At 35.8% G+C, this 144,179-nt stretch overlaps 10 protein-coding genes, 1 long non-coding RNA gene and 2 other non-coding genes across 20 annotated transcripts; 10 read left to right on the top strand and 3 right to left on the bottom strand.

The window, feature by feature from the left end:
- Window positions 1–3,680: 3,680 nt before the first annotated feature.
- LOC111893115 (glutathione S-transferase L3) lies at window positions 3,681–5,714 on the top strand. Of its 2 annotated transcripts, XM_023889191.3 has the most exons (10): window positions 3,682–3,826; window positions 3,922–3,993; window positions 4,084–4,144; window positions 4,436–4,522; window positions 4,597–4,695; window positions 4,781–4,883; window positions 4,958–5,031; window positions 5,134–5,241; window positions 5,337–5,417; window positions 5,509–5,714. In XM_023889191.3, the coding sequence occupies exons 1-10, from the start codon at window positions 3,816–3,818 to the stop codon at window positions 5,512–5,514; spliced, it is 702 nt and encodes a 233-aa protein (XP_023744959.1). In that variant the 5' UTR covers window positions 3,682–3,815; the 3' UTR covers window positions 5,515–5,714. The 2 variants fall into 2 exon arrangements, with proteins under 2 accessions (XP_023744958.1, XP_023744959.1); XM_023889190.3 differs by lacking the exon at window positions 5,509–5,714 and having other exon boundaries at window positions 3,681–3,826; window positions 5,337–5,429.
- A 223-nt stretch (window positions 5,715–5,937) lies between these two features.
- TRNAK-UUU (transfer RNA lysine (anticodon UUU)) lies at window positions 5,938–6,010 on the top strand. The gene has a single exon. It is a non-coding gene; the product is annotated as a tRNA-Lys (tRNA).
- A 3,063-nt stretch (window positions 6,011–9,073) lies between these two features.
- Window positions 9,074–10,778, bottom strand: LOC111893088 (adenylate kinase). Its single transcript, XM_023889166.2, has 4 exons — window positions 10,344–10,778; window positions 9,951–10,091; window positions 9,597–9,869; window positions 9,074–9,480 (listed from the first exon to the last, which is right to left on the bottom strand). Exons 1-4 carry the CDS (start codon window positions 10,644–10,646, stop codon window positions 9,337–9,339), a joined length of 861 nt encoding a protein of 286 aa, XP_023744934.1. The 5' UTR covers window positions 10,647–10,778; the 3' UTR covers window positions 9,074–9,336.
- A 2,030-nt stretch (window positions 10,779–12,808) lies between these two features.
- On the top strand, window positions 12,809–14,371 carry LOC111893087 (DNA topoisomerase 6 subunit A). Its single transcript, XM_023889165.3, has one exon. The coding sequence runs from the start codon at window positions 12,882–12,884 to the stop codon at window positions 14,145–14,147; it is 1,266 nt and encodes a 421-aa protein (XP_023744933.1). The 5' UTR covers window positions 12,809–12,881; the 3' UTR covers window positions 14,148–14,371.
- Window positions 14,372–65,793: 51,422 nt separating this feature from the next.
- Window positions 65,794–68,226, top strand: LOC111893119 (APETALA2-like protein 3). 4 transcript variants are annotated; one of them, XM_023889194.3, is made up of 9 exons: window positions 65,794–66,084; window positions 66,199–66,755; window positions 66,895–66,920; window positions 67,054–67,084; window positions 67,167–67,254; window positions 67,347–67,492; window positions 67,559–67,603; window positions 67,675–67,772; window positions 67,852–68,226. In XM_023889194.3, the coding sequence occupies exons 2-9, from the start codon at window positions 66,256–66,258 to the stop codon at window positions 67,986–67,988; spliced, it is 1,071 nt and encodes a 356-aa protein (XP_023744962.1). In that variant the 5' UTR covers window positions 65,794–66,084; window positions 66,199–66,255; the 3' UTR covers window positions 67,989–68,226. The 4 variants fall into 4 exon arrangements, with proteins under 4 accessions (XP_023744962.1, XP_023744961.1, XP_023744963.1 ...); XM_023889193.3 differs by having other exon boundaries at window positions 66,174–66,755; XM_023889195.3 differs by having other exon boundaries at window positions 65,794–66,089.
- Window positions 68,227–73,682: 5,456 nt separating this feature from the next.
- Window positions 73,683–75,357, top strand: LOC111893070 (nuclear transcription factor Y subunit B-1). Its single transcript, XM_052764892.1, has 6 exons — window positions 73,683–73,823; window positions 73,968–74,188; window positions 74,298–74,460; window positions 74,504–74,542; window positions 74,646–74,744; window positions 75,095–75,357. Exons 2-6 carry the CDS (start codon window positions 73,983–73,985, stop codon window positions 75,137–75,139), a joined length of 552 nt encoding a protein of 183 aa, XP_052620852.1. The 5' UTR covers window positions 73,683–73,823; window positions 73,968–73,982; the 3' UTR covers window positions 75,140–75,357.
- A 2,780-nt stretch (window positions 75,358–78,137) lies between these two features.
- LOC111893107 (uncharacterized) lies at window positions 78,138–78,810 on the top strand. Of its 2 annotated transcripts, XR_008224735.1 has the most exons (3): window positions 78,138–78,263; window positions 78,356–78,484; window positions 78,595–78,810. It is a non-coding gene; the product is annotated as an uncharacterized LOC111893107 (transcript). The 2 variants fall into 2 exon arrangements; XR_008224734.1 differs by lacking the exon at window positions 78,138–78,263 and having other exon boundaries at window positions 78,270–78,484.
- A 2,140-nt stretch (window positions 78,811–80,950) lies between these two features.
- Window positions 80,951–82,386, top strand: LOC111893106 (nuclear transcription factor Y subunit B). 2 transcript variants are annotated; one of them, XM_023889180.3, is made up of 6 exons: window positions 80,951–81,079; window positions 81,176–81,453; window positions 81,554–81,692; window positions 81,798–81,803; window positions 81,898–81,991; window positions 82,178–82,386. In XM_023889180.3, the coding sequence occupies exons 2-5, from the start codon at window positions 81,191–81,193 to the stop codon at window positions 81,961–81,963; spliced, it is 474 nt and encodes a 157-aa protein (XP_023744948.1). In that variant the 5' UTR covers window positions 80,951–81,079; window positions 81,176–81,190; the 3' UTR covers window positions 81,964–81,991; window positions 82,178–82,386. The 2 variants fall into 2 exon arrangements, 1 of the variants encoding a protein (XP_023744948.1); XR_008224733.1 differs by having other exon boundaries at window positions 81,798–81,991.
- Window positions 82,387–82,975: 589 nt separating this feature from the next.
- Window positions 82,976–88,990, bottom strand: LOC111893105 (probable DNA helicase MCM8). Its single transcript, XM_023889179.3, has 17 exons — window positions 87,911–88,990; window positions 87,171–87,454; window positions 86,552–86,692; window positions 86,348–86,465; window positions 86,036–86,258; window positions 85,810–85,973; window positions 85,473–85,721; window positions 85,298–85,393; window positions 85,079–85,231; window positions 84,727–84,797; window positions 84,505–84,623; window positions 84,303–84,432; window positions 84,011–84,210; window positions 83,732–83,906; window positions 83,485–83,655; window positions 83,289–83,402; window positions 82,976–83,184 (listed from the first exon to the last, which is right to left on the bottom strand). Exons 2-17 carry the CDS (start codon window positions 87,351–87,353, stop codon window positions 83,143–83,145), a joined length of 2,349 nt encoding a protein of 782 aa, XP_023744947.1. The 5' UTR covers window positions 87,354–87,454; window positions 87,911–88,990; the 3' UTR covers window positions 82,976–83,142.
- Window positions 88,991–100,312: 11,322 nt separating this feature from the next.
- LOC111893057 (PWWP domain-containing protein 5) lies at window positions 100,313–103,377 on the top strand. Of its 2 annotated transcripts, none has more exons than XM_023889128.3 (2): window positions 100,313–100,441; window positions 100,558–103,377. In XM_023889128.3, exons 1-2 carry the CDS (start codon window positions 100,339–100,341, stop codon window positions 102,492–102,494), a joined length of 2,040 nt encoding a protein of 679 aa, XP_023744896.1. In that variant the 5' UTR covers window positions 100,313–100,338; the 3' UTR covers window positions 102,495–103,377. The 2 variants fall into 2 exon arrangements, with proteins under 2 accessions (XP_023744896.1, XP_023744897.1); XM_023889129.3 differs by having other exon boundaries at window positions 100,324–100,441; window positions 100,624–103,377.
- On the bottom strand, window positions 103,082–104,431 carry LOC111893079 (40S ribosomal protein S23). The gene is made up of 4 exons (XM_023889155.2): window positions 104,293–104,431; window positions 103,683–103,838; window positions 103,484–103,610; window positions 103,082–103,398 (listed from the first exon to the last, which is right to left on the bottom strand). Exons 1-4 carry the CDS (start codon window positions 104,295–104,297, stop codon window positions 103,258–103,260), a joined length of 429 nt encoding a protein of 142 aa, XP_023744923.1. The 5' UTR covers window positions 104,298–104,431; the 3' UTR covers window positions 103,082–103,257.
- A 12,638-nt stretch (window positions 104,432–117,069) lies between these two features.
- On the top strand, window positions 117,070–118,919 carry LOC111893103 (zinc finger BED domain-containing protein RICESLEEPER 2-like). Its single transcript, XM_052764891.1, has 6 exons — window positions 117,070–117,107; window positions 117,195–117,665; window positions 117,739–117,805; window positions 117,908–118,678; window positions 118,765–118,811; window positions 118,898–118,919. Exons 1-6 carry the CDS (start codon window positions 117,070–117,072, stop codon window positions 118,917–118,919), a joined length of 1,416 nt encoding a protein of 471 aa, XP_052620851.1.
- A 9,720-nt stretch (window positions 118,920–128,639) lies between these two features.
- LOC111893117 (uncharacterized) lies at window positions 128,640–130,667 on the top strand. The gene is made up of 3 exons (XR_002850789.3): window positions 128,640–129,951; window positions 130,023–130,160; window positions 130,383–130,667. It is a non-coding gene; the product is annotated as an uncharacterized LOC111893117 (long non-coding RNA).
- The last annotated feature ends 13,512 nt before the right edge of the window (window positions 130,668–144,179 follow it).

Below are 144,179 nucleotides of genomic sequence, written 5' to 3'. Positions count from 1 at the left end.
TTGCCTTTGATTCTCTTCTAAATTGTTTCTTAGGTTGCAATCTCGAAAATAGCAGCTCCAAGAACCCTTCTGGTCTTCAAAAGTCGCAGCTAGCCTCCAGCAAAAGTTAGGGTTCAAATGAGAAGAGTTTCTATATATAAATTCTGAAAACAGCGTCAACTCGACGAGTTTTTACCAAAAACTCGTCAAGTTTTTTCGATAATCCGCATATACATCGTGTACGGCAAGGCATCTTCGAATCTGGAACATTCTAACCAACTCGTCGAGTTTGTGCTAAAAACTCGTCGAGTTTCTTTTGGAATCAACATTTTCTCAAAACACGAAAGTCGTCCGAAATTGTGTCTAGTTTTCATAACATTTTGAATCTCGTCAATCGGAGTTACGGTTCATGAGATATGGCCAAAACACTGATGATGGGTCAAACTGTCCAGCAACATCCTTCTTTCTTCAGTCTTCAATCTCCAAGCTTCCAATCACTCAAATCCTCTTCCTTTTTCACCCGAGCATGTCTTTTATTGATGAAATTGAAATATTAAGCTAATTAAGTACCTTTTGTCCATTAAATGATATAAAATCAACAATAATTAATAAGATAATGAATGATTTCTATGACTAAATAAGCCCATATCATTCAACTTGTTGACCATGACTTGGAGTTTAAGCACTTTCTACATAATTGATTTGTCATCAGCCATTTGAAACTCAAGGTACTTAGACACAAGGTACTTGTTAGTACCTTCCTCATGTGCCTTGTACTTAAGTTCTAACGCACTCCATAGATCTCTTGGATCTTTGACCGGCGCGTGAAGATCATAGAGCCGATCAGACAGGGAATTCTTGATGTGACCCACACACAGTTCCTCAGACTCTCTACGCAGAGTCCTTTTCTTTTCCAGTTCTGCGATGACCGCTGGGTCCACAGTTTCCCCTTCCTTGGGAATTGGATTAGCAGGAATTGGTGCCAGTTTTGGGTCCAACACAAAGGAGAGCTTCAAGACATGAAGCATGAACTTGACCTTTTCGGCCCAACGGGTGTAGTTCTGACCATCAAATTGGTCAAGTTTGGCAAATTCTTGGTTCATGAAGTGGAGGCTGGCAGTAGAGTCCATTAGTCTGTTAATTTATCACAAAAATAAAAACCTTTAAGATTGTTGTAAATAAAACTAACAGATTCGCAAGGAAACCAAAAAATAATATTGAGAACTATATGTCGATTAGTTGCGAATAATAGATCCAATTATTATTGTTATATTTACCGAGTTTCGTCCAGAAACCAGATCTATCCTTCTCGACTAGATCTGGTTATAAGAAAGGTAGAAGAAGATTGTCCTGTTGTTGGATGAATTAAACACAAGACAAAAAAGTAAAACCGACCTGTCGATTGCTGATCTTGAACTTGAAACAACTGCACAGGTCATACTCCTATCCTTAAAGGTTTTTACTTCGCTTCTACAGGCTGTAAGCAACATAGTAAAACCCTAGGATTTAATGCAGCTCTATCGATCTTCCAACAGCACTGAAAATCAACAAACACAAAGCGAATACTAGGGAACCAGGAAAAAACGCAGAGTGGGAGAGAGGCTTTTAATTTTCGTGAGAGGCTAATATGGCTCCTAGGGAGCTGTATTTATAGGTATCGAAACCCTAGAAGGCATGAAACGGGCCCCCATAGGCCGGCCCCAGAAACCCTAGGGCGACGACTTGCTTTCCAAGCAAGTCGTTTCCTGATCCTTCCAAAAGGTCCCGACTTGTCCTCCACGAAGTCAACGGTCAACCGTTTGACCGGATCAGTCAAATCGGCTTGACGTGACCCGAACTCGTCAAAAATAAAAGCGCTTCAGCTCCTAGTGACCGATGCAAAGTGCGCCTAAATCGCGCCATTTCGCGCACTCGCGACGTCGGCTAGTGTTAGGCTAGGCGTGCGTGTGGGCTTGGCCCATTCCTTTGATCCACTAAAGCCTTTGAAGGCCTATCAAGGGAATAAACTTATAAACCCACAAAAGTTTCTTCCTCCCACCAATGTGAGATACAAAGGAAATTGTCAACTTGCTATTCCTTTATATATATATATATATATATATATATATATATATATATATATATATATATATATATATATATATATATATATATATATATATATATATAAGTTTAGGTTTTATGGAAAACAAAAAAACCCTAAAAATCATAAAAATGCATAAAAAAATACTTAGAGATCATAAATTTTTTTTAATAAAAAATCTCAGGTTTTTGTTAAAATTCGCTGGAAAAAAAATAAAAAATCAATTTATTTATTTATTTTTTTTGTAAAAAAAAAAATTTCAAAATTTTTTTCAACGATTTTGTATAAAAGGCTGCGATTTTTTCAAAAAAAAGTTTTATGATCTCTAAGTATTTTTTTATGCATTTTTATGATTTTTAGGGTTTGTTTTAAAGTTTTTTTTTGTTTTCCAAATAACCCTTTATATATATATATATATATATATATATATATATATATATATATATATATATATATATATATATATATATATATATACATAAAGTTCCAACTAGAACTATTATGGTCCCATTTTCTTACATTATATTACATTAGAAAATATTGGATTTTCTGGAGGAACATTCTAAGGTTTTCAAAGAACAAAGAACATATCTTCTAAAACAAACTGCTTATAAACTCGCCAACTTAAATGTTGATACACTTTCAAAATCACTTGTATTCTCAAGAAACTAATAGACAGGTGCACGCTCAGGGATTCAGAAGATGGAGCATAGTAACTTCATGACTTTATTTTGCTATCTATTTTTACGGTCAATCATATGTGATTAAAATACAATGTAAACATTATAATATTAATGCAATGAATGTTGTTGCTTGTTTTACTATTCTACAATTGTTGTGGTAGTATACATGACGTCCTCCGTCTCCTAATGTTTCCGTCATCTCGATTTGAGGGTGTGACAGTTTTTTTCTTAATTTATTTTAAAATATTATATGTTGACACCTTGATATTTGTTTTTGTAATCAACATACGTATATAGTATCTCACACCTTATATTATACTCCGTATATTATAAGATAAAATTTTGCTCTATCCTTATTTTTTATTTTTTAGATCCGCTAGGCCTGTTATTATAACCAAACGGGACTATTTCTAATTTTCTATTGTTTACCTTAAGCTATCCGGTATCCTTACAACATATATACGCGTGAAAACAATTTCATAACTCTTTCACACCCAACCCACTATATTTTGGGATGATGTTCACTAGTGAAGAACTAGTGAACAACCAATAAAGAAGAGAGATAAGGAGAGAAAAGGAAGAGAGAGATAAACACAATGCTTTGGTGATCTTCGGTGATAGTCACCACTCCACAAGACACCCATTATATATTGGGGTGGTGTTCATTAGTGGAAACCCTTCCACATAGGATCCCTACGCATGAAATTGTCTCCATACCGTTTGGCCTTATCTATAATGATTTTTGTGGAGTCCGTTTTTTAACTCTTGTATTTATTTTTCAATATTACCATCAAATGTATCAGGACGAAATAGCTGTGAAGAAACATTGTGTTGTGAATTGTGATACTGAATATCTAATATCAATGAAGCGTCAGTGGTGACGCAAGCATCAATGCAATAAATATTTACACCTAATGACACTCTAATCCCTTAAATAGTAAAAACCAACAGAAAGCTCCCTCTATAAATACATTCCTTACTCCTTCCCCCCTCAAAACTCAAAACCCCTTGCACTTGTCCTACTCAAAACCCACCATCTTCACCTTCATTTCTCAAACCATCATCGCATAATGGCAGCTACGTAAGAACAATCTTTCTTTCTCGCTATCAAACTCTTTCTGTTTATGAATTTTGGATTTCGATTTCGATTTTGATTTTGATTATGGTTTACTGAAGCGTGAAAGAGGTTCTTCCACCAATTTTGGATTCTACTTCTCAACCACCTCCCCTCTTTGATGGAACAACAAGGTATATGTATACTATATGATCAATTATGCATAATTGAGCTTGATTTCACTATCGGATGATTGAAAACTAATTTGATCTTGATTATTGAAGGTTATACACGAATTTACAGTGCCCCTTTGCACAGCGTGTTTGGATTACCAGGAATTATAAGGTAACTGGTTAATCTATGTCCGTGCTTTATGATTACGTGCCTCTTGTTGAAGTAACTTTGATTTAATTTCATTCTGATAACAAAATTGAGGTGAAAATCAACAAGGGGAAGTTTTTTAGACTTTAGCTGAATTGATAGCAAGTATTGTAGTGTTTGTTTACATCAAACTGCTGAATTTAGCTCGATTGATTATTAATTTGCTATATTTTCTTTTGAGTCGATATTGATTATTAATTTAGTACAATTGAGTTTTAGATTTGCGTTCTTGAGTTTCTTGATCTTAATCTGTAGGGATTACAAGACAAGATTAAACTTGTTCCTATAGATCTTGCTAATAGACCCACATGGTATAAGGAAAAGGTTTACCCTGAAAATAAGGTAATTTTTTTATATATTTGTTACAAATTATATTTTCTTGAGCATTTAAATATATATTATAATACTTTTTTAAGGTTCCATCCCTTGAACATGACAACAAAATCATCGGAGAGAGCTTAGATTTGGTGAAATACTTAGATACACATTTTGAAGGGCCCACATTACTACCACATGTAAGATTTGAAATCTATTAATAAAACATCAAGTTCTTTTTATCTAAAAAATGTAAGAAATGTTTTAATAAAAATTTATATGTAGGAGACTGCTAAAAGAGAGTTTGCTGAAGAGCTATTTAATTACACTGACACCTTCAACAAAACAGTGTTTTCTTCTTTTAAAGGAGATACAGCAAAAGAAGTTGGTATGTCTCTGTATATGTTGGAGTCTGATAATATCTGACAGATGTGATATCTGACATATCTGTGTATCTGTCAGGTGTTGCTTTTGATTACTTGGAATCGGCTCTCGAGAAATTCGAAGGTCCGTTTTTGCTCGGAGAAATCAGTTTGGTGAGTGTTTACGCGACTTATTATTTATTTATTTAATTATTTAACATGAAGTAGTTGCAAATTATTTATTATTAATAAAAATAAAAAATTATTGAATTTTAGGTGGACTTTGCTTATATTCCTTTCGTAGAAAGGTTTCAATTATTCTTGCAAGAAGTATACAAGTATGATGTTACTACAGGCAGGCCAAAATTAGCAACATGGATAGCGGTAATTAATATAAAAAAATATAAATATCATTTTTTTTTTGCTTTTTTTTTAATGTAATGTAAATATGTAACACTATTTTTTTAAATGTTATACAGGAACTGAACAAGATCGATGCCTATACAGAGACAAAACCAGATCCTGAATATGTTGTTAACTTTTATAAAAAACGATTTCTGGTAATTAATTAATTAATTTATTTATATATATAAAACTGGGAAAAGTAAAATATCATTTGCTCATTTTTTTTTTACTGTATTATTGTTGCAGGGTTAGTGAAGTTGATGATTTCCTTGTATCCAAGAAAATGGTGTTTGATGTTAGATTATATAAATTAGGGTGAATAAAATCTGTTTGTTATCTATAATTGCACAATAGAGTGTGGAATAATGGAAGGTTATTTATTGTCTTCGTTGGTTGAATATTAATTTTATTTTACAAGTATTTCTGTTTGAATAAAAGTTATTATGATGATACGTACATATTATATAGGATTTTTTTGGGTTCGTTACTAATTATATTATTCGTTTATAAAATAAATATAAATATGCATATATATTATTTGTGTGTGATATGTTGTACATATGTTTGTTATAATGTGTGTGTTGTATATGTATTACACGTGTATGTTTAAATGCATTACATGTGTTTTGTAAATTTTATATTATATGTAAATTTATGACAGCTAGAAAGCAAAAAGCCGTTCTAGCTCAGTTGGTAGAGCGCGTGGCTTTTAACCACGTGGTCGTGGGTTCGAGTCCCACGGATGGCGTCGTATTTTTTAAATTGTTTTTGTTTTATTTTGTTTTGGGTTTAATCTACCTTTTATGTATACGATAATCTTTTCAAGTCTAACTCGATTCAAGTGTAAGAGTGAAATTCAAAATTATAATAACTTGATTCAGTTTATAAAATAGGGTTTAGGTTATTTTTGGTCACTTAACTTTTAGTTTTTTTCTTATTTGGTCACTTAACTATTTTTACGTTTTAAAAGGTCATCAAACTTTTGTTTTTGTACTCATTTAGTCACTTAACTTCTGATTTGGTCACATTTAGTCACCAAACTTTTAGATTTTATCTCATTTAGTCACCTAACTTTTAAAATAATGCTTATTTAGTCATTAAACTTTTAAAAAAATTTAAAAGTTTAGTGACTAAATGAACACAATTTTAAAAGTTTGGTGACCAAATGTGACCAAAACAAAAGTTAAGTGACTAAATGAGCACAAAGCCAAAAGTTTGATGACCTTTTAAAACTTAAAAAGAGTTAAGTGTCCAAATAACACAAAACCAAAAGTTAAGTGACCAAAAATGATCTAAACCCTATAAAATATTTTCTAATAAAGTTTTTTAGACTGTTAGCTTTTATCAAAAAAAAATTTATAATACTGAGCCAATCGAAACTTTATAATTTGCTCAACCCAATTTTGCAGTGTTTGAAGGAACCTAAAGGAAGTGGATAACAAAATTATATCAATGGCACATTTGGTTGACAAAATAACGGAATTGATTTCCACACAAATTCCATAATTAATGTATTTTTATCATTCATTGATCTAGAACACAAATAATTTAAATTTCGTTCTTTATCTTCTGTGAAAAATACCACATTAACCTTGAAAAATGAAAACTTTGTCTATAACTTTTAGTTTAATTCAATCTAGATGTAAGTTGTCCAGAAAATTGATGTATTTGTTGCCTCTTGATTCTTGAAAGTAGATTTTACGTGTGAATTTAGCCAACCAAAAGTTCCATGTGGGGTAGAAAGACCAAGTGGTTGGATATGAACTCTTCAATCATCTTAAACTAAAGCAAAGGAAATCTAGTTATCGGTTTGCTTTTAGTTCCGGAGTTTTCAACTATTGGATTTGGGTGGCTATGAAAATTTTCAATCAACGAATCTTCTTGATCAAAGTGTTTGGGTATTGAAAATTTTTAATCAACGAACTTAGAGTATAAAAATATTGATTTTGTTTTTATTTTGCAAACCTATCTCCATCCACTTTATTTTGTGAACATATTGTCATCCATTTGAACAACCCAGGGTTGTAACATCCTATAAGAGTGATGTAAATCATGTTGTTTTGTTGGTATTGTAAGATGTAAATAAATCTTTTTGGTGTATATTAATTCAGTTATTTTTATAAAACAAGACAGAAACTTTTTAAAAAATCATACAAAGGTAACTTTGTAGCTTCACATATTTTACTTCCATTTTTTTGATAATTTTACAAACAAAAAAAAAATAAAAAAATAAAAAAATCATTGCATTGCATGTCAACCAAATATGTAACAAATTTAAATTCCTTCAAATTCTCACTCTAAAGGATTAAAAAAATTCAATTTTTTCACATGATAGCATGGTACTTTGAGATATCTACTCTATTAACAATGTCCTAGCGGAAAAAAAAAGTGAAAGTTCAATGTTTTAGGCGTCATTTGATAGACATATTTCTAGGTCCAAACAAATTTTTCTGGTTGAATGGGTTGGAATGACAGTTTGATTTGCACAAAAAATGGGTTTTTTCCAGTAGAATATGCCTTTCCCACGAAAACCTAAAAGCATATCTTTCTGGCTGAATGAATCGGAAAAACAATTGTAACACAAACCTTGTATATTTCTTTCTTCTCTGCGGCACTCTTCATCAGACATCATCACGTCCTCATCAAGCTCCCTACTTCGTCGCCGGCCATCCTCCCCCAGCCAGAGCGCCGCTGTAGCCACCAGCTCCGCCCCACATGTAACCATCTCATCTTTTATTATTATTATTATTTTCTTATTTGTTTCTTTTGATTGGAGAGTACCGGACGTGAACCTTCATTTGTTTCATCTTATTTTCTTTCTTCTGATTTTCGAGCATAGGATTTAGAAGGATCATTTCATATATGAAGTTTCAATCAGAAATTCTGATTTTAACATGTATTTTGTGTAATTTTGATTTTGTGTGAGAATTTGTATTTGAATTTTTAAATGATTATTGTGTAATTTTGATTTTATATGACAATTTGTATGTTTTTTTATAATTATTCAACAATTTCATCCATCACAGTATAAAACAACAGTATAATAAGGTCATTTTTCATCATTCATCATAGTCAGACGTACAATCAAACAACATAGTTTTCTTTCCCAGTCAGTAAACTTTCCCAGACAATACTTTTCCAGACAGCATTTTCCTAGACATCAACTATCAAATAGATCCTTAGCATTTTCCTAGACATCAACTATCAAACGGACCCTTAGTTGAATAGAATTTTCAAAGTACATGTCCTAAAATGAAGCAGAGTTTACTTTATCTTACTTATTGTTTGACCTTCAAGGTCAAAGGAAAATTAGTTTACTTTATATTCACTGTTGTGAGCTTCCTTTAACTATTGCCACCAATATAAACTTTTTTCTCCATTCTTCCCATGCTGTTAGTTCTCTTATTTTTTATTGTAATTCTAGTTATTTGAAAAACCAATTTAAACATTCCTGATAGTTTGTTTAGGTGAAAGGATAAAATAATAAATTTGAACCTCAATGATAATTTTTTTTATTTGAAGTACTAATATGCAAACGATGGAATTTATTTTACTAATGTGGAAATACTAATATAGTAATATGATAATACCTCTTGCCTATAATGGTAACATACTTAGATTGTCTTACCAATAATAGCAATTTATTTTACTTTTTTACCTATAATATAAATGAACAATTCCTTGATAAGAATAAAATCTGAAAGTATATTGTTGTAATAAAACATACAGCAATTAGATGTAAAGAAATGTAAGTATGGAATGTTCATGAAAGTAATAGCATCACAAGAAATCCAAAATCTTGTAACACAAATTATAAAAACTTTCTTTATTCAGAAAGTGTCTCTCTTCATAATAACGTTATAAATTACAAAAAATATTCGAAGGCAGCAGCCATCATTATAACTTGACAGCTTACAACACTTCCTCATGTTTTGGTTATTTAACAAGAAAACCAAAATAATCAACAACTGTATTTTTCTTTCTTTATTCTTTCTTCCAAAATTTGCTCCACATGCAAAAATTACGCATGCAAATAATCATATCGATTATAAAAGACCAAAAAGCCCCTACTAATTAAGCCACAGCCGACCTTTTAACCTCATAGTCTTCAAGGTTCAGAGCTTCAAGCAACTTTGGCCATGATTCTGGAATCCCTCCAGGCAGATCAAACTCCATTATCTTCCCTTGTTCCCTGTAGAAATCCTCAACAGGTTGACTCTGCACAACATTACAAAATCATCATCATCATGGTTTCATAATTGTTCAAGATCCTAAAAGGGTATTTTAGACATTTGTCAAACAATCATTCATTCCACCTAAAAATGTTGCAATACCTTTTCCTGATAGACACGAAGTCGCTCTTTCACAACTTCTTCAGTGTCATCAGCACGAGTGATGAGCTTGGTGGAACAGTGTGAAGGTGGAAGAAGTGGGGCCATGCTCATTGCAGGTCTTCCATTTTCTTCCTTTGCGTTAATGGAAGCCACATTGAAACCTTTTCCACATTGGCTGCATATCCTTCTTCCAAGACATTTCTCAACCAACACATCTTCCCTCAGTTTCAGATTCACCACCAAATCAATTTCTGTCACCTCGTCTAAAATTTCCTGAAAAAGCAATGATTCATTAGGGAACTATTGCAAAAACATTCAATGGTTTAATGAATCTGATTATTACAAGATACTTACAGCTTGTCTTATAGTTCGGGGAAAACCATCAAGAATGAATCCTGATTCGCCTTTTGATTCTCCAGCTTCTAGTCTTTTTGATAACAAGTTGAAGATAATTTCATCAGAAACTAACTTCCCTTGGTTCACTATCTCAGCAAGCTGAAAAGCATACGAAGAAGAATGTAAAGTTTACAGATCCCGCTTCTGCATGTGGCTATATATTATAGAACAAACACGCCATGGAATAACGACCAAATCGAAAGACATTGACAGGTTAATTTGGGAAAAAGGTTTGGGAGTAAGCGTCAGGATCTTGTTAATCACAATTGGGTGTACAATTGTGCATAACATAAGCTCGATTAATAATCATGTTAAATTTAAGGAAAGCACATATAACAGAGTGATATATACCTGTCGAGAGAGAGGGCCAGAAGAAGATAACTCTTCACGAACGAGATCTCCGGTGGCGATGTGAGGGACACCGAGAAGTGTCGAGAGGCGACTAGCATAAGTTCCTTTTCCGACACCGGGACAGCCGAGAAACACCCATTGGAAGTTTCTAGAACCCTTGGGATCGGAGAAATTAGGGCGCTGGTTGTGTTGAGATTCAATATCGGAAACCACGGCAGTGGTGGTGGAGGAAAGTGATCTCCTGAATAGAAAAGTGATTGAGGAAGATGATGATGGTTTCAGGAGGCGGGTGAGGGCCGCCATGGGTGGATTTGACGGCTGAATTACAGAGCGAGAAGGGAAGCGGAAGAAGAAGAAAAGAGCAAGCGACGACCTATTTGGCGTTGAAGGAGAATGGGGATCCCCAATTCAGAGGTATTTTGGGTTATTGCATCGCATATTCCTAGGTTTATAATAATAAAAATAAAAATAAAAAATGTAATTAAATTACATGTTTAGTCGTCTAACTTTGGTGAATACAACACATTTGGTACAAAGCTGGGAGATTGTTGCAGTAACGGTCCTTATTTTTAAACGACGTCAATGTAAAATTAATAGGTTTGGTCCCCCCTCTTTCACTCCGTTAACATCTACCGTTAAGATCTCTTCATGTGCAAGTCACATGGGGGTATTTACATCATTTAGTCTCTTGGTCTTCGAGTCTCGTAGTTTAAGGAGAATAAGAAGTGGGTTTAGCCTTATTTTTCAAACTTGATCGAATGTAACTTTCTCTCGTTTGAAAGAGATGTTTTGTGCATATAGAAGATCAGTTGCGATATGAACATCGTAGTCATCCAACAACCATGGACAGATTTTCTACTCATACCCCAATGCGTTAATGCTTACAGTTTGTTTGTTGGGTTAGTTGATAACTTTAAAATGATTGTTGGCTTAAATGTATAGTGGTGAATGTGGATTGATGACATATGTGTTTAATGGAAATGGATGTCATCCCAAGGTTGTTGTGGTTCATGAAAGCCCTATAAGCTAACAAGTTTCTTGTTGTACAAAATCAAGCGATAGGTGTTTTATATAGACTATTAAGGTGGATGTTATTATCTTCGTGATGTCGACAAAGATGTAATATTATGTCATGTTAATGGTTTTTGGCATAGTAGAGGATGAAAAAGTGTGGTTAGTTCATGTTTATTTTGAAAATTTGAATCGAAGCTTACAACCATTGATCGGTGTAAAAATAAATTTAAGACACAGGTCATTCCGTCTAGATTTTAGCAGTTAAGAATGTATGATCTTCATGTTATTTTTATTATTCATATATTGTCTTTTAATTTGTCTAACAACGAGATAGTCTATTTATACCTTTTTTTTATAGTTGTATATAATCGTGAATGAATTTTATACAAAATTTGATAATCTAATGATAATATAATTTATTATTTGTTTCAACATATATTATTCTTAATATTATTTATCAAATTGTTTGTTTGTCAATTCCGAAAATACAACATTTGGCCATAAATAGAGTTGATGCATTTTCCTTTATAGTTAGGTGACCCACATGGTGGGCTTTTTTTTCTTCAATATTGGTATTTCCAAAAAACTATTTTGCATAAGGATATGCTAACCCGTACATACATGAGTTTTTTTTGTCGACTCGAGTACATGTTGGTTTATGGAGATCCTTTATTTGGAGATATCTAGTAGATTGTTTACCAATCTGGTTTGGTTGTATGAGCCTCTCTACTCAGCACTAGAGGCTATCTCTTATAATTCTTTTGGCCTCTAGGCTCCAATATAAGGTGTTATGAGACCACAACTTTAAGACAAAGATATATGCTCTATGTATTTTGAATATGTTGGTGCTTTGTCGCTTGTTTTCATTATATGATATTGAGTTCTAAATATGATAGTTTTGCTAACAGTTACATTGTACCAATGACCTATATACATCGACAAATATCATATTAAGTAAAATTATCCATGACACAGGTAAACTTCAAATTGATTTTTAGACAAAACATAGCTTTTGAATGTCTATAAACACAACATGTTTAGGATTTTCGTATGTCTATCCCTATAGATGTTTTAGACCAATATATGTCACAACCGGAATATAATTTTATCCTTAGATATAGTCTAAAGATTCCATTATTTTCATTTGATGAAATATGAACAAAAACATAATTAGGCTCCTTTGAGATCATGTAATACATTGTATAAAGCATATAGGGTTCAAGCACCATCATATTATGGTTAACTCATTTTTACCAACAAATAAACTAAGAAACATTTTTGTCAAAAAAAAAAAATTATTTAATTAAATAATCAATGATCAAAAAGTTAACAACTTTCTCTAAAACAAAAACCAGCCCAACTCTGCGTATTTGGGCCTCCCATCTTGTTTCAGCCCATCTTCTCGGTCCAGCCGTGCTTTCGTCTTTGTCGAAGCGTCCGGAAGACACGAAAACACCAACACACACCGTCACCAACATCATTTCCATCTTCATTTTCCCGCCTCCTGATCCCACTCACTACGCAATGGCGGATAAGAGAAAACGCCGACGAGCAGACGCCGATTCCGACGACGAATCTGTTCGCCTCCCCTTCAAAAACCGTCTCAAACCAGACTCCGTCATCCTATCAATACTCGAAACCCTAACCGAAGCCACCAAATCAGCCTCAACTTCTAAAACCCTAACCCTTTCCGATCTCAACCTCTCATCCACCTGCCGTGAAGTCACCGACTTAACCTTATCCTCCGTCCAAACCGAGATCCAAACACTAGCCATCTCTCTTGCTAAATCGATCCTCGCCGGCAACGGCTTCTCCTTCTCCGTCCCCTCACGCGCCGCCACCAACCAACTCTACGTCCCTGAGCTCGATCGCATCGTCCTCAAGGACAAAACCTCCGTTCGCCCCTACGCCTCTGTCTCCACAGTCCGGAAAACCACCATCACAGCCCGTATCCTGTCTCTCATCCACCAACTCTCCCTCAAAAACATCCACGTCACCAAGCGTGACCTGTTTTACACCGATGTCAAGCTGTTTCAAGACCAGACCCAGTCCGATGCTGTTCTGGATGATGTTTCGTGTATATTAGGTTGCACTAGGTCATCACTGAATGTTGTCGCAGCTGAAAAGGGAGTGGTTGTAGGCAGACTTATATTCAGCGACAATGGCGATATGATTGATTGCACGAAAATGGGAATGGGAGGGAAAGCAATTCCTCCGAATATAGATAGAGTAGGTGACATGTCAAGCGACGCGTTGTTCATACTCTTAGTTGAAAAGGATGCTGCTTACATGAGATTAGCTGAAGACCGATTCTACAATCGATTTCCTTGCATAATCGTGACAGCGAAAGGTCAACCTGATGTTGCCACCAGGTTGTTCTTGAGGAAGATGAAGATGGAGCTGAAATTACCTGTGTTGGCTCTTGTAGACAGTGACCCTTATGGATTGAAGATCTTGTCTGTATATGGCTCTGGATCAAAGAACATGTCTTATGATAGTGCAAATTTGACTACACCTGATATCAAATGGTTGGGTGTTAGACCTAGTGATTTGGACAAGTATAAGATACCAGAACAGTGTAGATTGCCAATGACAGAGCAGGATATTAAGACTGGTAAGGATTTGTTGGAGGAGGATTTCGTGAAGAAGAATCCTGGTTGGGTTGAGGAGTTGAATATCATGGTGAAATCGAAACAGAAGGCAGAAATTCAGGCTTTGAGTACCTTCGGTTTTCAGTATTTATCTGAGGTTTATCTACCATTGAAGTTACAGCAGCAAGATTGGCTATAGAAATGGTTAGGTTTCTCTTCTTTCTCTTTATCTATCTGAGGTCTATCTACCATTGAAGTTACAGCAGCAAGATTGGCTATAGTGATGGTTAGCTTCCTCTTCTTTCTCTTTGTAATGAGTCTGTTGTTGTTAAAGTTTAATCCTGTGTCTTGAACCCCTTATGAAAACGATCAAGTTTTTCCTGTTTGCTTTTTATGAGATGATATGTGATCTATCTTTACTTACTTTATTTGTTCTTCTGCATTTACAAGACAAAGCCTCAAGAGTAGTTGTTAGTTATCCAGAATTTACTGCTATATTAGTGTAAATTAAGGTGACTTCTAATCAGAACTCATTTATTTTATTATGCTTTCTATGCATATTGTACAACCCATGGGGTTGTTAGAATCCATTTTGATGGAAATGTGATTGAATGAGAGAAAGGTGATAGAAGTTTGTTTGAGATTAAAGGTTAAAATGGGTTAAAATATTTTAATACATTTTGTTTGTAGCCCCCTCGTGACAATTGATTTACATTATGCTTCGGTTAATGAATCTAGGCATAAAATATGGATAATAAAAGCTAGGATTTTATTACTACTGATAACAAATAATGAATATAACTAGTAATGGTGTAAAGAGCCCATAAATTGATATAAAATGTTTCTTTAGAAAAAAAAAAAATTAGTGACAAAAACAAAACACAAAAAGTTGACTTCAATTTGTTGATAATTTCTCATTTTTAACGTTGAACATATGAACATAGACAATCACTTTGATGATTCTCTCATTTTTAACGTTGAAAGTGAAATTGCTTGAGTTTAAAGGAGTTACCCAAGTCGAAGAATAGTGGAAAAAAATGTCAAACTTAAGAGTAAGTTTTTGTACATTATCTATTCTAAACTTGTAAGATTTACATTTACCTCACGGATCATGTACCACCCAACAATCAAACACTTAGACTAATTTTTATATTTCTTCAAATATACCTTTAATTATTTAAAAAAAATATATTTTTTAAATGTTATTTTATATCTTTCAGCTAACTTATTTGTTAGTTTTACCAAAGTTCATTTTTTATGGGCTATCTTTTCATATAACAACTAGTTTTTAAGCTAATAAGTCAAACATAACCTTAATTATAAAACCATTATATATAAAATAATTGTCATACGGACTCTAGTTAATGTATTTATTTTTTATTTTATATTTCTCACATAAGAAGTAACTGATTAGCCACTAATCTATTAATAAATATGGTCTAAACTTTGAAACGAGAGGAAATGATATATATCTTACTTTCTAGAGTATTGATAATTACGACCAAGAAATGATATATATCTTACTAGGGATGAACAAACTCGAACCAAGAAAACGACCAAAACCTCCGAAACCGAAATTGAAGCAAAAGCAATGGTTAAGGTTTAAAATTTTAAAAAACCGAAAAAACGATTTCAGTTTCGGTTTTTACCGGAAACGAACCCATCCAAACCGAGAAATCGACCCACATATGAAAATGACAAACCGACCCATAACATTTACCTGATTATATATATATATATATATATATATATATATATATATATATATATATATATATATATATATATAATCAGGTAAATGTTATGGGTCGGTTTGTCATTTTCATATGTGGGTCGATTTCTCGGTTTGGATGGGTTCGTTTCCGGTAAAAACCGAAACTGAAATCGTTTTTTCGGTTATATATATATATATATATATATATATATATATATATATATATATATATATATATATATATATATATATATATATATATATATATATATATATATATATAATATCGGACATAAGGCCTTGTTGATAACCTTCAAAGGGTCCTACACTCACTCCTCTCTCTCTCTCTTGTTTTGCCCTTGCTTCCCCGTTGACATCATTTCCCATCTAGTCTCTCTACCTAATTTCCGAAATCTGATCAGATCAAACGTAAATTAGTATGTTATGATACTTATCTTTTACTTGTTTCCCTTGATTTGTCGAATTAAGAATATCGGACATAAGGCCTTGTTGACAACCTTCAAAGGGTCCTACACTCCCTCCTCTCTCTCTCTCTCTCTCTCTCTCTCTCTCTCTCTTGTTTTGCCCTTGCTTCCCCGTTGACATATCTAGTCTCTCTACCTAATTTCTTTTTCCCCACTAAAAAACACCTCATCCATCCACCACAAATCTACCGACCACCGCCTCAAGTAGGTCATCCTCGCCGATTTCAGCATCACTCGACTCTCTTCGTATTTCGATTATGATAACTTAGTGTAGTTTCTTCTTCAAGATATGTTATCTTCAACGTCTGGGTGACTCTGATTTAGGGTTTTAGAACCAAAGAAGGTGGCTCTGGTGTCTGATTAAGCTTTCAGAACTACAATGATGGCGATTGTCCTCTGCCTCGTTTGATCCATCGATGTCGTTGAAATCATTGAGCTCAAGAAATAGTGCAAAAACAAGATACGAAAGTGTCTCATGTGGTTTGATCTAATTTACCTTGGACTTGGCTCCGTTGCGGGCTCAGATATCTTCATGGTAACCGACATTGAAGCCTAAGACGACATCGGACCCTCCATCATCTTGTCTTTTGCTCTTTCTGGCTTATATGGGTTTGTTTCATATCAAAATTCAAAGTTATGGTATATGTCACAAGGATTTTGATAGAAAATTATTTAGAATAAATAATCTGAACCAAAGTTATGGTATATGTCACAAGGATTTTGTACATATAAAGAACGCTGAAATCCGACTTATAACGAAGAAGTTATGACCCGTCGAAGTTTTGCGATTAAACCGGCACGGCTTTGCGTAACGTAAAAAGTGAATTTTTGACGAAATACTTTTTATCCTTAGAAATCTAAACGAAAGTCGTAGTAAACGTTAAACCGAGAGCTTGCGTATACAGAACGTCCAAATCTGATTTCATTTGAGGAAGTTATGAATTTTCTAAGATTTAGCGTAGCAGTACACAACCTGTAAATCAAATTTTAGATCGATCGATTATTAGCCGAGACAACCTAAACAAAAATTAAAAATCTCGTCAATAGGAGCTCAACGATATAAAAACAGTCGAAAACGGACGTCGGATGACAAAGTTATGATTTTTTAACGGACTTTAACTGTCTAAGCCTATTAAAATATAACTTTAAAAATAAAGTCAAAACTATCCGACAGAGTTTAAACGAAAGTTGTAGATCCCGTTGATACCTACGTGTAGATATAAAAAACATAAAAAACGGAGCTCGTATGCGAAAGTTACAGATTTTAGAAGATAATTAGTTTTTGGAGTAACCAACGAGTGACACGTGGTGCGATCTGGGCCGCGCCTTCTTCCCCATGGCTTGCCACCAGATGGTGACACATGGCCACATTACGCCTAACATAATTCTGGAGTACGCCTGGCGTACGACCTCTTCACAGCCTATAAATAGAAGGTGTGAATCACTCATTTCTTCACACCTCTTCAACCCATTCTCTCTCAAACACCCCCAAACCCTCTAAGCCTTTCCCTAGCACCTCCTAGGTGTTAGTAGCGAGTCCCGGAGCGCCAGAAGGCCCTGAGAAAAAGAGCTTTCGGCTCAGAAGTTTTGCCCGCGCAAAACTCGGTTCTTCTCTAAACCCCCTTGTAAGTGAGTTATGCATACTATACTTTAAGTATAACTTATGTTTAAGTTCATTATCGTTATTATGAACCTATAAACAAGATTTATCAGTGATTTCATGTTGTTATACTGATTGATCTACTTATGATGATGATGTATAGGTTGTGATTTAGTGAGGTGTTTAAAGTGAGATTTTCAAACAGTATACTTCGTATACCAAACGGACCCTACCTATATGATGCTACTTGTTTGTTCCTTACTTGATAGATTATGAAAGTAGACTTTGAGTTAATAATGAATCTAGACTAATAATTAGTCGCAATAAATAATAAACTAAGAAGTAATGATAACGACACTAGGTTACGTCAAAGGAAAACACAATTGCTAGAAGCGAAGCGCTACCCGAATTTCGAGACGTCACTTTAACAAGTGAGTGCATAGTTAATTTCATCTTACACATAGATATGGAATATTTAATATTAATACATGTTATATGTACTTATTATCTGTGTTCATGATATCTATGCTAGATGAACAATTTATACATGTTTTACGTGATTTAAACTGTATATGTATTTTTATACCTATAAATATATTGGGTAAAAGACAGGTAGATGAATGATGAAAGATGAAAGATGATGAGAAACCTTTATAGTTGTCCAGTCATCTAGCAGAGTATAGATGACGACCACAGACTATTCTAGACAGTCTAGTGGAACGCTAATAGGCTCACAACTTGTAGGTGTTTTTGAACTTCGTGTTCACCAAATGTACTCTAAAAACCCTGGCAGTTATGGACTTAGCGCCTTATAAATGAACATTGACAACTATGGACTTAGTGCCTTGCAAATGAACATTGGCAGCTGTGCCTAATAGATAACATCGACAACTATGGACTTAGTGCCTGTTGGAAAAACCATAGCAATGATGGACTTCGTACCTATTCCTTAGGAAAATCTTTAAGAATAAATAAACGAAGAATATATGGTTCTTAGGGTAGATCCTTAAAAATAAAAAAGATAATGCGGATGGGAAGTTGGGTTAATTGTTTGATGATTAAACATAATAATTATATTATTGTGGGTTGAAAACCCTATGTACGCACCAGGTTTCCCAGCCTAAACCACTCCGTTTATTTGTATTACAAGTATTGATGTGAAGATACTTTACACTAAGAGATTAAAGGAGATGTAAATCATTAATTTAAATGAATGTAAAGTCTGTTTATGCTTATGTTTCTGTATTAACGATGACATCCCAATGTTTGAATATAAATAAAATACAATTATTCGGAAATGCTTTGATAATATATTTATCATATTTTTGAGGGACAAATTCCGCAATAATATTCTTCAAAAATGATACTATGATTTTAAAATAAGCATACATAAATTTTTTTAAAATGACCGTGAATTTGGGGATGTCACACTGTTACATCTAATTGTTGTAGATATTGTCTTCTAAAGACAGCTTTTACCCATTCCGCCATATCCATACACATAACATACCTCCTTTCTTATCCTTGACTGTAGTCATGATATCAAGACAAAATTTGCGTTGCTCGTTTGTTAATGCAACAAACATACGATCAAAATCTTTCTTTAAAATCGATATGTCATAGTCTAGCTCCTCCGTGATAAGGCGATTTTTTAAAGAAGAAACAAAATCAACATCAATAAACATCCGAGCAAGGCAACTTTTTATACTTTATAAGACTGGAGTTGTTACGAAGTAAAATTTGTTCGATCTTGAACAAAGTCAGGTTCTTAAGTCGATCTTTGTTGAGTGATAAACTTGTACGATGAACAATATGTCAAAAACAATATAATATTAAACATTTTAATTGGTAATAAAAAAATTTATATCGTGCATATTGAAAATATATAGCATACGTTTTACAAATAATGATAGAAAATTATACTACGTGGAGATTTTAATCTACATTTTTGGTTGTAAAGAATACCATCTGACAAGTATTTCCATGTATTTTCCCAAACAAACTTTGGTCTACCCAAACTGTTAGACATTAACATCGTAGCAAATAAGGACCGCAGATAAAAACAAGTTCATGAATGACTTGCTTCCTTAATTGCATCGACGTATTCTTTGTCGTCATCTAAGAGGCCAAAAGCATAACATGCATCTCTAAAAGAAGGAAAAGTTTCACCATTTACTGTATGAATTTATTCAAATAATTGTGTAATATCCCTAAATTTACGATCCAAAATTTTCATTTTTAATTTAATAATTGTAAAATCATTTGTCTGAAAACATCATAGCTCTATCCCATATCAAAACTAATGTATCCATAATCAAAACATGTCATGAAAAAATAATATCAGAGTATAAATCCCAACGATCTCATTGTTGGATTAGGTGTCTAAGCCCATAACTATAATTAGTATGTACTTGACCCGATAGTAGCATGGTCCATCTTGGGTTGCATCCACCAGAACAATTTGATAGGATGAATATTTGATAAAGAGGTTATTTGTGATTTATTAATATATTATAAGTATAATATATTAATTGAGAAATCATATTATTTTTAATTAGTATTGATCAAAAATTAATTTGGAATTAATTTAGTGATCAAAAAAGACTGATTAAATTAACGGGGACTGATTATGTAAATCAGTGATACATATGATTTGGGCTAATGATTCATGATTGATTTGTGATGGGCTAAGCTTATGAGATAGTCCACGGACTGTTAGTTCAAATCAATTGTTGGATCTTAAGCCTAAGTGTAAGAATTAGGGTTTACAAGTGACCCTTGGAATTCTACACTATAAATGTAACCCCTAAACCCTAAAATTAGCACTTGTGCATTCCAAGAAGAAGCTAGCCGATTTTGGTGCCTCCTACTTTCTCTCATTGTCATCCAATTGTTGTTGGTGTTTTGTGAAACATTTGAGGCATCACACTTGAGGTGATAAGCTCCTGAAAGACCAACTTCTACTAGCTACAACAAGAGGTAATCATCTAACTTGTTTTTATGATTCAAATATCAAATTTGTATACTAGTTAGGCTTCATGCTTTGAAAAAAGAATATTGCATGTATAACTTGAGAAAATTTTGATCCAAAGCATTAGGGTTGTATGTGCACCATAGGGATGTTATAGTGCTCAAAACTCATCAGTGGTATTAGAGCCCAGGGTGTTTTCTGTTATCTTGATGCAATTGTTTGATTTTTAAAGCTGAAAAAATGTCTTTTTTGGCCATTGACTGTTGGACTCGTCGAATCCCATAAGGGAACTCGACGAGTTGGATCATATGTGATGAACTCATCGAGTTCATGCCATAAACTCGACGAGTAGGATCCTCTGTTTGCATATTTTCGAGTTTTTGTTGACCTGTTTTGGATTAGGATCATTACCACAAACTGTTTTGATTGTTAAAATTCGATTTTTCTTATATGGTAATGATTATCCTCATCCAATTGAATGATGATTGTCAAATTTTAAGATAATTACTTGATTTTGTGAAAAAACTAATTATTTGTAGAATTTGATTTGAATCATCTAGATATATGAAATTAGTTTAGGTCAATTTTGTGATATAGTTAATTATATGATTAATTTAGTTGTTATCAAAATTGATCCAAGAGAGTTTTGAAAGGTTTTAAACTTGCCCTCAAGCTTTGGAATTTGATAAGTCACATTTATGGAACTTTAAATTTCTAAGTTATAGAATTCAAAATATTTTGAAGAGTTTCAAAACTTGCCCTCAAGTTTTGTAACTTGAAAAGTCTCATTTATGAAACATTTAAATTCCAAAATGTCTAGTAATTTGAAAAGGTTAAAAAAATGCACATTTTGGTTTTGTAACTTAAAATTAATTAAATGACCTTAATTTTGAAATCTTAAGTTTAGAACCTGGATGTTTTTGAATAGTTCAAATTACACTTTATGGATTTTATTAAATTAATTAAATGTTTAATTAAAAGAGAAAATTAATAAATCCATAATCATATGGTTTAAATTTAAACAAATTAAAAGTCTAATTTATTAGTAGATTAAACCACCAAGTATTTTAAATGTTTAAAAATACACCCTTATACTATATAAAATTAAAAGTCTAATATATTATATATGTATAAGTTAAAAGTCAGTCTTACCGTTAGTAGGCCTCATTCACGAAGCTGGTCTATAAGGGGTGTTTAAAGAAGCGGCCTGTAAAATGACCGTCATTGAGTATACACTCTTACCCACCGCACCCTTGATCAGTGGAGGGTCGTTAGCCGAACGGGTTTGATAGGACACTTAAATCCTCAATAAAAATATAATGAAATATAAAGTAACTAAATATTTTATAAATTCTCAATCTTAGTTACTTAGGAAAAATATGAATTTGGTTATAATCCATGAAATTACACATTGCACCTTATTAGTCGTTAGTGGAGCGTGTGTGGTTAACCAACAAACTAATATAGGACTAATGAAGGATGACAATGGGTAGCTCGTGAATTATCATTGATCAATGGAGCGTGTGTGGTTAACCGACACAATGATTAGTTGATTAATGACATTGAGAATACCAAGCTAATTTACATGGTTATTCACACTTTGTTTGTGATCCTCGGTATCCCAGTCACAAACTTGAAGGGCATAATTGAGATTAAACATGCCACTAAAAATTTCAATAAATCTCAAAAGATCTAGGAGTTTCATTTAAACCTGATTCATTTAAATTTCGTTTTTGTGGTGGAATTGGTAAATCGTCATTTATTTACCTTCAAATAATTTTGCAATTGGATTATGACATCCTCTTCCGAATTGTGAATTATTGTGTTGGGTCCTAGCCTTAATATTTTATTTGGGTGTTATATTAAGGATTAAATCAACTAACTTGAATTTCTCTCCATCTGTAGATGTCTAGTTTTGATAACTATGGTATTCCTTATTCTTGTGGAAAAAGCTTTCCTCATGAAGATGATGATCCACGTTTTGATCAAGGAACTAGAAATCATACTTCACTTCTTCCACCTCCTCCAATTATTCTCCATGACCCACATGTTCGTGGACTTGAAAAGTTCAAGATCACTCAAGTCCTGTTGGCAAGCAAACACGAAGATGTAAAGTCTGTATGTGCTCACGTCTTGGAGATGAAGTTGCATATTGACAGGTTGGGTATGTTGGGTGTCGTTTTCCTGAGAAAGTTGGTTATTGACTTGGTTCTTCAATCACTTCCCGAGTCATATAGTCAATTTGTTGAAGATTACTATATGACAGAGCACGACGCGACCCTTATCGATCTTACCTATTTGCTAATTGTTGCTGAATCAACAATGATTTGGCGCACTGGTCAAGCAAATTTGAATGGAAGATCTGCATCCCAAATTTCCATGGACCCTAACAATGACAAAGGTAATAGTCCATAAATGGTTTCCTCTCGTATGGGAGAGAAATCGGACATGGTCGAAAAGTTTGATCATAAGAGAAAAGCTAGTTTTGGGATAGTTCCATGTGCGAATGCCAAAGAGTTCACTTGTTTCTACTGCCATTTGAAGGGACATTGGAAACGAAGTTGCACTGACTACCTGAGAGATCTAAGAGATGGTAAAATCAAATTGTAGGGTTCTACTTCAGGTAAGTCCATTATCTAACTCTATTAAGTTCCTATTTATAGATTCTTAATACATGATGTGATAAGATTGCATTTTGATTTTTTGTAGGATTGAAGAAAGGAAAGGAAGCTTAAAGGAAGAGTGAGATGAGTCTAGTCGCGAAGAAATGTATTTCGATCGCATGGTTCGATGATCATATTTTTGAGCTTCTACTTAGTAGTTATGATAGACTGCTTAGGAATATTTAGTAACATAGTTTTCATTTGAATTTGCATTGTAAGGACAAGTTTTACGCATTTTCATAAATAAATAAAAATTTGATTTTATCTTATTGATATTTCCTTGCAATGACATTTGTGAAAATTGTTGTTTGTATGTTTCTATTAATAGAAATATTGAAAATGGTTTGATCCTTAGTTATATCGATTGTGGTAGTGTCGTAATTTTCGAAGTAAGGAAAGATTATCATCGCCCAAGTTTCAATTGGACAGAAACTTGGAATCATGTGATTTGAATCATATAATGTATGAAAATCTTGGTACTTGGGAAAATTAAGACTAATTCCTTATTCACATATGTATGTGACTCAAGTGAAGGACTAAAGGATCTAGTACACTTTGATGTGTACAAGTCATATCCACCACAAAAAATGATAAAGGCTATTTGTCATAATTTACTAAAAGTTTAGTAAATATGTTTATACATACAAGATTAAATGTAATTCTAATACCTTGAAAAATTTCAAAGTATAGGAGAATGAATAAGAAGAACCAATTAGGCAGAAAGATAAAAGTTTTCTCCAATCTAAAAGGAAAGGAGAATACTTTAGTATCGTGTTTTATGATCATCCTAGTGATTATGGAACCATGTCACAACTGATCCTCAAAGTACACCTTAGTGCATTTACATGACTAAGAAAAGGTATCAGAAATTGTTGAAATGGTTAAATCAAGAAGTTAAGTCATACTTCGTTCCAAAATCGAGTCTTAGAGTTATACTTCGAGATTGTGTCTTGAGTGACATATCCTAAGCAGTTTTATAACACATCATGAAATGTGGAGTAGAAAAGTTTTCTTACTCATGCACATTTGTAATTGGTAGTTATGATGTCTTGGATAAGACAAAGACCAAATGAGACTAATTATATATGAAGTGTCATTCTTGATAAGAATCCGCACTAACTCTTGAATATTTGTTTGTCAAAGAAATGGTTTTTGAGAAGAGAATCTTATATGTCAAGAGGCCAGTGGGAGTTAAAGATCTTGAAAAGTTTCAAGAACTAATCAAGAGTTAACCTATTGTTAATCACTAGTGCACGACTTGAGGTTCATAACCTATCGTGTTGACATATTCTTGTTTTTGTGCTAATTCCTGTTTAAGTTAACTATGAGTTCTATGAATTCTCAATTGTTTGAATAAGGCAAAGCACCTTGATCAATGAAAGTTCATTGATCGATAATGGTGAACTGCTCAACAACTTGGAAGACATGGTAGACCTTGTGCTGCCAAGTGACAGGAAATCAAGATTGAACAAGTTCATTCCATATGAGTTTGAATAAGAACGCATACACCATGAAATCTAAGTGTCATAAGGTCTCTCTCCACATTTCATGAAAATGATTGTGCGGAAACACTTTCACTAAGAAGATTTTGAGGAGATAGCAGTTGTGTTAATTGCGTTCTCAAATTCGATTATGATTACGGCATCCCTCTTCATAGTTCGAATTGTGAGAAAAATGGAAAATAGTTTGAACATTTGGGACTTACCGCTGTAAAGTTTTGAAATAGTTTAGACACACATATGAGCTATCTAAGGAAAGATTTATGAGTTTGATAAGCCTAGATAAAGTCTTATTGAAGCATCTTGTATCAGAAATCTGAACTTTGGTAAGAAAGTCAATGAGTATTGATTTCTAGAAGTCCAGGTGTTTTTTGGATACATGTCAAAGCTAGTGGGAGCATAAGTGTTATGCTAGTAAAAATATAATTATTATGCTAGTGGGAGCACAATTATTACGTTAAGTGTTGCAAGTTAGTGGTACTATATATATGAAACAAAGTTTTAATTTGCAAAGTTGCAGAGTTAGAAAAGTTGTTTCGCTATAGTAGGGAGAGGAACTAATACTTCATTTCGAATCTAAAAGCTTATATTGAGATTTTAATAGAATATAGTCATGTACATACATGAATGTAATGTTTAAATGATTCAACATAAGGAAATTTTGCATGTGGAAATATTATAGCAAAGGACTGGTCAAGTATCATGTCTTTATGTAAGACATTATGAATCGTATCACATATGCTTCAGGTATAGGATCGATTACATATGCTATAATATTCAGTTGTTCTGTTTTTTCCAAATGGTTAGTGCATTAAGAGGAAAAAGGACTAGAGCTTGATATGACTAAAGTTGTTAAACAACTGTCAAGGACAATCTAAGGTTCATCGAAGATTGGTTGCTTGTGAACAGTTGGAGGTATACTAATTGATGGACCATATTGATATAATTCGGAATAGATAGGATTCTATTTAGAATAAATAGTCATATGGCAATTATGTTTCCATAATGGGAGTTGGTTATTAAGAATCTTTGTGTGAGTTAGAAACTTTAATGCAAGAAGGATGTTCAAGGAATGCTCTTTGAATGTGAGACTTCAATTCTAAAGAATTGACTTGTAACATTCTCAAATGGAGTCCTTTGGAATATCATTGGCCAAGTCTCTGTGACTTTTGTGCCTAGACATTACAAAAGGTTCATTGCATGTAAGTTTAGAGTCGAACAAATTCTAGTAATGGTAAGAATTTTGAATTCTTACACTTATAATAAGGATTAGAGAATTATGAAATGAGGATCATTGGAAATGTGTTCAATTGATTTCACAAGGTAAAGACCATAGGCGAACATAGTGTGCATGCTTGGAGCATGGGATAACTGTTGTTTTAATTCAAGTATTAAATTGATTAATCGAAACATTATACAATGAGTAATGTGTAATCGATATAGTTGAGTCCATATTGGATTGGATTATTCTTGTGTTTCACTTTGCATGTTTTACTTCCCAAATAATAAGATTATTCAAACATCCACAGTCAATCATACTTTGGAAGTAAGTAATGAAGTAAGACTGTCATGAATCCGCCTGTAGATTGTCTAAGCGTTTAGACATAACACAAGTTTGCTACAGTGTTCATGAGTAGTCCTGTAATAAGATTTGAGTATTGGATTAAACTCATGCTCATCTGAATCACTTCATGGATTTTATCACGAGTGATTGTGAGACGATAATATCTTATATTCTTGAAACGGAGAGATATAAGTTGTTGTTTAAAAGTCGGTTGCACATTGATAACACGTAAATGCATCAGTAACTTGATGTTATAAAACATATTGTTGTGTGTGATTTGATGAGTAAATAGTACAAGCATGTGAGTCGAAGTTTATCCGTTCCTTTTAACCTAAGAGGGATAAAAGCGATATTAGTAGGCCCCTCGATGATTTATTGATGACACCCTAAGCGCTTGGCCAAGCCTGGACTAAGTTGATGTGTTCAATGTAGTATGTTGTCAGTCGTCATAAATCGGAAGTCAGGAAACAACACATGGAAAGGAAGAATGATTATAATCCATGTCTCAGTCCATATGATATCTTGTAGAATGGAGGAATATTTATCCTTTATCTAAAGGATGTGTTATTGATCAGAGTTCAACAATGGCTTTTGAGAGCTACGATTGCTAATCAGATTTTGAAGTCGTACTTGAAATAGTAGTTATTAGACTTATCCAAGTGGGAGACTGTTCGATTAGGTGTCTAAGCCAATAACTATAATTAGTATGTACTTGACCCGATAGTAGCATGGTCCATTTTGGGTTGCATTCACCAGAACAATTTGATAGGATGAATATTTGATTAAGAGGTTATTTGTGATTTATTAATATATTATAAGTATAATATATTAATTGAGAAATCATATTATTCAATTAGTATTGATCAAGAATTAATTTGGAATTAATTTAGTGATCAAAAGAGACTGATTAAATTAACGGGGACTGATTATGTAAATCAGTGATACATATGGTTTGGTCTAATGATTCATGATTGATTTGTTATGGGCTAAGCTTATGAGATAGTCCACGTAGTGTTAGTCCAAATCAATTTTTGGATCTTAAGCCTAAGTGTAAGAATTAGGGTTTACAAGTGACCCTTGGAATTCTACACTATAAATGTAACCCCTAAACCCTAAAATTAGCACTTGTGCATTCCAAGAAGAAGCTAGCCGATTTTGGTGCCTCCTACTTTCTCTCATTGTCATCCAATTGTTGTTGGTGTTTTGTGAAACATTTGAGGCATCACACTTGAGGTGATAAGCTCCTGAAAGACCAACTTCTACTAGCTACAACAAGAGGTAATCATCTAACTTGTTTTTATGATTCAAATATCAAATTTGTATACTAGTTAGGCTTCATGCTTTGAAAAAAGAATATTGCATGTATAACTAGAGAAAACTTAGATCCAAAGCATTAGGGTTGTATGTGCACCATAGGGATGTTATAGTGCTCAAAACCATCACTCATGTGTGGAAACCCTTGTGTGATGCGCTGTAGTCATGTCGACTCCTTTCCCTTCTAATAGGAAGTACCTGAAACCAAAACTGAAAACCGTAAGAACAAAGCTTAGTGAGTTCCTCCATTATACTACATACCATACAAAAAACATACCGCCAGGCATATCTGGGTGCCCATCCTACCCTGCTAAGCATATATGGGTGCTTAACTTACCCTTGTCAAGCATACCGGGGTGCCCGACCTACCCCTGCCAAGCATATATGGGTGCCCGACCTACCCTCTGGTTTATTTCAACCAGTTACGGGGACTATTTCACCCCTACCACTACCACATAATAACATAGCATAACATACTATCAACCATATATGGATGTCCAACCTACCCTCCAATTTATCTCAACCGGCTATAGGGTCTATCCTACCCCTCCTACCATTATCACATAATATCATAGCATACTAGCACATAAAGCATAACAGATAGTGACATACCAAACAATTATCACAAAGACAATCATCTCAACTATAATCAACTACTAGTGGGCCGACATTGGTGCCTTCGACCCACTTCTACTGGAAGGTAACTCACCTCGATAACTGGGAATATTTGCAAAAACTCCTGCTTTGAAATAAACCATTCTCAGACTCATACATATGAACATTTCCTTTAATTACCCTTTTCATACTCATAACCCCTTAAGGGTTAACTTTTGTCAAAGTCAAGGTCAAAGTCAACATTCTAGTCAAAGTCAACATTCTATTAGACTCAACTCGCCGAGTTGGTCCATCAACTTGTCGAGTTCCATGAATCAGGAACCCTGAATCGCGATCCAACTTGTCGAATTCTTTCACAACTCGTCGAGTTCCTCCTTTCCATAGAATCAAGACTTCTCCAATGGAAAGTTTTGTAATTAGCAAAGTCACTGTGACTTGTGTGCATAGTCATTACAAAAGGATCACTGCATATAAGCTTATAATCTAAAAGATTACAGTAAGTGGCAAGGACTTGGTATTCTTACACTTACGATACGAATTTGGAATTATGAAATGAGTGTCATTGGAAATGTTTACAATTGATCTATTTCACATAGTATGGACCATAGATAAAGATAGTATGCATGCTTGGAGCATGGGATAACTATTGTTTCAATTCAAGTATTTAGTTGATAAATCGAAACATTATATGTGACAACCCGAAATTTCCAATTTGGTCAAACCCTAAAAGTCAACCACTTCGTATCATAAGTCAATTTCGTTATTTCTTATTTTTAAGAAATATAAAGTTCGTTTGATTGTTTTAATATTATTTTTAAACGAACGGGTGAAAGAAAGTGCCGTCTCGGGTTTTGAATTTTAAAAACCGCAAACACCTCGCGTCTTAGAAATTCCCGACCAAACTTTTAGGTTTGGGTTGAAAAATCACCCAAAAACTGTGAACTCATACCTATGTATGAGTTTACTCCCCAAAAACTAGTCATTTGTGTTTACTCCCCATTTTCCAAAAGAGTAAACTCCAAACTCTCTCAAGTATCATCCTTGATTTTGTTCTATATCTTCAAACTAGTAAGTGTTCTAACCCTTTCAAGTTAGTATATCACTTAATATAGTGATTGTACATCCTTTAATCCATTTATTTGTGTGTTTTGACTAGTTTTTCCAAAACACCAAGAACAAGGTGTTCACGGTTTTGGGAGGCTCCCAAAACCGTAAACACCAAATATAGTGCCTTAGGGTGCTTTAGGGTGTCTAGATCCATCCTTGATGGATGTATCACACAAAAAGCACCAAAATCATATATTTTTATGTGTTTACGGTTTGGGGATCTCCCAAAACCGTAAACACCTCAAATGTTGTGTAAATGTCTCATAAATGGCCCATGGTTGTTCCTTATGGCTAGAATCTAACCTAGACTAGTGCCATGTTTGAGCTAAGGACTTGAAAACCACCAAATACCAAAATTAGGAGTTTAAGGTACTAAAATCATGAGTTTAAGGTAGTAAACTCATGAGTTTAAGGTTTTAAACTCATGGAGAAATGGTCCTTAGACTGTAAACTCCATTTAGGAGTGTTTTGATGCCACACAACACTTCCTAAGGCTAAATCATGAAGTAGGAATGCTTGGAATAGCTTAGAAGACTTCAAACCAACAAATGGTCATAAAGTGTAGAGTTTACGACCGTAAACCCTTGAGTTTACTGCCGTAAACTCCTTGGGTAATGGTCATGAAAACCGTAAACTCCAAGGGAATTTACCCTTGAACCCCAAACACACTAGCCTTTCCCTACAACACTTAGATGCAACCCTTGAGACTTATAACGCTTGTATAAAGTGTTTAGCATGTCCTAGAGTGTCTTAAATTTGTTTATTAGTTGTTTAAAGACTAATTGTGTATATACATATATCCTTATATGTTATTAGGATCTTTGTGCGTGTCTAAGTCTTCACTTGACACCAAGCACTTATCCGACACTTCCTTCCGATCCACTTACTACAGGTGAGTTCATACCCCTTAATCAATGTTTTAACTATTTTTAAATGTTTTATGGGGGGGGGGGATTCAAGTAGAATCATGCTACTTATTATATCAATCACATGTGATTAATAAGCAGCATTTAAATGATTTACTACTCATTAGCCGTTTTACCAAACAGTTTCCTTCAAATGATTTTCATAAACATTTTATATGTTGTAAAACTCCTTATTACACTGTACATTTTACTCTGTATGTTTTATTTCAAACTTATTTACATTTGTGTTTCAAACAAATGTTTCTTTATACTAAATTGTTTTGTCAAACCCATGCCTTCAAACCGTTTTATAGATCGACATCAAGTCGATCTTTTCTAAAATAATAATTATGTTCAAAGGTTTTACAAAACTTATTTTATACTTTTATATTATAAATTGCATGCCTCTATATGTATAGTTATATAAGTAATGTTTAAAAGACTTAGGAAGGCTATCCACCTTGTTTCCTTTTCCTCGATTTGGATGTGGTCTAATAGGATACCGGGTACCCGTACGAAGGTCGTTTAAATATTAGTTATATATCATGTGTATATATATAGTCATAAAAGGTCTTTCCAGTTCATCCAATGCCCTTGGGTAGCAAGGGTATACATCCATGATCATACGTACCAATTATATTACTAGTAAGCTACCATATGGGTAGTTTAGGAAGATACTAGAACTATTACTAGAATGCGATATCATACAATGAGTCAGTTCATTCATGAATCAATACTTTCTAGAACATTACAGTACATTAGGGGTGAGCATGGTGCGGTTTGGTGCGGTTTTCAGACCAAACCGAACCGCAAACCGCATGGTGCGGTTTTTGCATTCTTAAAACCGTTGGGTGCGGTTTTCCAATGGTTCGGTTTTTCGGTTTTTAAATGCGGTTTCGGTTTGTATCGGTGCGGTTTCGGTTTTTAAACCGTGTTAAGAATTTGGTGCAATTTTTTTATGTTTTTTGGTGCAGTTTTTTAAAACTGTAAGAATTGAAAACCATTTGCATATAAGCTTGTATTGTGCTGTTTTTTTAATATATTCATTTTCAGCTCAAAACAAAATTACATAATCAAAAATTGTAAGTCGCTTAAAATACAACTTGTGACCACTGTCACAAACTAATTATAATAATTGAAGGTTGGTCGATTTTGACTTAATTTGTTACAAGCTTATTACATGTAATCGATTAGTACGTTTGGAACATTTCTTTTGCACCAAGACTATTCTTATACAAACACAAAATAAACATATAATAAATATATTATCGTTTATAACTATTTTAAATGACATGTATATAATATACATTGATTGATTTATTACTATACACGCTTGCGGTGCGGTTCGGTTTTGGTGGACCGGTTTTTAGGATAGAAACCGCACCGCACCGTTGACCTTCGGTTTTTGCAAAAATTAAATCTGCACCATTGGTTTTTGCATCGGTTTCGGTTTTTCGGTTGCGGTTTTTTGCGGTTTTGTCGGTTTTTCTTTAGTCGGTTCGGTTTTTGCACACCCCTACAGTACATTACTATACTTGCTAGATAAAGAGCACATACATTACAGCTAGAACATTACAATACAATACTTTACATTTACATTGATACGTTTACATAGAGATCCTGTTATAAGCATGCCTATATATGTATAGTTATATAAGTAATGTTTAAAGGACTTAGGAAGGCTATCCACCTTGTTTCCTTTTCCTCGATTTGGATGTGGTCTGATAGGATATTGGGTACCCGTCCGAAGGTCGTTTAAATATTAGTTATATTACATGTATACATATATGGACATAATAGTTCCTTTCAGTCAGTTCAGTACCTTTGGGTAGCAAAGGTATATGTTCACATACTTTTACATGATTACGCTTACATGAGTACATATACATAAATACGTTGACAAAATTTTGATCCACTGTATCGGAGCATGCCTTAAATGTCATGGCCCGAGTTGTAGCCAGAGTCTCTTGGAGGGAGAGCGTAAGTTTGCGTATAGATCTATACTGGATTGACTATCCTACACCTTGCTGTTAGCTACAGCCGGACCTGCAGGTCTGCGGGTGCTAAACGTCATTTCTTTTTACGACCATACTTATGTCATTGTTACCAGTCAATAGTATGGTGAAATTAATCACATGATGCCTTAATATAAATCCGGTTTAAGGTAGTTAGTACAGCAATAGTTCTTATAGCGCTACACTTCAGTACTACATTAATTTTCCCTTTACATATATCTAGTGATCTTTTTGCTTAAACTATAAATGTAAAAACTATATTTTGTTAATGATAGTTACACTTGGGAAAATTACACACTTTTACAAGAAACGAACATTAGAACAGTTAAGTCTTGGTAGAAGACTACATTGAGAACAGTTAAGTCTTGGTAGAAGACTACATTTAGAACAGTTAGGTCTTGGTAGAAGACACCCTTATATAATAGTAGGAATCATAGGGATTTCTAGGGTTTTCCAAACGTTTACAATTGTTTTACAAACATTTTTATACTTACAGTTCATATACATACAAATTCTTACATACAAATTAAGGCACTAAAATACTTATGATCTCACCAACTTTAAAGCTGATACTCTCTTTCAAAATAACTTGTATCCTCAGGTCAAACATAGACAGGTACCGATGCAAGGTTTAGAGAAGATGGAGCTCATTCAAGACTCATTTTCATTTTGATTTATGCTCTTAGTGTCTATTATAATTTGACAGAACACACTTGTATAATAATTATATTATTTATGCAATGGATGATGTTGTTGCTTGTTTACTACTTTTCATTGTTGTGATACTATACATGACGTCCTCCGCCCCAAAACGTTTCCGCCGTTCTTGGTTTTGGGGTGTGACATTATACAATGAATAATATGTAATCAATATGGTGATTAAATAAAAGGTGTTTTATTTATATTCAAAAGTTTTGAGACCATATTGGATTCGATTATTCTTGTGTTTCACTTTGCATGTTTTGACTTCCCGAGTAAATAGGTTATTCAAACTATCCACAGTCGATCATACTTTGGAAGTAGGTATTGAGACAAAATTGTCATGAATCCGTTTGTAGACTGTCTAAAAAGTTTTAGACATAGCACGAGTTTGATGCAGTGTTCATGAGTACTTCTGGAATAAGATTCGAGTATTGGATTAAACCCACGCTCATCTGAATCAATTCATGGATTTTATCACGGGTGATTGTGAGACGATAATATCTTATATTCTTGAAACCAAGACACGTGAGTTGTAGTTTACAAGTCGGTTGCACATTGACATATGTAAACGCACTAGTAACTTGGTGTTATAAAACATATTGTTGTGTATGATTTGATGAGTAAGTACAAGCAAGCATTTGAGTCGAAATTTATCCACTCCTTTTACCCAATGTGGGATAAAAGCGATATATATGGGCCCCTCGATGATTTAGTGATGACAACCCTAGGTGTTTGGCCAAGCCTGGACTAATTTGATTTGTTTAATTAGTCGGTCGTCATAAATCGGAAATCGGGAAACAACACATGAATAGAGAGAATGATTATAATCCATGTTTCAGTTCATACGATATCTAGAATGGAGGAATATATGATCTCGTATCTAATGGACACGTCATTTGACTAGGTCAGAGTTCGACAACGGCTTTTGAGAGCTACGATTGCTAGTCCGGATTTTGGAGTCGTACTTGTAATAATTGTTATTAGACTTATCAAAGTGGGAGATTTTTGGATTAGGTGTCCAAGCCCATAACTGTAATTGGTATGTACTTAACCCGAGAGTAGCATGGTCCATTTGGGTTGCCTTCACTAGAACAATATGATAGGATATATATTTGAGAAAGAGGCTATTTATGATTTACTAATATATTATAAGTATAATATATTAATTGAGAAATCATAATATTTAATTAGTACTGATCAATAATTAATTTGGAATTAATTTAGTGATCAAAAGAGACTAATTAAATTAACGGGATTGATTATGTAAATAAATGACATATATTGTTTGGGCTATTGATCCATGACGGGCTGAGTTTATGTAAGTTTCCATAAGAGTTAACAAACATGAGATATGGATCATAACCCAAGTGTATGGATTAGGGTTTACCCATGACTCTTGGAATCCTACACTATATAAATGTTACCCTTTAGCCAAAATTGACACTTATGCATTCTAAGAGAATCATAACCAATTTGAGTGTGTCTAGCGTATCTCTCAAAATCTTCATTTGTTCATGGTGTTTGTGAACCATTTGAGGCATCACACTTGAGGTGCTAAGCTCTTGAAAGGCCAAAAATACAAGCTACAATAAAGAGGTATTATTCTAACTAGTTTTATGATTCATGTACCAAAATTGTATGCTAGTTGTAGGTTTCATGGTTTGGAAATTTTATTGCATGTATAATTAGAGAAAACATAGATCCAAAGCATCTAGGGCTGCATGTGCACCATAGAGGTGTTATAGTGCTTAAAACCCAACAATTATGAGACGATAATATCGTATAATCTTTAAACCGAGATACATGAGTTGTTGTTTATGAGTTGTGCATTGATAATGCGTAACCGCATAAGTAACTTGATGTTATAAAACGTATTATTGTGTAAGATTTGACGAGTAAATAGTACAAACATATAATTAAAAGTTTATATGTTCCTTTTTCCCTAAGGGGGAAAAACGATATCTTGGACCCCTTGATGATTTGGTGTTGACTTATGTGTCGGGCCCGATCAGGACTAAATTGATGTGTTTAGTTAAGTTCTCTGTCATTACAAATTAGAAATTGGGAAACAAACTATTGGATAATGAGAATGATTCTATTCCATGTCATTTTCCACATGATATCTTGCAGAATGGAGGATTATATAATCCCTTATCTTAGGACACGTAACTGACTAGGTCAGAGTTCGACAGCGGCTTTTGAGAGCTACAATGTACTTGTCAATTTTGAAGTTGTACTTGGAATTATAGTGATTAGACTTATCCAAGCGGGAGACTATTGGATTAGATGTCTAAGCCCATAACTATAATCGCTATATACTTGAATTGATAGTAGTACAGTCCTTTTGGGTTGCCTTCACTCTTGCAACTTAACAGGATGACTTTTGGAGAGAAGTTGAATTTATTATTTGGAATAATAAATTAATAAAAATGATTTATTAATATGTTATAATATATTAATTAGAAATCATGTTATTTAATTAATATTTAATCATAAGTTAATTTGGAATTAATTTTGGGATTAAAGAAATTAATTAAAAGTACAAAGGTTGTTTTGCAATTAATTGATAGTTGTGAAATAGGGATCTTGGACTCCTTATATAGAAGTGGATGAAAATTATAGGGAGACCTTATAATTTTTTGTCCAAGGATTCTAGAAGAGGAGTCCATGGGTTGCTTAGGCCTTAAGCAAGAAATTAGGGTTTCCACCTGCAAACCCTAACTTTGGGACTAAGCCACCTCAAGTATAAAACGGATCTAACCCCTTGGATTTTCGGCCACATGCTTCTAACCTTAGAAGTGCCGAATTTCTAAGAGCACTCCCTCCTTTCTCCTCTCATCCTCTTGCAAAGAGTGTTTGTAAGCCATTAGTGGTGTCACATTTGAGGCACTTTCTTTCAAGAGTTCAAGAATCAACAAGGATTAATTGTTATTACTACATAACAATTGAGGTATGTATCTAAACCCTATATTTAGGTTAATTTTGATTTACATATATGCATATTATGGTTTTCTCTTTTGTATTCAAGTTTGCATGTTCAACTAGTGAAAACCTAGATCTAAAGTTTATAGGGTTGCATGAACATTTATTTGTAGTTATGATCAAAACTCATCACTTTATTAATTTTATTCCATTCCATCCAAGATGTGAACATAGAAGCAACAATTGAAGGTTGTTCAAGAAGATTTTCAATATCATCATCTGCAGGATATATGACTTGTTGATTAGGAAGATGATAAAATAGTCTAATCACAGAAGGATATCGGTAATGAACATCGTATCCGGATATTTGCCATGACGCTCACATGCAGATAGATATCTACAATCATAATAATCTTTTATTTCATCTACAACATCGTCATGATCAGAATTGTAACATCCAGATCCTTGAGGCAGTTAATTTATTGAAATTCTAGTTTTTGGAAGAGGGTCACGACGTGAGACTTAGTGATCACATCGTGAGTGGTCATTGACCAATTGACCTGGATCTCTTGAAGTCTAACAACGTGAGAACGGGCCTGATGACAAAAACCCTAATATTTCGAGTATTTAATGGAATAAGAGGGCTAGGTTTGTCCATCCTTAGCCTCCCTCACTCTCTAGCCTCCTGAAAACTTCAATCTCGACTTGCTTGAGGTTCTTAGCCATTTTTGGTGACCTTGAAGAACTTATTGGTAGGTTTTGGCTCATTGAAGTGGAAGAAGACTTTTGTGGAGCTTTCTATTGGCAATCCAACTTTTATGTCACCTTCTTGCAGAGCTTTTGGAACATTGTAAGTCATAGAGCTTTGGCCTTTTTGCCACTTGCATGCTAGATCTATGTTTTAAACTCCTTTTTGCATGGTTGAGTTGGATAACATGCATGGGATCCATAAAGCTGGCAACTTTATGGATCATTGTGTAACATTCCAAAAATTTCAACAATTTTGAACTTCTCAAAACTATCCTTTACTAAAATGTTCACAAAATGGTGTTCTCAAAACATTATTTGAAAATCAGTGCCTCCCAAGATCAATGACATAAAATCAGGATGTGTACGGTCACGCCTTCGCCTTTCGGCGAATCTCTGAAACACTTGAAAACCAAAAACAGTAAGCACAAAGCTTAGTGATTTCCCCTAAAGTACCAACACAAACAAATAACATATGAAAATAACAGTATACTATGAGTCCAATCAACCATCGGGTTGGAATACCCCAGGCCCTTCAACCATCGGGTTAGAATGCCAACATACTATGGATCCAATCAACCATCGGGTTGGAATACCCCAGGCCACTCAACCATCAGGTTGGAATGTCAACATACTATGGGTCCAATTAACCATCAGGTTGTAATACCCTAGGCCCCTCAACCATCGGGTTGGAAATCCAACATACTATGGGTATAATCAACCATCGAGTTGAAATACCCTAGTCCCCTCAACCATCGAGTTAGAATGCCCCGACCAGTTGGCTTACGCACAAAGCAGTGAAGCCTCAGCCACCGACCAGACATGTGCACATATAACAGATAATCATATAACTGTCTACAGACACTCAAACAAATCTACAGATCATTGAGTATAGCAACATCCTATCTACCAGGATACCGATCTAATAGATCACAACAACAGAAAAGCACAAAAGCAAGCATAACATGATATCAATCCAATGGGCCGACATTGGTGCCTTCAACCCGCAAGTACAGTGAGGGAAACTCTCCTCGCATTACCGAATCATACAGACGATCCCTGACTGTTGGCTGACAAATCCCTGAACCGCCAACATCAAGACAACACCCCATTACAGCTGATCTCATGAATAGACTCTAACTGCAGATCTGCTAAATCCACGCGCTAACAAATACCAAAACGACAATCCATCCATATCTAGCCCTAACTCACACTATGAGTCCAAATTAGGGTAAAAGACTTTTTTACCCTTCCACAAGCTTGGCCCAAATCCAAGGCCCAAACTAGATGACCAAAGGCCCAAGATCCAAAATAAACATCTAAGGCCCAAATATGGCCCAATTTTCTAAATTGGGCCCAATTCCTTTCATGGGCCTTTAACCAAGAAAAGACCAGCAAAACACAACCCAACTATAAAATCCAGATGGCCTAACATGACCCAAAACAACGAAGCCCACAATTGGCCCAAGCCCATTTTACCATCCAAGGTCCATTAGGGAAAGCTTAGCAAGGCGAGCGCAACCAGAAGTCCATTACTCTAAAATCCTTAGTCAATTATGAGCCCAAACCAAAAGACAAGTCCATAACCAAGCTAGCCAACAATCAAAGAGCCCAAAACTTGCACAGAAGATGCTCATGTCGTGAGCACCTTATGCTCACATCGTGAGGTCATGACTTTTGACCAGAAACTTCCTTGAGCATGCTCTCACGTCGTGAGGCCTTATTCCTCACTTTGTGAGGCCAGATCTGACAAAAAAAAGAGCATTAAGCTCGTAATCCATTAAGCCTTAACATGGGACAGTCTAGAGGGTCTTCCTTGACCCCAAGTACCATAAAAATAGAAGCTTTTCAGTCATTCATGTCGAATGCATGAATCAAACACCATCTTCGGTCAAAATGAAGGAAAAGGGCCAAGACTCAAGCTTGGATTCCAAAACCATGACCAAAATCCAGATCTAAGATTTATAAGACTTAAGATACCACAATGATCCATAAAGTTGCCTGCTTTATGGATCCTGTAACGCCTGCGTTTCCAGGCGAGGCATTTTCGTTGATGTAATAGTCTAGGTTAACCCTTGTAACTCTTTTGAAGTATTAATGATGAAATATTTGAGTATTATGTGAATGATGTGACTTATGTGTTTATTTTCTTAATTATTATAATTTAATAAATTAAGAATAAAATGAACATCAAAATTTAAGTGTAAAATAAACTCGATATCTTTGCATAAAGTTGTAGTGGCCGAAACGAGGTTTCTGAATATATATAAAACACCCAAATCTGACTTCGTATAAGGAAGTTATGATTTTCTGAAGTTTCGACTTAAGCGATATGCAGCCCGAATACTCGATTTGAGATCGAGCGGTTTATAGCCGAAACAATCTAAACGAGAATCGAAGATCTCGTTGTTAGTAGCAAAACGATGAAAAGTGAGGCGAGAACGGACATCGGACGAAGAAGTTATGAATTTATAACAAAGTTTTCCTGTCCGGGCCTACTAAAAATAAATAATAAAAATAAAGTCAAAATTTGCCGACGGAGTCTAAACGAAAGTTGTAGAGCGTAGTCTCACCTACGCGTGGATATAAAGAACGTCGAAAACGGAGCTCGTATGCGAAAGTCACGCAATTTAGAAGTTTGACGAGTCAAATTACGCCGAGCGTAATTTGAGTACGCCCAGCATACTCAGGAGGATGCAAGTTGCCTGACCAATACTCGAGTGCCACCGATTGACGCATGCAGTGACGTCAAAGTATGCCCAGCGTAACCAAGTTACGCCCAGCGTAATCCCATACCCCAAACTTATAAATAGAAACCGAGATCAGCCATTTTCTCTTGTTCAAACTCTTTCTTCTCTCTAGTTTTTGCCTCGATTTGCGTGCCAATCATATCCCGAAGCCCCGGTATCATTCCCGAGCCCCGAAGCAAGATCCGAAGTCCCGAGGATCCCGAAGAGCGTTATTCCCGAGCCCAAACCCTGCCCGCGAGGAGCCCGGTTTTTGTGAAAATCTTTCACATCTACGGAGAAACACTACTTCTGCAAGCCGTAATGCTGTCCGATCATCTTTTGATCAAGTGAGTGTGTAGTTACTTTCTTCCAACACATTACTATGAAGTATTTTATATAAAATACGTGCTATGTGTATATATTTTGTTGTTATATGTGTGAATGTATATTCACTCTCTTCTATCTCATAGATCTGATTTATTCTCTATGAAATACGTGTTATGTGTGTGTGCCTCATCTGTTATGTGGAATATGTATTGATTAAAGCATGCTATACAGGTTTTAAACTATGTATAAAAAATGTATATTTTTATCTACTAATATGTTGGGTAGAACATGGGTAGATAGTTGGTGTGTAATAAACACATGAGAGGCCTCGATGTTGTTTTGATTTAGTCATCTAGCGGAGTTTAGATGACGACCACAGACTTTTCTAGACAGTCCTGTGGAACACTAGCAGGCTCGCCACCTGTAGGTGTTAATGAACTTGGGTGTTCATTCGCTGTACTCCATCCCCCCCACGGTTGCCTTATTTGACATATATTGTCGGGAAACCCCCGAATGCATGTGTTGTCGCCCCGATGAAATATTCTTAGACTAGGTCTCTTGTGTTAGTTATTTTAGGGACATAAAGTGTGAATAACGGGAATGGATAATTGGGTTATTGTTGGTTGATGAAAATTAATTTAATAATTTATTGTGGGTTGAAAACCCTATATGCTCACCAGGCTCCCAAGCCTGACCCACTTAGTTTCTTTGTATTACAGGAAGTGGCGCGAGGGCATAAGATGGATAATCATCAAGTTGTTTTGTTTACAAGTCTGTATATGTATATATTTGTTGAGTGACTTGTAATGTTATCGTTTATGCTTTATGGTCTGTATCGGAACATGACATCCCGGGTTTTTGATTATGGAATGAAATTATATTTCTTCATGAAATGTTTTGATAAAAATCTATTTTATCATGTTTTGTTTTTGGGAACAAATTCCGCATCTCTTTTAAAATCAAAAGGATTTACTGTGAAAATGTTTAAAAAGCATAAATGAAACCGGTCTTTTCTAGCCGAGATTTTGGGGATGTCACAGTTGGTATCAGAGTATTAGTTTAAGCGAACTAGGAATTTGTAGGATTTCTAGACTTAAACTTACAATGCTAAGTGAAATTTTGAGATGTGTGTCTGTTATATTTTAGACACGAGCACTAGTTTATTTTAGGAAAATTGCCTAAAATGCTTTTATGTGCTAAATGTTATATGTTTGCCATATATGATATTATTTGTTCGGATCTATGGTCTGTTGCCGACCGGATCTGGAAACCTTATGTGTGTAGGATTCTAAGCGTACGTCTACGAATTTAGAACTAGCATGTAAACGTTTCGGAGTGATAAGGATGATTTGAATATCTATCATGAATGAGGATCTAATTTCACCTTATTCGGTGTGTAGATAAAAAATGGTGAGAACAAGAAGTGGAGTTGGAAATGCTGATGAAAACAGGAATCAACTACCAGTGATTGAGCAAATACCTATCGTAGCAGCAGCACCTGAGCCGATAACAATGGCTGGTGTACAATTGATGATTCAAACGATGTTGGATCGTCAAATGGAGGAGACTAGGCGGTTGCTTCAACAGAATCATGAATAACTGTCAATTCGTGTGGATGAGCCTGAATTAAATGAAGGGCACTCGGAAGGTGGAAACTTCAGTGGGTCTGTTGGTCAAGCCAACCCACCGATAGTTAGGCAAAACAACCATGACGGAAGGAATGATGGAATGGGATGCAAGTACAAGGACTTTCTAACTTGCAAACCATCGACCTTCAATGGAAAGGAGGATCCGATTGGAGTTATGGATTGGATCTCAGAAATGGAGTTAGCCTTCATGACTTGTGGCTGCAGAGGCAAGTTGCAGACTATCTATGCAGTGCGTCAGTTCCGAGGTGGAGTCGTTCGATGGTGGAACACTCTAGGAAAGACTTTAAGCCCTAATGAGCCACTGCAATTGTCGTGGGTAGAATTATTGGCGCAGTTCAAGCGCAAGTTCTGCTCGGCTCAAAATTTGTTGGAGTTGGAGAATAAGTTTTCGACATTGACGAAAGGCAGCATGTTAGTTGATGAATACACTAATAACTTTACCGATAAGATGGAGTTTTCTATGCGCATCGTGCTAGATGAGATGACAAAGGTTGACCGATACGCAAAAGGACTTCCATGGGAGTATGCAGTGTCAGTGCATCAGGAACCTACTCTAGAGGCAGCTATATGGGCTGCCAAGTCTGTTGAGAACATCATTAAGGGGAGAACTGTAGCACCAGGTTCCTGGTACGCAAAATTTATCTTAGTGTTTTTCATTTTTAGCCTTGGACTCGGCGAGTTGTAGGTCCGAATCGCCGAGTAGACACGGGATCCAGAACACGTTTAAGTTGGCGACTCGGTGAGTCCCCGCTGTCTGATGAAACCCTAAATTTCAAGGGTTTCCACCCTATTTAAACCCTTTTATCCGCCCCTAAGCTCGCCCCCTTCACCCTCAGAGCCTTATACTTCGTTCAAGCCTTGTTCCTTGTGAGATTGAAGCATTTTGGTGTGTTTTCTTGAAGATTTGGAGAGGGAAGGAGAGTAGATCAAGAAGAGAAGAAGGAAGCCAGTAGCGGTGGGTCTACGGCCACAATTCCGGCCCACCAGTAGGAGTTGTATGATAGATGATGGTCTCTGTGATATTCATCTAGGGTTGCTACTACCTGTGTTATGTTTATGTGCTAGTATGATATGATGCTATGTGATATGTGTTATGTGGTAGCAGTAGGGGGTGAAATAGTCCCCAGTATCCGGTCGTAAGGACCGAAGGGGTAGGTTGGGCACCCAGATATGCCTGAAAGTATCCGGTCGTAAGGACTGAAGGGGTAGGTCGGGCACCCATATATGCCCGGCAGTATCCGGTCGTAAGGACCAAAGGGGTAGGTCGGACACCCAGATATGCCCGGCAGTATCCGGTCGTAAGGACCGAAGGGGTAGGTCGGGCACCCAGATATGTGCGGCAGTATATGTACGTTATGTGATTATATGGTATGTGGTACAGTGGGGGAACTCACTAAGCTTCGTGCTTACAGTTTTCAGTTTTGGTTTCAGGTACCTCTTCTTCGAAGGGGAAGGAGCCGGCGCGGTAGCGGTACATCACACACATGCTTTGTATTCCGCATTATGAGATCTTCCTGGGGATTTGTACTCTGACACTTTTACGTTTTATAAAAATGTTTTCCAGACATGCAATATCTTTGTGAAATGATATGATCGTTGAGCGTTTTATTCCTAATGTTTTGCTAAATACATGTTTTAAAAATGAAATTTTTGGCTCGTATTTTGGGATGTTACAAGTTGGTATCAGAGCCCTGGTTTGAGGGATTCGGACACACCTTCGGGGGTGTTTGAACTCAAATCGAGGGATTAAGAGATTTTAGAAAGAGAAAATGTTTTCTAAAAGGCTAAGTAAAGGGTTGTTAGAAAGAACAAAGTGTGTGATGTGCGCGACCGGCCGAGCTCAAGTAAGTATTCCCCAAAGTACCCATACAAGCTTATGTTATGTTTATCAGTTTCAGTAGAACAACATGCTAGAATAGGACTAAGGATCTAGGAGTGATGCCTTATGTGCCTCCCTTATGTGCTTCAGTGTATGAAAACTGCATGCTAGAATTGAGTAGACAACAGTAGGATAGCATGTTAGGTTATGCCTGATAGTATGAGTTTAGCATTGTATGTTAGTTCAGTTTCTCTCTATGAGAACGGATTTGCGTGAGATTGTTCCCTTTTTGTCTGAATGCTGCTTGCTTTGTGCTTTCTGGGATTCTGAGTGATGGGAGTTAGCCATTAGGTGAATACGTTACGTCACATGTGATCAGGGTTGAATAATCTTAGAGTGCTGGATTTGGCCCTATTGCGCAGCTCTCGTTTGAGTCTAACCATTATAGGGACGAATCTGTTACTCGAAGGATTATCTGAGCCTCATCACATGTGATGGTATTCAGGTAATGGTTGACTGGCATTACAAGGAGGCCTTCAGCAGCTGAGGACCGGGTCGATTGGAGTTAGAGATTTTCCTGGGGCAAGCCTAGGATGAGTATAGCGGTGATCAGTGGTAGTGATAGGGACCTGGTGGAGTCAAGGCAGTCATTGGAGAAGGTACGTATAGATGTGGAAGGTAGTATGGGCCCGTACTACTGAAAGCAGAGGATCCGTATCCGAACCGAGGAAGGCCAAGATAAGACCAGGAAACTTGTAGTAGTTGTGATTCCTCCAGAGGTATCAGTATCACTAACGGTTATTATTTGTGTATATCAGAATGGTGGTACTACGCTCGAGGCCAGCAGTTGGCAGTACAGGCGAGGGATCAGGTTCGGGATCAGGTTCTGAACCAGTAGATGAGGGGCTACGCAAGTTCATTGCGTCAGAGATCACCAGGGGCATCCTTGAGTCGACCCCCATTATCTTCGGGTCGATCAAGGAAGGGATATTAGAGTTGATGGAGGATCGCCTCCGGGCATTCAGGAGCGACATGGCATCTGGCCAGTCGGGATCTCGCACACTGTCCTTCAAGGACTTCCGGGGAAGTGGTGCCCCGGATTTTCACGGGGCAAAGGACCCCATAGCTGCCAGACGATGTATTGCAGACATTGAGTCTGCACAGATGATTAACTTCTGCCCTGAGGGGTCGAAGGTGAGGTTCGTAGCAGGGTGTGTACGAGATCGAGCTAGGGATTGGTGGGAGTCTGTGGGTGACTCGTTGGGAGCCTCGGTTGTGGAGGCTATGACTTGGTCAGACTTCGTGACCAGGTTCAGGGAAGAGTTCGTGTCGGCTGTCGAGCTTCAGCTGTTGGCCAGGGAGTTCTTGGATATGTGACAGACAACGGAGACTGTGGCGGAGATCACCGCCAAGTTCCAGGAGAGGGCGTTGCTGGTGCCCCAGTACGTGGGTGATGAGGATATGAGGAGGACCCGCTATCATGACATGCTACGAGCTGATATTTGGGAGCATGTCAGTTTTTCAGCTTGCCTTACCCTGGACTCTATGATTACCAAGGCAAGGGAGAAGGAGATAGATCTGTAGCACATCCGGAAGAGGAAGGCGGAAGAGGGGCATGTTATGGGGGCTTCGGGAAAGAAGCCCAAGGGATTGGGTGCGGGGCCGAAAGGCCAACAGGGGCGGGACCGCTGTAAGAAATGCGGCAAGGCGCACGAGGGAGCGTGCAAGATACGATCGTCAGGCTGCTACAAGTGTGGCAAGTCAGGGCACTTCAGCCGGGATTGTACCGCCCCTGCACCTGTGATGCAGACGTCTGAGTTTCTGTGTTTCCATTGCAACCAGAGGGGGCCAAAAGAAGGCCAATTGCCCCCAGTTGACAACATCAACGCCGGTTAAGGCGCCAGCTCCAGCTACCCTACGGATTACAAATGGCCGGCAGGGCAAGGCAGAGGCTCCAGTGGTGAGGATCCGGGCGTTTCAGCTGACTGCAGAGGAGGCACGCGCCGCACCTGATGTGGTGACGGGTATGATTCTTTCCCTCTATTTTTTTATGATGTTGTGTTATTGATATGTGCCCTGTGTTCATGTGTTAGGATCGTTCCATGTGAACGGTATCCCAGTTCAGGTGTTGTTTGACTCGGGAGCCACCCGGTCATTTGTTTCCCTTGCGCTTAGCAAGAGATTTACTGAGTCTTCGGGCATGTTGGATTGCCCTTTAGAGGTAGAGATTGTCGATGATCGATCGGTACGAGCATCAGCAGTGTTCGGGGATTGTGTTCTGAGGATATTTGAGGAGCGCTATTTGGTGGATTTGGTTCCCATCCCGTTGCGGGGGAACAAGGTGATTATAGGCATGGATTGGTTGAGCCATAATGGGGCGGTGATAGATTACGCACAACAGCTAGTGCGGATCAGGATCCCGAGTGGGGGAGAGTTGGTGATCCACGGCGAGAGCTAGGCACTACCTTCAGCAGGGTTGCGCGGGATATGTCGCGTATGTTCTGGATACCCGGGAGACGGGTAAAGCGACGGTGAGCGAGCTTCCAGTGGTGCGAGACAACACTGGTTTTTTCACGGAGGAGCTTCCTGGAATACCTCCGGAGCGTCAGGTAGAGTTCAGGATCGACCTAGTTCCTGGTGCGGCTCCGATAGCCAAGGCACCCTATCGGTTGGCTCCTCCCGAGATGTAGGAGTTGTCTACGCAGCTGCAGGAGCTGCTAGACAAGGGATTTATTCGACCGAGCAGTTCACCCTGGGGAGCCCCGATCCTATTTGTGAAGAAGATGGACGGGTCGCATCGGATGTGTATAGATTACCGGGAGCTAAATAAGGTAACGGTAAAGAACTGTTACCCACTCTCGAGGGTTGATGACCTCTTTGATCAGTTGCAGGGAGCATCTTGGTTCTCCAAGATCGATTTGCGTTCAGGTTATCATCAGATGAGGGTCAGAGAGGAGGATGTACAGAAGACCGCGTTTCGGACGCGCTATGGCCATTATGAGTTTGTGGTGATGCCGTTTGGGCTCACCAATGCTCCTGCCGCGTTCATGGACCTCAACTACGTGTGTAAACCGATGCTAGATCGGTCAGTGATAGTTTTCATTGATGACATCTTGGTTTATTCCAAGACGCAGGAGGAGCACAAGGAGCATCTGAGAGAGGTTTTGGAGACCTTGAGGAGGGAGAGCTTGTACGCCAAGTTCTCCAAATGTGAGTTTTGGTTGCGTAAGGTGCAGTTTCTTAGGCACCTCGTCAACCAGAACGGGATTTCAGTAGACCCGGCCAAGGTGGAGGCCGTGATGAGATGGGAGGTTCCGAAGTCTCCATCCGAGATTCGGAGTTTCCTAGGATTAGCAGGATTTTATCGGAGATTCATTCAGGATTTCTCCAAGATAGTCGTACCCCTGACACGGTTGACTAAGAAAGTCGTGGTCTTTCGATGGGGGCCTGAGCAGCAGGTAGCGTTCGAGATTCTGAGGCAGAGATTGTATGAGGTAGGGATGAAAGTGGGTCCAAACCCGGACCCAATGGACCCGGACCCGGAAAACCCGGAACCGGTTAACGGGATTTTATAGAACCGGAAACCGGACCGGTATATAGGAACCGGTTCTGGTTCGGTTCCGGGTATGGTTCCGGGTAAAGTGGGTCTAGAACCGAAAAACCCGGAAACATCAAAGTGGGTAGGTTGGAACCGGATAAAGTGGGTTTAGACCCGGAAAACCCGAAAAAAACGGAATTTTTTGGTAATTACTTACAACTGAGTGGGTTGAACTTTGAAAATTTTCATATTGATATCCCCACTTTGGGGGGCTGTACCTTATTGAATACGAAACCACAATTAACAAAATTAGAGTCTAAAATCATGTACAAACTCTAAAATACACTCTGGAAAAATCCGCATGTCAATCCGAATTTAAACGAATGAGATATACTTGTGTTAATATTTTCACATAATACAAAGTACAAAAACAAATAGCTGAAAAGTTGAAAATTTTCAGTTTTGATATCCCGACTTCGGAGGACTGTAAATCATTGAATGTTAAACCAAAAATGACAAAATTATAGTCTAAACTCATGTACAAACTGTAAACTAGAAGTTGGAAAAAACCACATGTCAATCCGACTTCAAACGAATTAGATATGCATGCTTTAAAACTTTCACCGAATATAAAAAAACTAAAAAACTAAAAACTTTCAGCTTTGGTATCTCAACTTTTGAGGGCTGTAAGTCAATGAATATAAAACTAAAAATGAAAAATTTATAGTCTAGAATCATGTACAAACTCTAAACTACATGTTGGAAAAAATCGTGTGTCAATTGGAGTTGAAACGAATAAGATATGCATCTTGTAAACGTTTCACAAAAAGTGGTTCCGGCCCTAAAAGTGGTTCCGGTTCCAAAAACCGGTTCCGGATTTTAGACCCGGTTTACCCGGACCCAATGGACCCAAACCCGGATTACCCGGAACCCGGATAAAGCCAATTTTTAAACCCGGAACCGGACCCGGTTCTATATATTCCGGTTCTAACGGGTCCGGTTCCGGTTCGGTTCCGGTTCCGGTCCGGTTTTCCGGTTCTAAATCTCATCCCTAGAGTGAGGCGCCAATCTTAGCCCTGCCCGAGGGAGTAGAGGCTTTTGTGGTGTACTGTGATGCGTCTATCTCGGGCTTAGGCGCAGTATTGATGCAGAGGGGACATGTCATTGCTTATGCCTCGAGGCAGTTGAAGCCTCACGAGGCGAACTACCCAACGCATGATTTAGAGTTGGGGTCGGTGGTCTTCGCCCTCAAGATATGGCGGCATTACCTCTACAGGGTTCGATGTACCATTTTCACGGACCACAAGAGTTTGAGGTACCTCATGGATCAGCCGAATCTGAACATGAGGCAGCGTCGGTGGCTGGACATGGTGAAGGATTATGAGTGCGAGATCCTTTATCACCCGGGGAAGGCCAATGTGGTGGCCGATGCGCTTAGCCGCAAGACGGCGCCGATCAGGGATATTTGCATGAGGATGACTGTGGTGACTCCCCTATTAGAGCATATTCGGGAAGCTCAGCAGGAGGCTATGAAGGAGGAACATCGGAAGTGTGAGCGTATAGTGGGTCAAGTCACCTCCTTCGATTATGATAGCCGAGGGTTATTGACACTAGACCGTAGGGTGTGGGTGCCGTATCACGGAGGCGTGCGCCAGATCTTGATGGAGGAGGCGCACAAATCCCAATTCTCTATTCATCCAGGGGCGACGAAGATGTATCGGGATCTTCACCTAGACTACTGGTGGCCCTTCATGAAGCGGGATGTGGCGTGGTGCGTCGAGCGGTGTTTGACCTGCAGGAAGGTCAAGGCCGAGCATCAGAGACCGCATGGCAAGATGCAGCCATTGGATATCCCGTTGTGGAAATGGGAGGATATTACGATGGATTTTATCACAAAGCTTCCACGGACGGCGCGAGGAGTAGATTTGATTTGGGTCATCGTGGATCGGTTGAACAAGAGCGCCCATTTTATTCCAATTCAGGAGAGTATCTCGGCCGAAAAGTTGGCCGATATCTATATCAGGGAGATAGTGGCGCGACACGGGGTGCCAGTGTCAGTGATATCAGATCGAGATGTGCGGTTCACTTCCAGGTTTTGGAAGAGGTTTCATGATGAGTTGGGCACTCGTCTGCATTTTAGCACCGCCTTTCACCCGCAGACGGATGGTCAGAGTGAGCGGACCATCCAGACTTTGGAGGATATGTTGCGGGCATGCGTGCTAGACTTTGGTGGTAGCTGGGATACCTATCTTCCCTTGGCTGAGTTCTCATACAACAGCAGCTACCATGCGGGTATTGACCGTCCCCCATTCGAGATGTTGTATGGGCAGAGGTGCAGGACCCCGATATGTTGGGGTGAAATTGGCCAGAGGGTCATGGGGAGCACCGAGGTGGTGCTCAAGACGACCGAGAGGATCCAGCAGGTTCGAAGCAGGCTTCAGACTGCGCAGAGTCGGCAGAAAAGTTACGCCGACAAGCGTCGATCAGACCTAGAATTCCAGGTCGAGGATATGGTTCTCCTGAAAGTGTCGCCTTGGAAAGGCGTCATTCGATTCAGGAAGCGGGGCAAGTTGGGCCCGAGATACATTGGTCCGTTCAGGGTTGTAGCCCGGGTGGGCAAGGTGGCATATAGGCTGGATCTGCCAGCCGAGCTCAGTCAGATCCACAGCATCTTCCATGTCTCCCAGCTGCGGAAGTGCCTCGTGGATGATTCAGCGGTGGTGCCGTTAGAGGATATACAGGTTGATGATAGCCTGAATTACATTGAGCGCCCAGTCGCAATCCTCGACTGGAAGTCGAAGGATCTAAGGAACGAGGGGGTGGAATTAGTGAAGGTGCAATGGCAGCACCGCAAGGGTTCGGAATGGACTTGGGAGCCGGTGGAAGAAATGATGGAGCATTACCCCGAGCTGTTTTAGGATCGAGCGGCAGACTTCGAGGACGAAGTCTAAAATAAGCGGGGGAGATTTGTAGCACCTGGTTCCTGGTACGCAAAATTTATCTTAGTGTTTTTCATTTTTAGCCTTGGACTCGGTGAGTTGTAGGTCCGACTCGCCGAGTAGAGACGGGATCCGGAACACGTTTAAGTTGGCGACTCGGCGAGTCCATATTCTGGACTCGGCGAGTCCCCGCTGTCTGATGAAACCCTAAATTTCAAGGGTTTGCACCCTATTTAAACCCTTTTATCCGCCCCTAAGCTCGCCCCCTTCACCCTCAGAGCCTTATACTTCGTTCAAGCCTTGTTCCTTGTGAGATTGAAGCATTTTGGTGTGTTTTCTTGAAGATTTGGAGAGGGAAGGAGAGTAGATCAAGAAGAGAAGAAGGAAGCCAGGCATATTTGTGTTATCGCAGTGATTTCCTTGAGGTATAACTCAGTTTCCCTCTGTTTTCATGCTTATTGTCCCTTGTAGCTCCATGAAAGTCCTTCTTGAGCCTTTTCCCAAGCTTGTTTGTGTTTAGGGTTCGTAATAAGTTGTTTAGCCTCTAGATCTAAGCATGATTGAGCTCCAGGAGCTTGGATCTACTGCCTTTATGGAGCCATATTGCATGAAAGCCCTAGATCTACTCTTTTGGTGCATTTTGAGCCCTAAAACCCTCATGGGTGTTTATTTACAAGGAAAGTTGGAAACTTTACGTGTTAATCAGGCCCAAGAAACCCAAATCTATGAATAGCATGAGCTGGATTCAAGCAGAATCGCGTGTATAGTATTTGCATGTGGCAGACTCGGTGAGTCGTTCATCTGACTCGACGAGTCGAGTCGCGAGTCCCCGAGTTTTTCCCCTTTTTCGTGTTGCGGGTTGGAGTACGGAGTTAGTGGGTCGGAAGCCATACTCACTCATGAAGTAACTCGGCGAGTCAATGCCATGACTCGGCGAGTTCAAGACAATCTTCTTGCCTCAAGAACAGACTCGGCGAGTTGTTCATACAGCTCGGCGAGTCTCAGCATAGAGTGTTCTTCGGATGAAGAAGAACTCGACGAGTTGTTCATACAACTCGGCGAGTAAGATGAAGGACTATTGGCCTTTAGTTTAAAAGGAGAACTCGTCGAGTCAATGCTTAACTCGACGAGTAGAGACGGGTTTATGGTCGGACAAAGGGATAGGGACTCGGCGAGTTGGCAAGTCAACTTGGCGAGTCGGGCCAACTGGCAGTTGACTTTGACTTGACTCTTGATTGGTAAGGGGTAAATGGTCATTTTACCCTGAGGTCGGTTAGCAGTATTTAACTAAGGGTTTTGTGGGAATTTTAGTCGGAGGATTTCCGGAGCGGCGGCAGCAGCAGACAGTCAGTTCCCACACAGATCAGCAGCTACTTTGAGGTGAGTTACCTTCCAGTAGCAGTGGGTCTACGGCCACAATTCCGTCCCACCAGTAGGAGTTGTACGATAGATGATGGTCTCTGTGATATTCATCTAGGGTTGCTACTACCTGTGTTATGTTTATGTGCTAGTATGATATGATGCTATGTGATATGTGTTATGTGGTAGCAGTAGGGGTGAAATAGTCCCCAATATCCGGTCGTAAGGACCGAAGGGGTAGGTCGGGCACCCAGATATGCCCGGCAGTATCCGGTCGTAAGGACCGAAGGGGTAGGTCGGGCACCCAGATATGCCCGGCAATATCCGGTCGTAAGGACCGAAAGGGTAGGTCGGGCACCCAGATATGCCCGACAGTATATGTACGTTATGTGATTATATGGTATGTGGTACAGTGGGGGAACTCATTAAGCTTCGTGCTTACAGTTTTCAGTTTTGGTTTCAGGTACCTCTTCTTCGAAGGGGAAGGAGCCGGCGCGGTAGCGGTACATCACACAAATGCTTTGTATTCCGCATTATGAGATCTTCCTGGGGATTTATACTCTGACACTTTTACGTTTTATAAAAATGTTTTCTAGACATGCAATATCTTTGTGAAATGATATGATCGTTGAGCGTTTTATTCCTAATGTTTTGCTAAATACATGTTTTAAAAATGAAATTTTTGGCTCGTATTTTGGGATGTTACAAGAACCACCAACAAGGTTGAGGTTGGTGAGAAGAGAAAGTTTGAGGGATCATCTGGTTCCGGTAAGAAAAGAAAATTTTTGAAATCTGATTCGAAAAAGTTTGGTGGAGGAAAAGGAGGCGAAGTGAAATGGTGTGATAAGTGTAAGAAAAAGCACTTTGAAAAGTGTAGTGAGGATGTAACCTGCTACAAGTGTGGAAAAATTGGACATTTTGCCAATGAGTGTCCGAACAACAAAAGGATGTGTTTTGGTTGTAATGAAAAGGGGCACATTTTGAAAGACTGTCCGAAGAAGAAGGAGGCAGCAAAGCCCAACATTCCACCAAAGCCAACGGCGAGAGCCTTCCAGATGACACTTGAGGTTGCGAAAGATGAAGCTGATGTCGCTTCAGATACCTTTCTTGTTAATGAATTACCTGCTCAAATTTTGTTTGATTCTGGAGCGAACTACCCCTTTATTTCGCATGAGTTTGGTAGAAAACTAGCTTTGTCTGTTGATAGACTAGATAATTCTTTATTAGTCGAAGTAGCTAGTGGCAAGTTTGTACCTGTTAGCCATCGTATGAAAAACATCTTAATCGACCTGAATGGGAATAAGTTTCACGAGGAATTATTGCCTATTGAACTTAATGGTTTCGACATCGTTTTGGGAATGGATTGGCTTAGTGCCAATGACGTCGAGATATTGTGCAGAAAGAAGATAATAAAAGTAAACCCGTCAGGGAAAGAGTCATTTATAGTGTATGGGGACAAACGCAGGGTAAATTCTAGAATCATTTCTCTAATGAAAGCCAGAAAGTGTTTGACCAAGGGATGTACATCATATTTAGCATTCGTGATTGATGCTAAGAAGGAAAAGAAGGTGATGCAGAGTATTCCAGTGGTGTGTGATTATCCGGAGGTATTTCCCGAAGATCTTCCTGGATTACCACCTGATCGACAAGTGGAATTCCGTATTGACTTGTTACTAGGAACCACGCCAATTGCAAAAGCACCTTACCGATTAGCACCGACGGAGATGAAGGAGCTAATGATGCAACTTCAGGAGTTATTGGAAAAAGGTTTCATTAGACCTAGTTCATCACCCTGGGGAGCTCTGGTGTTATTCGTAAAGAAGAAAGATGGAAGTATGAGAATGTGCATTGATTACAGAGAGTTGAACAAGGCAACAATAAAGAATAGATATCCATTGCCGAGGATTGATGACATGTTCGATCAACTTCAAGGTTCAAGTTATTTTTCAAAGATCGACCTGAGGTCAGGATATCATCAGCTAAAAGTGAGAGAGCAGGATATCGAGAAGACTGCATTCAGAACACGATATGGACACTATGAGTTCTTGGTTATGTCGTTTGGACTAACCAATGCTCCGACAACATTCATGGATTTAATGAATAGGGTTTGTAATCCGTTCCTTGATAAATCCGTGATAGTATTCATAGACGACATTCTGATTTATTCGAAAAGCCAAGAGGAGCATGGCAGACACTTGCGAGAAGTGTTAGAAGTCTTGAAGAAGGAGAAGTTGTATGCGAAGTTCTCCAAATGTGATTTTTGGATTCGAGAAGTCCAATTCTTGGGTCACGTGGTCAACTAGGAAGGGATAATGGTCGATCCAGCAAAAATTGAAGTTGTAATGAAGTGGGAACAGCCAAAAAGCCCCACATAGATCCGAAGCTTTTTAGGATTAGCCGGATATTACCGAAGGTTTATCCAAGGCTTTTCTTCGATCGCTAGTCCATTAACAGCTTTGACCCACAAAGGAGCTACTTATGCTTGGAGTGATAAGCATAAAGAAGCATTCGAGAAGCTAAAGAAGAGGTGTGGGGCACCACTTCTATCTCTACCCGATGGAGTTGAAGACTTCGCTGTTTATAGCGATGCGTCTGGGGTTGGATTGGGTTGTGTTTTGACCCAAAGAGGAAAGGTGATAGCATATGCGTCTCGACAGTTGAAGGAGCATGAAAAGAACTACCCTACTCGTGATTTGGAGTTGGCAGCGGTAGTTTTCGCTCTGAAAATATGGAGGCATTACCTCTATGGCACGAAGTGAAAACTTTTCACTGATCATAAGAGTCTCCAATATCTCTTTAGTCAGAAAGAATTAAATATGAGGCAACGACGCTGGCTAGAGTTACTTAAGGACTATGGTTGTGAAATACTTTACCACCCTGGTAAAGCTAATGTTGTTGCTGATGCTCTCAGTCGGAAAGTCAATCTTGAAGGAAAAAGGCCAAGGGCGTTGAGAATAGAAGTTGTCTCGACAATTGTAAAGAATATAAAGAAAGCTCAAGAAGAAGCTTTAGAGAAGAATGACCGAAAGGAGGAACGTTTGGGTAAAACATTGGTGTTCGGTATAAACAGTCATGGACTGAAGGTGTTCCAAGATCGGATTTGGATACCTAAGATAGGAGGAGTCAGAGATCTTATGATGGAAGAAGCTCACAAAACCATGTACTCAATTCATCTTGACAGCACTAAAATGTATAGGGACCTGAAACCCTACTACTGGTGGCCAACGATGAAGCTTGATGTTGCAAAGTATGTGGCGGAGTGTGTGACTTGTGCGAGAGTCAAGACACAACATCAAAAACCGTACAGGAGTTTAGAACCTTTACCTGTACCTATGGGTAAGTGGGAAGACATTGCTATGGATTTTGTCACTAAACTGCCCAGAACAAAGAATGGTCACGACATGATTTAGGTGGTCGTTGATCGATTCACTAAGAGTGTGCATTTCATAGCATCCAATGAGAAATGGTCTATGGAAAAGCTTGCAAAATCTTACGTGAAGGAAATTGTGAGGCTTTACGGTGTTACGTTAACGATTGTTTCGGATCGTTACAGCCGTTTCACCTCGAGGTTTTGGAAAAGTATACAAGAGGAAATGGGTACCAAGTTGTGTTTAAGTACAACTTACCATCCACAGACTGATGGTCAGAGCGAAAGAACAATACAAACACTTGAAGATATGCTGAGAACATGTACCCTAGAATTCCTAGGCAACTGGGATGAACACTTACCTTTAGTAGAATTTTCCTACAATAATAGTTTTCACTCGAACATTAAGATGGCACCTTATCAAGATTTGTATGGACAGAAGTGTCGTACGCCGTCTTGTTGGCTTGAGGCTGGGGAAAAGCAATTTATGGGACCAGAGATAGTACATCAAACTGCTGAAAAGTTGAAAATAATTAGGGAGAGAATGTTAGCAGCCCAAGATCGTCAAAAGAGCCATGCTGACAAAAAGCAAAGACCGATGACTTTTGATGTTGGAGATTCGGTTTTGCTTAAAGTCTCGCTGTGGAAGGGACTTATAAGATTTGGTAAAAGGGGAAAGTTGAGTCCAATGTTTATTGGACCGTTTAAAGTTCTTCAGAGGATTGGGAACCAAGCTTACAAGCTAGAACTACCAGAATAACTGAATGGAATTCACAACACTTTTCATGTGTGTTATTTGAGGAAGTTCATGGGAGAAGTTCCCGATATAATTCCAATTTCTGAATTGAGGATTGATGAAAACAAGAGGTTAATTGAAGAACCAGAGACAATTGTTGACCGTAAGACTAAGAAGCTTCGACGCAAGATGGTCGAATTAGTGCTTGTCCGTTGGAAACATTCGAATGGGCCAAATCTCACTTGGGAAACGGAGAGTGGCATGTTGCGTCGCTATCCGCATTTGTTTGTCGATGTGTGATTCCGGGGACGAAATCATTCTAAGGTGGAGAGAATTGCAACGCCCGCATTTCCAGGCTAGGCATTTTCGTTGATGTAATAGTCTAGGTTAACCCTTGTAACTCTTTTGAAGTATTAATGATGAAATATTTGAGTATTATGTGAATGATGTGTTTATTTTCTTAATTATTATAATTTAATGAATTAAGAATAAAATGAGAGTCAAAATTTAAGTGTAAAATAAACTCGATATCTTTGCATAAAGTTGTAGTGGCCGAAACGAGGTTTCCGAATATATATAGAACGCCCAAATCTGACTTCGTATGAGGAAGTTATGATTTTCTGAAGTTTCGACTTAAACGGTATGCAGCCCGAATACTCGATTTGAGATCGAGCGGTTTATAGCCGAAACAATCCAAACGAGAATCGAAGATCTCGTTGTTAGTAGCGAAACGATGAAAAGTTAGGCGAGAACGGACGTCGGACGAAGAAGTTATGAATTTATAACGAAGTTTTCCTGTCCGGGTCTACTAAAAATAAATAATAAAAATAAAATCAAAACTAGCCGACGGAGTCTAAACGAAAGTTGTAGAGCGTAGTCTCACCTACGCGTGGATATAAAGAACGTCAAAAACGAAGCTCGTATACGAAATCTACGCAATTTAGAAGTTTGACGAGTCAAATTACGTCGAGCGTAATTTGAGTACGCCCAGCGTACTCAGGAGGATGCAAGTTGCCTGACCAATACTCGAGTGCCACCGATTGACGCATGCAGTGACGTCAAAGTACGCCTAGCGTAACCAAGTTACGCCCAGCGTACTGAGTATGCCCAACGTAAATTGAAATTACGCCCAGCGTAATCCCAGACCCCCAGCTTATAAATAGAAACCGAGATCAGCCATTTTCTCTTGTTCAAACTCTTTCTTCTCTCTAGTTTTTGCCTCAATTTGCGTGCCAATCATATCCTAAAGCCCCGGTATCATTCCCAATCCCCGAAGCAAGATCCGAAGTCCCGAGGATCCCGAAGAGCGTTATTCCCGAGCCGAAGCCCTGCCCGCAAGGAGCCCGGTTTTTGTGAAAATCTTCCACATCTACGGAGAAACACTACTTCTGCAAGCCGAAATGTTGTCCGATCATCTTTTGATCAAGTGAGTGTGTAGTTACTTTCTTCCAACACATTATTATGAAGTATTTTATATAAAATACGTGCTATGTGTATATATTTTGTTGTTATATGTGTGAATGTATATTGACTCTCTTCTATCTCATAGATTTGATTTATTCTCTATGAAATACGTGTTATGTGTGTGTGCCTCATCTGTTATGTGGAATACGTATTGATTAAAGCATGTTATACAGGTTTTAAACTATGTATAAAAAATGTATATTTTTATCTACTAATATGTTGGGTAGAACATGGGTAGATAGTTGGTGTGTAATAAACACATGAGAGGCCTCGATGTTGTTTTGATTTAGTCATCTAGCGGAGTTTAGATGACGACCACAGACTTTTCTAGACAGTCATGTGGAACACTAGCAGGCTCGCCACCTGTAGGTGTTAATGAACTTGGGTGTTCATTCGCTGTACTCCATCCCCCCCATGGTTGCCTTATTTGACATATATTGTCGGGAAACCCCCGAATGCATGTGTTGTCGCCCCGATGAAATATTCTTAGACTAGGTCCCTTGTGTTAGTTATTTTAGGGACATAAAGTGAGAATAATAGGAATGGGTAATTGGGTTATTGTTGGTTGATGAAAATTAATTTAATTATTTATTGTGGGTTGAAAACCCTATATGCTCACCAGGCTCCCAAGCCTGACCCACTAAGTTTCTTTGTATTACAGGAAATGGCGCGAGGGCATAAGATGGATAATCATCAAGTTGTTTTGTTTACAAGTCTGTATATGTATATATTTGTTGAATGACTTGTAATGTTATCGTTTATGCTTTATGGTCTGTATCGGAACATGACATCCCGGGTTTTTGATTATGGAATGAAATTATATTTCTTCATGAAATGTTTTGATAAAAATATATTTTATCATGTTTTGTTTTTGGGAACAAATTCTGCATCTCTTTTAAAATCAAAAGGATTTACTCTGAAAATGTTTAAAAAGCATAAATGAAACCGGTCTTTTCTGGCCGAGATTTTGGGGATGTCACAGATCCCATGTATGCTAACCAACATAACAATCCATAAAATACATGGAAACTTAGATCTAGGAAGCAAGGAGAGGAAAGACACAAGCTTGAGGACTTACAGAGGTCCAAAAGCTCCACAACTAGGTGATGATGAAGCCATGATGCTAACAAACACATGAAAAATGATCTTATTCTTCCTCAAAGGGCTCCAAAGACCCAAAATCTCTTGAATAACACCAAGAATGACCAAGAACTTCACTGGGGGCTGAGATTAGGGTTTCCAAAAGTCTTAGGAGTGAAGAAGACTGAGGAGGAGCAACCTTGATCATCTTATACCTTTAAATACCCGAAAATTTGAACATCAGGTGCATCTCACGCCGTGAGAACTCCATTTTCAATGTTTCAACTCTGAACCACTCCAAATTCAAACGACCATAACTTCTTCATTTCAACTCCGTTTTCGACGTTTTTTATATCCACAGAAAGGTGACGAGAAGCCCTACACTTTTAGCAACCCTTCAAAGCCTTTAAGTTCCCCGAACCAAACCCAAAATTCATAAAGGACCGAGATAACAAATTACGATTATGCCCTTAGGCTCCGAAACACCATTCAACACTCGGATCACTTAGACTTTAACATACTCATCCACAAAGGGCCAAATCCTTTCTTTCCCAAGCTCCCAAGCCTTATGATAACTGATGATCGGGCCGCGACCCCGAATAATGAAGTGATTCGAAAGCGGGTGTTACACATTGAGACAACTTCTGTATTATAAGCTTTGGATCTGAGTTTTAGAGTTGGTTTTAGACTCCAAGCATGAGTTTTGATCTCATTTTCCCCTCTTTTGACCTAGTGAGTGTTAAAGTCATGCATTGGACATGCATGACTAAAAAACTCCTATTTTTATTATCCTTTGGGTGAGGGAAGACTCTCTGGAAAGTCCCAAGTAGTGGCTTAATGTAACAATTGAGAATTTTCCTTCATATATTGTTACTAGGAGTTAGGTTTGACTCCTAAAGACAAAAACTTCCTATATTGAAGGATAATATGGAAAGTTGAGTCGAAAATAAAGTAATCAGAAAGTTAAATTGGTTAGCGTATTTTGAAATTATGCGACCTAATGATCCCAAAAATTAAAAGCGTCGAGAAAATCTAACTCTGATTGGAAGAGTTATGATTTATGACGAATAAAACCCAACCTCATTCATAACACTATTGACGTCAAAAATAGCAAAAAGAGCGGTTGAGTTCAACTAACACTACAAAAAAGGAAATTTGTAGAAAAACATGAGATAAGAACTTGAGAAGGAAGAAAGGCAAAAATGAAAGTCGTATAAAGGAGATAGGATTTTTATAAAATATAAAAATGTGGTTTAAAAATGAAAGTTAAAATTAGAAGATGCAACCTAAAGGAAAGTTATAGTTTTAGGAGAGAGCTACACAAATATATAAAGAGGGTAAGAAACAAAGTTCATATGAAAAAAATATGAATTTTTAAAAAGAATTAAAGGGTGTGTGTAAATGTGCATATCATGCCCGTCGCGCACATCTGACCTAGATTCGTCGAATATTTGGAAATGTGGACCACCAGAAGGGTGATACGTGACAATATTTACATGGGCCACGAAGCGAGTGCACGTTGCGTAGCAGAGTGCCCAACGCGCACCATCACTATAAATAGTGGTGCTTGCTTCCTGATTTTTCATCTCAAAACAATCTCCAAACTCTCTCTCTATATTTCAATACCCTCTTGATGGCAAGAAACTCCGGTCGTGTGTTCCTCGATACACTATTAGTGTGAGTTCACAACCCCTATTTTATTGGTTTAAAATGTTTTCAAGGGGGATACATGTTTAACAAATGATTTTATAAATATTTATCTTATAAACATTAAGTCATTTTATCATAAGCAAGATACCTTAGGATAGTATAATTGTAGATACTATGCCTAGATTTAAGCTATGATCTGTGTCTAAAATATATGATGTCCGATAATCTAGGAGTAGGTAATACCTAGATGTTATAATGGTCAAATCCATAGGAAACTTTAAGTACCTAAGAGTTATGCTAGACAAGATTTAGGATATGCATTGTACATAAATATTATGTTGCCCAAATATCTTGTAAAAATAACCATAATTAGGGTATATATATATATATATATATATATATATATATATATAATTATGAGATCATAAATATAATTATCAAATACAAATATATACGATAATAACTATATATATATATATATATATATATATATATATATATATATATATAATTATGAGATCATAAATATAATTATCAAATACAAATATATACGATAATAACTATATATGATAAAAATAAAAGATTAAAAGATAAAAGATAAAATCCTATGGTTAATACGTTAGTGAGTTGGTTATTCATCCAAAAACCTTGATTAAATTTTGCATATCCCCAATACCTATAATCGTTAATCTTGCGAGAGCTAGGAAGTTATGCATAGAGCTATACGGGGGCCATAATAACCTCACCTGCGATTGCTAGCTACAATCCCGACAAGATACCTTCCATATAAGTTACTATTCGACGTCCAATGAAGTGTCGTAATCAGGAGTACATTTACGGTCGTAGCGTCGATTATAGGGGATCACATTAATATATTAAAAATTACCTTATATCTTAGATTATGAATTCACTATATTCAACAATACATAGGCAATTCATATTTTCTGCTCCACAAGGACCATGAATCATGGATTCGATCTCAAGTGAATACAATTATGGATCTTCATTGCTGTTTGGAATCTCAATGGAAATAATCGGATCAATATATTCAACAGTAGGCCGCTTGGAGTCAGCATACATAACAGATAAATATGACTGTGAGGCAAACCTCTTTTTTGAAATTCAATTGTATAGACCACTACAAATTGATTTTAGAGATAACATATGATTTGTATTAGATGAAATATATTACGCAGAGAATAAAAAATGTCAATAAATCAAAAAAAATTAATAAAATAAATGTATGTATTCAACAACTTTAAATACATGATTGAACGATGCCGAAAATTTCATTTTCCCTTATGTCTTTAATAAAAACATCAAGCTTTATCTTAACTAACCTACATAAGATATCAGGTCTATCTTCTAGATGAAGTGCAGTGTTATGAAGAAACATGCCATTATGGATTACATGTAAAAGTTATGAAGAAATAAGGATATCCAAACCATTACATAACGACATGACGTCCAAGTAGTTTTGCATCATATCATATGCACCGCCAGTGAATGAAGAAGGTAAGATAACACGTTGTCCGACGTTGGATATATCTTTATTCTTGAAACCTTGTTGATTACTTAAATTCTCATAAGACTCACATCTAATAATTTGTTGTTTGCTCCTTACGTAATGTAATCTCTCACTTTCAATCATGGTATAAGCATCTACCAAAAACTGTTGGAACAACCTTTCTGAATTAAAAATTAGTGAACAACATTGATCCCTATCCTGTATTCTATAAGAAAAAAACTCTCTCATTGTACATTTGGGCCACTTGTTGTTGCTTGAAGGTGTATACCTCGATGCGATATGTCAACTCTGTAACGATCATCACCATATGGAAACAGTAGTGGACTGAAGATGAAATTCACTAATACATCGTAAGGAATCAAATAAAGTCTGAACAACAATATCTCTATTATCAATTGAATCACCAATATCTCCAAAAATTAAATCGAAAACCTTAGAAGCGGTTGGTAGGTTATATTTCCTTCCATTTTGTTCCCTTCTTCTAATAATTCTCAACTTGATATCAACATGATGCTTTTCATGAAAACAGTCTCTTACCATTCTATAAGACTGAACCAAGACGTTATTTGAATCTAACATCAACTTCAAATCTTGTATAATATCATTATGAACGACAAAAGAATTTGATGTAGATCGTTTATTTTCTCCACTGCAAGTAACATGAACGTATAAACATACGATAAATAAAGATACCGATGCTAATAAATATGACATTTATTAATTAAATAATTGCAAAAAGTATACCAAATACATGTTTGTCTATTTGCGATCTCATTATCGGTATCGTATATGTACAACTAAGAGAATTTTGGTTTAGATCTCTGTTCTGGTAAAAGGCTTCCAATACTATGATTATTTTGACCACTAAGTCTAAAAATGTATGGAGCATTTTCTCTATTGATGGATGAATCAATTTTGTCACCCATTGACGTAAAAGAAATCATAGAATTGTAACGACAAATGTTCTTCATGAAGTGTTTGCTTTTAGAATCTAAAGATCTATAAAGATTTTCATAACTTGGAGGTGCATTATTTGACTTTGGTAGTTCAACTTTCCATAAGCACGACATAGAGAATAATTACATCTAACAAATTCATTTTTCCATAATTTTGCAAAACATGTTTGGCATACAACACTCTGATCACCATGATCTAAATAATCTAAATAATCTGTTAATTATGATTGGCATAAAAAAGTTAATCATGTAAGTGTATATAATTGAAAAGGATTGAATGAACAAATGTAATTAAATATTTCTATAAAAATTACCTTTCGATATACCGGGGTGTATGTTTTGATCATTTTGGCCATCATTGTTGTATTCATCAGATCTTAGACCAATTATTGGAATAAGAGATAAATTTGCATTTTTTTTCTTTTATTTTTATGATTTGGATTAGTTAACCTAACCGATGATAGCTTGATGTTATTGTAGATGAGTTGCTGGATGTGACACGATTTGATTTGAAAATGCAGAGTATTGTGTGATATTTGGTAGAGGTGATTCAAAACTGTTATTGGAAATATCATGGCCGGGGAAAAAAAGTTTGAAGGTATACATTGTTAAATATGAGAATAATATATATATATATATATATATATATATATATATATATATATATATATATATATATATATATATATATATATGAGTTAGGTTCAAATATGGATTGGCATCTATTGTGTGGACAATGTTATTCTATGAGAATGACAAAGAAAATATATTGTTTAATAATATAAATATGTTCAATCTTATATAACTATTGTCATTCTCACACATTCTCAATAATTAAATCGTCTATAAGGTTATTGTAGACTTTTTATTATTATTTTCATTCTGTCAGAATGTTTATTGAGTCGTATTCTGTAAGATTGAAAATGAGGGAAAAACGATGTGTAGGAACAAAATTGAATAAAAATTAGTGAAAATGCATGAAAATGATGATAGTTGTATAAGATTGAACGTAGTCAAATTGGTAAACAACTTATTCTTTTAGTAATTCTCATAGAATAACATTTTCCACACGTCCGCACAATAGTTGTCCATCCACATTATAACCTAGCTCATATATATATATATATATATATATATATATATATATATATATATATATATATATAATGAAATGGTAAAATAAATGAGTTATCATAGAAAATGTTACATAATGGAGTTCTAACATTTAGACGTGAATGAGGAGTTTGTAACGTTGATCGTTTTGACATATTTGAACTTGATTTAGATGCGAATACATTTTTATTTCGATGGACAACTCCTTTCGATTTGTCTAGAAAAAAAATTGTTATGATAAATACAAAAAAAAAAAAAAATTTAATATTAATGAGGATTAATATTGATAAATGGATGATGTAAGAAATTTTATTTTATATATTTAAAAGAAACATAAAAAGTGTAAAATCAATTAAGTAGTTTACCGTTTTTCTTCATTTTTAAAACATGTGATGTCACTGAAGTTGTAAGGATTGATTCGGTCCTATATTTTTTTGTTATCTAAATATAATTTTTTTTTCTCTAGCTTGAACATTATATATGTTCCTTTTTGAATCTATATATATATATATATATATATATATATATATATATATATATATATATATATATATATATATATATATATATATGAAATAGTTACAATTGGGATTAATAATATTGATAAACAAAGTCATAAAATATATAATGAACGCACCGTTAACACCTGGGTAATAACGTTTGTAGAAGATGGAATAGAATAATGAATATGGTAAGAAATACAGTCTTTACTAACATGAATCGGGTATGTTTTTCAAATCACATATCACATATCAGTTACAAGTTACAACTATCATATGACGTGAACATGTAATCGACTTTGTGATATTAAGGAGGGGGCAAAATGGTATTTTACACTGAATGAATCTTGATTTTTGAAGGAACACGTTGCAGAGAGGACTCTTTTATTAGAGAGGGAGATTTAAGAAATTAATTTTTGATAATTTAAAAAGAAACTAACGAAAAAGTGGGTGAATATAACTTCAACCCTTTTTAACATGTGATATAAACTTTTTAATCTTTTTTTTTTGTCAATTATTTATTTTTATTCTTGTATATATTAAGGAAAATGGAATGTTGTTAGTTATTGCATGTAATCACGAGCAACATGCTTTTTTTCTTTCTGTTTTTATGTAAACACGCATTGGAGAATTGAGGCGAGGGTGACTGGGTAAGCATTCTTGTAAAATAAAGAAAATGGAACATTGTTAGTTATTTTACGTAATCTTAATAAGAAATCATGTTTTTTTTGGTCTGCATGTTATAGTTAAAATTCGGAAAACAAAATGAGATGATGAATATCAAATGTTGGATAATAAATTCATAGTGGTTTTATTTGAACAAGCTCAAGTACCTAAAGAAAAGTTCAAAAGATATAACAAGCTTTAAATTCAAGCTAATTATAAGGAATTGACACATACTTTTATCATGCTCTTTATGACTAATAAGAATTATTAAGTTGTGTCATGCCATTTTTACGATCTTTTAAATCTGTTCATCTTTTTTTTTTGGTTGAATAATAATTCTCACTGTCTGTTCACGAAAACCCTGTAATTCAACAATACGTGATTGCTTACTTTTTGCATGTTTTTTTAAACTTCATAAACTTTTTAGCATGTTTAAACGTGTATATCAAAATACGTTTCAATATACAACATTTAGATCTCTAACAATATGAACTAATTTGTTGCAAACAATTAGAACACTGGAAAACATGAATTGTGATAAGTGACAATTTAAAACAGAAAACACATGGTTTTCTCATTGAAAATCAGGTAAGTTCTTAACTTTTCCAATACTACAATGTAGTTTCTAAAAACAGTTATATAATTTTTAAAAAATATTAAAATTTAGATAGGTGAGGACCAGTTTAATGAATGTAGCTTCCGTCCATGCTTGTCAATTTTATCAAGCATTGTCGTAATAGAAACATGTTTTTATCGTAATCTATATGTATTTCTAACAACTTAATGAAACTTTTACCACAAAAAATTAAAAGACCATACGGTGTGCCGTGTACCGCATACCACGGTATAGTGCGGTTCCACTATGGTGCCCATAGCTAGTAGCACCGGTAATACCTGTTTTTTCCAAACGCAGTGTAAAAAATTTCAATTTTTTTTTTTGTTTTTTTTACTATTGTATCACTACGTAAAATAATGTGTCATCAACACAGACTACGAAATCATGCATCCGCCTCTGAGTGCGGTATGTGGTAAACACCGCACCGACCCCCCAAACAAAAGTGTGGTATGCATACCGCGTGTTACAACTTTACCGCATGGAAAAAAAAGCTCATCCTTTAAATGTAGTACTTTGTGCATAAAAATATGTATGTGGCACCATTTTTGTAGGATAAGAGAAAAAATGAAATGACAATACAAAAGTGTGATATGTATGATATGACACCTACCAGCCTTAAGGTAGAGAAAATTTATTCGGATCACACACTTGCAACAATTAACAATTCAACAATCACTATGACATCAATTTTTATCTCTACTCTTGTTTCACAGAAATCTACTTTGCGAAGTTACATAAAACAATTGTTTTCAATCATTGCAGAAGCGTTCTTCCATAAATATCAATGTTTTCACACAATGTGAAATACATTTTTATCATTGCAAAAGTGTTTTTTCTTTGTTTGAGAGTGTTCTTCTAGTGTGAAATACATTTAACAACCATATTTCCATTAATATATAACGTTTAAATATCTTTATATGAACATATGCGACACAAACATTTGAAGAAATAAAGGGACCACGTTTTTATGTTCTTCCTTCTCTAATGTATGATTTAACCCTATATAACTAAATGCAATGTTTCCAAAATTCAATCCCAAACAATATAAATTCCACGCGCCACGCGCCACCGGTAGTGGGTTGTCTTCCTCCTTCACACATACACATACACACGTCCCATCGTCCCTACAATTTAACGACTCCATTTCTCTTTGCTTTTTCTTTCATTCGCTATCAACACACGAATCGCACCTCTAAAGTTGTTCTCTCTCTAAAAATAAAGGCAGACAACATTTAACAGCATTGTTTGCTTCATCTGTCGTCTTTCCACTTTCTCCGGTGAAGTATAAGCCATATTCTCTCTGAATTTCATATTGTGTTAAAATTTGTATGCACATGTTTCGACTATAACTTAATTTACTATATAGATTTCTGATTGTTTGGAGCTATCAGATTGCTCGGAGTGACGAATTTATTGAAGCTGAATTCTGTGGACCGAGGAGGATCAAAATGATGTTAGACCTCAATCTGAATCTTCATCAGAGCAATTTAATGTCGGAGTACGTGGCTGAAGGCGGGAATCAGTTTCTGAAGGTCCACGGAGGCAACGGGAGCGGAGTTCAATTGGAATACTCCGGTGTCACCTCGAATTCTTTCGTCGTCAATGTGGAGACAGCAAGCAACGCCGGAGGAGACGACGAGAACACGTATCTGTGCTCGAATGTCGAGTATGCCTTTGACATCCTTAAATCGAGTACTCTAGAAGACGATGAGAACGTTAGGTCGGGGATTGTCGTAACCAAGCAGCTGTTCCCGGAGGTTGGTGGAGATGGCGATGTAAGGCGGCACAGTGCGGTGGATGAAAGAGAATTCATTGTACGGCAACACCATTATCAACAGCAGGATTTCCTGCAAATGAAGAAGAACAGGAGAGGACCTAGGTCTCGGAGTTCTCAATATCGCGGTGTTACGTTTTATCGAAGAACAGGAAGATGGGAATCGCACATTTGGTTAGTTATCGATTACAATTTTAATCTCCAAATGTTTAACTGAGCAGAAATCTTCTGCTCCAGATAATAAATTGAAAATGTTTGATCATACATGGCATTCTTACATAATTTTGATCTTTCACTACTTTGATTTCTGTAGGGATTGCGGGAAACAAGTTTATTTAGGTAAGTAATTTTGAGCACTATTTACCATTTGGCATTTGATTCTCTTTGTTCTTTCTATTTCAATTTGGATCTGTTTCCATCGGTCCCTGATTTGATTGTTCTATCGGGAAATTCTCTGTACTTGATTTTGTAGGTGGATTTGACACAGCACATGCTGCTGCAAGGTAAATAATTCTCTAATGGCATCACCTTTTAATTTTTAAAGCATCATTATTCATTAGTATATGAAATTGATCTTCATTACAGGGCATACGATCAAGCTGCTATTAGATTCAGAGGATTAAACGCTGATATCAATTTCAACGTAAACGATTACCATGAACATCTTAAACAGGTTCAACTAACCTATCAACAAATCTTCGATCATATTCATACTGAATCGCTGTCGTATACAACGAATTTAACGAATCAAATTACGTTTTGTAGATCAAAAACTTAACAAAAGAAGAATTCGTTCATGTTCTTCGTCGTCAAAGCACTGGATTCTCCAGAGGAAGCTCAAAGTACAGAGGAGTTACCCTGCACAAATGTGGTCGATGGGAAGCTCGAATGGGACAATTTCTCGGAAAGAAGTAAGAACAACATGAACTTCAATCAGTAAAATCGGTTCGATTTTCATCACAATTTACATTTTTTAGGTACATCTACCTTGGATTATTCGACACTGAAATCGAAGCTGCAAGGTTCGATCAAATCCCAATCTTCTTTCTCCCTTTTTCAATTCTCTTATTCTAAATTCCGTTGAAATAATCAGGGCTTACGATAAAGCTGCTATAAAATCCAACGGAAGAGAAGCAGTAACCAACTTTGAACCTAGCTCATATGAAGATGAAGATGAGATCAACAATGGTGGTAAAGACGAAATAATACTAATTAATTCATCAAAATTCAAAATTCAAAATTCATGATGATTTTTATTAATTTGTAACAGGCAACAGTGAAGAATCAATGGATTTGAATCTGGGAATTGCTCCCCCTAGTTACACTGCTGCTGCAGCATCATCAGGATTCTTAGTTCAACATGTACAGGAATGTAGGAGTGGAAAAGGTGAAGGTACAAGTATGTAGTAGGTAGTAAAAAGTCGAAATTACCCATGGATAGATAGATAGTGATGATGATGATGAATAGTAAAAGGACGAGATGAGAATTGAGATGTTACTATTTGACTGTTTGTCCTGGTTTTTCCCCAAAGGGTACAAGTACAACATCACTGTGGAGTTTCCAAAACATGAAAATATACATATGAAATGATGGGATTGTTTTTGGATTATATGGGGAATGAAATGAAAAGGCCTTTGAATTGTACCTTGTATTTCTGCATGTAGCACACAGTGTGTATACAGACTGACACTCGAAACACACATTCTAAAGCAGTTTGTCACCTTTTTAGTTTTTATTAAAAATTATACCACCTTTTACTACCTTTTTCGCTCTCATAAAAATTTAAAATATATATATTTTTTTTAAATTAAGTTTTTTCAAAGAGTGTTATTATTAACATTTTAACCATTATAAATCAAAATGACCTTGTAAAACAACATAAGTTTGAAACTTTTTTTTCTTTGGTTACCATTGTGAGTCTTAGACCTATTATGGAATGTTAAAATAGTCATAATAAAAAAATTTGTTAAAAATTATTGGCTTTAATGATAGTTTTTTATTCATAGTGAACACTTTGAAAAAAAATTCAATTCGACTAAAGCTATTTTGATTTGATTTTTTTTTTTCTATTGTAAACCACTTTAATATGCTAAAAATATCACAATGGTCGACATATATAATTTTTCTTTTTTGTCAAACTTGATGGTTTTGATGAATCATTTTGATTCATAATGATTAAACCACAAAAAATGATCAAAATATAGTGAGTTTTCTTGTATAGAAAAGCTACAATAAAATTACATTTTACATTTCATATAAATCTATTTTATATGTACAAACATGGTTCTAGGTTTCATCATACATTACCATTTTAAAGAAACGATTTGTGTTAAATCAAAACAAGAGATGTGTCAATACTTATAACGCATCCAAGTTTGATAAGATCATATATAGGAATGAGCATGTTAAGGGATTAGACTACAAGATTAGATGCTCTAATAGTGCCACCTAATATAATTTTAGAAGGTTCAATAATATTTGACAAAAATGGTTGGTAGGTGAAATGTGAAAAAGAGAAATTAAATATCCTTTTATTTTTTGTTCCTACAAATCATCCTACCCAATTAAATAGTGATATGTGTAACATTTAATGTTTATTTAATGAAATTTTAATATACAAATATGACATATGTCATTATTTAATTGGATAGGAGGATTTGTAGGAACAAAAATAGGAGGATATTTAATTTCTCATGTGAAAATTATAACTTTTATTTTGGAGCTGGAAATTATAGTGTTATTATGTGTTAGGATTGACCCATGTACCTACAGTGTAGAATTTGACTCCTTAACAATTAGTCTTCAATCAATGATGCTAAAAACTTCTCTCTAAAAGCTATTTAAAGTAATTTTCTCGGTAGACATCTATAATACATATCATGAATCCCTTTCTAGTGGTGGGATGGTATCCCACCACTAGTGTACATGGTCACTAACCATGAATGTGAACATCATTCCAGGTGTTTGTGGTGGCTACTGCTAGTGGTGGGATATTTTTGTGGTAAATTACGGTGGGGAACACTAACCACAACACTTATTTTACGTTTGGGATTGCTTTTAAAACAACTTCTCATTTTTAACTTTTCTGAAAAGTTAAAAAATGGTCAAAAGATGTTTGGCTAATGAAAAAATATTTTAAAATAACTTTTGTGTAGAAGGAAAAGTTGGTTTTTCAAAAGTCACAAATTCTATATTTTTGTAACTTGTGGGATTTTGTAACTGAAAAGTTGGTTTTTACCCTAAAAACAAATATAAACACATTTTAAAAATTCTTTTGGAAAAAGTCACTGGTCAAAAAATCTTTTTGCAAAAAGGACTTTTAACCTTAAAAAAAAATCTTTTTACAAAAAGGACTTTTAACCTTAAAAAAATAACCCCAAAACATCCCTTAATCATCTTTATTTTCTCTCTATTTCTCTTTACCTCTCTCTACCTCTATCTATATTTTAATTAATTAAAAAAAATTAATAGTAAAAAGAATAAAAAAGATATAACGGTGGGTATCTCATAGGTTTAATGGTTGGATTAAATGATAAGGTGTCACTAACCGCTATAATGGTTAGTAGTAGATATTACAGATGATCCTATGAGTATTTGTTTTAAAATAAAAGTTTTAAGTTCATTTTTTCAAACAAAAATTTTCTTTAATTTCTTTTTTAAAGTTAAATATTTTGGACACTCAAAAACTCTTTGGCAAACACATCAACAATAATAAAAATAATAAAGTCACAAAATAGTGATATCTAGTTTTTTACATCTCATTTAGATGAATATTTCTTCCATACATACGTCGCCACTTCAAAAAATGTCAAGTTTATATTATATGGGGATAAAAACAAATTGATTTTCGTGATGTATCCAATCAAAAATTAAATTTAATATAACAACATCAAATATCTGCCCAACATATTAGTTAAATGTCATAAATTATAAATATATAACAATCATCCATATGATATAAGTATGATATATAACGTCTTTCTTTTGAAAGTTCATGCTTGATCTTAAAGCAAAATGTAGAAGATGACTTGAAAAAAAAAATCAAACGGTTTCTAAGCATGCAACCTAAATGACAATATGATATATCTAGAAAAATATTAAATGTGGCACCAGATAAGAACGCAAAAAAAACTTGATTTAGATTAAATTATTGTCATTTTACATATACCTATCCAAATAATAAACTCATGCTACGATGAATTTAATGAAACATGGTTACAAAAGAAAATGAAGGATAGCAGTAGCACTCTGGCAGACTCCTAAAGAAATAAATGAAGTCATTTTGGTTACAATCACATCACCATATGTCGACCCTTTCTCGTTTGTCTTTTCTCACAGTTAACAATATCTAAACATGGAAACCTGTAAAGGTATGTTTACACAATGGACATATCAATATAGCTTGATTCTTTTTGTGTCTGATAATTATTGATCTAGACAAATAAATTGGTTATCCATGTCAATAATGATAACTTGTTTACTTCTCTTGTTTGTGAGGCTGAGGCTGCTATTTGAGTATTTTCATAAACGATATAATTGAATTAAAAAATATATTGCAAATAAAACAATAGTAAACTCAAAACTTTAAATGATAATATAAGTATATAATGGGAGTATGACAAGTCCGGATTGACGTAGGAGTGTTTGACAAACTAGCTGGTAGTTGAAAGTTAGAAGTTGTAACTTTTATTTATAAAGAAGTTTTTGTTAAAATTAGTGGTTAATTTTTAAGTGTGTAAAGTTAGTTAGAAGACTAAGCTCCCAAAAGCTTTATTTAACATCAATATTTTATGGAAAATAATAATATTTATGTGGTAGAAATTTATAAAAACCATAGTTATGTGGGAGAGCTTATATATATATATTTTTTTGTGTTTTTTTATAAAAAAATGCCTAACATATTTATGGCCAATTTTGGCCTTACGAAATTGAACACCCACGATGAAATGGCCAAAATGGTTTATTAGAGTCTACTATGGAGTAGAAATTGTTGGTTTTCTTTCAAATTTTTTTATATTTTACAGAAAACTACAAATTTAGTCTATTCGTATGTCCTGTTTTTTTTAAATGGTCCTTACGATTTTAAAATTGCAAATTTCATCATTTTCATTAGTTTCGTTGTAGTCCCTTCCCTAATTGAAATGATTAACTTTTTCTCTTGGTATTTTTTTTATGCTTTTTTATTTAGTTTAAAGTTTTATAAAATAAAAAATGATAGAACCCAGATTGTTGAACGAAAGATTCAATGAAGACAAGTTTAGTTGCTTCAGCAATCTCAAAATATGCCATGAAAAGTTGTTACTATAAAGATCAAGATCCCTAATACCTCTCAAATCTTTCATCATGATAGGTAACTTGACTTGTAGTTCAAGGTACTCAAGGCTAGTGTAGTTTCCACTCGCATCTGGTATTGCTCAATCAAATCATGATAGACAAAGCTTTTGAGCTTTCCAAAATCTTGTGGAATCAATCCAGTTAAATGATTTTGAGCACCATTCGGCCAAAATACATTTGATTTTTTTGGGTTTGATTTATGAATCTATGAATCAAAAATCAAAATCAAAAACCGATCATCGATTTCTCCAACCATTTGCATTTTTATTTTCATCCTCCAATTTGGATTCATCATTATTGTCGTACATATCCCAAGAAACCTTTGCTAAATGCTAAGTGCATCAGTAATGTTACAAAATAGGTTCATGTCATTTTTCTGAATAGACGAAGGTTGAGTTGGACCATTGTCGTTAACTAAGGGAATTCTCTTAAAGGAAAATGACTTTTGAGGGTAATTAACTTTTACGTTTGTACTCATTTGGTCCCTTTTCTTTTTTTTGTATTCAATATACCATCGAACTTGTTGTTGGTGTTTACCACAGCCCTTTTGACCGGCTTTTGACCTGTGATAGCTGGTCAAAGGGTTATGGTGAACACAAACAACAAGTTCGATGGTATATTGAGTACAAAAAAAAGGAAAGGGACCAAATGAGAACAAACGCAACAGTTGGTTACCCTCCTGATTCATTTTCCCTTTACTCATTTACAACAAATCTCACATCATTTCCTACTGATATTAATGACTTTATGAGATTCATTCTTGCTTCTCTTCAAAACATAACTCACGAAAGGATGTTATTCATGCATGTACAACTTTGTAATGCACTTGAATATTTATTAGGGGAATCTTGACTAAGTAGGCGCATTTCATGACTACATTTACATTTGCAATCAAATGATTTATCGTATCATGGATTCTAGACAAGTCTACAAACGAGTGGAATCACAAGTGCTATGATTTTTTAGTTTACTTAGCTTTAAGATCGAACTCATGGGATAAGATACAACATCAATATGTACAATATTATGGTGATGTGTCTACAAAAGTAGCATGATATTGTACATATTGATGTTGTATCTTATCCCATGAGTTCGATCTTAAAGCTAAGTAAACTCAAAAATCACAGCACTTGTGATTCCACTCGTTTGTAGACTTGTCTAGAATCCATGATACAATAAATCATTTGATTGCAAATGTAAATGTAGTCATGAAATGCGTCTACTTAGTCAAGATTCCCCTAATAAATATTCAAGTGCATTACAAAGTTGTACATGCATGAATAACGTCCTTTCGTGAGTTATGTTTTGAAGAGAAGCAAGAATGAATCTCATAAAGTCATTAATATCGGTAGGAAATGATGTGAGATTTGTTGTAAATGAGTAAAGGGAAAATGAATCAGGAGGGTAACCAACTGTTGCGTTTGTTCTCATTTGGTCCCTTTTCTTTTTTTGTACTCAATATACCATCGAACTTGTTGTTTGTGTTCATCATAACCCTTTGACCGGCTATCACATGTCAAAAGCCGGTCAAAAGGGCTGTGGTAAACACTAACAACAAGTTCGATGGTATATTGAATACAAAAAAAAAGAAAAAGGACCAAATGAGTAAAAACGCAAAAGTTAATTACCCTCGAGAGTCATTTTCCCTTCTCTTAAAAGATGGTTGTTGGCCATGTGTAATGTCATAGTATTGGCAACGTCCAAGCACATAAACGGCGTCGTAACGAATGTTAAAAAGACTAGTACAAAAGACAAGACCACGAGTACCACGTGGTCACATCTCATTGATCACACCCCTTCACCAGAGAACACACCATCAACGACAACCAAACCAACGGTGTTGATACAACTTACAAGGGACCTTCTCTTCTCGCGCCTAAAATTTACGAAATTTTCTCCCTTAATCGGTAAGTTCTCAATTTCCATTCCACAATTTCAATTGTATGTAGTTAAACCCTCGTATTTTCTACATTCATAGGGATTCATTTCATGAAAGAGCTGCGAATCTTGCTGTTTTGTTGAGAAACGTTGTTATGATTTTGTATTTTTAGGGTTTTCGTACTGGAATGGCGGAAGGTCCGTCGAGTCCAGGCGAGAGTGGGGATCTGAGCCCGAGGTCGTCGAACGTGCGGGAGCAGGACAGGTTTTTGCCGATTGCGAATATCAGTCGGATTATGAAAAAGGGTTTACCGGCTAACGGGAAGACTGCTAAGGATGCTAAAGAAACTGTTCAGGAATGTGTTTCTGAGTTCATCAGCTTTATCACTAGCGAGTAAGTATATCAATTTGTAAATTGTAATTGAACTTTTTCTCTCTGTGTTAATTTCATTTTCATGAACACGAACAAAACAAGTATAGTCTAATGGCTGTTTAATGTTTAGGGCAAGTGACAAGTGTCTAAAGGAAAAGAGGAAAACCATTAATGGTGATGATCTGTTATGGGCAATGGCCACACTAGGGTTTGAAGATTACATTGAGCCACTCAAGGCATACCTAATTAGATACAGAGAGGTAATGTTTTGTTTCTTTACAAGCTGTTCGGAGATTTGATGTAAAGTAACTATTACTAATCAGTTGATGTTTGCACTTGTTTCCATTCTTGATTGGATTGCTGTGGCAGATTGAGGTTAGTTAAGCTTTGTTGTTTGATTTTCACATAAAGCAACATTGATTAATTTAATTATCTGTTCATAAGATGATTGATTCGTTTGAAATGAATCCTGCTGAAGGGTGACACCAAGGGATCTGGTAGAAAAGAAGGGGTGCAGCTGCAGCCTGAGCATGATGAAGGTTTTTATTCACAGGGTCTGAGTTATGGTGACTCACAGGTATTTCATCTCTTTCTGTCTTTCACTCTCTCTCCTTAAGCATCAAAACTCACAAAGAAGAGATTAAGGATATGTTCAACAACGAGGTTTTGAGAATTTTAGAAGCTTTTAGCTTTTAACTTTAAAAACTCGAATTAAATAAAAAGCTAAACTCATAATCCAATATTTCATTTACACCTCTTAAAACCTTACAACTACGGTTGACAAACACTTCTTCACAAATAAAAGCTACAACTTCCAGCTATCAGCTACCAGCTACCAGTTGTTACCTTGGTTACATTGCATTGAATTCACTAAGCATTTGGGTGAAATTGGAAGCTAACTTAAATTTGTTGACTGAAATTTGGCAGCAACAGGGTCAACACTTGATGGTCCCAATGCAAGGGACAGAGTAGTAGTAGTAATATATATATATATATATATATATATATATATATATATATATATATATATATATATATATATATATATATATATATATATATAATGAGGTGTTTCCAAAGTTAGGCTTCTTAGTATTTGTTATATCAAGTTAAAAAGACTTGAAATTTAGGACTTGTATTTGGATATGGGAAAAGAGGAATTTTAAATCCAATCTTTGGATTTTGTAATACATGTCATATTTTATTAGAATTAATTTACATGAAATTGAATTTTAAAAAAGGCAAATTTTGAGGTAAAAAACAACTAAATGTAAGCCTAGTGACATTGATGAAAGACAAAAACTCTTTTATTTGTCACATCATTTTTGTAGTAATGTGGTTATTTTGTACATCATTATAATTCAATACCAAGATATTGACTTTAATGACCACACACAAAAATAAAAAAATTGTATATGATTATCTGATTATTGAAATACGATTATAACATAAAGTTATTTTGAAAATAATTTTATTAGAATTTTCAAACCTGTGTCTCACTTTTTGAACTCATTTAGATTTCCAAAAATCTACTTTTTATAGGTTTACTCGATCGTTATCTACGAACTCATTGCACCAACAATATCTAATGATATTCTGATTAAATACTTTTGCTGAAAATTGTGGATTTGTTCTTAAGAACTCTATTATATCATTTTAATTTACTTTTCCATTTTGTAAACATTTTTTTTACTAATTTATAGTAAAGTATAGTTTTACTCCTTGAGATATGCACATTTTTACAGGTTTTGTCCTAACTTTGAAAATTTGATACCAAACATCCTTACGGTTTCTAAATCCACCCGTTGTGGTCCCTTCAACCGTTATCATGTGTATGACTCCGTTAAATGCATATGAAATAAAAAGTTAATACCAAACATCCTTAAACAATGGTAAATAGTGTTTTTCAACGGTTGTGAAAATTAAAGAAAATGTTTTAGACTAGTGGTGAAAATTAAAAAATATTCTGATATTATCCATTATTTTCAGCAAACACAAAACAAAAAGACAAAGTTTGAACTTTACTCAAAATCCTATGGCAAAAGTTTGTTTAGGAGCTTGTAAATTGGATGTGTATAATGCAAGTCGTATATGTATAAAACCACAGGTACAACCCAAGATTTCATGGCATCTAGCTGCTATTTCTTCACAACTAAATGTGATTTCTTCTGAAAAAACACATCTCGATTTTTTTTGCTAATAACCAATATAAACATATCCTAAATGTATAAAAACATGATTATAACATAAATTAACTAAATAAATTACAAAGTTTTCTGATAAATATTAATCTTGAGCCATGGAGATAGTTTTTTAAAGTTAAAAGTGTAAAAATGAAAGTAATTTTGTGATTTTGGGATTTATGTAAAATGGGCCTAGTTCGTAGCCCATTATAGCGAGATACAATTGGAAATGGGAAGTAGATTGATTCTTCCAAGAAACAACATCTTAGCACCTATCATATTAAAACACTAGTTGTCAAACCCGTATATTATACGGGTTGATTAAAACAAAATGTTAAATAAAAACGATTAAATGAGAAGTTTATTTGAATTTGAAATTTGAAATAAATAAAAATTATGAGAAAAAAAAAACATGCAAAAAATAAATAAATTAAAATTATTGTTTAGTTATCAGATCCGTATACTAAACATGTTAATTATAGCAAAATGTTAAACACAAAGGTTTAAACTGTAAATTTATTTGAAATTGAAATTGAAATTTAAAATTTAAAATTTGAAATTAATATCATTATGATATGTTTAATTTATGGAAACTAATTAATAATATATTAGAAATGGAAAATGAAATAAATGACAAGTGGAAAATAAATATATGTCTAAATTATGACAAAATGACATGTGGCAATTTGAATGAGAAAATAACACGTGGTAAAATCATTTTTATTTATTAGGGTAGATATATTTGAAGTAGATTAATCAATTTATTAAGTGGAAATAGACGAGTTTAAAAACCTACCAACTGTTTTCTGAAAAAATCTGATTTTTTTTACTATTTAATGAAAAATCATTAAAAAAAATTGTTAGATTTATAATCTTCTCAAAAACAAATATTCATTTGGAATAATAGTAGAAACTAGAAAGTGACTAGAAACACAAGAAGAGCACGAGTAGCACAGTGGCAGAAACACACCAAACCAAACCAACGGTGTTGATAGTTGATACTACTTGCAACGAACCTTCTCGCGCCCAAATTTACGAATTTTTCTCCCTCGATCGGTAAGTCATCAATTTCACTCCAAATTGACGAAATTTTCCCTTGTAATCTGTGCCTTTATACAAGGGATTAATTTGATTTTGATGAGAAAGTTGTATTTTAGCCTAGGGTTTTGGGTCTGGAATGGCGGAAGAAGGTCCGTGGAGTTCAGACGAGAGTTGGAGTGGGGATCTGAGCCCTCGGTCGCCGTCATCGAACGTTCTGGGGCTTGATCAGGACTTGTTCATGCACCCTGCGAGTATCCTTCGGATCATAAGGAAGGGGAAGGTGTTGCCTGCTGATGCGAAGATTGCTAAGGATACTATACAGACTTATCAGGAATGTGTTTCTCTGTTCATCAGCTTTATCACCAGCGAGTACGTATATATATATATATATATATATATATATATATATATATATATATATATATATATATATATATATATATATATATATATATATATATATATATATATATATATATATATATATATATATATATATATATATATAATCCCTTCTCTTGTTTTCCTTTTCACCAACACAAACACAAACAAACAAGTATTATATGGAAAAATGTTCAGGGCGAGTGACAATTGCAGAAAGGACGAGAGGCGAAGCCTTACTGGTGATGATCTGCTAGAGGCAATGGAGACACTAGGGTTTGAAGATTATGTTAAGCCACTTGAGGCATACCTGGAAAAATACAGAGAGGTAATGTTTCTTTCTTTGGATTTGATCATGTATTTGTGAATATGATATGAATCATATGATGATAACTTCTTACTACTGAGTATGAGTTGATGTTTTTACTTCTTTTTTTTTTTTTTTTCCATTCCTGATTGGATCAAAATCTTAAACCCTGTGGCAGATTGAGGTTAGTAAAGTTTTTTTTGTTCACAGTAAATTAAGTAACATTTTTTTTTTGTTATAAGATGATTGAATTGATTTGTATGAATCCTGTTAAAGGATGAGCTCTTAAGATCTTTAAAAGATCACGATGAATCTGTTAGAAAGGAAGGGGTACAACTGCAGCCTGATCAAGATAACACACAATAAAAGTCAAAATCAAAGTCAAAGTCAAAATCACAGTCACAGGTAGTCTCTCTAATTCTCAAGGTTTTGTTTTTGTTATCCATAACTGTAGAAATTTAGATAATATATTTGGTTAAAACTTAATATATTTTTTTATTACTGAAATTTGGCAGCAGCAAGGCACAGATTAGCAGCTAGCTTTTTGGATGACATTATTTTTAATCTCAAGTGTCTGTGTGTGTGTGTGTGTGTTGTTAAGCTATATGTATTTGTTTGTAGAGTATATATAATTATATGTAAATGTAATATGATGAGGTTTTTCATTTTATGTTTTGGCAACTTAAAAAAGCTTGGAATTTAAAGCATGTGTTTGGGTGATTTTAAAGGAATTGGAATTCTTGGGGTCTAACAAAGGTTTTCTGAAAACCTTTGATCAAAGGTATTTTGCTGAATTTTGTTTAGGATTAAATTTCCTATGTTTTTACAACCAAACGTGGGAATTTGTTGAAAAAAAAAAAACTTTTCAGCCAAAAAAAAAAAACATTTTCAGCCAAAAAAAAAACACACATTTCAACCAATTTAAACCAATAATTCAACGTTTTAATAACATTGTAAGTTGTAACATTCTGTTTTAAGGTCGAATTAATATTTTAGTCAAGTATAAAAAAAATTAAATAATAGATTCTAAACGTTTTAATAACATTGTTGATAAATAAACAATATGAACTTTGAGTAAAGAAATATCGAAGGAGAGACCAAAACTATCAATTTAGCAAATTAGAATGTTTATCATGGCTTAGTAAAGATTAAATTGTTACGAGTAGGAAATTATGGGGCAAATGAGTGAATAATATAAGTTCCATTAAAGTACTAGTTAAATGGTGTTCATTTTAGAAAATACAAAAGTTGACAGTCTAAAGTGCAAGTAATTAAGTTTGAGTATAGTGTTATCTCCATTGTGGAGAGTCACGATCCAAAGAGAAAGGAGGTTGTCATTGACGATTTCTAGACTTTCATGGAGATTTGGAGTAAAGAGATTGAATGAGGAACTAGGGTTTGAAGAGAAGAATTCCTCAAAGAGCTTGGAAGGTGAAAACCCTCCATTTTCCTTGCTAAAAAACTCGATCTAGGATTTAGGTCTATATCCAAATTTGAAAATTAGATCCTAATATGATGTTAATTGTTGAATATGGTGTTAGTTGTTTCATTTGAACTCCTAAACTCTATGGAATCAAATCATAATTGGTTGTTGTGGATTTTGGTGAGGATTTGGGAGACTTGAAGCTCTATCTATGGTGGAATTTTGAGTAATGTAGCTGGAATGGTTTTGGTAATTAAAAAAACTTGGTTCCAATGATTCAACAGTGAATCTCAAGTTATATAATCATAAAATCCATGTGATTCACTAATTAGATTCGTAAGTTAAGTATGAGAGCTTAATATAGGGTGTTAATGACAACTAATGAGATTATGATTATGATTCCAATGTTGGATTCAAGATTAGTTGGAATTATCAATTCATTGAAAAACTAGATCATGTGAACGGTTAGATTAGGAAGAATGAGATGATGAAAATGGATTTGGAATCTAATTGGAAATGAATGATTGTAAACAAGCTTTGAGTTGCATAAACTTTAGAATCACTTATTACAACCCATGAATCCAATGGAATTTGACATCCCAAAGCTTATTAGGACAATTAAGAAGTATAATAAGATTTTGTTACTTGTTTAGAAAGGTCTTTGATGATATTGAAAACCATTAAGAGCTTATCGGTGGATATGAGTGTTGGATGCCTACATGAGCTTCCATATAGGTCTTGTGAATTAAGTCGTAATTATGAAATTTTGGATTTTTAATACTAAATAAGTTAAGATGTGTAAAAGTACCTAAAAAGTGCTTAAATTGACATATGAAATGATTAGGGGCCTTTGGAACAAGTGCAAGGATCAATTGTACAAAATTGTATTTTTAGGCTATGTAGCTAAAGTTATACCATTGTGTAATATCCTTCAAAAACATTACATGACAGTGTAACTAACTGAGAGATTTTCTAAAAACTTCCTAACTTGGCATTGTCTCACTTGCTTTGCATCTAATGGCTTACATTAACAAAATATATGTGTATAAGGAATATAAGATGAAATCACGCTATTATTCATTAGGTATTCTCAATGACTAACTTATATTTTTACATGTATTCAAGTGACAGGCATTGGACATTTAGAAGGTCACGATTGTTGTGTGGTTGCTTGAAATGTTGTTTCGATAATTTGATTCAATAACCATCTCTGAAATACTTCCAAACTGGTAATCTTTTGTGAACAATGACTATGAGTCCATATTTCCACAAATGTTATTTTGAATTTCAATAAAACCTTTTGAAAACTATTTAAATCAATATAAAAAATGGTGTTTCAATTTGGTATTCGAACATGAGTTTAAGTAATACACACATGAAAATATAATAATTTTTTTAATTTTATGGTTTTTTTTTATTAAAATAAGTAATACTAATTTGGAAATGCACTTACAAAACTCTATGTAAAATATTAGTAAGATACAACCAAACCAAACCAAGCTAACGGTGTTGATAGTTACATAACTACATAAGGGACCTTCTCGCGCCCAAATTTACGAAAATTTCTCCCTCAATCGGTAAGTCAACAAGTTAACTTCAAATCGACGAAATTTTCTCTTGTAATCTGTGCCTTATACAAGCGATTTTGATGAGAAAGTTGTATTTTGGGCTAGGGTTTGGCGTCTGGAATGGCGGAAGAAGCTCCGTCGAGTCCAGGCGGTTCCGGCGGGAGCGGGAGCCACGAGAAAGGAGGTGCGGGTGGGGATCGGAGCCCTCGGTCGCCGTCGTCGAACGTTCTGGAGCTGGACGAGGACTTGTTCTTGCCGATTGCGAATGTCCGTCGGATCATAAAGAAGGGGAAGGTGTTACCCGTTGATGCGAAGATTGCGAAGGATGCTAAACAGACTTATCTCGAGTGTGTTTCTGTGTTCATCAGCTTTATCACCAGCGAGTACGTATATACATACATATATATCCATTACTATATATCACTTCTCTTGTTTTCATTTTCATCAACACAAACACAAATAATAAGTATATGGAATGTTTAGGGCAAGTGACAAGTGTCGAAAGGACAAGAGGCAAACCCTTAATGGTGATGATCTGATATGGGCAATGAACAGACTAGGGTTTCAAGATTATGTTAATCCACTTAAGGCATACCTTAACAAATACAGACAAGTAACTCAGGTAATGTTTCTTTAGCTTTCATGGATTTAATTCATCACTTCTTCTTACTAATGACTTAATGAGTTGATGTTTCTACTTGTTTCCATTCCTGATTGGATGTGGCAGATTGAGGTTAGTAAAGTTTTCATCACACATCAATTAATTATCATTTTAGTATTATATAAGAATAAGATGATTGAATTGATTTGTATGAATCCTGTTAAAGGGTGAGTACCTAAGATCTATAAAAGATCATGATGTACGATCTGTTAGAAAAGACGCTGCAACCTGATCAAGATAACACAGTTACAATCACACAGGTACACTCTCTCTAATTTCACTTTTCTTGGAAAAGTGTTATAAAAAAGAGTAGAGTTTTTTTTTTCAGTTTCAGTAGAAAATTTGGTTAAAAAAAACAAGTAATTTGTTCATCTAATGATTCGATCTCAAAAATCTTACCAAAATTTTAATAAGGAAGCTAACTTTTTTTCAATGAAACTTGGCAGCTGCAAGGCACAGAATAGCAGCTAGCTTTTTGGATGACATTTCTTTTTTATCTCATTCTCAAGTTTGTTTGTTGTTAAGCTATATGTTCTATGTATTTGCTTGTAATGTAGAGTATATATAATTATATGTAATATAATGAGGTTTTTCATTTATACTTAAGATATTTATAGCATGTAATATCAATGAGAAAACACATGGTTTATAGCAATCTCTAATTTAGTTAAAAACTGGTGATAGTAAGCAAATTGTATTATTTTAAAATTTCAAAGACATGACCAAAATCTAAAGAACAAAACTGAAAACGCAAGAAAATGCTTCTTTTAACTGAATTCTAACAAAAGATTAAAGAAAGATACTAAAAGTGAAGAGCGTTATAAGGTATCTTTGAGTTGAAAAAACAATGATGATAAAGATTTTGTATTTAATGGACGAGAGAAATTTTTGGAAACGTTTAGTGCAAATCAAGGATTTATGGAAAGAGAAATTAAACATGCTCCTACTTTTTGTTCCAAAAAGACCAATTTCAAACTTGTTAGCCATTTTGAAAAAATGATAAAATGGGGTTATTTTCTTATTTAATCCAAAAAGACCAATTTCAAACTTGTTAGCCATTTTGAAAAAATGATAAAATGGGGTTATTTTCTTATTTAATTAAGGAGTAAAGTGCATATTTGCATTCTTCTTTGGATTAGGTCTCCACCTTTTTTTATATTAATTTTTTTTCTTTGCAAAAAAACACCAATATGGAGGTTAGTGTGGTTTTGGTCCCTATTTAAACTAAAATGACTAATTTACCATTTTGATACATTTTATACAATTTTCATTTAATCTAATATTTGTTTGCAATTTACATAGATGCTAAGTGAGACTTGATTAAAAAAAAAGTTGTCTACAAAATATTGTTGCTTATTTTATGGCGAAGCACAATAAAATGGCTAGTTTACCATTTTAGGTCATTTCCATTTCACCTCGACAATTGACTCCGTGAATAGGACGATGATACCACCTGAAAGACAGAAATATAAAATATCGGATAGGTGCTTATTTTATGGTGTTACACAATTAAATAGTGTTGTTATGTTATCCATTAATCTTATAATAATAATTTACCTGATATGTTTTTGGCCCCTTTTTAGTTACAAACCCAGCAGTGTTTATAATCTCTACAAGCCTGTCAAAATTTTCCTCACTTATCCCAATCTTTTTAGCCAAATTGAACATTTCCTGTAAAATAAATAATAACAATATTATTATTTATAATTTATCCAAACAACACAACACTTTATCCTAAAAAACATATATATACTTTTTCAGAGAAACAATCTTTCTGTTCTTTCTCTGATTGCTTGTTCAATGCACTTAACAACCGCTTTGCTTCCTTCTGACAACTCATCCCACCACTCCTACCAAAATCAACAACTCCATGCTCATCAACATACTTATCAAACAATGATTCCTTCATTATTTCAACAACATCCTACACCAAGTACAAACAAATCTCAACATAAAATCCACGTTTTACGTTTATAATTTCATATAAATTTAAAATTAACCAGAGCATCTTCAACAGTTATTTCTTCTCGCAATTCAACCCTAGCGCGAGCTTGTGCCAACCGTACTAAACTTTCCAACTGTCTCGCTGTAATCGGCGTCCCATCAGCAGACGTGTTACGGTCTCTTAGTTTTAAATAAAACTGTTGTAAAATTTTAGCTGCCGGTTTCGACATCCTGATACCACAATACCAAAAAATGTTTGTATTTTAGTTTCTGAGCGACACAGGGCTGAATCTCAGTAGATCGTGACAGCAAGACCACTCTGCCACTTACAATACCTTGGAAACACATAAGTTCTTGCGTAAGCAATATATTTACGGAGAAGAGGACTTGGTAACGGAACAAAATCAATGTCTTTTCTTGAATCAAGCCTTAACCTTGAAACAAGTGAACCACTCGTTTCGCCAATACTTTGAGATGATGAAACACTTGTAAGTTTGTTCATAGTTTGTGAATGATCACCATTTGCTACATGTAACTACAAGAAAGAACAAAAAAAATGAATATAATGTTTTGTTTTTTTTTATATGTATAAAGAAATAAAGGGATTGACCGATTGAGTTGACTTACAGACATGATGTGTTCAGAAACTCGTTTGTCATGTAACTCATCGGGTTTATCAAGCAAAATGAAGACCAAATCAAATCGTGACAGCAAAGCGGAATTTATTTTCAAGTTCTCGTTCACTGTTTTCGCACGGCTGTAACCAAAAATAGCAATCAACTTTGAAAAATAAATAAAAATAAAAAATTATTTAAAAATATTTGGGTACTTGTAATGTCCACCAACTGGATTTGCTGCTGCTAAAACAGTTGTTTGAGCTGATAAACTTGCTACAAGTCCTGCTTTTGCAACAGAGACACATTGTTGCTCCATTGCTTCCAATAAAGCCTGGTCGTTATAAATTTATAATATTATAATAAATAAATAAAACTTTTTTTTTGGGGGTATGTGATGTTGATATTGAAATTAATAAATAAATAAATAAACCAACTTGGTGTTCTGCTGTCATTTTATCAAATTCATCGATACAACACAATCCCCTGTCTGCAAGTACCATTGCACCTATTGAAAAAAAAAAAGCAAAATACTTTAGATGTGTGATTTTAATTAGTTAAACATCTTCCAAACACTAAAGAAAAAAGAGAAAGTAAGTTACATTTTTAGTCCCTGGGTATAGAGGATTCTTTCAATTTTGGTCCTTATTCCAAGTTAAATGATTATATTTTTGGGACCAAATTTGCAAAACCAGTTATACTCAGGGACCAAAACTGAAAAAATCAATTATTCTTAGGGACCAAAATGGTAAATTACTCGGAAAAAAGAAAAAAAAAAAAAAAACTTACCAGCTTCAAAAGCATAATCACCAGTCATTGAATCTTTGACCACAGCAACAGTGAGGCCAGCATTTGTTGTGGCATTCCCACAAACATAAATGCCACGTGGTGAAACTGAAGCTGCTGCTTGCAGGAGTTGACTTTTCCCAAGTCCAGGGTCACCTAATATTTCTAAAATTAGACTCTTTTTTTTTTTTAAACATTCTATTTATTTTATAAACTTCATACCAACAATTATGACATGAATGTCTCCTCTAACAGGAACCTTATTCTGATCCATTGAATTCTTCCTTACACCTCCAAACAATGCCAATGTAATTCCAGCTGTTGAAACAAAATAGAGGAAGTTACACATTTGGTCCCTGAGTATAGCTGATTATTGCAATTTTGGTCCTTTATGTACCTTTAACAAGTTCATGTCCATAGATGGAGGGGCAAATTGATTGAAGTATTTGACGAAACACATCTGATCCATGCTCTAAAGAAAACTTACAAACAAATTCCAAATCCCTTTGACTAAAAGAATATAAATCCAACAAGTCTGTAGCTTTAGCCACTGATTCTGTTTCTTCAGATTGTGACTTTGAGTTTTTAACTGATACTCCTTCTAGATACAAGTAATATAACCCTTGATTCCTCCCTTTTGATTTTCCTAATTCAATTTCATCCAACAATCAAGATTCAAGAATAAGAAAGAATAACATCATGTAAAGAAAAGTAAATTATTATAGTATTATTACCTCCTCCTATATCCATGTAATTATTAATCACCCTTATAATACCAGTCACAGTTACAACATCTCCAGGGATACACATGTCCACAAGATCTTCAACCAATTCACATTCCACTGTTCTAGGCACTCGACCTTCTTCATGATGTTCAGATTTCAACAGCTCTTGAATTCTAAAAGTAAATAAAAAGTTACAAAAAACATAAGATTCTGAAAAGTAAGAAAAGTATCTTACCTTATTTTCTGGAAGTCTATTGGTATTGCACTAGATCTAATCGGGTTAAAAATTCTGCTTTTGCATCCGTGTGTTCCACAGCTTGAAGGAGGTGAGAACTTTCCATCTGGGAAATCACGTGCAATGGTGTTTCCACATTTGGAACATGTGAAACTCATTTGTATTACTAATGGCTTCACAGTGCTAACTTTTACTACAGTGCCACGAACAGAAACAAGCCTTTCTGCAACACCATTGTCATCATCATGGTAAAACATAGATTGCAGTTTATGTATGCATAACAATGTTGTAACTTGTAAACTTATTGCATACCAATGTAAGCTGCTTTCAGGTTCTTTAAAGCAATCATGGAGTCAGGGTGATTGTGTAGGCGGATGTTTACCTTTGCATGTTCATCCAACTCTTCATCGTTTGATTTGGAGTGAAGGGTCTGCTTTCAGTAGAAGTTGGTGATTAGGTTTAGAACCCATTAATGGCATAAGAAGATGAAAGAAAATTAGAAAATGGTGTTTTTACCGTGTGTACTGCTGCACTCATGCATAGAAGAGCTTCTTTGGGGTTTCTTTCTAAAGCATCGTAGAATTCTTCAAGCATACATACCTTTCGGAAATGTTGGAAATCAAGTGGCAAAATGAAAAGAATGTCTTCTTTCTTTACCTAGATGTTGTAAGTAAACTGTATCAGTATCAATTAAGAGGTTTTAAGTCCAATTGATGCAGCTTCACATTATTTTGGACAGGAAATTCAGTATTTTGGTTATGATTCTGATTATCAGGTTCCAATTATGGCAGAGATCATGTACGCCTAAAAAACGATTCAGAAATTAACCCTGGTTTTGGTTTGCAATTTAACACGAGCATTGAAGGTTATGGGATTTAAATTGATGTTGCTGTAAGGTTTTTAATCTCCTCATAAACACTTAAACTTGTCAGCTTAAGTTTGCTCAGGCACTCCTCAATCACCAAAATCAAATCAATGGTAGATTTTCCCGTTTTCGTTCACATTTCGGTATAAATGTGTGTGTGTGTATATATATATATATATATATATATATATATATATATATATATATATATATATATATATATATATATAGAGAGAGAGAGAGAGAGAGAGAGAAAAACGGAGACCTGACCTGAGAGATGAAGTCTAATCCGTCAGCAGTGGAGAAAAATTGTTCGTGAAGCGTCTTTGTGAGTTGCATCTTGTTTTTCCCATCGGCATGTTTATAGTCGATTTGAGGGAAATATTTAGCCAAAATTTGTGAGATTTCGCCTCCATTACTAGATATTTGCTTCCCGGAGCTCATCATTGTCATCGTCTCTCTGTCGGTGCGATAAATCTAGATAAACTAACGGGATTTGAGGGTTTTCTATCGCCGTCTCCTTCAACTTTTTCGTTTGATTTTGGCGGGAGGACCTGAGGAGGTCAGATGTTGGAAATTGGAAATGATCAATTTAAATTTTCTTCGATTATCGACCAATTTTAAAAAAAAAAATAAAGGGTTTATTTCACGACAACTATTATATTTACAAGTTTGTTTTGTTTTAACCATAATTTTATTTTGTTTCTTATTTGTCATTATATTTTAGATATTTTAGAGACAAAATTGTAAAAATGGTCCCTATGGTATGTATTTTTTTGGGTTTTAGTCCAAACCACAACTTTTTTTGATTCGTGGTCATTTTGAGCTAATTTCGTTGCGTTTTTTGTCCCTCTGAATAGTGAAATTACTATAATACCCTTGGGTTATTTATCTTTCATTTTTCTTTCATTTCTTTTTAAATCTAATACTAATATATTTATTTTAATAATTAATAAATTAAGAAGGCTCTCTCTCTCTCTCTCTCTCTGTGTGTAAAGAAAAAAACCCACCTCCAATCCTTGTTCTTCTTCTCCAACCCATATTGTTTCCATTTTTTATCTATGGCTAGTAAAAAAAGAATCAAGAACAGATGAAGGTGTGGTTCACAAAGAGGACAATGAACAGTGGAACTCCCATCTTCTTCCTCTGATGAATCAGGTAACAGTAAGGAAAGGATCTGACTCGATTTGCAAAATGAAATTATGAGTGGAAGGGTGGATCTATGAGGGGGTTAGTTAGGGTTTTTTAACGGGGATTGAATCATGCTTCTCCTACTTCTTGCTTTCTTCCAAACCCTGCATAAGCAAAAGTTTTATCAAATGCAATGAATTAGAGGAGTAGATTTATGGTTGATTAAGGTTTAATGGAAATCAGAATCACGATCATCATTTCGAAATATTGAGGCCTCACTTATAAAGTTGGAATCATAATCTCAATTGCCATCATCTTCTTCCTCTGATGATTCATGTAGCAGTTAAGGGGATTTTGCTTTATTTTTTCAAAGATTATCTATGGCAGATTTTTTAGCAACTGAAATTATTAATGATGTCTTCATCAACACCATCCCGATCATTATGAATAACCACCACCGGCCCATCATTTCTATGTTGCTTCCCTCTAGAAATTTGTTACAAATTACAAACTTGGATTTGAGTGATAGTGTAGTTGTAGATAAGCTTACCTGAAGAACTCAAGGGTCTTCATGAAAAATACTCGGGTAGTTGTAGATTGTTTAAATATCAAAAAGTTATAGCAACAACAATGAACTTCAAGCCCGATTTGTTCCTTCCACTGTTTCCATCATGTTTATTTCACCTTTTTATATGTATATGAATTTATATTCTGGTTAATGATGATTTGGTTAAAGTTTCAGATAATATTATTGGTAAATGAGGAAACTGTCAAGTGTATAGAGGTTTTCTCATGTGTGTGTGTGAGCGATTGTCGCCGGTGGTGGCGGAGGCTGAGATGAATTCTGGTGTTAATGGAGATGTGGGTTTTCTTGAAGAAGAAGAAGACCAGGTGTGTGTGTGATAGAGAGAGAGAGAGGGGGAGAGAGAGAGAGAGAGAGAGAGAGAGAGAGAGCTTTCATTTTTTAATTATTAAAATGAATAAATAATTATTAAAAACTTTAAAAAAAATGAATTTAGAAATAGAAAATAAATACCCAAGGGTATTAAAGTCATTTTAGTTTACCAAGGGACCAAGTTTGCGATGAAACTAGCTCAAAATGACCATATAGCCAAAAAAAAGTCGGGGTTTGGACTAAAACCCCATAAAAATGCATACCATAGGGACCATTTTTGCAATTTTGTCTATTTTAGAAAACGTTTTATTTTCGAGTCCTTGACCGGTCACCAATATGACGTATCGGTTTTGTATTTTTCACGGTTTGCATTTAGCCCCAATATTTACGTAAGTATTTGCATTTAACCCTAACATTTACGTATGAGTTTGCATTTAGCCCAAACATTTTTTTTGTTCCCTTTTTTTCGTTATTTTTCAGAAAAAAAAAAATCATTTTAGTCATTAGCCAGTCACGAATAACTATTTTAAAACGTAATAACTTAAAATGAATAAAATGAAAATATGAAGGCAAGAGTTGAAACTGCGACTTCTCCTTGACGGGTGGGGCGTGTTAGCTACTAAGTCAATGGCTTTTTTTTTGTATCATCAATGTTTGTTGTATTTAATATACACATGTATTTTAAAATTATGGAAAAGACCTAGTGTAAATTAGGAGTTCGTGACATCTAATAAACAATATGACATATTAATCTTTGAGCTAATCAAAATTGTTAATTCATTCATAACTCATCTAATAAACAATTAGTTATTTATAATGATATATTTATTAAGAAACTAAAAACTTCTAAATAGTCAAAATTGTGACTTCTCCTAGAGGGGGCGGAGCGTGTTAACTAGTAAGTTAATTACTATCTCTCTGTATTATCAGTGTTTGTTGTATTTAATGTACACATGTATTTTAAAATAAATGAAAAAGACCTAGTGTAAGTCTTCAGTCCAAGACATCTAATAAACATTATGACATGATGTCGAGTTTCTCGAACTTGTTTGGATAATCTATGAAGATTCCAATGCTCATTCATGAATACTACAAGCAGCGAGCCGACATAATGGAGGACTATCTCGATGGAATAGACGAAGATCTTTGGAGATGCATCAAAAGTGGAAATTATCGTCCTAACATGCTTGAAGAAGTTGGAACTGTTGGTTCTTCTGCTAATGTGGCTTTGTGAGAGAGTAAACAAGAAGCAAATGACAAGAAATGTCTTCGTGAACTACGTAGTGCTCTTCCATCAGTAGTTTACAACTACGTCAGGAGTTGTAAAACAGCAAAGGAGATTTGGGACACATTGAAAGAAAAATATCAAGGCAATGAAAAGACAAAGAAAAGTTTTGTGAAGCAATGTTTATTGGAAATGGCTGAGTTCAAGCAAAAAGATAATGAATAAATAGAGTCTTATTATGATTGTTTGAACGAATTGATATTCAAATGCACACGACATGGTGTTCCTCGTTCGACTCTAGTGTACAATCTTACTCATCTGATTGGATTGACAAAAGAATGGAGAAACATTAGCCTTATGATCAAAACTCAAAAGAGTTTCGATGGGTATTCATTGGTTGATCTGTATAATGATCAAAACCAAAGCCCATGAAAGTGAGATAAACGAAATTGATGAAGAAGGAAAGTTGAGATTGGGTAGCCCATTGGCACTGTTGTCAAAAGTGACTGCCAAGGATTCTGAAGTCGAATATGATGAAGAAGAAAAACCTGAGGAAGAAGGCTTTTTGGTTAACTCTGGAGATGAAGCGGTGACTTACTATTCGAATAACAAAGTGAAGAAGTTCTTCAAAAAGCCATTCAAACTAAATATAAGAACAACAATGAGTTTGAGGGGAATAACTCATCGTGAAGAAGTGTAAAGGTCGAGTCGAAAGTGGAAAAGAAGGAAGTTAAGAATGTGGTTGAGAATAAAAGATGAAGGTCAAAGGTGATTCGGGTTATGGTTGCAATTATTGCAATGGGCCGAATCACTTAGCAAAAGATTGTATGTTGAAAAGGAAAGAGTGAAGGACGAAGCATAATATGCAAGAAAGATTGGGGAGATAACGGCTCAAACCAAAGGAATCTCCTCGATGGCTAAAAGAAGATACGAGGATGATGTTACATATTAGATATGGTCTTCGGGTCTGATGATGAAGAAATGAGAGAATCCTACACATGGTGCAATGTATGCTCAGTTCGAAGAAGGTGGTTCTGATGATGATAAAATCTCAAGAAGATGCTTTGTCTCGACAGGTGCTGACAAATCTCCATTGACGTCGAAGGTACGTAATCTTCTTTAATCTATTAATATTCTTTCAAATAAATATCATGCAGTTTTAACAAATTTTGATGATACTCTTTCTATCTTAATGATATGTTGATTTCCATGAGTAGATAAGCTGAACAATCGAAATCATTACTATATGATGTTCGAAACAAATTGGAAGTGAAGAAGAGTGTTATTGAGAATTTAGAGTTTCAACAAGGAATGTTATAGTAGATAGAGATTTTGTTATGACTGATAACATGTTGTTAGTTAAACAGAGGAATATTTACTGTAATTTTGCTAAACGTTTGTATGCTAAGTTGACTGAATTGCATCATTCATCTAATATATGCAAAGAACAACATCGAAAGTTACTTCCTTTCTTAGCTTATGAGAAAGAAAAAGGTAGATGCAACTTCTTATGATTGTGAAAAGAAAATATATGACTATGACAAAGTTCTTAATGATTCATATGCATGTCGAATAGTTAATATTAATGAATGTTTAAATGTTGATGATGTTGTGCATAGTGTTAATAAAACTCTAACTAAAAGTGAACAAGTTAAAATTTTGAATATGACTGAAAATTCGACATCTGATTCTCAACAAAATTTTACTGATATTGAAGATAATTATGATAATATCAGTGAAATTAAGGCAGATGAGAATGTTGATTGTTCATAATTATTTGTTATTAATGTCAATTCGATAGCTAAATGCAAAGAAATATGTTATGATTCAATGTCAAATGTTAACAGTGATCAACCTTCTACTTCCAAAGTTTGTGCGTGTTGTGGTAGAAGACTATGTGAGAGATGAGGATGTCGTTTCGAATGAAACACCTATTCCTTGAGTTGTAGTCGAACAGGCCTATAAAGAATCAAAAGAGTACACAAAGGTGTTGAAAGAAAAATGTCAACATTATCTGGAATCATACTCAGTAGTCTATCCAAGAATCAAGTGTATAGATAATGTTATATTTCAAAATCAAGTATTTGTCACCTCAGTAATGGTGATAAGGTGAATCTAGATAATTGAACAAACTAGTTGAGGAAGACAATAAATAAGTGACAAAAGATGGTTTTTATTCGAATCAAAGCACAGTCGAAAATGGTTTGAACAAAAACTCAACAGCTTTTCAACGACAAAACCAAAACTTGTTTGGGAAGTAAAAACGGAAAAATCAAGTGTTGATAATCAAAACAAAGAAAATGTTTCAAAACCTCAAAAGACCAAAACACAAGTTTTCAAAGAAAAAGTAGAAAAATCGGTTTGTGAGGAAGGTATTTCGAATACAAAGCACGAAACAAAGCTTATTGGAAAATGTAAAAGTTTTTAAGCAAAAATCATCTGAACAAGTTCAAACATTTTCTCAAAATAAGACGTCATTTCAAAACAAGCCATCCTAAAAGCAAAATGGTTTTCCAAAAGGTCGAACCAATGTTCAAAATCAATTTCGACCGCATAATGTTGAACATTATGGAAATGGAAACTATGTTTCAAATCATCTTCAAAAAGGTTTTGGTCAAAATCATGAAAATGAACGTTTTGTTCAAAACAAAGGTCAAATGAATTTTAATCCAACTTATGATCAAATATGTTTTCAACAAAATCAACAAGTTTTTCAACATAACAATGTTGGTTATAGTAATCGATACCAAAATCGTTTTTAAAATCCACAAAAAGGTTTATTTTCAAAACAAAAGTTTGAGAAATCGGAAGTTCAAGGAAAGAAAAATGAACCTTTCAAACCTAAAAAACCACACTTTTCAAACATTGATTTGAAGTAGCGGGTGAAGGCATCATTTGCGAAAGGGATAAGTGATGTAAGAAACATCAATCATTGGTTGGAAGGAAAAGGAAAACATGTTTAGTCGGGAAAGTAATCTCAAGAGCAAATTCAAACTACTTACGAGACTTACTTAAATGATTCGATGTGTGGAAGTTCTTCGCCACATGAGTCAAATCTGGTTGTGAAGAAGTTGAAAGAAATTCTTAAGAAGAAAAATGATGCATTTCAGAAAAAGGATGAATAAGTGAAAATCAATGTTGAACCTTTCTCATTGAATGATTACATTTCGATTCCTAAAGCCAATGAGATTGACTTAATTGACAGTTTCAAATCGAAAGTTCGTAGTTGGGTTATAGGTTCATCATTTCACAATGCATTTCAAACTAATGTCCAAGGACCCAAAAGGTCTTGGGGACCTAAATTATTCTGATTGATCGCATGTATTATGAGATGATCAATATGATGGAAATTGGTACATCGATAGTTGATGCTCGTGTCACATGACTGGGAGGAAGGAGAATTTGAGAGATTGTCGAAAGCTGGACAATGCAGGAGTCGTAAAGTTTAGCAATAACGATAAATGTAAAGTTAAAGGATACGACCAGGTAACAAATGGAAAATTCACAGTGAATAGAGTGGCGTATGTCGAAGGCTTAAAGCATAACTGATTAGTGTTTTCACAACTTGTTGTGGGCACTAGTAATCAGGTTCTTTTCAATGAATAAGGAAGTATTATCTCCAACAAATAGACAAATGAGGTGTTACTTTATTTGAAATGAAAAGGTGACATATTCACTCTCGACATGAAACCTATCGTGGGTGTTCCATCAATGTGTGACGTCTATCTTATCTTAATTTCAAAAATCTTAACAAACTGGTTTCAAATGATCTTGTTTGAGGCTCACCTATCTTAAAATTTGATAACGATTCATTGTGTGCTGCTTGTGAACAGGGAAAGCAACATCGACAAGGTCATCCAATTGTCATAGATTCAAATATCATTGAACCTTTGCAACTTCTTCACATTGACTTATGTGGACCTTCGACTGTTGAGACTCTCAATAAGAAGAAGCACATATTAATCATTGTTGATGATTTTTCAAGGTTTACTTGGGTTTTCTCTCTTCGGCAGAAGTCTGAAATTGCCCAAGTGATGATTGACTTCATAAAAACATAGATTTTAGTTCTAAGAATGAAGTTCGAAGGATTAAGAGTGACAATGGATCGGAATTCAAAAATCGAATTCTTGATTCATTTTTTGACTGAGTTGGGAATTTCGCACAACTTTTCGTCTCCTTACCCACCGCAACAAAATGGTGTTGTCGGAAGGAGGAATTGTTCTTTATGTGAAGATGCACGAACCATGCTTACGTATGCGAATTCGCCTCAATATCTTTGGTCAGAAGCTGTTTCAACCGCTTGTTTCACACAAAATCGTTCTTTTGTTGATCGTCGTTTTAACATCACATCTTATGAAATACTGAACAAAAGAAAACCAAATGTTAAATTATTTCATTTTTTGGGTGCAGATGTTTCATCATGAATCTCAAGGTCAATCTTTCTAAATTTCAGTCGAAAGTTGATGAAGGATTCTTCTTGGGATAGTCACACAACTTTGTTGCCTATAGGGTGTTGAACAAATGAACGAGGAAGATCGAAGAAATTTTCAATCTTACATTCGATGACTATTATGTTAAAAGAGTCGAACAATCTTTCGTTCAAAAACCTATAATTGCTAAAACAAATGATGAATCTGAAATCATGAATTCTTATGATATTGATTATGATTTGATTTTTGGAATTCCAGATAGAGCCATAGACACTGAAACCCATCCTGATGATAATCATGTTCCTGAAGCATCGAAACATTTTGATGATTTGACTGTAACAGGTGAAGAAAATGACATGCATTCTACATCAACTTCAAGAGTGAATGTTGAAAGAGTATTGATTTTGACTGATGATCAAGTAGAGGGGGAGCACTTGAGTTCGACATTTAATGATGACAATCATGATTCGACTATTAAGGGGGTTCATATGTGAACTACATCTCAAGTCGAGGGAGGAGCGTGTGTTGGACCATGCTGATGTCTAGGAGGAGCATTAGAACTCAAATCTATTGGTCGATGGGGAGCCAAGTGGATCGAATCCTGATAACATCACTATTCAAACTAATGATTTTCATGATGTCACATATAATGTTTCGAATACTGGAGAAGGTTCAGAAGCGGATGATATTATTGAAGATACGCCTTTAGATTTTGATCCTACATATCCACCGTTGGATAAGTGGACATGAAATCATCCAAAAGAACATGTTCTTGGTGATCCAAATTCCGGTGTCTTGACATGAGCCCAGATTCGAGCCAAAAATGAAGTGATGAATGTTCATTCGGAATACTGTATGTTTAACATGTTCATTTCGAAAATAGAACCAAAAATAGAACCAAAAATAGTAAAGGTTTCATTAGAACACTCTGGTTGGGTTGTTGCAGTGCAATATGAATTGGCTGAATTCAAACGAAACAAAGTTTGGAGGTTAATTCCTAAACCAAAGGATGTTTCATTAATTGGTTTAAAATGGATTTTTATTAATAAAACTGATAAAGAAGGCAATGTGATTCAAAATAAAGCTAGATTAGTCGTGAAAGGTTATTCTCAACAAGAAGGTGTTGATTATGAGGAAACATATGCCCCCTGTTGCAAGACTCGAGGCAGTACAATTTTTTCTTGCTTATGCAGTGCATAAGGTTTTCTATGTTTATCAAATGGATGTCAAATGTGCATTCTTGAATGAAGTTATGGAGGAAACGGTCTATGTCAAACAACCACCTGGTTTCGTCAATGATAAGTATCCTTATCACCGTTATATTTTTGATAAGGCAGTCTATGGGTCGAAACAAGCACCTCATGTCTGGTATGAAACTTTGACCAATTTTTTGAAACTTGTTAAATTTAAACAAAGATAAGTTGATCCCACTTTATTTCGAAAGAAATTAGGGTTTCACTTGATGTTTTTTCAAATTTATGTCGATGACATTATTTTTGGTTCGACTGACCCTTTGTTATCTAAGGAATTTGAGGAGCTCATGAAAAGTCAGTTCACAATGAGTATGATGGGAAGAATTAATAATTTTTTGGGTTTGCATATTCGTCAAAGTAGGGAAAGAATCTTTATTAATCAAGAAAAATATACGTGGAACCTGTTGGAAAGGTTTGGAATGACGAATAATACTAAAGTGAAAGTACCTATGGCTGTTAACAATCGCTTGAATCCTTCGTTGGATAAGCCTAATGTGGACTTAACTCATATAGAAACATGATAGTTTTGCTTTTGTATTTAACTGCAAGCCGACTTGATATTATGTTTGTTGTATGTAATTGTGCCAGATACCAATCGAACCCAAAAGAACCCCATCTCAATGATGTTAAGAATATTGTTCACTGCCTCAAAGGAATAGTTTCGTTGGGATTATGGTATCTAATGAAGACAAGATTCTTTATACAAGCTTTCTCAAATTCGGATTAGGTGGATGTCAACTTGATCGAAAAAACACAACTGGCGGATGTCAATTATTGGATGGAAAGCTTGTAAGCTAGCAATAAAAAAAAGCAAACTTGTGTTTCGATTTCGACTGCATAAGCAGAATACATGGTTGTTGTTGCATGCACCTCACTTGTAATTTGGATTCAAAAACAATTGTGAGACTATGCAATCAATATGAAGAAAATTCCTTTGTATTGTGATTCTCAAAGTGTCATTCGCATCTACCACAATCCGGTCCAACACTCGGAAACCAAACACATTGATCTTCGATATCACTTCGTAAAGGATCACTGTCACTAACTCCAAATCATGAGTGAGGTACTTCGTCTCATGAGGCTTCAGTTTCCTCGAAGCGTAGGCTATCACATGCCCTCTCTGCATCAACACAACACCCATACCTGCAATGGATGCATCACAATAGACTACAAAATCTAAACTCCTTTCGGGAGGGAAAGGCATTGGGGCCTCACACAACCTCTGACGTAGAGTCTCAAATGTGCCTGCAGCTCAGGCCCCCAACTAAAGGCAACGTCCTTCATGGTCAACTTGGTGATAGGAACAACAATCTTGCAGAAATCTCTGATGAGCCTCCGATAATAGCATGCCAAACCCAAGAAACTCCGAATCTCGGATGAATATCTCGGCCAGTTGACTTACGCACAAAGTAGTGAAGCCTCAGCCACCAACCAACCATGTGCACATATACAAGATGACATTATGATAGTCTACAGCAAAAAAAAAGATCTATAGATCACTAAGCATATCAACATCCTATCTACCAGGATACCAATCTAACAGATCATAACAACATAACAACATTTCATAAGGAATGAATTCCTAGGCTAAGGCATCAATAATCAGGCAACATTTATACTATTTCGGCAAGACTCCTTAGCCTACACCTAGCTAACATGCAATCCCGATTGCTCATAATACAACATTTTTGCTCTGCAATACTAAAGATAACAATGAGGTATTTTTGGAAACTGCCACTCGAGCGCTGGTCGATTGTACACATTGCTTCTCTGGGTTTTCCTCTTATAAAAAGTCTTCATTCCTTGTTAAATTCTTAAAATGTTCAAACCCTCAGTTTGAGTTTGGAATCACCCAAAGGTTCATCCAAATCCCTCAAACCATGGCTTTGATACCAAATTGTAACCCCTCAAATTTTAGACCAAAATTTTCAAATTTTAAAACTTCAAAAAACATAGTTTTACAACTAGATCAATTACAAATCATTTCAAAACATAAGTGTCATAGTTATCAGAGTACAAAAGATCATGTCCCAGTAATAAATTCCCAATGCATGTGTACAATTAGACATTCGCCTTCCCGCGGTCCTGCAAAGTATCTGCCACATACAAATCAAGAATTGTAAGCACAAAGTTTAGTGAGTTCCCCAAGATACCACATACATCACAACGTAAAATAAATAGCTATGGGTTATCAGCAACCCTAGGACTATCAGTAGTCCCAGTGAGCTAACAACATGCTCGAGAGGTTATCTACAACCCTCAGTTGGCTGTCAGTAGCCCCAGTTACAACAAACATCATATCAACACATAACATATCATAACATAACATAACAACTAGACCTAACTGGTCATAATATTACTGATATCCTTCCACGCGGGTAAGAGTAAGTGAGGAGACTCACCTAGTACCGATGACACGAAAACCTAGCACCCGAAGTGCCAGATCTAGAGTCTGCCTAGTTAACAAAATAATTAACCTTAATTAAAATTAAGGTCCAAACCACTCACAAGTCCAAGGTCAACAATTAATCCTTATAGGGGCAAAAGGGACCATTTTCCCCCTCCATAGGTCCAAAACCCTAAAGTTTGACCAAAAGACAAAGTCAGCAAAAGTCAACACCCAACAAGTATGATGGGCGTACCATCAGACTAAACACTCGATGGGGATCCTCCAGACTATGTTGCGCCTAGCTGTGAGTATGCACAACGTAATCTACAAACTTCCATTTCCTCACTTTTGGGGTCTTAATCCGTTAAGACAACCATTCCACCCATATATTTGACTAGTTTAAGACCTCTTAATCCATAAAGTCGTGGGCTTTAAGCCTTTGCATGTCTAGGAGAGGCTAAAACACCATTTTACATGTTCTAAAGTACTTTACTCATGCATGAGGTCAAAGAAAGATCAATCAAGCATTTTTATTAACCTAGGTGCCTTAAGATTCATGAAAGGACAACTTAAACTCTATGAAGAGTCTCAATATCCAAAAGGTCCAAACTTAGGGACTTAAACTCATGAATCTTACACTAAAGAGATCTAGAAGAATACTAGCCAATGTATAAACTTTATACTTGAAAATGATGCACAAAGGTGGGGAGTTTCTGGATCTCTAAGCTGGATGACACCTTCTTCTTATTCTATAACCTTCTTTTTCTTCTACAAGAGTCAAGAACCACTCAAAACTTGCAAAAACACACACTCAGGCTACACAAAACAAAATTAGGGTTTTAGAGAGGGTTGAAGGCTAATAAGGGTGGCTAGAAATGAGACCATAATATTCTTTGTATAGGGACCAAAGAAAATATCAGGGTTTTGCATATGAGCCTAGTACGCCTAACGTACCCATTGGTACGCCCAACGTAATTTGCATTGTGAATGAGTACGATGCGCGTACTCATGCGTACGCCCCACTTACTGACTTGCCAACCTATCATTTTAAGGGACTAATTTTTTACATAAAAAGGAAAGATTCAAGAAAGATAATTGTACCTTATTTTGGGATGTTACACATATATTTTTTTATATTTTTTTTATTTCTAAAGTGAAAAGAATTAATACAAATATATAAAATCAATGACTATGAACCAAAACTAAAGTCAATGCCTATGTGTCCAGTGGCAGATCCAGACCGAAAGTTAACCGGGGTCCACTATATCGTTACTGGCTGATTGGAGCGGCTTCCGGTGACTGACCGATTGTGTCTCTGGCTACTTTTCTTGGTCTGAAAGTCGGTAAAAGAAGAAATTTGTTTTTTATGGTACAGAAGAAAGAGTAAGAGGTGTCGTTCTTTTATTAAATGGGGAGAATGGAGATATATGAGTATAAAATAGAAAAAAATATATATATTTTTACCTATATATATTTAAGGTGAGCCAACGTACCTTAAGTGGTGTCATACACCCCACTTACCAAATGGTTGCTCCACTAAACCGCCATTGTATGTGTCAAAAGGATAACTGGGTTACCCATTCGTTTTGTCTACAGTTATCAAATACAGTCGACAAAAAACAGTTTGTTCCCTTAAAAAGCAGGAAAAAGCCTTTAGAAACTGAAAGAATAAAATCAAAATACATAGTGGTGTCGCTTCGTCATTTTTCCTTTAATAAAATCAGATAACACTAGTTTCAACCCCTTTCTAAATCGCGTAAACACTTTGTTGGGAAAAACGAGTTTTTATTGCCTCTTTACAACTATGTCTTAGCTTTAACTTATTGCAAATTTATTAATATGCTTTTAAATTTTTAATACCCATCATGCACAAAAGCTCATAAACGTTTTTTGAAATAAGTTGTCATAATATTGTATTAATCTATTATTTCTCAATAAAAATTTTCAAACATATTTGATTAATTATTAGTTTATTACGAGATATCAATAAAAAAATTTATTTACGAAGCTGTTGAAATATCACTTTGAAATTAACCAACGGTATATTTAAAATAAAAATAAAAATAGTTAATCAAATACACTATTTAATTTTGTCCGAAAATAGTTTTGATTTAAATGCCATGTCCAAATGTCTCCACTGTTGATGTGGATGCAGCCCTACCCCTCTGTTACTCTCTCGATCTCTCAACGAAGATTTTCGCGCGTCGATTCACACCAGGTATGCTTAATCGCAACTGTTATCAGCTATTGACACACACTACTTGCAGGCTTTTTCTTATGATTGATTCGTTGATATGTTCGTTTTAGATTTATCGTTCATTTTATGATTTTTAGGTTATTGTCAATTAATGTCTACGAACCTTGATACTATTGAATCGAGTTCCGATGCTGTTGTTTCAGCTGAACTTCCGACTAACAGTCATGTCGCGTTAACTAACGAGGTTAACGTTGCGGTTGCTGTTGGGGATGAATTGTTAGAATCGAATACTGGAACCCTAACGACGAAACCGTCTTCTGATCATGATGGAGGTGGTACTGTTGCTCATGATTCGGTTAATGATTCTAGGGTTTCTCGAGACGAAAGAGAAAATGTTGAGAAAGTTCTAGATGAAAAGGCAGAAGAAGAAGTTAATCACGAGGAAAAGGAAGAAGAACAAGTTAATCATGAGGAAAAGGAAGAAGAAGAAGTTAATCACGAGGAAAAGGAAGAAGAACAAGTTAATCATGAGGAAAAGGAAGAAGAAGAAGAAGTTAATGATGAGGAAAAGGAAGGTGAGTATAAGGTCTCCGATCTGGTTTGGGCAAAGGTAAGGAATTATCCATGGTGGCCTGGACAGATATTTGATCCATCTTCTTCAACAGATGTAGCAAGGAAATACTCAAAGAAAAAAGGGTTTCTCATAGCATATTTTGGTGACCAAAGCTTTGCTTGGAATGAGAAGTCAAAAATCAAGCCATTTAGGAAGAATTTCTCAAAAATGGTGAACCAAAGTAACAGCACAAAGTTTCTTCATGCTGTTGATTGTGCTTTGGATGAAGCTTTGAGGCGAATCGAGTTTGGATTATCCTGTTCTTGCTTGTCCAAAGAGGTATATGAGAAAATCAAATCCCAAACATTTGTTAATGCTGGAATTAAGAAAGAAGATAGTAGAATCAATGGTGGTGATCGCTTTTCTACTGTTGCCACTTTCAAACCTGCTAATGTTGTTCAATCTGTGCAAGATTTAGCTAGAGAACAGTTTGATGGATTCAACAAATTGCAGGTTTTGTCACTTAATACTCAGTTATTCTCATACTATCGTTGGAAAGGGTATCATCAATTTTCTACACGCTATTTTTTAGATGGATTAGATGAGAAAGTAGAAGAGAATTGTTCTGAGATTCCTCTAATTGCAAAACCATCTTCTTCAGATGAAAAGGTTTCATCTAAAAAAAGGAAGTTGAAAGATAAGAAGATTGTTAAAGATGAAAAACAAAAACCAGCTTCTGTAAGCGAAGAAGAGAAAGTTTCTAAAAAAAGAAAGTTAAATGGTTCTGATAGTGTGAATTCACAGAAACATAAACACAAACGCATGCGTAATGGTAATGGTGATACTGATACGATCCCAAAAAAGAAACTGACAAAAGATGGTGGCAAAAAAAGTCGGAATGGAATTGCAGATAGAAAGCCATCAGCTCCAATTCCGATTCCAACACCAAAAAGACTCTTTGGGGTTGGTGACAGCATCTGTAGAATTGCTAAAAAACTATCATTGTCGCCTTTGATTCCCATTCCCAAGAAGGAATCCGAATCGGAATCCCAATTCCAGTCCCAGGTATCAAAGGATTCCGATTCCGCTTCCAATTCCAATTCCAATTCTGTTGATGAGAAGCGTGTTGACCAAACTCAGGAGTCAACAAAGTCTGATGATGTGTCAACCAAATCTGAGATAAGTGATTCAAGTTTGAAAACCACAAGCAAAGAGAAGTTTGCTGCACTGATTCTAAAGTTTACAAATTTGGATTCCATTCCATCGGTGACAAATCTGAATGAGATATTTAGGGTGTATGGGAGTTTGATGGAATCAGAGACTGAAGTGTTGAAGAAGAGTAGTTGTGCTAAAGTTGTGTTTGAGGAAAAAACAAATGCAGAAGCTGCTTTTAGTAGTGCTGGAAAGTTTGGTATTTTTGGACCTTCTCTTATTAGTTACAGACTTGATTATTCACCAACACCAAGGAAAATCTATACAAGAAAGGGAAAGAAAAAGAATGGAAAAGGCGATTCCGTTTGATGATTAATGTAATGTAATGTACTTTTAGCTACAAATTATATATAATTAGGTAGCCTTAAGGTTATAACATGAGAGAGGTTATGAACTAGTGTTTTTTTTTAAGTAACAAGTAATTGCTTCCTGTTGGATTTTGTATTTGCTAGTATGGATATGTTTAGTTTACTACTTGTTTGAATAGATGAAAATTGATTAGTTTTGTAAAAATATTGTTAAATTTATGTTGTTTGTTTTGTTAAAAAAAAAGGTCCTCGGGTAAACCCAAATCTGATGCTATATTTTCAAATAATGTTTCATATCTTGTTACAATATTTGAACATCTCAAGAACATTTTTCATTTCATTTTGGTTTTAGTTAAGGTTTTTAATTAAAATATTTTAAACATATCACAAACCTTTATTTGTTGTTTATCGATATTTTGTTAAAGAATTTGAAAAACTTTATTTTGTAAGTTAAGGTAAAGTGGGACTTTAATATTTTTATAAAATATATAAATTCTTTCTACTAAGATACGGATATTCAAAATTTCAAACAATTCATACACAAAAAAAAAGCAACAACACATTCACTAATAGAAAGCAGTATAAAAGTAGGCAAAAACAGTTATCTAAATAAATTGTGTTTACCAAAATCACATTACAAAACAAGAACAAATCGTCTGCCCTCTGCAAACACAAATCTAAAACCACAATTCCATTTGAACTCTTCAACAAACATATCAAAACTAAGACAAAAGTCACCAGTAAAACCTCCTCAGAAATATCACTTAAGATCTTGGCTTCTCCTTCTTCTCCTTGAAAAGAGCCAAAAGTGAAACACCAGAAACCTTCACCACCTTGAACCTAACTCCAGGAATATCTCCCACAGCATGTCCCTTACGTCCAAATCCAGCAATCAAAACTTCATCCTGTCAAACAAACAATCACAAATTATACACATCATGAAAGAATTCACACAAGTGTGAAATTGAAAGAACACAATTGGGTACGAACGTTTTCTTCAATGTAGTTCAAGCAACCATCATTGGGGACGAAAGCAGCAATCTTCTTTCCATTCTTGATGAGTTGAACTCTGGCACACTTTCGGATAGCAGAGTTAGGCTGCTTAGCTTCAATACCACTGTCAAAATGGAGAAAGTTTAGGTTTTGGAATTGAGAAATGAATACACGAATTTGAGGATTTAGGGTTTACATTTTCTCAAGGACGATGCCTTTAGCGTGAGAAGAACCAGCGAATGGTTTCTTCCATTCGTTACCAAGGTGAGACTTCTTGTATGATTTGTCAGCCCATCTTTGTCTGCGGCGATGTGACTTCAGCTTGCGTCCAGCTCCCATTCCATGTGTCTTTCTGCAAATTCAATCACTATGAGCAAACAACCTCACCATGAAAAAACCATATACAGTTATCAAATTGCTTAACTCCTTTTCGGATTTTGATCACATCGAATCATCGAAGAAGTATACTCATGTCAAGTTATGTATTCACAGTCCGCATATGTATATCAATATGAAATCTAAGCCGGTTTCCGACTTACTAGATCTAAACACTATTTCAAATCATAATAATAAACAAAAATAGCGAATTGTGATCTTCCAAATCTGTTTCGTACGTTGATTAAGCTAAAACAGTGTTTGATTCATGTATCCGGTTTAGTTATCAACGAAACTGTATCCAATGAGCAAATAACTACTGGAATCATGTATATGAACTCATATAATCCACGAATACAATTTTGACAAAAACAGAACACATTCAAGAGAAGAAGCAGAAGATAGATATGATCAAAGACGGTGGTGCTTACCCCATGTTTGCGAGATTTGAGTGAAACGCTGACGGCGCGTAGGTTCCGAGCGAGACCTTGAAGAAGAAGCGGCTGCCTTGTGATAAAAACCCTACTTCTTGTGACGAATGAAGCAGAGATCATGTTTTTATATGGGTGGGTCATGACTAATGACGATTGTGCGAAACAGAGTGGGCCAACCAATGACTCTTTTTTTGGGCCTTGTAATTGGGCCGAGCCGTTGTTATTTTAACAAAAATAATTAACAAAAACTAAATGTTTTTTACGGCCTATTAGAAAAAAGGAAAATAAGAAGAAGCAAAACGAAAAAAAAAAATCACTAAAAAAATCCTAACATATCATCTTCGAATGATTGAAAAAAATCTATCATGTCTATAATAACGCTTTTTAAACGGTAAACCCTTGATCGTCGATTAATTACCGATCGTGATTTAAAAAAAAAAAATCTAAGGTGGTGTTTGTTTTTTGTCCGCAGACCTTCTTAGCCTTTTCTGTCTGCGCGGCACAGACCACGTGTAGACATTAGTTTTCACAGACTGTTTGTTTTTTTGAAGACTGCAGACCTAAAAATGTCTGCGCGCCCTCTTCTTGGCGTATATGTGGACCAGAGTCTTCTAACATCTTCTAGCCTAAAAAAACACATATACTTTATTTCTTTTAGTTTTTTTTTAATTTATATTTATTCCAATTTTATTAGTGATAAACAATTTGAAAAAAAAAATTACAATACTTAAAAAAAAATTCGACGACACAAACATGATATTTTTGACAAATTTATAATTAAAAGTTTATTACAATAATGGTCGTTGAAGTTGTTTATATAAATATAAAAAAATAATAATATATTCTCATATTTTTTGTCCCAAATTTTATAAAATATCATTTAATAAAGCATCGTTAACTTCTTAGAAAAAATAATTATTGCACGTTTTTAATTGATTTAATTGAAAAAATCGAAGTTTTTTTTTCATTCATTTATATATCAAATTCTTTGATTCCTAATTACAATGTTTAGGCATAACTTTGCGACCAAAATTATTGGTTTTTATAAAATCTATACGTTAATTTGTACCATTTTTATTTTCAATTTTTATACAATAATACATAAAAGTCTATTTAGATGTGTTATTTATTTATAACAAAGTCATAAATATATTAAAAATCACTTTGTAGTTTAAAAAATCAGTTTATTTAGATTTTAGTTTATTTTAATAGTCTGCAGATGTTAAAAAAACAAACAGTCTTCTTTTTGCAGACTTCAGACGTTTGGTCCACCTCTTCTGCTGCAGATGTCTACAGATGTGATCCGCAGACTGCAGACATTTTGCCTAAAAAAAACAAACAACACCTAACATATTATCCTCTTATGTGTAAAAAAAAACATTATGTTGTTTTTTATACAATAAAACCATTATATTTTATGATTTTGTACAATAAAAACCCTTTTATGTTTTGGTTTTGTACAATAAAAAATTTTATTTCCACATTTATATAATATATTTCTTTGATAAATGATAATTGATAAATATTTCATTCATTCCATTAAAAAACAAGGGGGTTCAAATGCATAATTTCTCCACTGTTTTATGTTTTTCTTTTGAGATACCGTAACACACGATGGCTCTAAGGTATTTATTTAAGTTGGTTATTTATTTATTTTGATTCTGGGCCTCGAAGTCATCGGAGTTAACCATTTTTGGACTCAAGGTGTGCCGTACGCGGGGCGTACCACCTTATGTACGCTGGACGTACTAGTGAAAAGGGGACGCGGATGTCATGCACGTACGCTCGACATACATGTCCAGACCCCAAAACCCTGATATTTAGGGTTTGAACACTATTTAAAGAACATTATGTCCCAATGATCTTTCCCACCAGCCTCCCTCTAGTCCTTAAACAGCGTCCACAAAACCCTAACTCCATTATTGACTGTTGTTGAGCTTGGAAGGTATTTTTGAGTGTATCTTAAGTGTTTTGAAGGAAGGGATCATCTTGAAGCTTCATTGGAGGAGTGAGAACTTGAAGATCCAAAACATCATCATCATCATCATTTGGCACTCATTAAAGGTATAAAGCTTTGAACTTGTTGTATTATAGCTTAGATCTAGTTCTAGCTTGATTTTGGTTAACTTTTGGTCCCATGAATAAGTTTTGGTGGCTTGATGCTATACCAGAAGTTATGAGTTGCCCTCTTGACGTTTTTGAGACTTCTAAGCCTTAAAGTTAGCACCTTTGGGTTCGAAACCCACCCATGCATGAATTTGAGTCCATTTTATGGAAGTAGAGTGTTACATGTCGAGTTTGGGTCATTTGGGGCATGCAAAGCCACCAAGTCAAAGACTTTTATGGTTCTAGATGTTGAATACGACTCATATCTGTGATTAGGACCATTGCACTAAGGAATTAAGAGCTTAATAGAGAGATGGCTTAATGGGTAAGTACGTTGGGCGTACAAGCTCGTACACACAACGTACAAGCCATGCAGTGTGTACAGTTAACGTATAGCTGAGTACGCCAAGTGTACTCAGTGATTGGGCTTCACATTTTTTGGGCCTCAGATGGGCTACTTCTTTGGACATTATTGTTTTGGGCTTTATTACGCCATATGAAATTAGGATTTGGACTAAGGAAATTATTGAGCTTTAAGGTAAGGCCCATATGGAGGGTTTGGGCCCAATTTGGAAAATTGGGTCATAAGTGGGCCTTAGAGGAACAATTGGTTTTGGGATTTTTGGTTTGTGGATTTGGACCTTGGTATTGGATCAATTTAGGACAGGGGTAAAATGGTCATTTTACCCCAAATTGGATTATTGGATATAGTTTAGAACCCAAGTGTTAATTAGGTGTTATTTTGTACTGATAGCTTGAGGAGTCATCAGGATAGTAGCTTGTGATCTTCAGTGAGATTCAACACTCGATGTGAGTTTCCTCACAATGTATAGCGAGTCGAAGGCACCAATGCCGACTCATGATATGACCTGTTAGAATACTCGTTGTATGTGTGACACTAGTATTTGTATGTGCTTGTATGTTTCTGGGTGGGGCCCGATGATTATCATATATGTTAATGGTTGCTATAGGATTTATATGTGGGCAGGACCCATTATACGAGTTAGGGCATGGCCCTTTATGCGAGTTAGGGTGGGGACCGTTATACTCATTGGGGGCCCGTTATGCGAGTTAGGGTAGGGCCCGTTATACTCGTTAGGTGGGTCCCGATATATTCTATGTATGTTGGTATGCAGTATTTGGGGAACTCACTAAACTTTGTGCTTACAATTTTTAGTTTATGTTTCAGGTACTTCCGGTTCCAAGGGGAAGAGCTCGAGTTGACTGCATCGTACACATCTTATGGATTCTACTTGTGGGACACACTCTGATTTTTATGATGTTTGAAATACTTATTTTATCGGGTTGTATGAATAATGTTTTGGAATATTGTTTTCACTTAAATCAAAAATGAAATTTTTGGGTCATATTTTATGGATGTTATAGATACTACTTGGTTACTTAAAATTTATGAATCTTATCGTTGCGGTTACATACTATCCAATATGATATGTTTTAGAGAAGAAAAATACAGTTTGCTTTATTGATTCTTATTTTTGTTATGCGGTATGCTCGTCTTGTATCTTGTTGTCACTTGTGGTGTAAATTTCTTACTAAAAATTGGTATTGTATTATAATTTTGTATTATTTATTACTTGTACTTCATATATGGAATCAATGGCAATTCACCAATCATCATGGTATCATGGGTTTCCTAGGTAATCCATCTCCTACAATATTTCTCTTCACTCATTGGCTATTTTCTATATATTTTAAGGACCTTTTTTGTCATCATCTCCTTCTTTCACCATTATGAGTTTGTTATCATTGTGCCTTATGAGGCACACTTTCATTCCATGATGCATATCTTGTGTTACATATATGGTACTCTTGATCATGGTCTCCAACTTCATATATCCTCCACGACAAGTCTGACTATTTATTTTTATGTCGATTGAAGGGTTGCCCAGTGACTCGTTATTTCACATCTGGGAACTTTATCTTTCTATCCAATGTCAAAGATGAATAACATATGATGGTAATGCAGTCGTTAGAACATCCTGGGTTTGTAATATCCTCTATGAACTCCATTGCCCTAACAACAAGGTCATCGATTTCTATTGTGATAACTTCAATGTTGTATACTTGAAATTGATTTGTATGCAACATTAATGTAGGAAGCACATGAAGACTGGCATTTGCTTTGTTCAATATCAAGTAGTCTTACGGTTAGTCTTTGTTCAAGACCAAATAGTCATGGGTTCAAGTCTTTTTGGAGACATAGATGATATTTAAGAATAAGTTAGTTAGTTTTTCATTTAAAAAAATTGTATTATTTATAACATGCAATTCATTTTTGGAATAAAAAAAAAAGTTTACCAATTATATTTTCTGAAGAGAAGAGCGTATGACATAAAAGGGAAGATAATTAATTATTGTACAAAATGAGAACATAAAAAAGTTTTATCATACAAAATTATAAAATAAAATGGTTTTATTATATAAAAAATAATATAATGGTTTTTTTGTACATATCAGGATAACATGTTGAGTTTTTTCTGATGTTATGAATGATAGGTAATTGGATTTCAAGGGTTTTGCCAGTTACGAAACATTATTGTAGGCATGATCAATAAATAAAATGATTTTATTGTACATAAAATAACATAATAGTTTTATTTCGAGCATTTAAGGATAGAATGTTGGGGCTTTCTAGGATTTTCCTAAAAATAAATCGTGACACAATGTGTCATGATAAATATTGATCATCCTTAGCACGTGCCACACTTCACAACGTCGGAGTCGCTTTGACATTATGACATGTTTTTTAGAACACTGGTTTTAGGAGTATTCAAAAAAGTCTGATTTATCTTTCAAATTGGTTTGGTTTTTAACAGGAATTTATTAAAAAATATGTTAAGCGATTCTAATATAATTTTATGAGTTTCTTATGGCTTTTCATCAACCTGATTAATAAATTGGTTTCAACTATTCGATCGTAGCATGGTTTTTAAAATCTATATTGTGAATCGGTTAAAACCGATTTTGGGTCAAATTTAGATCCAAATCAGATAATTGGTTTTGTCGTGTAGATCCCCTAATCTAATAAATAAAACCATTTTCGCCACGTGGCAGTCAATTAGCCCACCCAAAGTGAATTTTCCCGCTCATAATTTTTATGTGAAGTTCCAAAAATGCCCCCTTTTTGCCTCTTAAAACCACATCATCTCCTAAATTCCAAGGATTATCGAAATGAATCCTTTCCAAAGTTATTTATCAATCGCCAATTTCTAAGACCCGCTCATCTCAAATGCCTTCATTATAGGAATTGATTGTATTTCCAAATGAATTCATTAGGGTTACTTTTTCTTTTTCTTCGATATCAATCATTTATACTCAATCTCCATCCGGTTTCAGTTGGATCGCCACTTTTTCTTCAACCTCTTTCTAAACCGGAGACGTGAAATCTATATACTTTCATTTATGAAATATATCTCTTCCTCCCTCAGATTATATTCCTCACGGTGCTTTAAATCTGGTATTGATTATCTTTCTAGTTTTCTGCCATATTTTCTATCTGATCCCTTGATTTTTGAGATTGAAATTTTGAAATTTGAATTCTCTTTAACCTCAGTTGAATTTAAGAATCGGGGATGTAATTATATCCAAATTTGAAATCGGTGGACTAGGGCTTCTTTCCACGTCATATATACCTTGATCGCTTCTTCCAATTTGTTGCATATACAACTTCAATCAAATGTGTGGTTTTTGTTAACCAGTAAACACATTTAATTTTGTTTTCTTGATTTATAAGTATGCATTTTTTTATTTGATGGCATTATTTCGACAAATAAAGATGTTGGTTGAACTCTTTCAAATCGGAATAGAGATGACAGAGAAATTAATTGGAAGTACTACATGATGATGCATGCCATCTTTTCTTTGTCAGCCTTTTCCCTCATGAACTCTTTCAAATCACTGTAAGAAAATAAAATGCTTTCTCTTTTTGTTATCTGCACATATGTAATACGTCAATTCATTACAAAAGCTCTCTTCTACTTACTTATTTCTGACTTCAGATGAATCAAAGGTTTAAATTGTATTGATGAAAAAATCTATTCACCATGTGGCTGCTAAGTGAAACCTTGAGATAAATCATTGTTTGAACTTGGTAATTCAGTTAGGTATCAATTAATATCAGCAATGGTGAATATTATAAAACTTTTATTTATTCTTAAAGACTATGCAAAAAGCAGGACTTTATGCTCATCTTCGAATTGGACCTTATATTTGTGCCAAATGGATTTTGAGGTATGTTTTTTTTAATATTTTACATAGTTTCCTTTCTTAGATTGGTAATTCTTTTTCCTTTAACAAATACTATTTATGTGAAATTTTTACAAGGGACATTTTGTGTTTTAATCTTACGAAGGATTACCATTTTGGGTGAAGTATGCTCCTCAGATGTGTTGAAAGGTATAAGCTAGACAAGGGTAATCTGGTCAAGTACATATCAATTAAGTAGTATTTAATAGGTTTTATTGTTAGACTGTGAACATTGCCTTTGTTGAATCGATATATTCACTAGTACAAAAATGACCTACGGTCACACTTTCCGAAAAACGGCCTGTGACACTTTTTCTTAAAAGTGTGGCCAAAGGTCACTAAAAAAATTTAGAAACTGTTTTTGGATATATTTAAATTAGTTTGTGTGACCATTATATAGACAATCAAAACTTTAACCACACTTAATTATATCAAATGTGACAAATATTAGTCACACTCGAACATTGAGGCCATAGGTCACAATCAGCCACATGTATCGATTAAGATTGTCATACTTTTTTTATGAGAGACAGTAAATAAAAATATCGTCACATGAGTTAGTTCTTTGTGTGTCTATAGCCTGGTGCCTTTTTAGCCACATAACATACAACGTAGCTAAAAGGTGAACATATGGTCACACTAAATATTTGTGTGTCCATAGGGCGGTTCTGTACTAGTCGTAGTTAGTTAACGCAAGAAAATAAAAGAAGTTAGTATTGGTTACTTATGGTCATGTACCTTTTATTATGTGTGTTAAAATATTATGAATTGGCTTTAAGAATAAACAAATATTGTGTGTGTAGGTAGCATTTAGTTACGATTACAACTATTATATGTGTCTATATGTAAATATATAGTTATAAAAGAACAATAATGTCTTATCGTTATAATTAGGGGTCGTTCATTGAATATGTTACTTATGGTCATGTACCTTTTATTTTGTGTGTCAAAATATTATGAATTGGCTTTAAAAAGAACCAAATAGTGTGTGTGTAGGTAGCATTTAGATTACGACTATTATATGTGTCTATATGTAAATATAGTTATAAAAGAACAATAATATTGTATTGAATAAGAGCTATAAGAAAGGACCAAATTGCCCTTTTGTCATCTATTCTTTTAATTGCACCATATCATACACCATTAAAAATGAAAAGAATACAACTTATTTTAACAGAATAGTATGATAAATAAATGAAATGAATACAACTTAATTGTTTTAACATTGCATAACGAAAGTACATTGCTATAACATGCAGTTTATGTTATAACATGTCATCCACCATATACTAGTGACTTACTAAAGACAAGAAAACAAGTTACTTTTAGTGATTTATGATCATGTGTATTTTATTGTGTGTGTCAAAATATGTTACATTGACTTAAAAAAACAATTATTGTGAGTGTAAGATGCATTTGGTTATGGTAATGTTGACCAACATGTTTTCAGAATAAGGACCTTTTGTGACTTATAAGGACGATTTCTGCAAAAACAAGAAAAAAGAATTAATACCAATGTACTTTGTAAGTACATGGCTAAAAACTGCTAAAATTGTTGGTTAAAAAAGATAATCTGATCAGTTGCAAAAATAAGGGAAAAAAGTTAATTTATAGTAATGTACTTTGCAAGTACATTGCTAAAAGCTGTTAAATTGTTGGTTAAAAAGATGATCTGATGAGTTGCAAAAATAAGGAAAAAAAGTTAATTTCTATCAATGTACTTACAAAGTATGTTGCTAAAAATGTAAAACTTGTTGTTGAAAAAGGCGACGTCTTATATTGTAGATGTTTACCTTCCGTCTTTATTGCATCTTTATATAACTATATCCTTTTATAGGATAAACAAGTAGATAATTTCATGTAATTTGCCAATTATCAAAAGTAAAAAAACCAATACAAACAAGTTTGTTAAACAAATCATTCGCATCAAAAGTCAAAAGTAAACCTCCACTATTACACTTTTGCTAACTATTTTGGGTTCAAACCTGCCTTTTGGCCGATCTTTATAGCTTCAAGGGAGGTACCTTGTTTGTTAAACATAAATACACAAATTGATTGCATAATCGGGGAAATTGCATAATTAACAATAAAAATCATGAATTATCTTCTATTAATCACAATACAAAGTTACTAAAACTACGAAAATACATTGCACAAACTAGCCAAAATTGGTCATTTAATGCCTTCTTCATGTAGAGTTACAATGTCCAATTCTTTACCATCTAAACTGTGAACAAGTGTTCTTGAAACTTCATTGACTCTTCAGATTTTTTGAGGACAGACCACAAAAAGCATCAACTTTACACCATTTTGAGTCGGATGACATTATTTGGATTGAATAAATCAAAGCTATATAAATAAAATTGCATTATGAACAACCACTTCAGAAAAAACAAACAATTTATACCTAGTTTGTTCCTAAAAAACCCATTTCCTTTATTGAGATTTTCAGAAACAGACATCCTCCTTTAAAGTAATTGCTGGGAATTTTTCTTAAGGCTTGAAAGGAAGGGTATTTTCAGAATTTTTACAAAATTAGATGTTTGGATTAAAAAGAAGCGTGCGCTTCTTCTTTGTGTTCGCTAAACCAAAACAGATCCCCACACACACAATTGATATGTGTGTACTTGTGTATTAATCAATGGGAAAGAAAAAGAGAGATACCACCGTCTCTCTCCATTAACATCTATATGTGTATGTGTTGTGATTTAGAGGCTGGTAGAGGGGGAAATCATAGGAAGATCGATTTGGGAGGCAGTGAATCGTCAAGGGTTGATGTGTGCATGTGTTGCGATGCAAAAGTAATCCACTACCCATGTAACACCCAAGATCAGAAAGGCCATGAAAGGAAAGAAAACCCTAAGTCAAAGAGTCAACTCGTCGAGTCCAGGGAGGAACTCGACGAGTCGGAGCGAGATCCGTGTTGCGGCTTAAGTGACTGACTTGACGAGTCGGGGAGACTGACTCGGCGAGTCTGGTCTGGGTTGAGAAAGCCCTAATTCCGAGACTTGTACCCTATTTAAGCATCTCATTCTCTTTCTATCAGCCTCATTTGTAGCCCCCATTGTCCAGAAGCTATTCCACGAAACCCTAGTGCTCTCTTTGAGTGTGTGAGCCATTGTTGAAGATTTGGAGTGTTCTTGAAGCCTAGAAGGACAAGAAGGAGTTGAGGGTTCAAGAGGAAGGTTGTGGATCCATAAGATTCATCTCTTTAGCTGCTCATTTTGGTAATCAAGTTCCTTCCTTGCCTTGTTAATTGTTGGATCATTTCATGTCCCTCTTTACGAGATTTTGGACCAAGTATGATACATTTTGGGTTTGGACGTCCCCAAGCTGAATCCCTTCAGATCCAGTTGTGTCTTGGCACAGAGAGTCATAAAGTATCAGCCTTGAGAGTGTAGGTGATGTATGGTTGTCTTAAACCCTAGTTTGTGGTGTGTTTAGCCTAGATCTCCTTAGCTACACGTAAAGGTTTCAACTTTACGTGGGGAATGGGCTTTGGGAAAGTGGATGTACAGTTTGGAGTCCCTGCATTACTCAAAAGCCTCTGAATGTATGAAGGACTGAATAGACTCGGCGAGTCCTTCGAGTGGACTCGACGAGTAGTATGAAGATTAGGAGGAACTCGACGAGTTGGATGAACAACTCGGCGAGTCTGTTGAAGTTTGCTTTAGACTCGGTGAGTCTGTTCTTAGACTCAGCGAGTCAAGTCACGAAACCCCAAACCCTTCGAGTTAAGACTCGAATCAGTGAGTCGAGTGGAGACTCAGTGAGTTGGACAGGACAGGACTCGGAAATCGGTGGACTCGGCGAGTCATGGGCTGACTCGTTAAGTCGAGTCGCGAGTAGAAGGACTCTGAGCGTGTGAACTCGACGAGTCAGTAGGCAGACTCGGCAAGTAGGGTTGACCTGGAAGGTTGACCTTGACCAGGACTTTGACTTTGACCAGAGTTGACTTAGTTGACTTTCAGAGGACAGTTAGACTAAGTGTTATATTAATGTTGGTAGCTCGGGGAGCTAGTGGAGCCGCAGTTCAGAGAGTTGTCGGGCAGTAGCCAGAGGGGTATCAGCAAGTTCAGCAAGTGCAGGTGAGTTTCCCTTTGTGTGAATGGGTCTAACGCCACAATACCGGCCCATGTAGATATGAGTAGGAAGACCTAGGGGTTAGCCCTAGGCACTGTATGCCAGTATGATATTTAGGACCAAGGTCCATTGATAGCGGGCGGGTGCCCAAGGAATGGTTTGCATGATAGAGTATACTTGTTGTCTGTGTGATGCTTGTATGTGCCTGGTAGGGAGGTGAGTGTGGGCGAGGTCCCGTATCTCACCAATAGCAGAGTGTGGATGGTGTTCCACATCTCATTAGCAGCAGAACAGGGGCGAGGCCCAACTTAGGGAAAGAGTGAGTGTGGGCTGGGCCCGTATCTCACTATCAATAGGAGCGTGGATGGGGTTCCGTGACTCATCAGTAGCAGGTAGGGGTGTAAGTGAGCCGAGCTACTCGTGAGCTACTCGGAATCGACTCGTTAAAAATTCGACTCGAACTCGATTTAAACGAGCCTGAGCCGAGCCTGAGCTTTATTCAGGGCTCATTTATTAAACGAGCTCGAGTCCGAGCTTTTAAACCGAGCTCGACTAGGGCTCGCGAGCTTAAACGAGCCTATATAAATTATAATATAAATATATTTTTCACTCCTTATATTATATATTTATATTATTAATAATATGTTTCCTTAATTTCTTTAATCTTTATATGAATTGAAAGCAAACCAACCGCCTTTGCCGACATTCCCCTTACTCCACACACGCATACGGCATATACCCTACGACTACGAGCCTACGACGGTCGAACATGCCATCACCCATTTACCATCTAGGGCGACGATAATTAATCCATGATTTCCAATTGACGATCGATTGTAAGTACGTAACAATTGATTTCCGAATCCAGTGGATGTATCAATTGACTGATTGAGTATACGACGGTCTGCGGTCGACGTTGCCCTCCCGAATCCATCTCGTTCTCAACAGACAACACTCAACAACCAAGAGGTATTAATAATATTTCATTCCATCGCAGTTTATATTGAATCGATTGGTATCAGTAATGTGATTGAATGAATCGATTGTAAGCACTAAGCAAATAACCTGTTTGTCAATTTTTGTAATTAAAATCGGCACTCCTCAAATCAAAAGGTACCTGTTTGTAAGCAGTTTATATTAAAATCGGCACTCCTCAAATTGATTGGTATTAGTAAAATCGGCACTCCATTGATTGGTATTAGTAAAATCGGCACTCCACAAATTGATTGGTATCAGTAATGTAATTAAAATTGGCACTCCTCAAAAGTTCATATACTTAGTTTTCTTTTCTTTTCTTAACTGTAAGATGCTCATATAATCATATTAATTCACTTGTTTGGAAATTGCAACGTGATCACATGTTGGATGTTTTCAATTCACATTTTTGACCCTAATGTTTGACCAAATGCTAGAAAATGACACACATATTTTTCAAATCACATTGAGTTATTTACTTTTGCATAAATATTATGTGTACTTGTTGGTGTTCATGGTGTTCCAGTGAGTTGTTTATTGTTGCATAAATATTATTTCAAATTGATGCATCTATGATTTGTATTGTTTTCTTATGAAGATTCAATGGATGATGGAGGGTCTACAACAAACCTATTAAGTCCAAACAAAGGAATGGGGGTTGTAACAGGTGTTGGGATTGATAATCCGTCATCACAATCAGTACATGGTATGGATCACACAACCACTCCAAATGAAGAAACAACTAGTCAAATCCCTAATGAAAATGAAAGTGTGAGAGAAAAAAATAACGAAACCGATGAAGATGAAGTACAATTAACGAGAAAACGGAAAAAAACATCAAAAGTATGGGACGACTTTGTTGTAGTTACACTCCGGGATGGTAAGAAAAAAGCCGAATGCAAACATTGTGAGTCAAGGTTGGCTATTACTGGTTCAGGTCCTACATCATCATATAAAAGACACCTAAACAGCTGCATCCCCCATAAACAATCGCTAAAAAACCAACAAATACTAAATTTTCAACCTAGTGGGTGTGATGTGGATTTTGTGCCACCATTGATCGGACCGGATACAAAATATGATGAAAACAAGATGAGGGAGGCCATAGCTAATTGGATACTAAGTACTGAGCAACCGTTTGCTACTGTGGAAGATGTAATGTTTGTGAAAATGATGAAGACAGCTACTCCATTGTTTGAGAAATTAAGCAGAGTTACAATTACGTAAGACTGTTTTAAGGTATACGAGCATGAGAAGAAAAGGTTGAAAGCCCTTACAAAAGCTGCCTCTAAAATCAGTTTAACAACTGATTGTTGGAAGTCCTCGCATCAGAAAATTGAGTATATGGTTATTACTGCACATTTTGTAGATCATAATTGGAGGTTTAACAACTTGCTCAATTTTAATATTTAATTATTTATCTTTTTATTTCTATCATATTTTAATTATATCTCAACGTTTTTCTACAGATTACAGAAACGTGTATTAAGTTTTGTACATGTTCCTCCTCCTCGTACTGCGGTTGATATTGCCGATGGTATTTACAAGTGTTTGCAAGAGTGGGAAATTAAAGATAAGATTTTCACCATCTCAGTTGACAACGCAGCTTATAATGACAAAGCTTTAAGAAGATTGAAAGAAACTTTTTCGCGTGTAAGAAAACTTTCATGTGGTGGTAGATTGTTTCATATACGATGTTGCGCACACATATTGAATCTTCTAGTGAAAGATGGTCTTGCAATAATTGATCATATCATCGGTGATGTTCGTGAGGGTATAAAGTATATTAACAATTCGGAGGGTAGACGTCTAAATTTTTCAAAGGCTGCACATCAAATGCAAATACGTGATCGGAAGTTAATGCTTGATGTTCCAACACGATGGAATTCAACCTATGATATGTTGTGCATGGCTTTAAAGTTCAAAGATGCTTTCCCAAGGTATACTCAAATATACCTTAAAGTTTTTAACACATGTTCATATTCACTAACACTTTAATTGTGGTTTTCTCAGGTATGCAGAGTATGAACCACATTTTCATCACTTGCCAACTGACGAAGATTGGGAAAATGTTCAAAGCGTATGTTTAATTTTGAAGGTTTTTAAGGTTTGTGTTTAATATGCATAATATTTTATTAATAAATGATTTTCTTTGTTGACTAAATCCAACGATTATGCTTAGGTGTGCACGAATATCATCTCGGGCAGTGATTATCCTACTGCTAATTTATATCTAATTGAAGTGTTTAGAGTGAAGCAAACTCTTGATAAAGGTTCATTATCTACAAACGATTTTATTCGTGATATGGTGAAGAAAATGAAGGAAAAGTTTGACAAGTATTGGGGTGAGTGTCACCTTGTAATGGCAATAGCTTCTGTGTTAGATCCACGGTTCAAGATGAAGTTGGTTGAATTTTGCTTTCCAACACTTTATCAAAATTCAGACGAGAACATTAAAGAAGTGAAGAATGCACTTTATGAAATGTATTCGGAGTATTTAGAGATGCATGACACATTAGTTAGGGAATCTGCAACACATGGAAGCGAACATGAAAGAAATGTTTTAGGGTTGAATGAAGGTACATCACTTGGATCTGGATGGGAGGCATTTGGAGAGTTCATAAAGACTGCAGATTTGGAGAGACCAGAAAAGTCAGAGCTTGATATGTATTTAGAAGAAGGTGTTTATAGGGAGAAAGGACAAACAGGAATGGAATCATTTAATGCTTTAGAGTGGTGGAATGTGCACAAGTTAAAGTACCGTGTTTTATCATTGATGGCTAGAGATGTACTTGCAATCCCAATTTCTACGGTTGCATCTGAAGCAACTTTTAGTGCCGGCGGTAGAGTTATTGATCCATATCGAGCTTCATTGGGGTCCGACACGGTACAAATGTTGATTTGCGGAGGAGATTGGATTAGGCAAGTTCATGGAGTCAAGAAAAAATTAAAGGTATATTTGAAAAAAAAATCAAAACCACATTATAATTGTTATTTTAATAGTTTAAATTATTAATTGTCAACCTTTTTATTTTGTAGAAGGAGGAGTTTCCTATTGAGGTTTTACTGCCTGAGGTGAACACAAAGTAATTGAAGGTAATTAGATGTGTTAAACAACAAATTCTTAATCTGAAAAATATTTTAAAAAATGATTCCTTTGTACATTTTGCAGGTTTTGTGTATCTGAGGAGTGAAGTTGCATAAAGGAAGATTTTTCTATTTCTAGTCGTTCAATAATTAGGAGTTTAACTACTATTTTTGTAATTTGAGCTTTTACTCTTTATGTTCTTTTATTTGGTTATATTTTAGACATTAAATCAATGCAAATGGAGAATCTATGAATGTCTGTTTTGAAGTTAGAATTTGGATTATTCCCTTGAATATATGATAATAAATTAAACGAGCCCAAAAACCATAAACGAGCTCGAGTCGAGCCTAAGCTCATTTAGGCTCGCATGACAAATTAAACGAGTCGAGCCCGAGCCGAGCTCGAGCTTCTTATTTTTCCTACGAGCCGAGTACGAGCTTTGAAATTGGGCTCGAAACGAGCCGAGCTCGAGCTCGAGCCAACATACAATCAAACGAGCTCGAGCCGAGCTTGGGTATGTTCGGGCTCGACTCGGCTCATTTACACCCCTAGTAGCAGGACAAGGGCGAGGCCCAGGATAGGCGAGGCCTTAGGATATGATCCATTAGTATATGATTAGCTTATGTGTTGTAATATGTTTATGTGCTATTATATGTTAGCGGGCGAGGCCCAGTGACAGGCGAGGCCTAAGTGAAACAGATATGTATCCAAGCGGGGCTCAAAGCCAGGCGAGGCTTGGAGCGGCGGGGCCATTGTAGCGGGTAAGGCCCGAGGTAGGGGCGAGGACCAGAATAGCGGGTGTGGCCCAGTATGTGCAGTATGTGTTTATGCATGGTATGTGGTAGGTTGGGGGAACTCACTAAGCTTCGTGCTTACGGTTTTCAGTTTTGGTTTCAGGTACTTCCGGTAGCGGAGGGAAGAGCTTGGGGTGATTGCATGGCACACACCATAGATTAGACAACATGGGATGTTTTACTCTGATAATGAGCATGTGTTTTGAAAATTAATACTCTAAATTGTGTTATGGTTTATGATATCTGTTATGAATATGGTTTTAGAAATGATTTATAAAAGAAAATTTTAGTACGGATTTTTGGGACGTTACAAGTTGGTATCAGAGTCTTGGTTTGAGGGATTCAGACGCACTCTCGGGTGTGTCTGAACTCAAACTAAGGAATTGGTATAGAAGTTTTCAAAATGAAAAGACAGTTTTGTAAAAAGAGTTTGAGAAAGAAAACAGTTTTAGAAAAGCAAAAAGAACTTTGAAAAGAGAAAATGGGTGTGGTGCATGCAATCAGCCGAACTCAATTAAGTACCCCAAAATACCCATACAAGTTATGCTATGATCATCAGTTAATAGAACAACATGCTAGATTAGGACTAAGGATTTAGGGAGGATGCCTTATGTGCCTGTTATATGTGCTTTTGAGCTACATGATAGTGCTGGTTAGACAGTAGTAGGATAGCCTGTTTAGGTTATGCCTGAGTTTATGAGTTTGTGTTGCATGCTAGTACAGATTCTTGATATGAGATTATGATTGCTTGAGTATGTTATGGTTAGATTTTCCCTTGTCTGAATGCTGCTTGATTTGTGCATTGTGGGACTCCGAGTGATAGGAGCTAGCCATTAGGTGGACACGTCACGTCACATGTGATCAAGGTTGAATAATCTCAGAGTGCTGGATTTGGCCCTATTGCGCAACTCTCGTTTGAGTCCAACCGTTGTAGGGACGAGTCTTTTACTCGAAGGATTATCTGAGCCTCATCACATGTGATGGTATCCAGGTGATGGATAATTGGCATCATAAGGAGGCCTTCAGCGGCTGAGGACTGGTTTGGTTTGAGTCAGAGGTTTCCCTAGGGCAAGCCTAGGATGAGGTAGTGCTGGGAGCAGTAGTAGTGGAAAAGGGACGTGGTGGAGTCGAAGCAGCTCTTGAGGAAAGTACGGATAGATGTGGAAGGTAGTATGGGCCCGTACTACTGAAAGCAGAGGATCCGTACTCGATTCGGGAAAGGCCGAGACGAGACCGGGAAACTGGTAGTGCGTGTGTTTGGTCTCGCAGCAGTGATAAGTATTCCAAAAAGTGGATATATTATATTTTCAGCATGGTGACGTTGCGAGAGAGACCAGTGGGCGGATCAGGCGCCAGAGAGGGATCAGGCTCGGGTTCAGGAGCCGAGCAGCTCGAGGAACGGATGAGGGAGTTGATATCAGCTGAGGTTACACGCAGCATACTAGACCAGACTCCTGTGATCTTTGGCACGGTCAAGGAGGGTATACTGGAGATCATGGATGAGAGGTTGGGAGCCTTCCGTACCGAGATGATGGCTTTGTTGGGAGCGCGTACTTTGACATTCCGAGAGTTCAGGGCTTGCGGGGCACAAGATTATCATGGGGCTAGGGACCCCATCGCTAGCAGCACGTGGTTGGCTGATGTTGCCAACGCGTTTCGTACGAGGCAGTGCCCAGAGGGGGACAAGGTTAGACTCGCCTCCTGCCTTCTGAAGGACAGAGCGAGGGATTGGTGGGAGGAGATTGGTCATGCCATTGGTGATGATGCCGCGTTGGACACGATGACATGGAGCGATTTCTCAGCCAGGTTTAGGGCTGAGTTTTCACCGATTATTGAGGTGAAACAGTTGGCACGGGAGTTTCAAGATTTGATGCAGACTACTGAGACTATGGCGGAGATCACCGCCAAGTTCAGGGAGAGGGCCCTTCTTGTTCCACAGTATGTCGCAGATGAGGAGATGAAGAAGGCCCGATATCACGAGATGTTGAGGGATGACATTAGGCAGTTCGTGAGCATGTCCAGCTGCAAAACGTTGGAAGATATGATCGCGCGGGCTAGAGAAAGATAAATTGATTTGGAGAAGATCTGGAAGAGGAAGTCGGATGAGGTTCAGATAGCCACAGGTTCGGGCAAAAGGCACAAGGGATCAGATTCGAGATCGAGGGATTATCAGGACCGCAACCGGTGCGGGAAGTGTGGCAGGACGCACGGGGGTGCGTGCAGGAATGGTACCGGTGGTGAGTCTGGCCGTTTCAAGTGCGGCCGGACTGGTCATTTCAGCAGGGATTCTATTGTTACCACCGCACAGGGATCGGACTTGATATGTTTTCACTGTAATCAGCGGGGCCACAAGAAGGCCCAGTGTCCCAGTTTGCTTTCGGCAGGACGGGTGATGGGACCTGCCCCTGCAACCTTGGGGATCACAGACGGCCGTCAGGGCCAGGCAGAGGCGCCTGCGGTAGGAAGCAGGGCTTTTCAGATGACTACCATGGAAACGCGAGCAGCGTCGGACGTTGCAGGTATGCGACTTCCGTTTTCTATTTTCTTTATGCATGATTATATTGTTATGGTTCTGCATCATTATTGGTATGGTTATTTTTGTTTGGTGCGGCTTGCTTGTGATTTAGTTATATGCCATCTGCATACCTTGTATATTTAAATGGTAGTTAGGGAATGTGCCCTATTGGAGAAGGTCACTTAGGATGCAGTAGCTGTAGCATGCCTGTGTGGGACTTGGAATGTCTCGCTAGTTCAGAAATGCATCGTTTTAGAGATGGAATGGTTAGATCCCTAGCTATGGTAAGCTTGGGCTCTTCAGCAGATTGATTATGGAATGGTAGTGAGGATCGGGAATTCTTTTCAAGCATCGAGCAGTGAGGTGTAAGCAGGATCAAAGTGGGGGAGTACCTCCGAGTGTACAAGGGTAAGAGCCCACAAATCCAGAATGAGTACGCGGTCTCTGAGAAGGAAAGGGAGTGGCACAACGTTTGATGGATTGAGGAGTTTAAGGTTGGGAGTTTGAGAAACTCCCCATCAGTTAGTGCGTGTAATGGTGATGGTTAGTATGTGGTTGGGTATTCAAGTTGGAGGATCGTCTGTAGGACTCGAGTGAGTCGGAATGAAGATCTTGAGGACAGATAGCATGGGATGCTTTCGCGTTATTAGTCAGCGGCAGAGACAACATGTAGAGCATGGTGGAGCGGCGGGGGAGCCGCAACATTCTCCAAAAGCAGTCAGAGATGGAAGGTGTTGTAAGACTACGGTGTAACCGTAGCATTCACTAGCGGTCAGTTGGCATGGAAGGTGTTTGTAAGACTACGGGTAAGCCGTAACATTCCCTAGTAGCTTTGTTAGTAGAGTTGGGGCAAGGCCCTTATCTCCTAGTGATCAAGGTAGGGATCAAGACTGGATAGTGGTTAAGGATAGTAGGGAGCTTGCCTGTATAGCCTTAGAGAGGTGAGAACTTGGGAGGGGCCGCTCCAGGATGTAGTTGGGTGAGACCCGTGGGCGAGGCCCGTATGATAGTAGCAGTATAGGTGAGACCTGAGAGTAGGGTTGCTTAGTAGTATGGTTGGGTGAGACCTGTGGGCGATGCCTGTGCGAAATTGGTTAGACAAGTGAGACTAGAAGGATAGAGGCGGGTAAGACCCGTGGGCGAGGCCCGTGAGTTTTAGTAGCATAGGTGGGACCTGGTAAGGACCTTAGTGTCAAGATAAGGGATCGAGGATCCCAGGATTGTAGTGCAAGAATGGCAGAATAGATTGAGCAATTATAGGTAGTCGAAGTTTCTTCGAAAGTCGCTGGGAGCAACTGGGAGTTGTGTTGGGGCTAGCGACCGGTGGGAGTCGGTAATCCAGATATTGATAGATTGGTAGGGACCAGGGTGGTCTCGGTTCATCCGGAAGGCAGATAAGGGACAACAGAAATTTTCAGTCAGTGGCAGTGGTGTTAAGAAGTATCCAGTGGGTACTGGCAGTGGTGACCGCATTGAGAGTAGAATGGGTAATGGATTCGGTGAAGGATAAGTCCTTCACAACAACAAGGGAGGTAGCTGATTATGGAATGTTGCCTTGGGGAGGTCAGAAGACGCACAAGGAAAAAGGGATGAACCTCCCTAGGATGTCCAACATAAGTACTCGGGGAATACCAGAAGGATTGTCAGTTGAGTAAGATGTGTTTACAGGATGGTCAGGGTTAGGGTAAACCCGAGGATATTATCCTCAAGAAGTAATGATAGTCAGAATGACCGGGTGGACGGCCGACAGAGGTAGCCAGCAGGTGTTAGGTTTTCCAAACAGAGTGTTGGAGGCAGATCTTAGGTCGGTTGGCCATAGTGAACTTCGAGGACGAAGTTTAGTTTAAGTGGGGGAGAGTTGTAACACCCAAGATCAGAAATGCCAAGAAAGGAAAGAAAACCCTAAGTCAAAGAGTCAACTCATCGAGTCCAGGGAGGAACTCGACGAGTCGGAGCGAGATCCGTGTTGCGGCTTAAGTGACCGACTCGACGAGTCGGGGAGACTGACTCGGCGAGTCTGGTCTGGGTTGAGAAAGCCCTAATTTCGAGACTTGTACCCTATTTAAGCATCTCATTCTCCTTCTACCAGCCTCATTTGTAGCCCCCATTGTCCAGAAGCTATTCCACGAAACCCTAGTGCTCTCTTTGAGTGTGTGAGCCATTGTTGAAGAGTTGGAGTGTTCTTGAAGCCTAGAAGGACAAGAAGGAGTTGAGGGTTCAAGAGGAAGGTTGTGGATCCATAAGATTCATTTCTTTAGCTGCTCATTTTGGTAATCAAGTTCCTTCCTTGCCTTGTTAATTGTTGGATCATTTCATGTCCCTCTTTACGAGATTTTGGACCAAGTATGATACATTTCGGGTTTGGACGTCCCCAAGCTGAATCCCTTCAGATCCAGTTGTGTCTTGGCACAGAGAGTCATAAAGTATCAGCCTTGAGAGTGTAGGTGATGTATGGTTGTCTTAAACCCTAGTTTGTGGTGTGTTTAGCCTAGATCTCCTTAGCTACACGTAAAGGTTTCAACTTTACGTGGGGAATGGGATTTGGGAGAGTGGATGTACAGTTTGGATTCCCTGCATGACTCAAAAGCCTCTGAATGTATGAAGGAATGAATAGACTCAGCGAGTCCTTCGAGTGGACTCGACGAGTAGTATGAAGATTAGGAGGAACTCGACGAGTTGGATGAACAACTCGGCGAGTCTGATGAAGTTTGCTTTAGACTCGGTGAGTCTGTTTTTAGACTCAGCGAGTCAAGTCACGAAACCCCAAACCCTTCGAGTTAAGACTCGAATCAGTGAGTCGAGTGGAGACTCAGTGAGTTGGACAGGACAGGACTCGGAAATCGGTGGACTCAGCGAGTCATGGGCTGACTCATTAAGTCGAGTCGCGAGTAGAAGGACTCTGAGCGTGTGAACTCGGCGAGTCAGTAGGCAGACTCGGCAAGTAGGGTTGACCTGGAAGGTTGACCTTGACCAGGACTTTGACTTTGACCAGAGTTGACTTAGTTGACTTTCAGAGGACAGTTAGACTAAGTGTTATATTAATGTTGGTAGCTCGGGGAGCTAGTGGAGCCGCAGTTCAGAGAGTTGTCGGGCAGCAGCCAGAGGGGTATCAGCAAGTTCAGCAAGTGCATGTGAGTTTCCCTTTGTGTGAATGGGTCTAAGGCCACAATACCGGCCCATGTAGATATAAGTAGGAAGACCTAGGGGTTAGCCCTAGGCACTGTATGCCAGTATGATATTTAGGACCAAGGTCCATTGATAGCGGGCGGGTGCCCAAGGAATGGTTTGCATGATAGAGTATACTTGTTGTCTGTGTGATGCTTGTATGTGCCTGGTAGGGAGGTGAGTGTGGGCGAGGTCCCGTATCTCACCAATAGTAGAGTGTAGATGGTGTTCCACATCTCATTAGCAGCAGAACAGGGGCGAGGCCCAACTTAGGGAAAGAGTGAGTGTGGGCTGGGCCCGTATCTCACTATCAATAGGAGCGTGGATGGGGTTCCGTGACTCATCAGTAGCAGGACAAGGGCGAGGCCCAGGATAGGCGAGGCCTTAGGACAGGATCCATTACTATATGATTAGCTTATGTGTTGTGATATGTTTATGTGCTATTATATGTTAGCGGGTGAGGCCCAGTGACAGGCGAGGCCTAAGTGAAACAGATCTGTATCCGAGTGGGGCTCGAAGCCAGGCGAGGCCTGGAGCGGCGGGGCCGTTGTAGCGGGTGAGGCCCATAATAGCGGGTGTGGCCCAGTATGTGCAGTATGTGTTTATGCATGGTATGTGGTAGGTTGGGGGAACTCACTAAGCTTCGTGCTTACGGTTTTCAGTTTTGGTTTCAGGTACTTCCGGTAGCGGAGGGAAGAGCTCGGGGTGATCGCATGACACATACTATAGTTTAGACAGTCTGGGATGTTTTACTCTGATAATGAGCATATGTTTTGTAAATTAATACTCTAAATTGTGTTATGGTTTATGATATCTTTTATGAATATGGTTTTAGAAATGATTTATAAAATAAATTTTTAGTACGGATTTTTGGGACGTTACAACCCACCAAAACCCTAATAAGAAAATCAAAACCCCAAAGAATTTACAAAGTACCCCAAAACAATCGGTCGTCGCTGCATTTGTAGAGATAGAAAGAAAATAGGAGACGTTTGAGGGAGGAAAGGGGGAGAGGTCCATAAGAGAAGAAGCTAATCAGAAATTACAGAAACACCGAGAGAGAAAGCAGTAACCAGAGTAAATTTTTGTGTTGTTTAACACCATTGCTTGAATGCTTAGGGAAGCGATGTTTCCTTTCTTCCAAATAATAGAGTAGGAACTGAAAATGTTCATTTTGGGAAAAATGTTTTAGGGGGAATGAAAATTTTATTTAGAGGGAAATGTCAGATTTGGATCGATGATTGTATGCTTTCAAGTTAATATTGAATTTGTTATTAGCAATTAGCAGTTTCACGTAATAGACTAACATAATCTAAATCTTCAATTAAGTATATTTTAACATGAGGGTTGAGTAAATGAATTACTTGTATATATTTTAGAAAATAGGAATTTTCTATCAATTATTATATTATTATTTTCCAAATGCCATAGACTATAGTTAATTGATCATTTAGGTCGTTTAAATATTAATGGTAGCCAACTATAGATTTGTAAATATTTAGCTACTTAAAAAACATTTTTGTTTGATTTACCGAAGAATCAAGAACCGATTTAGTGGAAAATGAAGAACCGGTGACCAGTCTAAATACCCAGGTTTTCGTTGTATGATGTGGTTTCTATTGAAATTCCTTATGAAATTAAGTGATGGAACACAAATAAGGAAGCCAAAATTAAGAGCTTTAAATATATCATAGTTATATTTTATAAAAATAGATTTATATTTAATATATTATTGAATTTTAGTTAATATGTATATAAATATGTAAATGAAGTTTTAATTCATGTATACTTTGATATTTTAATTGGTAATTCATGTATGCTGTTACTAATTTCTAAACATTGAATTGGAGGAATTATGGCTTAAGGTTTAGGTGTAGGGGATGAAGCTCATAACTTATTGCTTATGACATGTGGCTTATGGCATAATGCATATGACTTATGGCTTATGGCTTAGGGATTATGGCTTATGGTGTAGACATATGGCTAATGGTTCATGGCTTAAGGCTTATGGCTTATTTCTTTTACATTAAACATTAGGGCATCTTGCTTATGGTAAGATATATATGTAGTAATAATCATATGTGTGTTAAATAATAAATCACTAAGTATATTATACATATTAATCAGCAAGTTGACTGAGTTTTACAACACCACTCAGTTTAGTAAGGCCCATCGGGGAGTACTCAAGATTTTGTAACTCGCCTCGGTAAGGGGTCGAGTAGCGAGTATACTCGGAGGAGTAATTGGCCAACTCCGTGAGTTTTACAACATTGGGTGTACTGTTTATGGGTTAGGACTTAGGCCTATACCCTGAGTTATAAGCCTTAAGTCATAAAGCCATTAGTCATAAACCCTAAACCCTAAATCATAAGGCCTAAGGCCTATACCCTAAGTTATAAGCCTTAAGTCATAAAACCCTATATCCTCACTCTTAAGGCATATGGATTATGGCTTAATGCTTAAAGCTTTAAGCTTATGGATCAAAGCTTATTCCTTATGTATTGGACTTACAAATTATAAATTATGATGTATGTGCCACGACTATTGGATTATGTCATAGGCCTTAGATCTTCATGGTTTTGGCATAAGGCTTTTTAATTAAGGATTATGGTTTACTTATTAGGGCTTAAATCATAAGGGTCACGACCTATGGCTTATGGTATAAGGTGTAAGCCTCATGACTAAAACTTATGTATTAGGGTTTAGGGCTTAAGGTTTATGGCTATTACTTAAAGAGTAAGGCTTATAACTTAGGATTATATGGTAGAGCTAAGGGATTAGAGCTTAAATCTTATGTCTTATGGATTATGGTTTAAGGATTAAGACTTAGGTCTTCTATATGTTGGTGTTATTTAAGTGTAATGGGGTTAATTTGTTGATCAATGTCACTTTGACAATTATTGAAGAAATCGGTATGATGATGAGCGCACATTTGTTCAATTTTGTCTTTGTTGAAAGTATACTGCTATTTAGGGGAGAAACCCCTGAACCAACGGGGGCCTGGGGGCAGCGCCCCTGGGAGCGGGGTCCAAGGGGCAGAGCCCCTGGCTGGTAAATGTACCCGGTTTTGTGATCCATATTTTAGACCCAGATTTAAGTTAGTTTATGACCGTTCATATACAAATACATAGACATATACATATATAAATAAAGAAATTTGTAAAAAATTAAAATAATTATATAATATATATATATATATATATATATATATATATATATATATATATATACAATTTTTAAAATAATAGAAACAATAAATAAAATTATTAATGAAACTAAATTAAAAATTTGTTTAAATTTTTGTAGAAAAATTATAATTTCATAGGAGTTTATTCCCCCTTTCCAAGTTTTCAATTCCTGCTTACCCAAAAATTTTGATTGAGTTTCCCGGCTCCAAATCGTCTCTACCCTAATATCGATTAGAATTTAGGTTATTTGCCCTTCACCTTCACTCATGTTATTCACCTTCTACCGTGAGTGGCTATCTCTTCTGATGCTACTAGAGAACCATAGATCACAAAATCCTCTATCATGTCGCCGGTAAGCGCCGAATCTAGGTCGTATTCCCTTCACCTTCACTCCTGTTATTCATATTCTACTGTGAGTTGCCTTCTCTTCCGTGTTTCATGCTACTAGAGAACCCTAGATCGCAAAATCCTCTATCCCGACGCCGGTAAGCGCCGAATCTGCTATCGTTACCGTGAAATCCTTTGACGCCGACCGCTCGGTTTCAGCTCTCCATCGCTAATGGTCGTTTTTTCCCATCCCTCACCAGTCCATCAGTTTCGTCTACGTTCGCTGCTACACCACCAGTATTTCTTTTTCTGAAATTCTCTTCTAGGGTTTGTTTTTCAAGATGAAATATTGCTAGAATACGATTTTTAGTTATGAATTTACTTTTGTAACCTGAAACATACTTCTAATTCAAAGCTGAAATATTGTAAATATTATGTTTAGATCTGCTGAAAATCAAATGTATATATTGCTGAAAATCAATTTTATTTGCTTAAATAAATTTTTAATTGCTGGAATCATCTATATATTTGCTGAAGTCATATTTATTTACTAAAAACTACTGTTTATAGTAGTTGAAATCAGATTTACTTGCTGAAATAGTTTTATATTTGCTAAAATCATCTATACTTTGCTGAAATCATGTTTATTTGTTGAAAATTGTTGTTTATAGTTACTGAAATCAGATTTATTTGCTGAAATAACTTTTTATTTGTTCAAATCATGTTTATATGCTGAAAATTGATGTTTATAGTTGCTTAAAAAGATTTTTATTTACTGATATCATTTATACATTGCTATTTATACTTTGTTGAAATCATGTTTGTTTGCTAAAGCTGCGCACTGAATTAGTGGTAGAAAAAAAACATATAAAGTTTGATGAATTGGGTAGTGTTTCAGGGAAACATAGGGCGTTGTTTGTTAGTTATTTGGAGACCTTTTCCACAAGAAGGTGGGATTAAGTGTTTTTACCTGGAAGGATGTAAATCTGTAACCTTGGAATTCAGGGAGAAACTATGGGAAAAGATTACAGTAAATATGTTGTAAACTATTAGGCAATTACAAAAGCCACCATAAAAGTTGTTGAGTCTAAGATTTCTACTATCAATCCTAAGATACCAACAATTTCACCAAAAAATCCTATTCACCAGGTTAGTGTTTTTTCACATGTTGAATATACATTTTTTTTTCTTCTGATTATAATATTACATATCATTTGTAGTCAATCAATTGAAGTCTATCATATCCGGATAAAAGGAACATCGATGCTCGTGGTACCGTTCACTTATCATCAGAAAGTCAACTTATTCATGGAGTTCCTCTACAAGATGATTGCTATAAAGTTTCCGTTGATGAAGTGGTAATAAAACATGCATTTCTACCCCATAAAACTAGAGAATTCACATTAGTTGAGGATGCATATAAAAGTTTTGTTCCATGGCCAAAATACCTTGTGCAATCCGAATCAAAGGATTGTTTCAAAATGTTCACTACTTTGTGCATTAAACTTTATTTTCTTCAAAAAGTACTATACTAAGTTTATGATGAACTAATTTTTTTGGTTTCAATGTTGTTGTTATAGGTACCAAAAATTATATCACATCAAAACTCAACGGAAAGGAAACCAACTTACATATCATCTGATGCCCTTCTCCAGAAGACAAGGAGCAATACAAACAAAATGAATGCCTAGCTAGTTATGTTTAGGTTTTGGTTTATGATGTGTTTGATTTTTTTAACATTACTTAAATTCTTTAAATTAGGACAATTTTCCTTTCTTTGATATTTTAATTAGGAATGTAATGTATATATGGATTTCGATTTCAAATATTATCAGTATCAAATTATGAATTTTGTTTGTGTTTCATATTGTTGTGTTTCGTTACTTTAATTTAAATTATTTTGATGTGTCTGAAATGTATAAAAAGTAACAGTAAATAGTAAGTTAAAGTGGCTGTAGTATGATTTTTTCCATGTTTTATAGGTTTTTAATGTCTCTAAAAATATACAACGGTTACTTTACATCAATTTGTAACGTGTGGCTAAATGGTTAACAATATCCATAATATACAAGAATTATGAGACTACAATTGATTTAAAATGATGTTTATTAAAAACTTTTTGTCACTAAGTTAAACAATAACAACATGAAAAACAATTTATGTGGCAAAATAATACCATAATTGATTGTTGTTGAGACTAAATACTAGTAAATCGTCACATAGATCATTAATTATATGTGACCATTTATCGAACACGGACATGTTCACCGTAAATTATATGTTTCTAAAATATACCCAATAGTCTTAATACGATACCGAATTATCCTTAATTTTAACAAAATGTGTGACTTTATACTACTTATGATTGTATTTCACTTAATTGTGTGTCTCTATACGCTAGGTTATAGTCACAAACGTTGATTGTTTTTTTTGTAACTAATAATTAGCAATTCGTCACATATGGAAGTAAAGTACTTGTCTCCATTTACCAAACATGGTCACACACACCATAATTACAAGTTTACAAAAGATACAGATAGTCTTAATAAAATTTAAACTGTGTGACTATATGTAACAAAACAACTACACTAAAACATCATGAATGTCGCATGTTGGTGATATACAGTCACCACGTTAACTAAATATGTGTGACTACTAACTGTTTAACGCCACAATATTGGATATTTAAGGAACAAAATTCCGTACACATTTGCCACACTTTTATATTACGGCCACATGTTTTCATAGCATACATACACTATATTTTAAAGTGACCATAAGACCCATATGATGGCGTCACCTTCCGTGACACTTTCAGTGAAAAAATAAAATGTCACTATACGCATATAGTCACACTTTTTTGGTGTGACTGTAAGTCATTTTTCTTGTAGTGATTGTGAACCGATGTGATGGGTAGGGGCGTTAGTAACTATCAATTGATAGTTATAATATTGTTGTACATATATCTGTGGGTGTAATCAAGATGTAAAGGTTGATTGTTGTGGTAATAATAAAAGGGTATGTGTTTTTTACAGAGAATCTTATCACATCAATCCATCTTCTTCTTATTCATATATCTCTTGCAACTTTGTTGTTCAATTATTGTTTGTTTCTCTGGTTTGTTTCCAACAACATGATGAATAAGAACTCATAATGATCCTTTTTCAATGTAACTAATATCCTTGGTGAATAGGTGGATGTTGGGTTGCCAACTTAATTGTCTGATGTTGGTTTACTAGAACTACAAAAATCTGCAGTTTATATGAGAAAGATGGTGGATTTGAGGTTATGAAGGTAATATCATATGTCGCCCCTCTCCAAAAACCCTTGCCACCACAGCAAAAAACGTCACCTTCAATACCATCAAGGCCTCTCTCTAAACCTTATCTTAAATGTGTTTGTCGAATGAAGTTAATCATTTTATTTGTTAAATTATGTAAATGTATTAGTTTGGCTATTGGTGTGTACTGGTATGTTTATCTGGTCAAATGTAAAAGTAGGTTGCCTAAATGTACAAGCTCCAAGGACATTATATGCAGTTTTAGTTAGGCGTTCACAAGCTAATGTAGTTGCTCAACAAGCATTGATTGCAAATTCTATCATTTTGAATTCGTGTTAATGTTTTGATTTTTTTAAATGAGATATATAACTTTATTATTGGGTAAATCATAATTAATGATTTTTAAAATGTGAACAATATGAATGAACATACTTTTTCATTTGGTTGTGTGTATTTTCGTGATAAAAAGATTTAAAAATTATGATCTGATGGAAATTTTTGATTAGTTGTGGCTTGAATGACTCTCCAACTTCTATATATTTATAGTTTAAAAGTGATACGTGAATACCTCTGTCGGTTCATGACACTATATTTTTGGAATGGTGAAATATGAGATATACTCTATAAATTTATTCCATTGTCACATACTCTAATTTGAACTTTTAGCTAAATTTTTCTATAGATTTGAAACCGAAAGTCACCCATGCTAATAATCAACAATTAATACAAAAGTTTTAAAATATGTTATTAATTTAATAAAATTTTAAAAGGCTATTTAGGTAACTTGCTCTGAAATAGTTGTCATATAAATCAAATGATCATGTGATTTTAATTATTTTTCAGATGATCTGTGGTTCTATTATGTATGAAATACTTGTGGGGTATTCATAATCTCAACATTGCGTTTAGAAGGGTAGATCGAACATTTTGAATTACATTAAAAAACTCTAAATCATACATTCAACTATTTTATGTATTTATAAACAATCGTATTTTAATTTGAACATTATAAGAAACAATTTTTCATGATTTTTTTATTTCCTATCTATGAAGGCTTGCATAAATGTTTTTTAGTATGTATTTGAAATGGTTAATTGTTTCATTGCACTTTGGCTTAATGATTAGAGAAACTAAGATTGTTACTGTGGCTAATTTGTGCAAACAAAAAAAACAATATAGAGAATTCTAAATATACATCTTCTTTTAATTGTTGATTAAGATGTTCGACAGGTGATGCTATCATTTCTACTGTTATAGCTAAAATTGGATACAAGTATGTAAATATATGTACGCAACTACATTATTATCGGTCTTAGTTTCTCTATCTTTATATTGGTCATTGTTTCGATCATTTCTTAGAACTAAGAAACTAATTTGGAAATCCAGTTCTTTATCTAATTGTAGATAATTGTTAGTCTAAAACAAGTCGTGAACACTCATCAGTATGTTTACATATTTTTTTAGCTTTTCTAGACGAGCTTTGCACAAGTTGGGTTGATTGATTTTCTTTTTTGCAATAATTGTGTTGAAAAAAAAACCGACAAAGACAACAACAATTTCTATTAATCTCACCAAATTATTGTGTAATTAAATACTTACAAATCACAAAGTTATTAAAAAATAAAATATTACAATTCACAAGTTTTCTAAATTTATGATATATTATTTTATTACATAATTAATTTTTTAATTCTATTTAAAATTAACACTCGTATGTTCCACGAGTTTTAACCTAGTTTATATAAACATATACAAATATTTTTAATTTATTTAAATTTATAGTTATCAAAACTAAATCTCGTGATTGTGTAGGAATGTTTATTTGGCATCGTGATTAAACATTAATATGCAAAAGTCAACTTTATTTGGTGTGGGGGGCTATCAAGCCAACATTTCCAATCTCGTGATGCATAGCTTAGTTTTTTCCTTTCATTTATCTTGGACTCTTGATTTGATTTAATATTTTAAAAATTGGTTCGGCCGGTTGAATCGGTGGGATCAATGGAGAAGAGAACGGTTCAATTAGTATCGATTTATGTTTATTTCAGAACCGAAATGAACTGAACGGTTTTTACAAAAACCGGTTGAACCAGTTAAATTAAATAAAAACACATGATTATGAATTATTTTCATAACAAAATTTTGTTTTTTTAACATATGTTTAGATTTCTGAATAAAAACACATGATAAATGTTATTAAATTTTCTAATGCGTTTATATTCATGTAAAACTATATTTTGTTTCCATATTACACTTTATTTTATTTTTGATGTATGTGGATTGATGTAAAACTTACGCTTATGTGTTTTTAATGTATTTTGATTGATCTTTGAACTTTTATTTATGTGTATTTTTAATGTTTAAACTTGTGGATGTCTATGTGTGTGTAGGAAAATAGAAAAAAAATTATAAAAACCGGTTGAACCGACACCGGTCAAACCGGTTGAATCGGAAACTGATCACTATACGGATTCAACTAAAAACCAATTTTTAAAACATTGATTGGATCTGGGGGCGGCTCAACCAGTTTGGGGGCTCCAAGCAAACAGAAAATATGGGGCTCTTCGGTTTTATAACTTAAACCAAATCCCAAACTATTTTTTAATGCATCTCAGCTAATCACTTATATAAACATGAAGTTTTGATCTCCCAGCTGATATGGGACTCAAAGGTAGAGTTAATATGAAGCAAGAGGATGGTCGAAATTATATAAGAGAGGAGAGTTGGTTGAGTTTCATCCATGCGCGATGTCGGATATGTTTACGTAGCTTCCAAAATAAAATGAATGAAAGGTAAGCAAACAGATTCGAACCTGAGACCCTTAGTTTGATAAACCAACGCTTTTACCACCAGACAAATATCAAACTTGTCTTTGTAACCCAAGAAATACGTATATATATACACACACATACATACACATATAATTAAACATAATAAGCTTTAAAATTGGAGGCCCTTTAGAATTGGGGGTCCTAAGCCCTTACTTAGTTTTGCAAAGGGTAAAGTCGGTCCTAATTGGATTGAATATGTCTCGGTGGAAGGTGGTGATAGACCGCTTTATAAAAAGATTGTCGAAATGGAAACTGAAAATTATTTCTATAGGGAGTCGACTTACTTGAAATATATACTAAAGGGCCTTTGGCCTAGCGGTAAAGAGTGACATTCTCAAATAAGAGGTCATGGGTTCAAGGCTTATTAGGAGACATAGGTGGTTTTAGGAGTATGTTAGTTTGTCGGTTAAAAAACGGTAGCTTAAGCATATAGTTTATGCAAATGTTTAAAGCGCTTGAAATAGTGGATAATTTGTTAGAATCTATTAGATCTTGTTTTTTCTAGGGAGCCCCATGTTTTATCTTTGAAGGAAAAATATAGCCTATGGGGTGGAAAGTTTGTTTTCTTTTAGTGGCTTGTTATTGCAAAAATGGTGTTGATGTTTTAATGACTTTAAAACTGTTTATATGGTAAAGGTATTAAAAATATTTGAGGATTAGACGAGGGTCTTAGTTTAAATAGTGATGGGCTGAAGGTTTATTAACGTATGTCTTGTATTGTTGGGTCAATTGTAGTGGTGTTAAACATGTTGACATATGCGGAATTGATAAGATCTACCGAATCATTGTAAGAATCATGAACACAAGGAGTAAATAATTCTGGTTTAAGCTCTCTTTAGATCTATAAAGAAAATACAAAGTGGGTCTTGTATAAAACTCTCTCTAGTCTAACTCTCCAAATGAACATTCCATAAATGAGTGTCACTCACTACCTATTTATAGGAAAGATAACTCATTACACAATACAAGAGGGTAAGTACAAATGACATCCAAGAGTGGTCTTTGCACCCTAACATTCTCCCCTCAAAGTTAGGATTGAATGTCTCGGCTTCAATATCCAACGAGCTTGCGTGATCAAGACCCAACTCCCCCTCGAAGTAATACCGGTCTTCTAATCCGTAAATGAATACCCGAGAAGCTTTGAATACCTACTCTTCATTCTCCCCCTTTTTATAATCAAAAAATGATTATAAAACTCACTAAGATTGAGAAGCGCCCAAGGAATAATCTTCACATAACTCCCCCTTGATGTGTGCCAAAAATGAAACCGCGAAAAAACTTGCATGGAAAAACAATCACGAAAAAGTTATGAAAAATTTCCAATTTTGTGAAAATTTTCAACTTTTGGGTGAGAGTTGCAAGAATTTCGAAAATCCGGGTAAAAACTGCCTATAACAGAATTCTGCAGGGACCCGTTGCGCTAAAAACAGTCTTAGATGTGAAACTTTACCCCAATTGCGAAACTGGGCATAAAGCGACAATTCACATAAATTGTAGGGACTGAACTTGAAACTTCTTCACATTCCTTCAAAATGTCAAAATTATACCCCAATGTTGAATATGGGTATAAACCGACACAAGTCTGAAACTTCAGGGATGCAACATGAATACTCTTCACTTTATCACAAAACATTGCCCCAATTCGAAGTTGGGTATATTTTGCCATTTCTTACAAAGTCCAGGGGTTTAATTCTAAAAGACCCCTTTTTCATACTTAACATTATTATTATTCTAAACATGCTACATGCATATTCATAAACATGTTTTACATATATAATCTTAATACAAAAGACTGGATACAAACATACTATTAAGATTTTTACAAAGTTTTATATATTACATAACTTCCCAGGAAATTATACACTAAATACAAAAGCTATAATATTATCTATTCTACATCTTCTACCGGTACATGACTATGTTAGATGCTTATCACCTGCAATAGTTAAACATTGAGAGGGATAAGCGGGTGACGCTTAGTGAGTTCAACAATAGTTACAACATACGCTATGTCATATATATAACAATATGTCAGAAGCAAAGAGGGACAAGGAACAACAAAGGCATAAGTGTACCATATGACATGCTTTCCATATCAACAAATGATTTGATTCAAAGATTTACAATCAATGAGATACAACAATTTTAACTTGATGTACATCAATATGACTTCAGCCCAAGTTGCACAGAAAATACAATTTTGGATTATTATTTTGCTAGGATATACAGGCTTTCAGACCTACATAGCCCTATGCCAATACCAGAAGTTATACAAGTTATGCTCTACATGGCCAAAGGCACAAAGCCAATACCAGAAGTTATACGAGTCATGCTTTACATGACCAAAGGTAGAAATCCGATACCAAAATAATATGAGACATGCTCTACATGGCCAAAGGCTCAAAGCCAATACCAGAAGTTATACGAGTCATGCTCTACATGATTAACAGTATAAAACCAAAATAACTCAGGAAAGCACATTGAACATATAACACATAACATACAGTTGTCCCTATAGTGAATTCTCCATGAAATATTCGATTGATAAAATGATAATTTGGTGAGCACTTCGTCTCTAAAATGACTTTCTGTGACGAAACCGGGGATTTTTGTTGAAAACCGGGCCTTATGCGGGCAGAGTTTCAACTTGAAAAACTCTTTTCTCAGGATCTTCGGGGCATTCCAGGATTGCTTCGGGTGTTAAGAGGTTTGGGGTGGTTTAGACTGGCTATAAAAGGAGTAGAGAGTGAGAAAGTGTAAGAGTTTGTAACCTAAACCCGGAGAGCTTCGCTTGCTATTTATAGTAAGGGATTGATCCTCGGTACGCTGGGCGTTCGTTACGCAGGGCGTACACCTCGTACACGGGGCGTACCAAGAGACGTGGCACTGGTTCGGAACCCGGGCCTCGGATATGGCTGATGCGTGTCGATATACGAAGGAAAGCAACGTGGCCGGCTCCTGACCTTGTTTTCGAGTACGCTGGGCGTACTCCTCCAGTCCTGCCTCAGAAATTGTGCCATAAACTTCAAAAAATTTTATCTTTCGCATACGAGCTCCATTCTTGACGTTCTTTATATGCACACGTAGGTGAAATTATGCTATACAACTTTTGTTTAGACTCCGTCGACTAATTTTGACTTTATTTTTAATGTTATATTTTTAACAGGCCGGGACAAAAAAAGTCTGTTAAAAATTCATAACTTCTTCATCTGACATCCGTTTTCTTCTGTCTTTTGGTTGTTCTTTTTATGCATGCTCTCAATTTAATGAACACTACGATTTTCGTTTAGATCACTAAGACTAAAAATCGTTCCATCATAAACTTCACTATTTATGTTACACAACGTCGTGTCGGTTCTGTCGCAAAAACTTCGACAGGTCATAACTTCTTCATCATAACTCGGATTTCGGCGTTCTTTATACATTTGGAATCCTTGTCACGACGACTACAACTTGGTTAAGATTATTCATTCTAAATAATCTTCTATCAAAAAGTCATTCTCAACGCTTATCGTCTCTAAATTGACTAGCCCGGATCTACAGGCGTTACAATTATCTTCCCCTTAGGATGTTTACGTCTCGGAATCATCAACGAAATAGGGCTTGTATAATGATTCCATACATTTTCTCTTCATCCTAGGTAAAACCGTGACTTCTTTGTTCCTTCGAACAAGTATCTAACTTTTGGACTTCTCGACCGCAAGCAGTGCTCAATCCTGCACATGCTCAGCGTATTATGTCGGACAAGATTTGATATGACCTTTAGGGTCGGAATATCAATCATCTTCTTAGTCATTACCAAAACAATGGTAACGATATACTTGAACAAAAATGAAATCAATTACTAGCTTCTTGGTAACATTGTGACTTTCCCTGATCCAAGTGTGAGTCTAGTGCTTCCAGTAGTATAGGCCTCTACTACTATTCACACCTACTCATACTTGTCCCAAGTATTGTCTCGCATTTTTTCCAAGTCACCTTTCAAGAATTTCACATAATCATTTAACACATTAGGTAACAAAATGAAGCTTTATATTACTTTCTGAAATGATTACAAAAATTTTCAAGTTCAACCTATACTATACCTCTAATAGGCTACACCACATGTTATTACAACTACTTTATAGATGTTAAAGTCCTCATCCTTGATTCCCCACGTTGTTATCTTCTTCATCGAGGATCATTTGGAATGCCCTTGGCTTTGGTGGTGCATTTGGCCTTGTTGCTTCGTTTTTCTTTGGGCAGTCTCTAGAAATATGACCTTCTTTGTTACATCCGAAACACACCTTCTTGTTGAAGGTGCACTCGTTGGCATAATGCCCAGACTTTCCACACTTGAAACATATCGCCTCTTCGCTACATTTTCCCAAGTGTTTCTTCTTGCACTTATCGCACCATATTGCTTCACCTTCTCCAGACTTCGAGAATTTTCTCCTCTCGTTGGACGTTGAAGATACTTCAAACTTCCTCTTCTCTACTACCTTATCTTTTTCTAGACCCTTTTCTTTTATCTGGGTCTTTACATTCTTAGCGGCCCAGATGGCGGCTTTCAGAGTGGTTGCTTGCTTGACCATCGGACCAAAGTCCGCTGGTAATCCGTAGGAAAACTTGTTAACCTTGGAGAGTTCGGTTGGAACTAGGTATGGAACAAGCTTCATTTTCTATATAAAACTTGCAGCGTATTCAGTAACGCTCATTTTTCCCTTCTTCAGATTCTGGAACTCGTTGTTGATTTCTAGAAGATCCTGCTCAGAGCAGTATTGCATCTCCAGTTGTACCAGAAAATCCTCCCAAGACATCTTACTAGCTTCTCCCTTAGGCATCGAATTAGATAGTAACTTCCACCATTTCACTACTCCAGATTTTAACAGAGGTATTGTGAGAGCGGTCTTCGACATGTTACTACACTCGCAACTTTCAAACATTGTCTCCATTTCGAAGATCCAGTTCATGACTTCCACCGGTGTCGGGCTTCCAGATAGGCACGATGGTTTGGATGCCATAAAATCCTTGTACTTGCATCCACGTCCGTCATTTCCTTCATTCTGATGGTTTCTTCTAACTATCGGTGGGTTGGCTTGACCAATAGCCCCACTGCAGTTTCCTCCTTCTGATTGTCCAACATTCAATTCCGGCTGCTCAACAGGCACCAAAAGTTCCTCTTGGTTCTGTTGAAGTAAACACCTTGTTTCCTCTATTTGGTGATCCAACATCATCTGGATCATCGTTTGTACTCTGGCCATTGTAATTGGCTTAGGTGCAACTTCTACTATAGGCACTTCTTCCATCACTTGGGGTTGAGGTTGCTGATTTCTGTTTGCATTTCCAGCTCCACTTTGGTTTTTTGCCATTATGATCTATACACCAAATTAGGCGAATTTAGATCCTTATTACTCTGAAATGTTACATGCTAATTCTAATAACGTAGTCATACGCTTAGAATCCTGAACACATAAGGTTTCCAGATCCAGTCGGCAATAGACCATAGATCCAAACAAATAATGGCATATATGGCAAACATATAGCATTTAGCACATAAAATCATTTTAGGAATCTTTCCTAAAATATACTAGTGCTCGTGTCTAAAATATGGTAGACACTCATCTCACAATCATCACTTAGCATTCTAAGTTTAAGTCTAGAAATCCTACAAATTCCTAGTTTGCTTAAACCAATTATCTGATACCAACAGTGACATCCCCCAATTTCTCGGACAGAAAAGACCGATTTAGTTTATGCTTTTAAAATAAAATCAGAGTAATCTTCCAAAAGATGTTGCGGAATTTGTTCCCAAAAACATGATTATATATTATCAAATCATCTATGAGGAAATGTATTTTATTCATTTTTAAACTTTAGGATGCCATCGTCAATACAAAACATCAGCATAAACAAAACTTACATTCATTTCCACTAGTGATTTTACATCTCCTTTAATCTCTCAGTTTAACGTAGCTTCGTATCGACACCTGTGAGAAAAATAACTTGAGTGGGTCAGGCTTGGGAGCCTGGTGAGCATATAGGGTTTTCAACCCACAATATTAAAGTTATTATGTTTTATTATCAAACAATTAACCCAATTACTCATCCCCATTATCTTATTTATTTCTTAAGAATTTACCCTAAAAATCATCTATCACTCATTCCTAAGGATTCCTCCTAAAGAATAGGCACGAAGTCACATCGTCGCTAGGGTTTTTTTTACAACAGGCTCTAAGTCCATAGCTGCTAGGGTTTATACAACATGTGATAAGTCCATAGCTCTCATTTATTAAGAATCATCTTTCACTCATTCCTAAGGATTCCTCCAAAGGAATAGGCACGAATTCACATCGTCGCCAGAGTTTTTACAACAGACACTAAGTCCATAGCTGACATTTATCGACAATATTATTTGCAGGAGTCCACCTGCAATACATGTCAATGGGTTTTTAGAGTACATCTGATGAACATATAGTTCACAACACCTATAGGTTGTGAGTCTGCTAGTGTTCCACGGACCATCTAGAATATTCCATGGTTGTCATCCATACTCTGTTGAATGACGGAGCCATCGCTTAGCTCATCGCTTCTCACCATATTTTATCACTCATATATCATCACTCATCTTTCATCGCTCATCATTTATCTCATCTTTAATCTACCTATCTTTTACCCATCATAATTATAGGTATAAAATACATATACAGTTTAAATCATTTAAAACCTGTATAAATCATTCATTCAACATCCATATCAAATAAACAAATAATATATATTCACATAGCACGTATTTTATATAAAATAATTCATATCTATGTGTAAGATGAAAGTGACCACACATTCACTTGATAAGACGATAAATGGGCAGCACCTCGTCTCTTAAAATAATATTTTTCGATGAAACCTAGATGTTTTCTCAAAAATCATGCTTCACGCGGGCAGAGTTTTGGCTCGAAAAACTCTTTTTCTCGGAGACTTCGGGGCTCCGGGCTTTCTTCGGATGCTAGGATGGCACCCTAGGCTTCGAGGTTTTTTAAGATGGCTAAAGAGTGTATAGAGAGCGAAAGAGAGTGAATTTGCAACCATTCCCGGATACCCTCGCTTTCTATTTATAGGGTGAAAATTCGACATTCACGTCGTGAACCATATATGTTTACGTCGTGAACCATATATGTTCACGTCGTGAACCATATATGTTCACGTCGTGAACTTTGATCCTATTCATCCCCTAGGCTTGCCACGTGTCTTCTAGGCTTGATAAGTGTCAATCAACTGGCTCACGTCATGAACCATGCTTTGTTCACGTCGTAAGTTGGTCAGACCTCAAAGTTTGTGTTCCGAACTTTAGAAGTTCATATCTTTTGCATTTGAACTCCGTTTTTGACGTTCTTTATATCCACGCGTAGGTGAATTGAATATCTACAACATTCGTTTAGACTCCGTCGGCTAATTTTGACTTTATTTTTAAAGTTATATTTTTAACAGGCCGGGACAGGAAAAGTCCGTTAAAAATTCATAACTTCTTCATCCGACGTCCGTTTTCATCTGACTTTTTACCGTTGAACAAATATCAACAAGATCTTTGATTCTCATTTAGGTTGTTTCGGCTAACAAGCACTCGATCTAAAATTCGAGTTTCAGGCTGCATACTGCTAAACTGAAACTTAGAAAAATCATAACTTCCTCATACGAAGCCATTTATCGACAATATTATTTGTAGGAGTCCACCTGCAATACATGTCAATGGGTTTTTAGAGTACATATGATGAACATATAGTTCACAACACCTACAGGTTGCGAGTCTGCTAGTGTTCCACGGACCATCTAGAATATTCCATGGTTGTCATCCATACCCTGTTGAATGACGGGGCCATCGCTTGGGTCATCGCTTAGCTCATCGCTTCTTACCATATTTTATCACTCATATATCATCACTCATCTTTCATCTCTCATCATTTATCTCATCTTTAATGTACCTATCTTTTACCCATCATAATTATAGGTATAAAATACATATACAGTTTAAATCATTTAAAACCTGTATAAATCATTCATTCAACATCCATCTCAAATACACAAATAATATATATTCACATAGCACGTATTTTATATAAAATAATTCATATCTATGTGTAAGATGAAAGTGACCACGCACTCACTTGATAAGACAATAATTGGGCAGCACCTCGTCTCTTAAAATAATATTTTTCGATGAAACCTAGATGTTTTCTCAAAAATCGGGCTTCACACGGGCATAGTTTTTGCTGGAAAACTTTTTTTCTAAGAGACTTCGGGGCTATGGGCTTTCTTCGGATGCTAGGATGGTACCCTAGGCTTCGGGGTGTTTTAAGATGGCTAGAGAGTGTATAGAGAGCGAAAAAGAGTGAATTAGCAACCATTCCCAGATACCCTCGCTTTCTATTTATAGGGTGAAAATTCGACATTCACGTTGTGAACCATGTATGTTCACGTCGTGAACTTTGATCATGTTCATCCCCTAAGCTTGCCACGTGTCTTCTAGGCTTGATAAGTGTCAATCAACTGGTTCACATCATGAACCATGCTTTGTTCACGTCGTGAGTTGGTCAGACCTCAAAGTTTGTGTTCCGAACTTTAGAAGTTCATATCTTTTGCATTCGAACTCCGTTTTTGACGTTCTTTATATCCACGCGTAGGTGAATTAAAGATCTACAACGTTCGTTTAGACTCCGTCGGCTAATTTTGACTTTATTTTTAAAGTTATATTTTTAACAGACCGGGATAGGAAAAGTCCGTTTCATAACTTCTTCATCCGATGTCCGTTTTCATCTGACTTTTTACCGTTGAACAAATATCAACAAGATCTTTGATTCTCGTTTAGGTTGTTTCGGCTAAAAAGCACTATATCTAAAATTCGAGTTTCGGGCTGCATACTGCTAAGCTGAAACTTAGAAAAATCATAACTTCCTCATACGAAGTCAGATTTGGGCGTTTTCTTTTTATGAACGCTCTTAGTTTAACAAACACTATGATTTTCATTTAGATCACTGAGACTAAAAATCGTTCTATCGTAAATTCACTATTTATGTTACATAATGTCGTGCCGGTTCTGTCGCAAAAACTTCGACATGTCATAACTTCTTCGTTATAACTCAGATTTCGGCGTTCTCTATATATCCGAAATCCTTGTCACAACCACTACAAGTTGGTTAATATTATTCATTCTAAATAATCTTCTATCAAAAAGTCATTTTCGACGCTTATCGTCTTTAAATTGATTAGCCCGGATCTACGGGCGTTACACA

Source organism: Lactuca sativa, chromosome 6 (assembly GCF_002870075.4).
Source record: "Lactuca sativa cultivar Salinas chromosome 6, Lsat_Salinas_v11, whole genome shotgun sequence".
Taxonomy (NCBI): domain Eukaryota; kingdom Viridiplantae; phylum Streptophyta; class Magnoliopsida; order Asterales; family Asteraceae; genus Lactuca; species Lactuca sativa.
This window is presented reverse-complemented; position numbering and strand designations above follow the sequence as displayed.

Excerpts from the sequence above, each read along its gene's own strand:
- LOC111893057 (XM_023889128.3), top strand. The coding sequence starts at position 100,339 with ATGCCATGTCCAAATGTCTCCACTGTTGATGTGGATGCAGCCCTACCC. Across the intron at positions 100,442-100,557 it reads CGCGCGTCGATTCACACCAG|GTTATTGTCAATTAATGTCT; the intron begins GTATGCTTAATC and ends TATGATTTTTAG.
- LOC111893088 (XM_023889166.2), bottom strand. The coding sequence starts at position 10,646 with ATGGCGGCCCTCACCCGCCTCCTGAAACCATCATCATCTTCCTCAATC. Across the intron at positions 10,092-10,343 it reads CTGGCCCTCTCTCTCGACAG|CTTGCTGAGATAGTGAACCA; the intron begins GTATATATCACT and ends TATGCTTTTCAG. Across the intron at positions 9,481-9,596 it reads TTCGTGTCTATCAGGAAAAG|AGTCAACCTGTTGAGGATTT; the intron begins GTATTGCAACAT and ends AATGTTGTGCAG.
- LOC111893103 (XM_052764891.1), top strand. The coding sequence starts at position 117,070 with ATGGTTATTACTGCACATTTTGTAGATCATAATTGGAG. Across the intron at positions 117,666-117,738 it reads TTCAAAGATGCTTTCCCAAG|GTATGCAGAGTATGAACCAC; the intron begins GTATACTCAAAT and ends TGGTTTTCTCAG. Across the intron at positions 118,812-118,897 it reads CTGCCTGAGGTGAACACAAA|GTTTTGTGTATCTGAGGAGT; the intron begins GTAATTGAAGGT and ends TACATTTTGCAG.
- LOC111893087 (XM_023889165.3), top strand. The coding sequence starts at position 12,882 with ATGGCGGATAAGAGAAAACGCCGACGAGCAGACGCCGATTCCGACGAC.
- LOC111893119 (XM_023889194.3), top strand. The coding sequence starts at position 66,256 with ATGATGTTAGACCTCAATCTGAATCTTCATCAGAGCAATTTAATGTCG. Across the intron at positions 67,085-67,166 it reads ACAGCACATGCTGCTGCAAG|GGCATACGATCAAGCTGCTA; the intron begins GTAAATAATTCT and ends TCTTCATTACAG. Across the intron at positions 67,773-67,851 it reads AGATGAGATCAACAATGGTG|GCAACAGTGAAGAATCAATG; the intron begins GTAAAGACGAAA and ends AATTTGTAACAG.
- LOC111893106 (XM_023889180.3), top strand. The coding sequence starts at position 81,191 with ATGGCGGAAGAAGCTCCGTCGAGTCCAGGCGGTTCCGGCGGGAGCGGG. Across the intron at positions 81,454-81,553 it reads ATCAGCTTTATCACCAGCGA|GGCAAGTGACAAGTGTCGAA; the intron begins GTACGTATATAC and ends TGGAATGTTTAG.
- LOC111893079 (XM_023889155.2), bottom strand. Across the intron at positions 103,611-103,682 it reads GGCATCGTCCTTGAGAAAAT|TGGTATTGAAGCTAAGCAGC; the intron begins GTAAACCCTAAA and ends CCATTTTGACAG. Across the intron at positions 103,399-103,483 it reads TGAACTACATTGAAGAAAAC|GATGAAGTTTTGATTGCTGG; the intron begins GTTCGTACCCAA and ends TTTGTTTGACAG.
- LOC111893070 (XM_052764892.1), top strand. The coding sequence starts at position 73,983 with ATGGCGGAAGGTCCGTCGAGTCCAGGCGAGAGTGGGGATCTGAGCCCG. Across the intron at positions 74,543-74,645 it reads GATTGCTGTGGCAGATTGAG|GGTGACACCAAGGGATCTGG; the intron begins GTTAGTTAAGCT and ends ATCCTGCTGAAG. Across the intron at positions 74,745-75,094 it reads TGAGTTATGGTGACTCACAG|CAACAGGGTCAACACTTGAT; the intron begins GTATTTCATCTC and ends GAAATTTGGCAG.
- LOC111893105 (XM_023889179.3), bottom strand. The coding sequence starts at position 87,353 with ATGACAATGATGAGCTCCGGGAAGCAAATATCTAGTAATGGAGGCGAA. Across the intron at positions 85,394-85,472 it reads TGGACATGAACTTGTTAAAG|CTGGAATTACATTGGCATTG; the intron begins GTACATAAAGGA and ends TTGTTTCAACAG. Across the intron at positions 83,907-84,010 it reads AGAACTTATGTGTTTCCAAG|GATGTCGAAACCGGCAGCTA; the intron begins GTATTGTAAGTG and ends TTGTGGTATCAG.
- LOC111893115 (XM_023889190.3), top strand. Across the intron at positions 3,994-4,083 it reads CTCTTTGATGGAACAACAAG|GTTATACACGAATTTACAGT; the intron begins GTATATGTATAC and ends TGATTATTGAAG. Across the intron at positions 5,242-5,336 it reads AATTAGCAACATGGATAGCG|GAACTGAACAAGATCGATGC; the intron begins GTAATTAATATA and ends AATGTTATACAG.